This window comes from Cervus elaphus, chromosome 26 (assembly GCF_910594005.1).
Source record: "Cervus elaphus chromosome 26, mCerEla1.1, whole genome shotgun sequence".
Classification (NCBI taxonomy): Eukaryota; Metazoa; Chordata; class Mammalia; order Artiodactyla; family Cervidae; genus Cervus; species Cervus elaphus.
The window spans coordinates 29,468,836-29,590,731 of record NC_057840.1 but is presented as its reverse complement, the minus strand read 5'-3'; the positions used below and the strand labels follow the sequence as shown (position 1 = coordinate 29,590,731).

General features: G+C 38.2%; 1 protein-coding gene across 4 annotated transcripts; it reads left to right on the top strand.

The window, feature by feature from the left end:
• Positions 1 to 3,039: 3,039 nt before the first annotated feature.
• On the top strand, positions 3,040 to 86,796 carry SHPRH (SNF2 histone linker PHD RING helicase). 4 transcript variants are annotated; one of them, XM_043888159.1, is made up of 30 exons: positions 3,040 to 3,272; positions 10,895 to 11,561; positions 13,809 to 13,938; positions 15,780 to 15,998; positions 18,682 to 18,760; positions 19,413 to 19,563; positions 22,571 to 22,679; positions 23,151 to 23,407; positions 25,136 to 25,795; positions 27,014 to 27,265; positions 28,045 to 28,123; positions 32,522 to 32,685; positions 32,800 to 33,056; positions 34,547 to 34,668; positions 38,515 to 38,603; positions 40,272 to 40,364; positions 46,233 to 46,340; positions 48,978 to 49,120; positions 55,706 to 55,879; positions 56,197 to 56,259; positions 57,217 to 57,442; positions 59,619 to 59,762; positions 60,848 to 60,949; positions 63,941 to 64,012; positions 65,409 to 65,597; positions 78,081 to 78,173; positions 78,845 to 78,931; positions 79,703 to 79,881; positions 83,118 to 83,198; positions 84,566 to 86,796. In XM_043888159.1, exons 2-30 carry the CDS (start codon positions 10,923 to 10,925, stop codon positions 84,660 to 84,662), a joined length of 5,058 nt encoding a protein of 1,685 aa, XP_043744094.1. In that variant the 5' UTR covers positions 3,040 to 3,272; positions 10,895 to 10,922; the 3' UTR covers positions 84,663 to 86,796. The 4 variants fall into 4 exon arrangements, with proteins under 4 accessions (XP_043744094.1, XP_043744095.1, XP_043744097.1 ...); XM_043888160.1 differs by lacking the exon at positions 3,040 to 3,272 and adding an exon at positions 3,311 to 3,679; XM_043888162.1 differs by lacking the exons at positions 3,040 to 3,272; positions 10,895 to 11,561 and having other exon boundaries at positions 15,863 to 15,998.
• The last annotated feature ends 35,100 nt before the right edge of the window (positions 86,797 to 121,896 follow it).

Below are 121,896 nucleotides of genomic sequence, written 5' to 3'. Positions count from 1 at the left end.
GATTTAGAAAAGGCAGAGGAACCAGAGATCAAAATGCCAACATCCACTGGATCATTGTAAAAGCAAGAAAGTTCCAAAATATTATCTACTTCTGCTTTATTGTCTACGCCAAAGCCTTTGACTGTGTGGATCACACGAAACTGGAAAATTCTGAAAGAGATGGGCATACCAGACAACCTGACCTGCCTCCTGAGAAATCTGTATGCAGGTCAAGAAGCAACAGTTAGAACTGGACATGGAAAAACAGACTGGTTCCAAATTGGGAAAGGAGTACATCAAGGCTGTATATTGTCACTCTGCTTATTTAACTTATATGCAGAGTACATCATGCAAAATGCTGGGCTGGATGAAGCACAAGCTGGAATCAACACTGCAGGGAGAAATATCAATAACCTCAGATATGCAGATAACACCACCCTTATGGCAGAAAGTGAAGAAGAACTAAAGAGCCTCTTGATGAAAGTGAAACAGGAGAGTGAAAAAGTTGGCTTAAAGCTCAACATTCAGAAAACTAAGATCATGGCATCTGGTCCCATCACGTCATGGCAAACAGATGGGGAAACAGTGGAAGACTTTTTTTGGGGGCTCCAAAATCACTGCAGATGGTGACTGCAGCCATGAAATTAAAAGACACTTGCTCCTTGGAAGAAAAGCTATGATCAACCTAGACAGCATATTACAAAGCAGACACATTACTTTTCCAACAAAGGTCCATCTAGCCAAGACTATGGTCTTTCCAGTAGTCATGTATGGACATGAGAATTGGACTATAAAGAAAGCTGAGCACAGAAGAATTGATGCTTTTTAACTGTGGTGTTGGAGAAGACTTTTGAGAGTCCCTTGGACTGCAAGGAGATCCAACCAGTCCATCCTAAAAGAGATGAGTCCTGAGTGTTCATTGGAAGGACTGTTGTTGAAGGTGAAACTCCAATACTTTGGCCACCTGATGTGAAGAACTGACTCATTGAAAAGACCCTGATGCTGGGAAAGATTGAAGGCAGGAGAAGGGGACAGCAGATGATGAAATGCTTGGATGGCATCACTGACTCAATGGACATGAGTTTGGGTAAATTACTGGAGTTGGTGATGGACAGGAAGGCCTAGCGTGCTGCAGTCCATGGGTGGCAAAGAGTTGGCCATGACTGAGTGACTGAACTGAACTGAACTGATGTCAAGAACTGACTCACTGGAAAAGATCCTGATGCTGGGAAAGATTGAAGGCAGGAGGAGAAGGGGATGAGACAGGATGAGATGGTTGAGTGGCATCACTGACTTGATGGAATTAAGTTCGAGTAAGCTCCAGGAGTTGGTGATGATGGACAGGGAAGCCTGGCATGCTACAGTCCATGTGGTCACAATGAACCAGACATGACTGAGCAATTGAACTCAACTGAACTTAGGTGTGAACAGCTGCTTCACAGCTGGGAGCTTCCAGAATGCTAGGTGCAAAAATGAGTCACGTTTTCTGAAATTAGCTCTGGTGATTCTGTATTGAAAAACACATTACTCTATAGAGAACTATTCAAAGGCTATACTTTGAAAATACAGGACTGAACATATATATTATTGTAAAAACTGTTAAAATCTTAATTGTAAGCATATGCTACTGTATATAGAATATAGAATTCTCTCTCTGTATTACATCAGAGGGTGAAATTATATCTCTAGATATATAAGTGGATTCCTAGTTTACTATTTTTGTACAGGTTAACAATAATGTCTGTAGAGATTAATTACTCAATAACATTGAACAAAAATAAAATGAGGCTGGGTTTATTTTAAAATATCTCTACCTGGCACCAGCAGGACTTGGTAAAATAGAGCTTGATTTTCTGCTCCACTGGTGAAATGTGACATAAAACTATCAAAGATCACCTGTCACAGCACCATATATATTTAAGTATGGAGTTTCAAATCACAGTTCCAAAAGAAAGGCTGCATTTTATCCTGCACTTAATAAAAAGATCAGTTCTCCAATGAAGTGGGATTCTGCTTGCCTACTCTTCCAGCACTAGAGCTACTTTTTTAGCTGGCCTCGGGAAACTCTGGATAAGGTCACTGATTTCCACTGAATTCTAAGTGGTTTTGTTTACGGAAATAGCTTCTCTTAGAGGTTTGTCATGAAGTTCGGTACTAAGAATATCGACCACTCTGGACTGTCTCCACAGCTAACGGATCCTCCTATAGGCAAGAACTTATTTTTGTGCTTCTGTGATCACACAGGCCAAGACGCCCTTCCGCAGCATAATTCTAAGCCCTCATTAGGTACTCAGTGATCGAGGGCCCCAGGTCTGAAAGTGTTAGTCGCTTAACAGAGTCCGACTCTTTGGGACTCCATGGACTGTAGCCCACCAGGCTCCTCCGTCCATGGGATTCTCCAGGCAAGAATACTGGAGTGGGTTGCCATTTCCTTCTCCTGGGGATCTTCCCGACCCAGGGATCGAACTGCGGTCTCCCGCATTGTACTCAGATTCTTTACTCTCTAAGCTGTTATTTTCCAGGCTCTTGGTTCTGAAGCCGCTCAGTGATTTCGGAGTTACCTAGGCCTAAGACTACCTCCAAGAGAAAAGGCTACCGCTCAGTGAAGAAAAGGAAAAAAAAAAAAAAAAAGCTTAAGATATTGGAAGCCCAGCTTCGTCACAATACTGTAGTTTTTTCCTCATCTTAAAATATTTACTCACATCTCCCTGGAGAGTCTTTTAAAATAACTTCTGAGTGAGATAAACTTCAACCGTAACTAATTAGTGGCTGCTTTCTAGAAACAATTTACAAGGTGTACCTGCAGAATTCTCGTCTTTTTACTAAACCCACAGCTCTTAACATCTGTTTCAAGAGTGACCCGTAACCTTCAGCCAGCAGCCCCGCCCACTTCTAAATCCGCTTAGAGCGCCACCTCCTCCTTTCACGTTCAGCCTATCACGTATTCTCTAATGGCTCAGTGTAGCTATCGCGAGACTCCAACGGTATCCTTCGAGAGTCTCTAACCGTGTGGACTTGCGCAGAAGAGACTCATGAAGCTAGGGTCGGAGAAAGGGGGCGGGGCGTCCCGACGTGCGCGTTCACCTTGACCCCACGCTCCAGCGCGCGCCCAGCATTTAGGCGCTGTGGTTTCTGGGCCCCCCGGGAACCCCAACACAAACCAGCATAAAGCGCGCGTGCCCACCTCAGGCCGATGTTCGGTGGATAGCGAATGCGTGCCCGGGACCTGCAGAGGCATCAGAGGGCCCTGGGCCTTGGTGCAGAGGCTCTAGGGGCTTGGAGAAACAGTCTAGGTAGGCGCTTGGGTGATAGAGGGTCAGGGGTCAGAGGTCGGGGGCGGAAGGCGTTTTGGACGCAGACAGAAGTCTCAGGGAGGGACGACTCCGTTGTTTTGGAGCCTGGGAAACTAAAAGACTGACGGGGAGCAGCAGCGCGAGTTTCCGCGACCCTTCCCCATCCCAGACGTGCGGGCCGGGGATCCGCCGCGGCTTGCCCGGAACGAAGAGGAGCTGCGGGAGGGAGGCTTGCTTTCTCCGCCGCGGACTGGGGCCTACGGTGTCTCGTTCGAGCGTCCTAGGGCCCTTGATCTCGCTCCTCTGCCTCCGGGCAGCTTGTTTGCCCGGCCTGCTGGGAGCGATCGGCGCTGACAGCCTTGCTCAGACTCCTCAAACCACTTTTGAGTCTTTCGGAAGAAAACTGAGTGGGTATCACCATTCTCCGCAGATATGCCCCTGGAGACTGGAACTGGGCAGCTGCCTAGCTTATTGGTGTGCGGGATTGTAAATGTAGTAAAGGGGAGGCCGGGGCCTCTGAGTTAAAGTTCTCAGGTACCTCAGGAATCAGGTTAATTACATTCGCACTCAAAACCAGCCTTGCATTTTGTGCCTTTTGACTCCGTGATAGTTTCTACTTTTCTGAACCAGGATATATTTTCTGATGGTTGACGGTCAGTGTCAGATAAACAGGATTAGTAAATAGTGACTTTGAGCCTTTTTTCTAACGGACTTGATCTTAGCCATGAAGTAAAAACCCTGGATGTTTGGTGTTTTCCTTTTTCCGCCTGCAATGTGGAAGACCTGGATTCGATCCCTGGGTTGGGAAGATCCCCTGGAGAAGGGAACGGCTACCCAGTCCAGTATTCTGGCTTGGAGGATTCCATGGATTGTATATAGTCCATGCGGTCTCAAAGAGTGGGACACGACTGAACGAGTTTCACTACTTCTGTTTGAATTAACTTGTGACTTTAATAAACAAAAAATACTTTTAGAGTTATTACAGCTATTTTCAATTATTCTATTGGGTGATAGCAAGAATGATGAAACTCCCATGAATCGAAATGATCCATGATACCTGTACCGTCACCAGAAAGGCTAGTTGGTTTATGATGAGAAATCATGCTGGAAGCAAGATAGTAGTGAGCAGTAGTGGGATAAATGTTCTGTATTGCAAAACATGGCACTTATAGAGTTTACAAAATCCACTTAGCCAATACGCTGGCAGTTGAGAATAAAATGATTTTGAAGGATGCTATTTATATATATATCCTCCTCTTGTCCGGCCTAAAGAACTGTACTTACAGGATTATTGAATCTGTTATTAAGAGTTCAGGCTAGAAAGATTTGGGGTAATAGAATCTGCTGGTGAAAAATCAAGGCCTTTTATAAGTATCTGTGACTGGTTTTAGAGTTCTGCAGAGGAAAATACTCTCAACCTGCTGGGGTTATCACTAAGAAAAAAGCTGTGGTAATGCTAGGTCATTGAGAACTTCTCAGTCATCAGTAATGATTGAATTTCACTTGCATAAGGCTTACCTTGCAGCACGATATCTCAAATATATATACTCTCCGTTTTCCTGGATAGCCTAAATCAGGACCTACCATGGGTTTGTTCTACATCATTCAGTATTGGCAATTATCTTTTAATGAAGAGATAGTAATTTGGAGGGGGAAAAATCTGAATAAGTTTAATTGATATCCATCTGTTGTCTTAGTAACAACATTTTATATTTATTTTTCTAGCAGTCTATCTTTGTTTTCTGTTAAAGACACAATCAGTTTTCTGTTTCACTCTGGGCTGGAAATTGTAAGGAGTAGTTTCACACTACCTGTAGTCTATTTGAACGTGGTTGAGTGAGATTGGTCCAAAAAGAAATTTGAGTAAAAGTACTTCTGGGTCCTTGAGAAGAGAGAGAATATTCACAGAGTTAGAGATCTTTGTTTCACATTACTTTGAATATCATTTCCATCCTGGCCCTGACCCGGCATTGGGAGTACAGTGCTGAATAGGGTTCTGTTCCTGCCTGGCTTTCAAGTAGTTCAAAGTCAAACAGCTGAGAACACTGTAACAGTTGGAATCAAGAAGGAGAGGCCTTTAATTCAGCATACCTGGTCGTGGAACGTTTTGTGGGAGATCAGGATATCGATAGGTGGAAAAGCAAGCAAAAGGCATTTAGAGGAATGAGAGTCAAAATGTGATCCGTGTAGGAAACTGTGATATATAATCATGTTACACCCAAACACTGGTATTTAAGTGGGGGAAGAAGGGAAGAAGATTCATCTGGTATGAGGAAAGTAAGGAGAAGGATTTAGAATTGGAATATGATTAGAGATATATGGAATTTTACTAGGACCTATTAGCTCCCAGTTAACATTATGGTTTTGAGTAGCTTTGATCAAAAAATTTAATCTTCTTTGGTTCAAGAATTATCCCTAGATAAAAATCTCCTTTAAACAAAAAAGAGTTAACCAAAACAGGGTGGTGGGGCAGAGGGAAGGCAGATCATGAATGTTTGCTCAGTAGAGAATGAAAGGAGAGCCTGCTAGAAACCCTGGTATTTATTTTTCTTGAACTTATCATTGCAATTGATAAATACTTTGATAATACTGTGACATTGGAAGAATCAAGTTGAAAGCAAACATCTGAGTGAATGTGCAGATTATAGTTTAGAAGATACTGCATGAGGATGAGTGTTACCAGAGAAAAGATCAAGGAGTGAAAGGGAAGTGTTCTGGTTCAGTAATATGTCTATTACAAGACTGTTGTAATAGAAGGGCACGTATTAACCTCTGTTCACAATTGATGGCCTCAGACTGGTCATGGGACTACTATTGATGCCCCACCAGTTGAGCAGACATTTCCTGTCTATGCTGTACTTTGCCAGGAAAGAAATGGATTTCTGTAGGCAGCTAGCTATCCATAACAAGGTTTCTCAAGCTTGGCTGCCTGCTAGAATCACCAAGTGAGAGTGAAAGTGTTAGTTGCTCAGTTGTGTCCAAATCTTTGTGACCCCATGGACTGTAGCCTGCCAGGCTCCTCTGTCCGTGGAATTCTCCAGGCAAGACTACTGGAGTGGGTTGCCATCCCCTTCTCCAGGGGATCTTCCCAGCTCAGGGATTGAACCCAGGTCTCCTGCATTGCAGGTAGACTCTATTGTCTGAGCCAGCAGGGAAGAATCACCAAGGGAACCTGAAAAAATAATGGAGGTGGTGCCTGGGCCCTGCCCCAGAGATGATAGTTTAATTGGCTGGGCTAGTACCAGGGCATCAGGATTTTGAAAATTTCCCCCAGATGGTTCTAGCATTCAGTCAAGTTTGAAACACACTGATCTGTAGTTCCCCATCCTGCCCCTTTAAAGTTTGGTTATTGTAAAGTGTAGTTTATAGTGTTCTCAGGGTGATGACAATAGCAACTACTACTTACTGAAGATATGCTAAACTTCAGTTGCTGTGCTATTGTACATACACACAGAAGCTAGATAATTTCCAAGTGCCAAAGCTAGAATTAGAATTTAGGACCCCAAAACTCACATTCTGTCATATAAGCCACATTGCTTTGCCAGATGTGAGATTCTGTAGCCAATTGCTTTGGGGGCCATTTGAGTTAATGATTCCATCATCACCATGTTACTAATATTATGGTGGTTAGTGAGATAGATTGTGTAACTGACCCAGTTCCCTCCCCATATGTCCCCACCATTTGACTTTGAGTCCATCTGTGAGACCTTGCTTTGCCCATGGAACCTTAATGTTTTTGCCCTAACCAAAAGCCAAAAAGTACTTGTGTGATTGGATTTGGGCTCATTCCTCAGTCACTGTCATAATAACATTCTTGGGTGTTTTTTTGCTGGTACGAGGAGAAAGATGACTATATTTAGGAGAGCCAAGCGGCTTTTCCCGAAACCTAGACTATATCAGCCAATCCTAAACTAATCTGCAGATCGGTGAGAATAAATGATTGCTGTCTCCAGGCAGAGCTTTGGGTGATATGTTATAGGGCATATTTATGATGGTGGCTAACTGATAAACTGGTGTAGAAGACTGACTTGATTCCAGTATTCCAGCCTGTGCTCTGAGGAGAACTGGACACAGACAAGCACTTAGGGTATTAGGGACTTTCTGTATTATTCTGATCTCTTATTCAAAGTAATAGAGGAGACAAGATGCTTGAAAAGTAGTTAACTATAGTCAGAGGTTGATTGTAGACCGCCACCTCCATATTCATAAACCAAGCACTGATTCAGGGAATGGAATTCTCGTGATTGACTTAGAACAGCAGTTTTTGATAGACATTTTGCTATTATGAAAATGTTCAATTATTGTCAGTCCAATACGGTAGCTTCTGGTCACATAGAGCTTTTGAGCACTTGAACTATGGCTCGGGAGAATGAAGAGCTGAGTTTAAATCTTTTTGTTTTTAACTTAAATACTACCTCTTAAAGTTAGACGCAGCTGTCGGCATCCTTATGGGACTACACAAACAACTTCTTTGCGGCTGCTGAGGAAACCACTCTGCTTTTAAGTCACAAAGCTAACATATTCCTCAGTAAGAGAAAGGTTCTGTCAACAAGGAAATGAGGTAGATCTTAGGTAGATAAATATTACTTGTTGTTTCATGGTTACTGTCCTATTCAGATTTTTCTATTTATTGGGCCAACTTAACTCATTACATTTTTTAGTAAATTATGCATTTTATCGATACATTTCAAGTTTATTAGAATAAAGCTATGAAGAGTTTTTAATTCCCTTCTGTACCTGCTTTTTGTTTTTGCCTTTTAAATCAGTCTTATTAAAATAAATTACGTACAGTAAAATTCAACAATTTTATATATACAATTTGATGAATTTTGACAAATGTATAAAATCATGTGATCACCTGTGGAACATGTCTGTTACCCCAAAGGTTTCCCTTCTGCTTCTTTGCTGTCAGTCACAGCTCTTACCACTTCCTGACCCCTGGAAACCATAGTCTGGTTTCTAACACTAGATTCTTACTTTCTCTAGAATTTCATATGAATGGAATCGTGCACTATATAGTCTTTCGGCTTCTTTCACTTAGTATAATGTGTTAAAAATTCATCCATGTTATATGTATCAATAGTTTATTATGAGTAGCATTCCATTTGTTTATCCATTCATCAGGTGGTGAACATTTGGGTTGTTTCCAGGTTTAGGCATTTATTAACAAAATTGGTATTAACAAATTCAAGTTTAAGTTTTTTATGTTTCTGTGTTTTTTTATTTCTCTTAGGTAAACACCTGTGAGTGGGAATTAATAGGCTGTGCAGAAAGTATATATTTAATCTGTAAGAAGTTGACACACTTTTCCTGTTGGAATGTTTGAGAATTCAGTTCTAGTTGTTCTGTGTCCTAGGTCTTTAACATTTTAACCATTCTACTAGATACGTAGTTTCTCATTGTGGTTTATGAGTTGAATTTGCAATGCCTTAATGACTGAGGATGGTAAGGATATTTTCATGTGCTTATATGGCACTTAGAGATCATCTTTTGTGAAATGACCGTTCAGCATTTTTGTCCATTTTTAAATAAGGTTTTTCTTAAATATTGGTTTGCAAGAGTTATTTATGTATTTCACATATAAATCTTTCATCAGATCTCTGTGCTATTTTCTCTTTTTATGAAGACTTGACAGTTTTGAGAATAAGGAGTTTACAACTTTTTTTTTAAGTTAATTATCTTTTAAAGGAGTGTAAAACAAGAGAAAAATAACATTATATTTATACAGATATTTTTCATTTATAATGTTTTTTTTCTTTGTGTAGGTCCAAATTTCCATCTAATATCATTTTCCTCTGCCTTGAGTACTTTGTTTAACATTTCTTGTGCCGTGGGTCTCCACTTTAGGTTCCACTACCAGCCCCACCTCTAAACATGGCAGCCCCCTTGATGATGCTCTCGTCTCTTGTGCTAATACAGTCACGCTGTCACTTAGCTTTCCATTCTGATTCCTTCTGTGTCATTCTTTAGGAAGACCTCAAAGTTTCTGGTCAGCTGAGATGTCCCATCGTTTGTACTATCTTAGACAGGGCTAGATTCAGGGCAGAATAATTGAGGATGGGGTGTTAGCAGGGATAGAGGAGTGCAGATTGCTCTGCGTGCCGAGTTTGTCTTCACAAAACCAAAACGCAGCCTGATGTTTGTACTGAATTAAAGACCATGGTTTGATCTACACTACTTTTATATCCTCTCCTCAAATACGGGATGGTGCTGAATACTTACTGGGGACTCATCCAATACCTGGCTGGATTTTATTAAAAAAAAAAAAAAAGAGATTACTGAGAATATTTATTAAACTGCACTTGAAGCCAAATTTTATTTATACATTCCTTTCTCTTTTTTTTCAGCTACATGGTTGGAATACATTGGATTAGGCACCAACCATCATTGTGACTTTATGATTTAACTTCTCTGAGTTCTGTGTTACATAGAGGAATTGGCTATTCTTTTGGGAAAAGGGAATGACTACCCACTTCAGTATTCTTGCCTGGAGAATTCCATGGACTGTATAGCCTATGGGGTCGTAAAGAGTCGGACACGACTGAGTGACTTTAGTTTAGGGTCTGCCTTATATAGGCTACTTTCAACGTAATTGAAAAAGCTTTCTTTTCTTTTTTCCTATGTTCTTAAATTCTTTTCTTTTATTGTCTCTGCTTTATTTCCCCTCCTTGCTATCTGTCACCATCTTATTTCTTGTCCAGCTATCCTCTTATTCTTTTTATAGGCTAATTCACAAAAAGAAATACATTTTACATATTTTCATCTTCCTCTTTTGAAAAAGAATGTATTTTTAGAGATTTTTAAGCTATGTCAGGGTCAAGTGAAGTTTTGTTAACGCTTTGGAATTATAAAATAATATGAAATCCTGTAGTGATTATATGGGTTTAAGTGTTACTAAAAGTTTTCAAATAAGCATTTCCAGAATATTTGAGAGATTTACCTTACTCAGTTCAGTTCAGTTCAGTTGCTCAGTCGTGTCCAACTCTTTGCGACCCCATAAACTGCAGCACGCCAGGCCTCCCTGTCCATCATCAACTCCCGGAGTCCACCGAAACCCACGTCCGTTGTGTCGGTAATGCCATCCAGCCATCTCATCCTCTGTCGTCCCCTTCTCCTCCTGCCCTCAATCTTTCCCAGCATCAGGGTCTTTTCAAATGAGTCAGCTCTTCACGTCAGGTGGCCAAAGTATTGGAGTTTCAGCTTCAACATTAGTCCTTCCAATGAACACCAAGGACTGATCTCCTTTAGGATGGACTGGTTGGATCTCCTTGCAGTCCAGGGGACTCTCAAAAGTTTTCTCCAACACCACAGTTACCTTACTATCATAAATTTAAAAATCATTAAATGTATTTTTAGAGTTTATTTTAAACAAAAATTTGTCTATATTAAATTTCTCTAAAAAGACCATTAAGATCATTAGGATTTGTGTGATACAAGAGATTATAGTCAATGTGTTCCATAAATGTATCTGACATTAAAAAAAATTATCCATTGCTTTACGTATCTCTTTAAAGATTTCATGTTTTGTGTGGGATTATTATTCTATGTTGAATTGCTCATCTGGGAATATTTTAATACAAAAATCCTCTCTTGGAATGTCTGCTGTTGTGTTTATCTTCTAGGGTTCACATTTACCAAGAGAACTTGAGAATGAGCAGCCGACGGAAACGTGCTCCCCCGGTAAGGGTAGATGAGGAAAAGCAACAGCAGCTTTGCTGGAATATGCATGAGGACAGAAGGAATGAACCTCTCACCTTAACTGATGACGAGCAGTCCTGCCCAGGTTTGGACCCCTCTCCTGCTCACCGCATCATCCTAGATGACAGTCCAAAGGAAGAAGTGGCTCACAGAGAAAAGAGGAGGTGTTCCGAAGCCGTGAGCATCTCAAAATCAATTGATAAAGAAGAGACTGGTGGCATTTTTTCCCCTTTGTCTGTAAAGCTGAATATTGTAATTTCTCCCTATCACTTTGATAATTCTTGGAAAGCATTTCTAGGAGAATTCACTCTTCAGCTTCTTCCTGAACAGTGTTTAATTGAAAATTTTTCTGAAAAGAGTTTTACACTGACGAGTTCCGAGTTGAGCAGTCAGTTCCTGATCTATGTTCATTCAGGATGTGAAAATGTAGAGAAAAAAGAAGGAGGACTCAATGAGCCAGTCAGTATCTGTGACAAGGGAATTCAAGTGGAGTCGTCCTTCAGCAGTGAAATGTTAGAAGATTTGGGATGGCTGCAAAAGAAGAAAAGAATAAAACTTTACCAAAAACCAGAAGAAAATAACATTATCAAGGTATCAATTTATATGGTGTCCCTTAAGGTTCTTCTGCATTGGATACCCCATTTTGAAATTAACTTAGAAGGAAGCTCTATAAAGCCAGCGATAAGCTTCATTATTGTCAAAGTACACTTCATTGGGAACATTCAATAACTATAAAAATATATGTACATATATATTTTATATATCATAGCCAATCATTTCCAGGCTGTACTTTTGGGGATCTTCCTGATTCACCCTTTCCAGCTGTATTCTCAGTGACTTGTTCTGACCTTCATTATCTCTTTCTCTTCCAGTAGCAATCCTTTCATCATTGCCTCTTCAGTTCTTTCATCTCCTTTGTCTCTGGGCTGGTATGATATGAATGCAAATGGAATTCTAGTCTATTTATGCCTACAGAATTGACTATAATCGGGCATATAAGTCTCTCCTTTGATAGGCCTTTGTCTCCTCCAGCTTTATCTGTCTCCTTCTCAACTCTTTATCACTCTGCTCTTTCTTCTGTCCCAGAAACCACAGATTGCTCTGTTCCCTGCGTACACCCTGATGTCTGTGCATCTGCGCTTTTGCTCTCATACTTCCCTCTGCCTGGGCTGTTGCTTCCTCATCCCTCAAAACTCCTGCTCATTCCTCAGTGTGCAGCTCCTTCATCTGAGGAGATCTTTTCTTAAACTCCATGGATGGTGTTACGTGCTCTTCCCCCATAATACCTGACGCACATGCTTATTTCCCCCCCGCACTCGACTATGAAGTTTTTTTAATCTTCACAGCCCAGTAGAATACCAAATACTAAACAGATTTTCAGCAAATGGATGAATAAATTTATGATTCATTTCAGGCTTTGCTATTCACTAGCCAAGTAAATTTTTGTGAATCGTTTGGACTCTAATTTCAGCTTCTTTCCATATGAAATGTAAATAATACTCATTCCTTTTACCTCATACAATTGTGCTGAAAATCAGGGGAGGTAATGTAAGTAAATGTACTTCAAAAACTACAAAGCAAGTTAATATGTCTTCATTCTAATACTTGAAATATACTTGATCAATACTTGAAATTCTAAAATGTTAAATTCACTTTTGTTCAGTTGAAAACATCATACATGTGTGTTATACATTTGTCACACTAAAAAGCAGTTATATCAATAGCCCTGTTTATAGCTTCAGAATTGACTGAAGGAAAGGAGAAAATTTAGAAGCATTAGATTATAATTAATTCTTCCCTGTACAGTCAAACTCTGCAACCTAGCATCCCCTCTCTGGTGATAGTGAGTGCCACAAATTGTGGCTCAAGTTAAAAACAGATTTAAGAATTTGTGGTTTGTATGCCTGTGTTCTATCCATTTTCCCCCACATCAAGTCTTGATCTCTTCTGTCTTCCCTAATCCCTACTTTTATAAATATTTAAACACTTACTGCTGCAATAGCTAGGCATCTCTAAGCAAACACAGAGCAGAATATAAATAATAATGAAAAGTACTCTTTGCCACTTATTCCAGTGTAATGCTGATTGAATTTTGTTCTTTACTGAAAGAATATGAGGCTCTCAGTGATCATGGAATCAGGGCCAGCATAATACAGGGAAATGAAGGAAAGTATGTTTGTTGATTATCTACCATTAGGAATTTTTAAAATTATACTAAGTGGGCTATTCATATAGTCTTCTCTCCATTTTGTAAATGACAACATTTGGGTTAAAATCAATCATTTTGTTTGTTCTTTTAGCTCTTAAATATCAATGCCAGTATTAAAATTCAAGAATTTTGACTGGAAAGCTTCATACTATATTGTTTCACCAAAGTTAAGCTGTATAACCTTAATCAGGGCTATTTTCCTGAACATTTTAGTGTTTGATCTAGGAATAGGGATTAGTAAAACCTCTGTGCTTAAGAATCTTCTTGGGGAATCTGTGTTTTTAACCAGCTTCACTGATTATTCTGATGATCGTCTAGCTGGGAAATCATTGACTTGGTAGGTAGAATTGGTGTTCTCATCACAGTCTCACAGGCTTAGCTCCAGTTAGGGAAATATTTTTTCTAGCTACTTAAATGGTGCATCACACATAGTAAGCCCTGCATTTGCAGAATAAATTTGTTATTGAAAGTGGGAATATCTGAGATTTGGTAGGTATATATTTAGGATCTGTGGGGTACATACTCTGAATACCTTTAAAACTGAAGGCGTTAAAAATGTATTTCTTATATGGTCATAAAAAATGATGTAGTACAGTCAAAACTTTTTAATGTTGATTAATTATTTGTAGGTTGGAATTTATCTTTTGGAAGCTGGCCTAGCAAAACCAGATTATCTGAGTGATGCAAGTTCAAGAATGAAAAAGTTCAATCAACTCATGAAGAGAGTGATGGAAAAGCTATACAATTTTATTATTCCAGGTAATTTTTAAAGTAAACTTTAAAATTGTTGCTCCTGAAGAGCTGTGGATTTCTCCCAAATCCTGTATATAACAACCAGAAAAACAGCTAATAAAACCATAATAAAATTGAACAACCAACATAAAATTGCTATATGACAAAATTATGCTTATCTTAAATGCCCCCACTACTATACTTTTTGTCTTTTTTTTTTTTTGCTTAATGATATGCTTAGCTTATAGTGTGTACTCAAGAAATGTTGATGGCATCAATAGGCAGAATATAAAGGGATCTGAGCTGATTGGAATTTTTGCATTATTCCTGTGTTTATTTTTTTATTTTGTCATGGCCAGAGATTCTTGGCCGGCCTTTACTCCACCTCTCCTTTGCAGTCTGACAAATAATCTCAAGAGCCTGCTTCCCATAAAGACCAGTTAACTTTGCTACTGTTTCTTGGCAAGAAGTTGCATCCTTGGTCAGGACTGCAGTTTCAGAGTTGTCTGCCATTGGTTCCCAAGGGAGAGTGTGGATGGCTTGCTGCAGCCCATCAGCACGACTGGAAAAACGGCTCAGATTCTCCAAGTCCTGCTCATGGTGGGTCAGCCTTATTTCTGGTGCACATCAGAACAGTTTTATACTGGGATATCTGGGAAATCAGTTTCTAAGCTTGGTTATTGAGTTGTTTTTCTGCAGTACATTCTTTGTGAAGTTTTATAATGCTAGTAATAGTACATCATTTGCATGCTAAAGACATAACAAAAAGAAAATCACTGGTTTCAGAATTGGAAGGAATGCTTTGAAGTACACCTAGAACTTTTTCAAAGTTATGATAAGAATCCATTATTCTGCCTTTTAAAAATAATAAAATTGGAACTTTTCAAAGGAAAACTTCAAATATAATTACTAATAATATGCACCTACACTAAAACAGAAATAGCCAAGCATGTAACTACACATTTATTGTAAACTTTTGAAAATCTTTAAAGAACATAATTTTTATTGAGAAAAGTTAATTGTGTATTTTGTGGTACAGTCTTTGTTTTAAGGCATATGAGGTATGTCCTACAAATGTGTGTGGACCTGTTTGAAACCATTCAGTAATAAATCATTGGCTACAGGGGCCTTGCAAATTTTTCAAGAGTTTGAGGGGTTTGTTTTTTTTTTTCACATTGTAAGCATGAATCTTTTTCCACAGGTCAATTGTGCCCAACAAATGAATCTGAAATTCTTATGAATTTGTATTGGTGGCATAAGCCCTTAATCTCCTAATTGGCAGCTGCTGCTGCTGTTACCAAATACCTGTCCTTTTTTAGCATAAGAAATAGAATGGGAAACTTTGTCTTATTAGATGTAGAAAAATTGTCTGCCTGTGGATTTTTTTAATGTTGTAAAAGTAAAATAAATTATTCTTTTACAAACTGCAATAGATATTCACATTCAGTTCCTCAGAGGTTTATGAAACATCTACAATGGGCATAGCACATGCTGGCTGCTCTGAGGAGCTATAAAAACAAAAGACAGCCTTTGCTCTCAAAGAGCGTTAACAGTTCAGTGGGGAAGGGATGAATGAGCACAAATGATTATACTACGAGAAAGACTGCAGTGTATTGTTATATCCAATGTATGAGAGCATTGCATGAACACAGAGGAGAGTGTTCTGATCAGGGAAAACAAAATGTCATGAAAAAAATATCAGTTATATCATCTTGAAGGTGGAAGCATAGATTTTTGATCAGTCAAAAGGCACACTAAGCAAAGCCCCAGAGTTGGGAGAGTACATGGTGTGTTCTGGGAATAAGAACTGCTTATAGTTATAAATGTAGATCTTGTTGTTCTGAGTACACTTGTTCTTGGATGTACAGATGTGTTGGAAGAGGATGAGGAAGGTTCCGATAGTGAGCCAGAGGGACAGGACATTGATGAACTCTATCACTTTGTGAGGCAGACACATCAGCAAGAAACTCGGTCCATCCAAGTGGATGTCCAGCATCCTGCGCTGACCCCTGTGTTGAGACCGTACCAGAGAGAGGCTGTCAACTGGATGCTACAACAGGAGCGTTTCAAAAGCACCCCTGCTGGTGGCAAGTATAAGATACTTAAAGAAAGGCAAATTCATCAGAGGGATTAAATGAGAGAGTTTGGATGGAGGAAATCGGTCAGTAAACCATATTGAAAGCCTGGGATAGAATGGGTGTGTTACTGTGAACAAAATTATTTTCTAAGACATCCTTCAAAATTGACACCTAGAGAAATTCATTTATGAGTTCCCTCATCTGTAAAAGTTTGAACTGATTTTTCCAACCAGAGTAAAGGCTGCCTTGATGGAATTTTTAAAAACCAAGAGATTTTTTACATGCCTTTCCAACTAAGAATTGCTTTTGTGACCTGATCAGATGGGAATCTTGCTAATATATGAAAGAAACTGTACAATTTAATCGTGAATGTTAGGGACAGAAAGCAAGTTTATAAAAGTGGGAGACTTAACATGTGACAAATCTGAGCTTCCTAGTTATACTTATTTTCTTTACTCCACAAAATAAATAATAAAACGAAATGTCATCTAGTAAGTGTTTTCATAAAAGTAGTCAATTTATGGGAATCATTTGTGTCACTGCTTTATCATTGTCTTTAAAGGGATGGGCACTAGATGAGATTTTTACATGACCCTAGGAAGTGAAGTGCTAACCATTTCTCCTTTTTCCTATATAGATTTAATTAGTGATGAATATCTCTTCCGTATTTCTCCCACTTTTTTATCCAACAAACTTTTTTAAACTTTTTATTTTGGAAATATCAGTTCATTGCCAATATTATTTCTTACTCTTGCTTCTCCCATATTCTGAATTATTTTGAAGTAGTAACCCCACATGGAGAAGGAAATGGCAACCTACTCCAGTATTCTTGCCTGGAAAACCCCATGGACATAGGAGCCTGGTAGGTACAGTCCATGGGGTCGCAAAGAGTCAGACACAGCTGAATGACTAAACAGCAACAATAACGCCACATATTATATCATTTCATCTGGTAATGTTTCAGTTTATCTCATTAAAAGATAAAGGTTTTTTAAACAAATATATATATATAATGAATTTTGAAACCAAAAAATTTCTTAGTATCACTGTCTCTCTTACTTCCTAACCCCCTTTCTATTTCTCTCTCTTTTAGTTTGTTCAAATCTGAAACCAAATAGCATCCATATAGTATTGGAATTACTTGCTGTCTCTTAAGTTTCTTTTAGTCCATAGGTTTTATTTCCTCTCCTATTTTTTTCTTATATTTGTTGAAGAAATTTTATAGCTCTATAGAATTTCCTACAGGAATTTTATTAAGGTGTAACAGAAATAGTAAATGCGTAGATCTTAAGGGCACAGTTTGATAAGTTTTGATAAATCTCTGTGTCTGTGTAACTAGCAATTCAGTTAAGACATAGAACCAGACTTTCCCAAAAGTAGACACTGGCCACCCATGCCTCTTGAGACTTGAAATGTGACTGTCCAAATTATGTGGTGTAAGTTTAAAATACACACTAGATTTCCGATAGTACAAAAAGAAAAGAATGTGAAATATCTCACTACTACTTTTTATATTGATTATTGAAATGATAATATTGTATTTTGATTACATCAGATAAAAATATTAAAATTAATTTTACCTGTTTCTTTTAATATTTGTATCATACAATGCTGACATAAAATATTTCCATCACCCAGCACTTTCCATCGTTGCCTAGTCAGTTCTACTTCAACCCCTTCAGGAGGCAACCACTGTCATCATAAATTAGTTTTGCCTGTTTTTGAAACAGACAATGATAAAATATGTCCACTCAGGTGGAGGGAGTTGCCCTCTTTCAGCATAATGTTTTTGAGGTTCATCCACACAGCATGTATCAGTAATTCATTGTTTTTTGTCCCCAGGCTAGATTTTGTTGATTAAATCACATGCATCATTTAGTGTTTTTTTGGTTCTCTGTGGTTCCCATAGATTAAAACTTTTTATCTTTTAATTTTTTTCATTTTATAAAACTTATATGTCTGTATTTCTGCTTCACCTAATAATCACTGAAGAAGGTAACAAAAAATGACTAACCATTTCACGGGAAGTAGAGCCATACCTACAACTTAGCAGTTGGTTTAAACAACGTAATATATTGAGAAGGGATAGTGGAAGATGCTGGTTGACACAGACTCAGTACTTCATTGCTGTAGTTTGAGATATTTTTTTTTCCTCAGTTAAGCCTTTCCTCTACTCAGACCCATATGAAAGGTTAGATCTGATATAATTTAGTGTATTAGCCCAGTATCATTTATCTGTGAAATTATTTAACAATATAATTTAGTTAACAATTTAAGGTAACTTCTTAAAGCATGTGTAAAAGACAAGCTGCTTTCATTTATTGTCTAAGCCTTGATGAAATGTATTGGTTTTCTTTGCCTGTTAATCCTCTATACTAGTATAATTTGTATATTTTGCTATACTTTGCATAATTAAAATACAACTAATAAATTATAAAGTATCCAATAAAATATAATTGCAGGTATAATTTGCTTTAGCTTTTCTGTCTTATCACTTGCTTCTATGGAAAATATTTGTGTGCTAAACAAAGGAAGCAAAAGAATTATATCTGAACAATAAGAGCGGTGTCCTGGCCTTTTACCCACATGTATGTGCCTTCCCGGGGTATCCTGGCTGTTGACTTACTTTTATTTTGATGTAATTATCTGGCAGAATGGAAAATAAACAGAAAATGGTTTATTTTTCTTGTAGAAAATACCCTACACTTTCTATGGAGAGAAATTATTACATCTGAGGGTTTGAAACTCTACTACAATCCATACACAGGCTGGTAAGGCAAAACTCTCCTTGTGTGCATGATATTGAAAACAAATATTATGAAAACCTATCTGAGATTGATGGCATATGTCTTAAGCCTTGGCAGTACCTCAAAAAGGCATACTAAATTAAAGTCTCATTAGACAGTTTTATAGATAGGATAGACATGGAATTAATAGCACTTGTAATTTTTTGGTAGATAAATGCAGTAGGATAGACATAAGATGTGTAGTTATTGATATTTAAAGAGATTATAATTTTAAGTAAAAATATCACCTTATTATGGGCCAGTTCATTAAATTTGTTAATTTTATTATAAAAGAGTTTTTAGGAATCAATAAATATGATTAGTGAATCAGTAGTTATTGCCATTTTTATTCACAGATTCATAAAGGTCACAGAAGGTAGACATGCTTCCCTTTATTTATGGGGGGAAAAAAATGATGATAGTACCAATTCTGTTTCTGCACACTTAAGTTGTCAACTCAGGCAGCTTTTTTATTCTCACTGTTCTTATATTCATGATCTAGGGATTATAATTGTTGCAACTGAAAGTATAGTTTTAAAAAGCTTAAGACTTTTATGCATTTCTCCCAGTTCTCTTTAGGAACAGTGTGATTTATATTTGCATTCCTATGATGTGTTTTTCTTGTATTTTCCTTTAGCATCATTCGTGAGTACCCAAATGCTGGACCACAGTTGCTTGGTGGGATCTTAGCAGATGAGATGGGTCTTGGAAAGACAGTGGAGGTTTTGGCTCTGATTCTGACACATACTCGACAAGATGTCAAACAAGATGCTCTCACTCTTCCTGAGGTAGGAGGAGTACTACAGGGCTTGGGAAAGCAGAGCATATGTTCTGCAGAAAGCATCGTATGTTGAACATTTGGTTGGCACTTAAGTCAACACTTTCAGTTTATTCTGTGGCTTATGACTTGTATTAGTTGTTAACTTCACATAGGCACAGAAAATGGGATATTTGTGAACTGGCAAAGTTTTTTAAAGTGATATTGGCCAATCACGAAGAGGATAGATATGCTGTTATTTATGAAGCTTCCTTCTAGTTGGCAGAGAAATTCTCTTAGGAAAGCTTGATTACTTCCTCAAATGTTTTGTCACTTCTTCAGATCTCCATACTACTGCTACATATTTTTGAGAGCTATTTTTCAAAAATTGTGCAAACCTCAGATATATAAATCTTGGGGTCAAATAATTAGAACTTTGTTAAAGGGTAAATAGCTAAGTAAGTAGATTTCTCAATGAAATGAACAAATGAAACAAACAAAATTTCTCAATAAACAGTCTTTACTCTAAAATGTATGTGTGTTAGTCACTCAGTTTAGTTCAGTTGCTCAGTCGTGTCCGACTCTTTGCGACCCCATGAACTGCAGCATGCCAGGCCTCCCTGTCCACCACCAACTCCCGGAGTCCACCCAAACATATGTCCATCAAGTTGGTGATTCCATCCAACCATCTCATCCTCTGTTGTCCTCTTCTCCTCCTGCCCTCAATCTTTCCCAGCATCAGGGTCTTTTCAAATGAGTCAGCTCTTCACATCAGGTGGCCAAAGTATCGGAGTTTCAGCTTCAGCATCAGTCCTTCCAATGAACACCCAGGACTAATCTCCTTTAGGATGGACTGGTTGGGTCTCCTTGTAGTCCAAGGGACTCTCAAGAGTCTTCTCCAACACCACAGTTCAAAAGCATCAATTCTTCTATGCTCAGCTTTCTTTATAGTCCAACTCTCACATCCCTACATGACTACTGGAAAAAGCATAGCCTTGACTAGACGGACCTTTGTTGACGAAGTAATGTCTCTGCTTTTTAATATGCTGTCTAGGTTGGTCATAACTTTCCTTCCAAGGAGTAAGCATCTTTTAATTTCATGGCTGCAATCACCATCTGCAGTGATTTTGGAGCCCCCACAGATAAAGTCAGCCACTATTTCCACTGTTTTCCCATCCATTTGCCATGAAGTGATGGAACCGGATGCCATGATCTTAGTTCTGAATGTTGAGCTTTAAGCCAACTTTTTCACTCTCCTGTTTCACTTTCATCAAGAGGCTCTTTAGTTCTTCTTCACTTTCTGCCATAAGGGTGGTGTCATCTGCATATCTGAGGTTATTGATATTTCTCCCAGCAGTCTTGATTCCAGCTTGTGCTTCCTCCAGTCCAGTGTTTCTCATGATGTACTCTGCATATAAGTTAAATAAGCAGGATGATAATATACAGCTTTGATGTACTCCTTTTCCTATTTGGAACCAGTCTGTTGTTCCATGTCCAGTTCTAACTGTTGCTTCCTGACCTGCATACAGGTTTCTCAAGAGGCAGGTCAGGTGGTCTGGTATTCCCATCTCTTTCAGAATTTTCCACAGTTTATTGTGATCCACACACTCAAAGAGTTTGGCATAGTCAATAAAGCAGAAATAGATGTTTTTCTGGGACTCTCTTGCTTTTTCGATGAGCCAGCGGATGTTGGCAATTTGATCTCTGGTTCCTCTGCCTTTTCTAAAACCAGCTTGAACATCTGGAAGTTCATGGTTCACGTATTGCTGAAGCCTGGCTTGGAAAATTTTAAGCATTACTTTACTAGCGTGTAAGATGAGTGCAATTGTGTGGTAGTTTGAGAATTCTTTGGCATTGCCTTTCTTTGGGATCGGGATGAAAACTGACCTTTTCCAGTTCTGTGGCCACTGCTGAGTTTTCCAAATTTGCTGGCATATTGAATGCAGCACTTTCACAGCATCATGTTTCAGGATTTGAAATAGCTCAATTGGAATTCCATCACCTCCACTAACTTTGTTCGTAGTGATGCTTCCTAAGGCCCACTTGACTTCACATTCCAGGATGTCTGGCTCTGGGTGTGATGACACCATCATAATTATCTGGGTCATGAAGATCTTTTTTGTACAGTTCTTCTGTGTATTCTGTGTATTCTTGTTACCCTTTCAGTCATGTCTAACTCTTTGCAACCCCAGGGATTGTAGCTCCCCAGGATTATCTGTCCATGGGATTCTCCAGGCAAGAATAGTGGAGTGGGTAGCCATTCTCTTTTCCAGAGGATCTTCCCGACCCAGGGATTGAACCTCGGTCTCCTGCATTGCAGGTGGATTTCTTTACCATCTGCGCCCCTAGGGAAACCCTCTAAAATGTTTAGTTGTATTTAAAAATATAAATTTAAAAAAAAAATTAAAAAAAAAATAAATTTTAGAGTTTATAAGAAAAAAAGCTTCACTGAGATTCATAGTTTATAGTTTATATTTTCAGATAATGAAATCGTCAATTAGCACATTAAATCCTGCGGAAATGAGGCCAGGGTCCACCATGCTTGCAACCTTAGCAGTTATGTGATCTTTTGATAGGGTAAAGTTTGCAAAATTATTCTTTCAGATTTGAGTAAGGGATATCCGAGTAGGGAATGTCTGTTTCCTTTGTAGAGAAATGAGTTGGCGTGTACAGTTTTAACTATCAGTAACTTCCTTTTGAGGGTTCTCTGCTCATTAGCTGTGTTAATTTTAACTTAATTTGATTGCTATTACAAATTCAGTTGGTTAATACAATTTTAAACAAGGCTTAACATGTTAATTTCAGAAATTTCACACTTTAAGTAATTTAATATGTGTAATTTTTTTAAATGATGGCTAGCTGTTAACTCTGAAATAAAACATAAGATTTGTATGTGTGAATAACATATTTAGCCCTTTCTTTCATAATTTGTTACAACTCTTTTGCATCTCCTTAATAGAAGGAGGGTTAATTTTGTGAAGCCACTCAGAATACTGAAAGCAAAACACTGTGTAACTGCTTAACATTGTTTATATCAGGGAGAAGTGGTAAATTATTTCATTCCATCACGTTATTCTGGCGGAAATGTAAAAAAGACAGAAACCCAGAATATGGAATTTGAACCAAAAGAAAAAGTTCAGTGCCCCCGTAAGTATGAAATCTCTTAAAGATAACACCTTTTGCAGTGATATTTGTTCTAATTCTTATAATCTTTAATAGCAATATCTTATAATTGTTATAAATAATTGTTTTTACAGTTGTTTATACTTTGCATAAAAGTTTGGTTACAAGGCATATTATCTTAACAAAAGGGTTAGGTAACAAAAGTAAAGATTTATTCTTTGGTTTGACTTGATCCAGATAGTTTGTTGCTTAATTCGTAGATTAGCAAATTAATGTAATGTAATTTGCTTCTTAAATTATTTTCATTACTGTAATTTATTTCTTTATTGAGATAAGTTTATTACATATTCTTCAAAATGATGATAGACAGCATGTCTTTAATAAATCTTTATTCTTTACTTAACATGGTTCTTAATGCACATTAAGATTAACTGAGTTTTATTTTCTTTTCACTTTAATTGTTTTGACTGAGTTAGCATATCCTTTTGCATTTAGCTACACGTGTGATGATCCTGACAGCTGTTAAAGAAATGAATGGAAAAAAAGGAGTTTCTATTCTTTCCATCTATAAATATGTCAGTTCTATATATAGATATGATGTTCAGCGGAACAGGAGTCTTCTGAAACGGATGCTCAAATGTTTAATTTTTGAAGGCCTTGTGAAACAGATCAAAGGTCATGGTTTTTCTGGTACTTTTACACTGGGGAAGAATTACAAAGAAGAGGACATACATGATAAAACAAGAAAGCAGGTAATACCATTTATCAAGTGTGTATGTGATGCTTTACAAAGTAAATTGACAGATCCCACCTGTCTAAAGCCAGATGATAAAAAAGAAACATTAGGAAAAACACTAATGGCTATGACTTCTGTTTTCTACTTTCTGAATAAAAGTTCCATCAGAGTAGAAACTAAAAATAAGTATTAATTGAGTGGATTATGCAGTTAGTTAGTAACGCATAACATAGGTTAAAATAACTTATCTTCACCCTCATGCTATTGTCCACACTCAAAAAGCATGTTCCATACTTTAAAAATGTTAATACATTACATCTGCATAACTCTTTACATATGATTTGAATCTTTTATAAGTTCTCATTTTCCCTTGTCATCACTTTTTAAAATATTTATATTTTGTTATAAAACTTCTGGGCCAGTACTACAATTTACTTTTAAGAAAATAGTTAAAAATTTGTGAATATAAATCAAGAAAAGACTGATGACAACAATTCAAAATGTAGAGTTACTAGCTTAGCTACTATGAAAGAAATGGCAGACCAAGAAGTTCTCTTCCAAGAGTAGTGTCTTCAGCATTTTTTCCCCAGCCAGGTTAGAAGACTGCAATGAACTTCTGTGCTTTTAATAATCCTTCTGCTACCAAAAAAGGAAAATCTCCTTCAGTTAATGCCAGTCATTCCATGTTAATGTCATTCATTCCTCTGTTCACCCTTGACTGTGACATCACTTCTAGGAAGGTGCAGCTGGCATCTGCCTCCCCAGCACAGACCCTATCTGTTACATAACCCCCTCATGCAATCCTGTAGCATCATTTTAAAGGGTCTTGCTCAGTAGTGTCCTCCTCTTTTGCAACACCATGAATTGTAGCCCACCAGGCTCCTCTGTCCATAGGATTCCCCAGGCAAGAATACTGGAGAGGGTTGCCTTTTACTGTTCTCTCTTTTCCAACAGACTCCTTTGAGACCAGGAGCTAAATATACCTCATACTTACATCCCCACCATCTAACATGTTGCCTGGCTCAGAATTGGCATTCAATAAGTAATTGCAAGAGGGTACACCAGTAGAAAGGAGAAAGAAAGAAGGAATGTATTTGTTTATTGCAGTAACTGGTAGATTCATTTTTACTTTGGTTAAAAGCTATGTTTTAGTACTTGATATTTTTATAATTGCCCCTGTTGTTGTTTAGTCACTAAGTCATGTCCAACTCTTTTGTGACCCTGGTAGACTGCAGCCCATGGACAGGCCCCTGTGTCCATGGGATTTCCCAGGCAAGAATACTGGAGTGGGTTTCCATTTCTTTCTCCAGGGGATCTTTACAGCCCAGGGATTGAACCCACATCACCTTCATTACTGGTGGATTCTTTACCGCTGAGCCACCAGGGAAGCCCATAATTACCCTAGTTTGTATCTTTATGTATTATAAACTACCAGTCTTTTATTGATTTAGACAGACTGTAAATTATAAGAGATTGATAGCAAAATTAGTAGCTCCCTTTATTTCTGAGTTTTGTTCCTTCCAAATCTTAATTAAACAACGGTAGAGTTTTCTTTTCCTTTTGGGCCTGCAGGGAGAGGAGTTCATAGAGCAATTTGAAAACCACTGATCAGGAGTGATTCTCCTCAGGGAAAGAGCGACAAAGACTGCCTATGAGATTTTTATGTAAAGCACATGAAGTTGGGTGTTTAATTTTAGCTATGTCACTCCATTGAAATAAATTAAATAAATAATGTTTTTCATAGGCTGTCGGGAGTCCAAGGAAAACTCAGAAAGAATCCAGAAAATCAGGAAACAAGGACACAGACTCTGAATATTTGCCATCAAATACCTCTGATGATGATGATGATCCTTACTATTATTACTGTAAGCCCAGGAGAAACCGTAGTAAGTGGAGGAAGAAACCTGCTCTGTCCACAAAAAGGGAAAAAAGCCAGCTGAGCATTGGTCTCAGCCCACAAGATCACTGCCCACCTACCGGTAACTCTGAAATTACTGATGTTACCACATCTGAAGGTACATGTGTCTTTGAAGTCAGTCAAGAACATTCAGCCAAGGACCAAGCTGAATCTCTAAATCCTGTTGGTGATGACATGCCACACTCTAATATCATGGGTCCCTGTAATTCTCCCGATTACCGCTTTGAGTGCATATGTGGTGAACTTGACCAGGCAGACTGTAAGCCTCGTGTTCAGTGCCTGAAATGCCGCTTGTGGCAACATGCGAAATGTGTGAATTATGAGGAGAAGAATCTGAAGGTTAAACCTTTCTACTGCCCCCACTGCCTTGTTGCAATGGAGCCAGTATCTACGAGAGCAACTCTGATCATCTCCCCCAGTTCCATCTGTCATCAGTGGGTGGATGAAATCAACAGGCATGTGAGGTCATCATCTCTTCGAGTCTTGGTAAGACAGTTTGGACTCTAAAGGGATAGGAAAATGTAAATGTTTGCTTATGATAGTTTTTATAATCTTTGTCACCTTGTTTTTATCCCCAAAATTAACTTAATGAGATAATAATATTAAGTCAGAACTCGAAGAGGAAATTAAGAATAAGAAAAAATACACTAGACTGTTTATTCTTTTCTGACATTAAAAGTTAAAGCACTTTGAGTGGAAAGTTACGAAAGTTTTTGAAAAAGTCCTTAATCATGTAAGGGAAAACATCTTTGTATTCAGAAAGAAATGCAGTTCAAAGGCAGCATTGTTTAATACTTATCTGCTTATATGATCCTACATCTTTTAGCTCCAGAATCTTCCTCTGAAGCCTCAGTTACCCCTTCTGTAAAATAAGAATTTACTCATTCAACAAATAGTTAGTGAATACCTATTGTGTGCCAGAAATTGTGCTAAGTTCTAAAAGTTGTACCCCACACACTTTTTGTGAAGATTAAATGATTTGATAAAGTACTGGCACATAGTGAGTGTTCATTTAATGTTATTGTTCACTACTGTTAGTATTTTTTACACTTTGTATTCTTCTTTTCTTCCTTCCACACAAATGTTACTGGAGATTTTCTATAGTTCAGCCACTGTGATAGGCATGTATAATACAGTAGTTTATAAAACATCATCTTTGCCACTGAGGATCTCTGTTCTGTAAAGAAGTCAAACCTTGGTTTGTATCTTGACTCTGCTAGTTTTGAGTAAGTCACTTCATGTTTCCTATGTGTGAAATAGGAATAATAACAACTAACAGAGTTGTTGTTAAAGGTGGGAGATAAAACTTTGCAGTGCTAAAACTTAAAAGGCATTCAGTAAATAATAGCTCTTATTGTTCTACTTTCTCACAGCATTGTGCTTTTGCACAGACTGTTGATTCCATCTACCCACCTACCTTTTCCCCTTTCTTCCACCCATGAAAATTCCTGAGTGTACTTCAAGATCTACTGCAAATTTGAATTCCTCTCTGAATTTACCTTCTTAGTCATAAAATTGGTCTCCACTGTGATGCTATCGCATTTACTTCTGTTACAGTTCCTTTTCCATTGCTTATGTTTTTAGTCTTCCACACTAAAATGCATCTTTCTCTAAATAGGTCTGGGATGTGTCTTATAGGATGTTTGGTTATAAACAGAAAGGGCTTGGTAAGGGTATAAATGAATGTCTGTGATTATATCCTAGGTATATCAAGGAGTGAAGAAAGATGGTTTTTTACAGCCTCATTTTTTGGCAGAACAGGATATAGTCATCATTACTTACGATGTCCTCCGTTCAGAACTGAACTATGTAGACATCCCACACAGCAACAGTGAGGATGGGCGTCGCTTAAGGAACCAGAAGCGCTACATGGCTATTCCCAGTCCTCTTGTAGCTGTGGAGTGGTGGAGAATCTGCCTTGATGAAGCTCAGATGGTCGAATGTCCTGCTGTAAAGGTGAGAATTTCTGCAGAATCGCTTGAGGGCTGGGGAAGAGACTGGAGGCAACTGTTCATAGGAAATTTAATAGTTTACGTGTAGTTTAACCCACAGTATTGACATTTGCCAAAAGTTTGCCTTTGGACACTCTGCATTTGCTTTCTCTTGTGCATGAGCTGTATAATCCTTAGGAATTATTTGGTACTCGGAATCATTGCTCTGTATGAAAAGTTCATTTATATTTGAACAAGATGGTAGTTTTTATGTGATATAGATCTAAGTAAACTCTACTTAGGGACTTTTATCAGCATTTCTGCTACATGGAGTGCTCACCATACAGGCTCTGGTAACTGACAACTTTTTATCAGAGACCAAATGGTAATGGAAAAATGCTAGAGGAAAAACTTTCATTCAGACTTCATTGTATATCTTTATTCTGTCTTCTTTGCCCAGTCTGTGACCTGAACTGAATTTTGAGTCATGCCTATTAGCACAGTGGTTCTTCTCATCTGGAGGATGGGGTGGTCTAGGGAATGTGTCAATCAGTTGGGGCATTTTCATTCTATGCATACATGAACTTCCTTTCCTCTTTGAAAGGACACATGGCAGCCTCCTGCTAATAAGAGTCCCAGACTAGAAGATAGCCCATTGAATATGATGTTTAGTATTGAGTGTGATAACTATTCTGTAAGGGCAAATGCATCTGACCTGAAGCCTGGGCTGGAGAGCTGTTTTCATAAGTAAACACAATCCTTCTGCATTCTTCTTGTGTCTCTCTTTTCATTCTCTCCCATCAGGCTGCAGAAATGGCTCAGCGCTTGAGTGGGATTAACCGCTGGTGCATCAGTGGCACTCCGGTACAGAGAGGATTGGAAGGTAATGGATGGTTTCCTCACATATTGCATTTATTTGAAAAACTTAAATTTCTTTAGCAAAAAGTATTGCTTAACTTTTGCTGAAATCCTCAAGTGATTATGCATATATTAAAATATATTTATATTTGATCCGAATAGTTTCAGACATCTACCTTTTTATTTTTATTTTTTTATTTTTTTGACATCTACCTTTTTAAATGGAATCAAGTGCTTTTTGTTTATATATAGATATGAAAACAGATATGTAGTGAGTTGTCCTACTGTCCTGATTTGAGCAGTTACTGTACCTGCCTGAACACTGTAGACACAGGTCTGAATTGAACTCAAAGTTCCAAAATGGGGAGTAGAAAACAGGGAGAGCCTGACAAGAAAGAAAGAGGGAAAGAGAGAAGAAGAAGGAATTAGTTTCACTTGCCTGTGTCTATAAAGATAAGGACTTCCCACTCACACATTTTAACTGATGCTTCTGCATCAGTCTCATTCATATAACTAATTTTTTCCATAGAACATAGGCAACATTTTTAAAACTTTTGTCCAAGTTGCAAATATTTGAGACTAAAAGTTTAAATAAGTAATGTTGGTTTACATAATAAATTTCTTGAAAAACTGTCACTGAAATGTGGTTTAACTATAAAAATATAAATATCCTTAGTCCTATGGCAGATATTCATCTTCAAAACCTATCATTATTGAAAATTCAGATTTTCATGTATCATTTGTTCTTAGCAGGGTAACTTACCATTCTGCTAAAGTAAAAATATCAACATCTATTATAGTGACCTGAGAAACACTATTTTTTTGATGATTATTTTTAGGGGAAAAAGAGATTTTTATGACGATGTTTAAGTATATATTTAAATACCTGTGTAATTTTAGTAAGTTACATTAAGATACATATTAGTAGAATAATATGAGGCTAATTAAAAGGCCAAATTAAGTGGTCTCCTGTTACATTGGAAACTGTCCAATATGTTGATATTTAGGTGTTAATAAGATCTCATTGAACTCACAAGTTAGCTAAGAAAGTATAGAGAAAATGCCTATCACAGTTACTTTATTCTCATTTTAATCTTAAAAGAATATGAGCAGTAATTCTGCAGTTCCCTGGGTACTTAATTTGGGATGAATAAGATGTTGGCAGATGTTTTGAGCATCTGGCACCCTTTAACAAATTTTTGATTAATTTTTTAAACAGCTTTATTGAGGTATGAATGACATATAATGAAACTATAAATATTTAAAACGTAAAATTTGTAAACTTTTGACATATATATTTACCAGTGAGTTTATTTCCACGATCAACATAATGACGCCCAAAATTTTCTCATGTCCAAGTTACCTTAAAAAATAGCCTTTGCTGGATGTCTGGAAATTTAGTTTATTTTTCATCTTTGCTTCCATGATTCTCTGATATTTTTAATGCTATCACTCTTATAATGTATCTGGTTTTTTGTTTTTTTGTGTGTTTAACTGCAGTGGGAATGTTAGCCTGATGTCAATTCAGTTCAGTTCAGTTCAGTGCCTCAGTCATATCCAACTCTTTGCAACACCAGGAACTACAGCATGCCAGGCCTCCAAGTCTATTACCATCTCCCGAAGTTTACCCAAACTCATGACCATTGAGTCGATGATGCCATCCAACCATCTCATCCTGTGTCATCTCCTTCAATCCTGCCCTTAGTCTTTCCCAGCATCAGGGTATTTTCAAATGAGTTAGCTCTTCACATCAGGTGGCCAAAAGTATTGGAGTTTCAGCTTCAACATCAGTGCTTCCAGTGAACACCCAGGACTGATCTCCTTTAGGATGGACTGGTTGGATCTCCTTGCAGTCCAAGGGACTCTCAAAGAGTCTTCTCCAACACCACAGTTCAAAAGCATCAATTCTTGGGCGCTCAGCTTTCTTTATAGGCCAATTCTCACATCCATACATGACTAGTGGAAAAACCACAGCTTTGAGTAGATGGACCTTTGTTGGCAAAGTAATGTCTCTGCTTTTTAATATGCTGTCTAGTTTGGTCATAACTTTGCTTCCAAGGAGTAAGTGTCTTTTACTTTCATGGCTGCAATCACCATCTGCAGTGATTTTGGAGCCCGGAAAAATAAAGTCAGCCACTGTTTTCGTTGTTCCCCATCTGTTTACCATGAAGTGATGGGACTGGATGCCTTGATCTTAGTTTTCTGAATATTGAGCTTTAAGCCAACTTTTTCACTCTTCTGTTTCACTTTCATCAAGAGGCTCTTTAGTTCTTCTTCCCTTTCTGCCATAAGGGTGGTGTCATCGGCATATCTGAGGTTATTGATATTTCTTCCTGCAGTCTTGATTCCAGCTTGTGCTTCCTCCAGCTCAGCGTTTCTCATGATGTACTCTGCGTATAAGTTAAATAAGCAGGGTGACAATATACAGCCTTGACGTACTCTTTTTCCTATTTGGAACCAGTCTGTTGTTCCATGTGCAGTTCTAACTGTTGCTTCCTGACCTGCATACAGGTTTCTCAAGAGGCAGGTCAGGTGGTCTGGTATTCCCATCTCTTTCAGAATTTTCCACAGTTTATTGTGATCCACACACTCAAAGGCTTTGGCATAGTCGATAAAGCAGAAATAGATGTTTTTCTGGGACTCTCTTGCTTTTTTGATGAGTCAGCGGATGTTGGCAATTTGATCTCTGGTTCCTCAGCCTTTTCTAAATCTAGCTTGAACATCTGGAAGTTCACGGTTCATGTGTTGCTGAAGCCTGGCTTGGAGAATTTTGAGCATTATTTTGCTAGCGTGTGAGATGAGTACAGTTGTGCGGTAGTTTGAGCATTCTTCGGCATTGCCTTTTTGGGACTGGAATGAAAACTGACCTTTTCCAGTCCTGTAGCCACTGCTGAGTTTTCCAAATTTGCTGGCATATTGAGTGCAGCTCTTTCACAGCATCATCTTTTAAGATTTGAAATAACTCAACTGGAATTCCATCACCTCCACTAGCTTTGTTCATAGTGATGCTTCCTAAGGCCCCCTTGACTTCATATCCCAGGATGTCTGGTTCTAGGTGAGTGATCGCACCATCGTGATCATCTGGGTCATGAAGATCTTTTTTGTACAGTTCTTCTGTGTATTCTTGCCAACTCTTCTTAATATCTTCTGCTTCTGTTAGGTCCATTCCATTTCTGTCTTTTATTGAGCCCATCTTTGCATGAAATGTTCCCTTGGTATCTCTAATTTTCTTGAATAGATCTCTAGTCTTTCCCATTCTATTATTTTCTTCTATTTCTTTGCACTGATCACTGAGGAACGCTTTCTTATCTCTCCTTGTTATTCTTTGGAACTCTGCATTCAAATGGGTGTATCTTTCCTTTTCTCCTTTGCTTTTCACTTCTTTTCACAGCTATTTGTAAGGCCTTCTCAGACAGTCATTTTGCTCTTTTGCATTTCTTTTTCTTGGGGATGGTCTTGCTCCCTGTCTCCTGTACAGTGTCACAAATCTTGGTGCATAGTTCATCAGGCTCCCTGTCTATCACATCTAGTCCCTTAAATCTATTTCTCACTGCCACTGTATAATCATAAGGGATTTAATTTAGGTCATACGTGAATGGTCTAGTGGTTTTCCCCACTTTCTTCAATTTAAGTCTGAATTTGGCAATAAGGAGTTCATGATCTGAGCCACAGTCAGCTCCCAGTCTTGTTTTTGCTGAGTGTATAGAGCTTCTCCATCTGTGGCTGCAAAGAATATAATCAGTCTGATTTCGGTGTTGGCCATCTGGTGTGTAGAGTCTTCTCTTGTGTTGTTGGAAGAGGGTGTTTGCTATGACCAGTGGGTTCCCTTGGCAAAACTCTGTTAGCCTTTGCCTTGCCTCATTCAGTACCCTAAGGCCAAATTTGCCTGTTATTCCAGATGCTTTTTGACTTCCTACTTTTGCATTCCAGTCGGACATCTTTTTTGGGTGTTAGTTCTAAAAGGTCTTGTAGGTCTTCATAGAACCGTTCAACTTCAGCTTCTTCAGCTGACTTACTATGTTGTATTTGGAAGTAGAAGTCTCATTTGTTTTCTTTTTGTGTTAGACCATGGTTTCTCCACCTTAGCCCCGTTAACATTTTGAGTCAGGTAATTCATTTTTATCAGGAGCTGTTCTGGGTATTTTGGATATTGAGCTTTTCGCGCCTGATGCTGGTGGTGTCCCCACAGCTACGACACCCGCAGTTGTGTCCAGTCATGGCCGAGGGTCCCCAGTGGGCAGAACCGCACACTCCACCCCAGTTAACAGTCACTCTGCTAGACTATAGAGAGAAATCAGATTTGATGATTTATTTATTAACAACGTTTGTTTTTGCTCCATGGTAAAGTCAAAAATTTTAAGTCGAACCATCATAAGTCAGAGACTATCTGTATTCTCAACGTGCTTTTTTTCTTTCTTTTCAGATCTTTTCGGGTTAGTGGTATTTCTCGGTGTTGAACCTTACTGTCTCAAACACTGGTGGGTTCGACTTCTCTATCGTCCTTATTGCAAGAAGAATCCTCATTTCCTCTACAGCTTTATTGCCAAGATAATGTGGAGGTCTGCAAAGAAAGATGTGATTGACCAAGTCAGTAGGATAAGTATTTATTGATTAAGGGTATTAGGAAAAAATTTAAGATAAAGCAGAGTTGGGGTGAAAAGTTAAATTTCCAGGTGACTTTATTTTTCCTCCTCTGTTTAGATCCAGATACCCCCACAGACAGAAGAAACCCACTGGCTTCACTTTTCTCCAGTGGAAAGACACTTCTATCACCGTCAGCATGAGGTGTGCTGCCAGGATGCAGTGGTAAAACTCAGGAAGATTTCCGACTGGGCTCTGAGGCTCAGCAGCCTGGACAGAAGGACCGTCACCTCCATCCTGTATCCGTTGCTGAGGCTCCGGCAGGCCTGCTGCCACCCACAGGCAGTTCGTGGCGAGTTCTTGCCACTCCAGAAAAGGTTTTATTATCAGTTTTCTTATACTGTAAGAGATAATAGAGTAGTAATAGACACTACTGGGGGAAGGAGATGGCAACCCACTCCAGTATTCTTGCCTAGAGAATCCCATGGACAGAAGAGCCTGGTGGGCTGCTGTCCATAGGGTCGCACAGTCGGACATGACTGAAGTGACTTAGCTTGCATGCATGCATGGACAGTATTAAAGCAATTAGCTTCCTAGCACACAGTTTCATTCAGGGTCTTAGAACTAAGTTGTCATCTGTTTTTAGCAGTATGGTGATTTTTCTTCAATATGGAACCCCATTTGTGAAAGAGAATCACATCAAAATTATTTTCATGGTTTTGAACATTTTTTTAGGACTGTTGAAGGGTTTTGTTGTTTTTTGGGCTTTTGTTTGTTTATTTGTCTTCTGCTGCACTCCAGATATGAAATTGTTCATTTTGCGTTATATTTTTTGCTTCTGACTTCAGGGAATGAGGTGAATTATATTCCTATTAAATATTTTCTTTATAATTATACTAGCTATATTCCTTGATTATTCCTTTCAGTACTCTGTTGTCCCAGAAAATTTGTTTGTTCATCAAACTGTGATAGGAACTAGCCTCTTTTTTTTTTTTTTTTAAGCCCTTGATATTAAAAAGTTATCCTTTCAGGTGCTATAAGAAATATAAAGAGGAATTTGACTCTTATCCTTGCCTTTGAGCAGTTTTTATGTAACTAAAAGCAATGATAAAGATTAGTGAAAGTGTAAAGTGGAAGTGTTAGTCACAAAGTGAAGTCTGACTCTGCAACCCATGGACTGTAAGCCTGATAGGCTCCTCTCTCCATGGGATCCTCCAGGCAAGAATACTGGAGTGGGTTGCCATTCTCTTCTCCAGGGGATCTTCCTTTCACAGGGATCAAACAAGGTCTTCTGCACTGTAGGCAGATTCTTTACCATCTGAGCCATCAGACAAAGTTTATAGTTCTCTATAAGGTAAAGAAAACATGATATATTTCACAAGAGGTATATAAATTGCTGTGGGGCTTCCCCGGTAGCTCAGACAGTAAAGAATTTGCCTGCAGTGCAGGAGATCTGCCTTCAATCCCTGGGTTGGGAAGATACCCTGAAGAAGGGAATGACTGCCCACTCAGTATTCTTGCCTGGAGAAGTCCATGGACAGAGGAGCCTGGCGGGCTACAGTCCTTGGGGTTGCAAGAGTCAGAGCGACTGAGCGACTTCACCACCACAACCACCACTTTGCACTTTAGGAAGATTTTTCTAGTTCTGCTCTTCATTGACTGAAATGAGAAAAAGTTAAAGAAGGAGAGGATCAAAAGAAAGCTTGCTAGAATAGGAAACTAATAATGATAGTGATGAAAATGGAGGTAAACAGATATCAAGGATCACAAAGACTCTGTAAGAGACTGGTACTCTTGATCTTATGTAATATTATTCTCTCACTTGGAGTCTTCTTTCTGGTTCTGAACGACCCGCCTTTTCTTGTAGCACCATGACGATGGAGGAGCTGCTGACATCCCTGCAGAAGAAGTGTGGCACTGAATGTGAAGAGGCCCATCGGCAGCTAGTCTGTGCCCTCAATGGCTTAGCAGGCATCCACATCATTAAAGGTAGAAGGTGATGCTTTGCTGTCTTCGATTCTTCTCAGTGCTTAATGAGGAAGATTAGTTATAATGTGAATCAGAGTCTCCCCAGAAAGACACTTTCACACAGTATTAATCATAATTTAAATAGGTCCAACTTAATGGAGAGCAGTTATACAGAACATTTGCGAAAACAGAAGTTTCAATATGCTTTCGCCAAACATTTCCACTTTTAGAAGTTTTTTTGTGTGAACAATCGAAACAACCAAAACAGTGAAAACTGAAACAACCAAAATGCCTAGAAACAGAATGGTTAAATTGACACATTCAAGTGAATGTTGGTCACTGACTTACAAAGTAGTATCACTTGTAAGTTCAATCTCCCAACAGATATTCGAGTATTTGCTGTGTGCTGGTTATGATTTAGATACTAAAAATAATGCAGTAAAATAAGTGTTAATCTAGCCTCATATCTGAAAAATTATCATTTTTCTATAAGCATTTTATAGTATATATAATACTATTATATATATATATTCTGTTTTATCCTCATGATTGCCCAATAGTTTAGTCATTACCATCCCTATTTTTTTTTGAGAAAATGGGTTCAGAAGGCTTAGTTGCTTTCTCAAGATTACAGTTAGAAAGTGACAAAGAATTTGCCCTGGATCTCTTGATATCACATCAGATATTTAATTTTTTTATTATACTATGTCCTCTTCTTTATCAAATAGGCATTTGTAAACCTCAATATTATTAACTATATAGTAGGTTGCAACTCACCATCAAAAATTTCTGATGTTGAGTGATATGTCACTTGTAAATGGTCACAGTAATAAATTTCAGATTTCCCAACTTGATTATGAACTGCATTTCTCATTTTATTCTGTGTTGTTATGACTCAGAAGCTTAGACAATAAATGAATTTCTTCACTTGGCCTTTTTTCTAGTCTCCTTGTCAGACTTGTCTCTTTACCCCTGCTGTGAAATTATGCACAATATGGGAATTAGGGGGAGGGTTGTTCATCTTATCGTTGTCCAAACACTGCAGCACTCTGACAGGATCAGTGTGTGACTGGCTCCTGTGTGGCAAAATACCACGCTATGATGTAGCAGGAGGCGCATCGCTGCTCTTTTCAGGGAGTTTCCACTGCATTCTCACCATAGATATTTGTCTGTGGCTGGAAACTATTGCTGATTGTTAAGAAGAATTCCTATTAGAAAGTCCGTTCATAAATGGTATCTCTGTTCTCATTTAATTGTAATTATAAACTTAACTGTGGGGGATTAACTACTTTTAGTTTCTAGTTTAATTCATAGTAGTATATTAAACAATATACATTTTTAAAAGTAACATCACATATTTAACTTATATAATTTAAACTCTTCTAATATTAGAGACCAGATAGTAAAGAGATGACTTCTAAATGAAATCTAAAATTAATATCAAACTCTAAAGGGATTCACATATTACATGCAAATATACATATATATGATATACAGTGTATATTTTAAGGTCCTCACTGATTATGGTGTTAAAAACATGATGTTATTTCAATTTGTGTACTATATACATAAAATATATATGTGTGTGTCTATCTACACACACACGCACTCATATATAATATAGAAGTTTTAGGTTCAGTTTTCTGAGAAAGAAAGCTTTTTTCCTGATCATCACATACATTTTTCATTTCTACATGTGTTTTTTTGGAAAAAATTAGTTTGGCAGTATCAAACCAGTACAATTTGTGTAGTTGTTAATATATTTAGTGCCATCAAGTGGCAAAGAATGGGTATTTCCATATTTGGCTTATATTTGCATAGCTTATTGAATATGGATATTTTTATGTCTTTCCCAGATGTAAAAATATATATTTTTTTCACTATAAAAAATCGTTTTTTTTTTTACTAAGCAGTGAAAAGAAAACAGATATTGTAATGAATAGCTCAGTTTCATCTGCTTTTATTATAGTCTAGTCATTGAACCTTCTTTAAAAAGTATAATAATTATGAAGAGAAAATTGTTAAATGAATTATTCTTTATAAATGACAGTATAAATATTAATAGAATCCATATGTCTTTTGAAAAGCTAAAGAGAGCTCATTGTGTGAAGATAATTGTGTTACTCCTACATTATAATGCAACTTTATTATTGTGAAAGTAATCTGCTTTATAAAAATGAATAGAGATTAGACGACTTGTCAGAAACTGTGAAAATGTGTGCTTTAGAAAGCTTTATATTAAATAACTGGTAGAACTAGATATAAAGCAGTGGTATAAAAGCAAGTGTTTTGTGCAACAATATGAATGTACTTAATGCTGTTGGACTACACTCTTTTAAAAATTGTTGTAATGGTAAATTTTATTTTATGTATACTTTACCACAATAAAATATACGTGTATGGAATCAGCTTTAACAGAGAGAGAGTGTGTGTGTTAGTCACTCAGTCATGTCCGACTCTTTGCAACCCCATGGACTATTCTGTCCATGGAATTCTCCAGACAAGAATACTAGAATGGGTTGCCATTCACTTCTCCAGGGGATCTTCCTGACTCAGGGATCAAACCTAGGTCTTCCGATTACAGGCAGATTCTTTACAGTCTGAATCATCAGGCACACATATATACATGGAATATTCATTATGGCTTTGACTAAATTTTAAATCCATGATATTAATGAAACTGGTTTAAAGTTTAAAATAAGCAAGTGTATGCAATGATCAGGATAAAAGCTTTTTCCTCAGCAAACTGAAACTAGAACATCTCTTTATCTTTTTCTCCCTTGTGTTTCATGATTTTGCCACTTAAGATTTTCATTTTAATTGTATGTATAAATTACTGATTTTGAGTTTTTCCCCAGGCAGCAGATAAGATAGGTTCCATTATTCAGAGCCATTAAAAATGTTTCACCTCTCCTTCACTGAAGTCTAATGAAACTTTCTGGAAGAATCAGGTAGTAAATATTTCAGGCTTTGTGAGCCGTAAGATTTGTGACAACTATTGTTGTCACAATTACAGCTATTTTAATACAAAAGCAGCCACAGACAGTATGTAAAGTCCGCATGACTGAGTTCCACTAAAACTTTATTCATGGGCCTTAGATTTAATATCATGTAATTTTCACATGTCACAAAATAGTACTATCTTAGTTTTTATTTCAACTATTAAAAATGTAAAAAAAAAAGTTCTTACTGTGTAGACCCTACAGAAATGCAGTCAGATAAGACCCGTGGGCCATAGTTTGTCAGCTTGTGCTTTTATACTTTTTTAATGACTTTATTTGTATGAGCTACTTTTTAGGTATAACAAAAAAAAGCATAAATCTCTTAGACTAACTGTGAATTATATAACCAGAAATAGAAAGAATTCTAAATTTTTGAAATGTAGTTATAAACTGTAAATCATTCTGGCCTAATACCAACAGAAACAATACCTATCAAGAAGAGTGCATTATTTTTCTGAGAAGTACATGTACATTGGTCGTAGTGTTTTGAATATTTGTTTATAAACACATGTAAGTACCCTAAATTTGTCCTTAATTTCAAACATCCTAATGACTACTGCTTGGAAGTCATTAACTTCAACAAGAAGAAAACATTAGTTTAAAAGTTAGAGTTTGATTTTTAGCATAATTTTAAAACATTGTATTTGATTGGTGTTCTATTTCTGTGGAATTTTAACCCCAAGAAAGAGTGCTATAAACTTTTTTTACTGGGGCAGTCATATTAATACCAACTCAAATTCCTTTTCATAAAAAATAAATTAGGAAGTTCTAATCAATGCTGTGTTTTTACAGTAGGTGTTTTTAGATGACTTTGAGAGCTAAATACATGATTTTCTTATTCCTTAAACATATTTTGATTGTCCAGGCGAGTATGCTTTGGCAGCAGAACTATACAGAGAAGTGTTGCGTTCATCTGAGGAACACAAGGAAAAACTCAAAACGGATTCACTGCAAGTAAGTAAAACTAAACAGTTTCAAACTGTCTGATCTTTGTAAAATAAATTTTCTGAATATTTAAGAGGATGAACGGTAACAAGTGGAGTGAGTCACAGTCACTGGGGATAAAGCTTAGAATTCATGTTCTCTTAACAAGCACCCAGGATGTCTTTTTGTAAAGACCCAAAAGTTTGAGAATCACTAATATGCTGTCTACTTAGGCCAGTATTGACCACAAGGCTGACTAGATAAGCCTAACCTACATTAGAAAAGCAGCTCAAAACATTTGTATTTCAAAAGAATGGCATCAGTTTTATCACTTTTGCATATTTACATCAGCATATTTATTTACATGATATTCAGCAAAAAAAGAAATTGAGTTACACTCAGCAGTGGAACTAAGTAATAATAATACTTATCCAATGGTCTTTTAATTTAGTTTTTGGAGGTCTTTTAGGGAGATTTGGATATTTGAATTGTAACACTTAAGTGTGAAATATCCTCTTCTTGATTCTATCAGTGGATCATATAAACAAGACTCTATCTAAATGATAAATAAGGTCCCTTTTATGAATCCTGGTAAATTTAGTCTTGAGTCCCAGGTAAGGCTTCTTTTTTACTGTTCAGAACCTAGACCTCGGAACCTCATGTTCACCTGTGTCTGAGCAGGTGTTAGGAGGAGTGTATGGGGGAGGGGGAAGAGGAGAGAAAATTAAATACTAGTATCCTTATATTATGTATGCATGGATGAGGATTACAGAAAGTTTTGGACCTTAAGCAAATGTGTTCACCTTATGAGAGAAGGAGAAAGTGCAAAGATACTGTGCTCCTGAGTAAAGGAAACAAAAGTGAAAGGTATGTCCAGTGTGCCTGAGTTCGAGAGTGAAGAGTAAACCATCAGTCAGCCTGGTTCTTGCTTTGAGTCAGAGTAACCTAGCCTGCTGACCAAACATAACCCGCCAAATGTCTAACTCTGTCCAGTCAAATGAGCCACTCTGCTCTGTTGGGATAAAATGTAACAGAGAGAGATACGTATTCCTCCCAGTCCATTCCACCAACTTGTGCAGACAGCAGCAGAGACCTCAATAAATCACAGACCCAACATCGCAGTGAGGTGGCTGGCTTATATTAATATTTAATACAGAGATTGAAGATGGCGTTTTCTCCTTTATTCTACACCATCTTCACCTCCAGCCCTCCTCTTTTCAGCCCTTAAATTCAACAGATCCAGGTCACAGCCCTGTTTTCTTATGTATTTCATTATCTGGTTTTATAATATCATAAATTGCTAGGCTTATCCAGACTCATTTTCCAGAAGAGGAATCAAGTCTATGTAGTCAACCTTTCTGCTTTACTGGACTTACTGAACATATTCATATTTCCCCATATAGACAAGTGCTTGTATAAGAGAAGAAGTTACCTATATTACATACTCTGTTAAATACATATGCATGTTTCATAAGACCATATATTTTAACTGAAAATTTACATCATTATGAATTAAGATAAGTATAGTAAAACTGACTCTGAAGAAAGTTGGTATTCAAGTTATTTTTAAAGGAAAAGAATTTGGTGATTTGGTCTTAAATGCATTGTTAGTGTTCTGTATGCCTTAGTGATAGTAGATTCTCCTCTTAGAGTCCACTGCATTGGCTGTCGTAATTGCTGCCTTTTGTGTGTTTGTAGAGACTTCATGCTACCCATAACTTGATGGAATTGTTGACAGCCAAGCACCCAGGGATACCTCCTACCCTCAGAGATGGCAGACTTGAGGAAGAGGTAATTTTTTTTCTTTTCATTCTGCCTATAAAAGAATTTTTTCTCAGACTTTGTGTTCCGGCTAATTGATACATCCTAGGAAATCAAAAGGTAATCACGTTTCCTTGCTGCTTTGATGTTCCAAACTTTGCTGTGGTGATTTTGGGTGGCACAGAATAGCAACTCTCCCTATTGTGTTGTTTCTCTGAGAATCTTCTTGCAGCTGTGTGGCAATTGCTTGTTGTAGACGTGGCTGCTGGTAGCCAACAGCACAGGATGTCAGCAAACAACAAATTACAGGGAATCTTGTTGATTTCATGACAGACCTGCCAAAGGTGTAGTTTAGTAAAAATGAAGTTTTGTACTTTTTGCACCCTTCGATGTATTATTTAAAGCAATAAATAAACTCAAATTTTCACTATAACTTATGTCCTCTCAAAGAAATTCCTTCTGCAATGAATATTGCCTCTTGTTAGAAACAGTGACATAAGATAATTTTAATACACTTATTATGCCAATTCCCCAGTGAATTTTTGCCTTGTTAAAGATCAGAGGATGGCAAACCTAAAAGCAAAAGGATTGTAGATGTGTTTGAAAACTACTGAACCTGTAAATGGAGCCTTTATGTAAATTAAGAGGATAAAAAATGAGATTTTGTAAGTATGTACTTACTTGTAATTGTAAGTAAGTATGTAAGTATTTTGTAAGTATGTATCTAGCTAGATGCTAGATAGTAATCTAGCATCAAGTGTATGAAATTTTCAAGTGAAAATGTGTATGAAAAATTTCAAGTGAAATTTTATTCCCAGTGCAGGCGTCTAATCTTTATATGTAATCAGTCACTCTGTTAAATGCTTTCAGTGACAGGAAGTTCTCTGGGAGACAGTCCTATCTATTAGTAGACAGCTCTAATGACCAGCTAATTACAACCAAGGAATTGTAATGGATATTAATTGGAAGGTCATGACAGGAAGAGGAAAATTGCATCATGAGGTGGAGGGTTCATACTATGTAGATGTATTTCCACGTACATCACTTTATCACTTTTGCCTAACCCTCACATGATATGTAGCCTTGGTATTTCAAAGCTGGACGAAATTCTAGAAATCATCCACTTCCACCACCTGTTTTTGTAGATGAGTAACTAAAGCCTAGGAAAATGAAATGGCTAGTCAAAAGAGATGTTTCTATTTTGACTTCATGAAATTGCTGTTGTTGTAAGTCAGAGGTGGTCTAGTATTGGCAATTTCTTATGGCTCATCCCACTGCTAAGTGGAGCATTGGGGTTTCCAGTTCAGTAGTCTTTCCAGTTTTTCTCCCACTGTCCACATAGCCTCTGATCATCCCCTTTCTTCATTCATGAAATAGTTTCCAGAGTCAGTTAAGTCTTTCAGTTAAATGGACAAATGTGAGTTTCCCTAAGTTTCCTAGTGGAAACTTACAAGAATAAAATTTTTCAGTGTTTCTGTTGCTTGCAAATAATGTGATCCTTTTTGTTTTGAGAAGTTGAAAGGGGCCCAATTATTGAATCATTTTTGTATTAATCTTCTAAGACTCCCATAACAAAATACAGACTAGGTGACTTAAACATTAGAAGTTTCATTTCTCACACTCATGGACTGGAAGAATTACTGTTGTTAAAATGTTTATGCTGCCCAAGGCACTATACAGTTTCAGTTTAATTCCTATTAAAATTCTAGTGGTATTTTTCACAGAAATAGAATAAACAATCCAAAAATCTGTGTGGAGCTAGAAAAGATCCTGAATAGCCAAAGTCATCTTGAAAAAGAAGAACAAAGCTGCAGGCATTATGCACCCTGATTTTAAGCTATATTATAAAACTATAGTATTTAAAAGAATATGGTGTTGATATAAAAGCAGACACATAGATCAATGGGAAAGAACAGAGAGAACCCAGAAATAAACCTACCCACATATGGTCAGTTAATTTATAAAAAAGAACCAAGATTCAGTTCAGTTCAGTCGCTCAGTCATGTCCAACTCTTTGCAACCCCATGGACTTCAGCACACCAGGCCTCCCTGTCCATCACCAGCTCCCGGAGTTTACTCAAACTCATGTCCATCGAGTCGCTGATGCCATCCAACATCTCATCCTCTGTCGACCCCTTCTCCTCCCGCCTTCAATCTTTCCCAGCATTGGGGTCTTTTCCAATGAGTCAGTTCTTCGCATCAGGTGGCCAAAGTACTGGAGTTTCAGCTTCAGCATCAGTCCTTCCAATGAATAAGCGGGACGGATTTCCTTTAGGATGGACTGGTTGGATCTCCTTGCTGTCCAAGGGACTCTTAAGAGTCTTCTCCAACACCACAGTTCAAAAGCATCAATTCTTCGGCACTCAGCTTTCTTTATAGTCTAACTTTCATACCTATACATGACTACTGGAAAAACCATACCTTTGACTAGACGGACCTTTGTTGGCAAAGTAATGTGTCTGCTTTTTAATATGCTGTCTAGGTTGGTCATAACTTTCCTTCCAAGGAGTAAGTGTCTTTTAATTTCATGGCTGCAGTCACCATCCACAGTGATTTTGGAGCCTGCAAAAATAAAGTCAGCCACTGTTTCCATTATTTACCCATCTATTTGCCATGAAGTGATGGGACTGGATGCCATGATCTTAGTTTTCTGAATGCTGAGTTTTAAGCCAACTTTTTCACTCTCCTCTTTCACTTTCATCAAGAGGCTTTTTAGTTCCTCTTCACTCTCTGCCATAAGGGTGGTGTCATCTGCATATCTGAGGTTATTGATATTTCTCCTGGCAATCTTGATTCCAGCTTGTGCTTCATCCAGTCCAGCATGTCTCATGATGTACTCTGCATTTAAGTTAAATGAGCAGGGTGACAATATACAGCCTTGACGTACTCCTTTTCCTATTTGGAACCAGTCTGTTGTTCCATGTCCAGTTCTAACTGTTGCTTCTTGACCTGCATACAGATTGTGGTCTGGTATTTCCATCTCTTTCAGAATTTTCCGCAGTTTATTGTGATCCACACAGTCAAAGGCTTTGGTATAGTCAATAGAGCAGATATTTTTCTGGAGCTCTCTTGCTTTTTCAGTGATCCAGTGGATGTTGGCAATTTGATCTCTGATTCCTCTGCCTTTTCTAAATCCAGCTTGAACATCTGGCAGTTCATGGTTCACATATTGCTGAAGCTTGGCTTAAAAAATTTTGAGCATTACTTTACTAGTGTGTGAGATGAGTGCAGTTGTGCGGTAGTTTGAGAATTCTTTGGCATTGCCTTTCTTTGGGACTGGAATAAAAACTGACCTTTTCCAGTCCTGTGGCCACTGCTGAGTTTTCCAAATTTGCTGGCATATTGAGTGCAGCACTTTGACAGCATCATCTTTCAGGATTTGAAATAGGTCAACTGGAATTCCATCACCTCCACTAGCTTTGTTCATAGTGATGCTTCCTAAGGCCCACTTGACTTCACATTCCAGGATGTTTGGCTCTAGATGAGTGAGCACACCATAGTGATTATCTAGGTCATGAAGATCTTTTTTATATCGTTCTTATTCAGTAGGGAAAGGACAGTCTCTCCTTTTTTTTAATTGAAGTACGGTTGATTTGATATGGGGCTTCCTTGGTGGCTCAGATGGTAATGAGTATGCCTACAGTGCAGGACATCCGGATTCAGTCCTGGGTCGGGAAGATCCCCTGGAGAAGGGAACGGCTACCCACTCCACTCTTCTTGCCTGAAGAATTCCATGGGCTAAGGAACCTGGAAGGCTACAGTCCATGGGGCTACAAAGAGTTGGACACAACTGAACAACTAACACTACTACTACTATAGTTAATTTATGATACAGTATACAGCATAATGATTCAGTATTTTTATAGATTATGCTTCATTATAAGTTATTGCAAGATAATGGCTATAATTCCCTTTACTATACAATCTATGCTTGTTGCTCATCTGTTTTATATGTAGCAGTAGTTTGTGTCTCATCCCCCTGATTTGCCCTGTCCCCTTTCATCTCCACAGTGGTAACCAGTAGTAGTTTGTTTTCTATATCAATGAGTCTGTGTTTGTTTTGCATATATATTCATTTTATTTTTTAAATTCCATGTGTAAGTAATATGATAAAATATTTGTGTTTCTCTTTTCTGCCTTGTTCACTGAGCATGATATTCTGCATCCATCCATGTTTCTGCAAATGGCAGAATTTCTTTCTTTGATTATAACTGAATAATATTCCATTATAAATATTTACAACAGCTTCTTTATCCATTCATCTCTGTTGATGGGCATTTGGGTTTTATCATGTCTTGGTTAATTGTAATTAGTGCTGCTCTGAACATCAGAGTATACGTATCTTTTTGAACTAGTGTTTTCATTGTTTTTCCATCTGTATACTCAGGAGTGGAATTGCTGAGTCATATGTGCTATATTTAGTTTTTTGAGGAATCTCCATACTGTTTTCCTTAGTAGCTATACCAATTTACATTCCTACCAACAGTATGCAAGGGTTCTTTTTTCTCCATGTTATCCCCAACACTTGTTATTTGTAAACTTTTTGATATAGTCATGACATGTGTGAGGTGATACCTCATTGCTGTTGTAATTTATATTTCTTTAATAATTAGTGGTTTTGAGCATCTTTTCATGTGCCTTATTAGCCATCTCTATGTCTTCTTTGGGAAAATGTTTATTCAGGTCTTCTGCCCATTTTTTAATTAGGTTGTTTTTTTGATATTGAGTTTTATGTGTTGTCTATATACTTCAGATGCTGATGTCTTATCAGGGATTTAGATATTACCCTGTTATCAGGCAATTAAAAAACAGGCAGAGGATAGGAATAGACATTATTTCAAAGAGACATACGGATGGCCAACATGCACATGAAAAGATGCTCAACATCGTTAATCATCAGGGAAGGCTAGAAGTCTGATAGCAAGTTGTCATGACGGTTGGTTGCTCCTAAAGACTCTCCCTTTGGCTGGCAGATGGCTGCCTTCTCACTGGGTCCTCATATGGCGTTTTCTCTGTGCACTTGCATCCCTGGTATCTCTCCTTTTTCTTTTAAGGACACTAGTCATATTGGATTAGGGCTCCACCCTTATCATCACATGTATGTGCATTTACTCAATCACTTTCTTAAAGACCCTGTCTGTAAATATAGTCACATTGGGGGTTAGAGCTTCATCCTACAGCTTTTGAGGGAACACAGTTCAGTTCACAAAACCTGTGTTAGTGTATATTCTCAAGTATTAGTTCTAAACTGAAATAATTCCAAGGAATTATAATAACTGAATGAGACAAGAAATTCTAAAATGTATTCCTGCTTTGCCTTATAGTTTAAAATGTTACCGCTCTTCCTCCTCCCCTTTTTTTTTTAATTAAAAAATTAGATAAAAATTTGGAGAGCAGGGCTTCCCTGGTGGCTCAGAGGTTAAAGCGTCTGCCTGCAATGCAGGAGACCTGGGTTCGATCCCTGGGTTAGGAAGATCCCCTGGAGAAGGAAATGGCAACCCACTCCAGTATTCTTGCCTGGAGAATTCTATAGACAGAGGAGCCTGGTGGGCTACAGTCAACGGGGTCGCAAAGAGTCAGACATGACTGAGCGATTTCACTAATGTCATAAAGTTACCAACTACAATAAAAAAATTTGGAGAGCTAATCCTTGGAATTTCTTATATTATTTGATTTGCATGTAAATGTAAGTCAAGGTGTCCTCCAGGTTATTCTCTTCAATACACATATTAGGAACTTCTAGCATAGCTTTTATGTTCTCTACAGTATACTTGACTTCAGTGCTTAAATTAAATAGATTTAAACAAATAAAACAAGCACACTGTTCTTGAAACATCATACTAGATTATTTTCTTGACCTGGAGTGACAGTTTATACTTGTTTCCTGTTTCAACACAGGCCAAACAACTCCGAGAGCATTATATGAGCAAGTGTAACACAGAGGTTGCAGAAGCCCAGCAGGCTTTGTTGCCTGTGCAGCAGACTATCCGTGATCTCCAGAGAAAGGTATGTATATAATTTTCCGTACTTACATTTGTCTTCACATAACATTTTGGTGGTGCGAAGACTTTTGGGAGTGCGAAGTCAAGTGGGACTTAAGAAGCACTGCTATTAATAAAGTTAGTGGATGCAATGAAATTCCCACAGAACTATTCAGATCCCTAAAGGATGATGCCATCAAGGATTTGCATTCATTATGCCGGAAAATCTGGAAGACCCAGCAGTGGCCACAGGACTGGAAAAGGTCAGTCCTCATCCCAATTCCCAAGAAGGGTACTACCAAAGAATGTGCTAACCATTAAACAGTTGCACTCATCTCTCAAGCTAGTATGGTCATGCTTAAAATCTTGCATACTAGGCTTCAGCGTTAAGCGAACCAAGAACTTCCAGATGTCCAGCTGGGTTTCAAAAAGGAAGAGAAACTAGAGATCAAATTGCCAACATTCGCTGGACTTTATAGAAAGCGAGGGAATTTCAGAAAAACATCTATCTCTGTTTCATCAACTACACTAAAGCCTTTAATTGTGTGGATCATGACAAACTGTGGAACGCTCTTAGAGAAATGGGCATACCAGACCACCTTACCTGTCCTGAGAAACCTGTGTGCAGATCAAGAAGCAACAGTTAGAACCTTGTGTGGAAGAACTGATTGGTTCAAGATTGAGAAAGGAGTATGACAGGGCTGTCTGCTGTCACCTGTTTCTTTAATCTGTATGCTGAGCACATCATGAGAAATGCCAGGCTGGATGAGTTACAAGCTGGAATCAAGATGGGCAGGAGAAACCTCAACAACCTCAGATATGCAGATGATACCACTCTAATGGCAGAAAGCAATGAACTAAAGAGCATCTTGATGAGGGTGAAGGAGGAGAGTGAAAGAGTCAGCTTAAGACTAAATAGTAAAAAACTAAGGTCATGGCATCCAGCCCCATTACTTCATGGCAAATAGAGGGGGAGAAGGTGGAAGCAGTGACAGATTTTCTCTTCTTGGGCTTCAGAATTACTGTGGCTGGTAACTGCAGCCATGAAATCAAAGATGAATGCCTCTTGGCAGGAAAGGGATGACAAACGTAGACAGTGTGTTGAAAAGCAGAGACATTACCCTGCCAACAAAGGCCCATGTAGTCAAGGCTCTGGTCTTCCCAGTGGTCACGTATGGTTGTGAGAGCTGGACCGTAAAGAAAGCAGAACACCAAAGATTCCAGCTGTGGTCCTGGAGAAGACTTCTCAAAGTCCCTTGGACAGCAAGGAGATAAACCAATCTTAAGTGAGATCAACCCTGAATATTCACTGGAAGGACTGATGCTGAAGCTGAAGCTCCAGTATTTTGGTCATCTGATGTGAACAGACAACTCATTGGAAAAGTCCCTGCTTCTGGGAAAGATTGAGGGCAGAAGGAGAAGAGGGTGTCAGAGGATGAGATGGCTGGACGGCATCACCGATGCAATGAACGTGAACTTGGGCAAACTCCAGGAGATGGTGAGGGATAGGGAGGCCTGGCCTGCTGCAGTCCATATGGTCTCAAAGAGTCGGACACAACTGGGACACTGAACAGCAACACCATTTTGGTTTGTGTTCTGATCTGGGGAGAAACTTGAACTTTCGTATCATCTTGGAATTCTTAGCACCTAGTATAGTGAAGTGAAAGTTGCTCAGTCGTGTCCGACTCTTTGCGACCCCATGGACTATATAGTCCATGGAATTCTCCAGGCCAGAATACTGGAGTAGGTAGCCTTTCCCTTCTCCAAGGAATCTTCCCAACCCAGGGATCGAACCCACGTCTCCCGCATTGCAGGCAGATTCTTTACCAGCTGAGCCACAATGGAAGCCCATATAGTACTTGGGCCACAATAAAAGTTTATTTGCTGTTAGCGGTGTTTATTGATTGAATGAACAGATACAGAGATAAATCACCTATTTTGAGGTTATTCTCTTTGGTTTCTTTTAAGGTATAATGCGGTTTCCTCTACCCTTAGTATATAACCCAAATTGTCTTTTGAAGAAAGTAGACTTCTACAACCTTCTTTTGATCTTAGATGTGCATGCTTCCAAAATCTTTCAAGGTTTGGAATATTAGAACTATAACTATTTTTCTTATGAAATATGTGCCATTTGTCATTTCTAAAATTTCTCTTTCATGAAGTCAATAGCATAGTTTAAAGGGGAGGCTACACAAAATACACTTTTTGTCTTTGATTTTAATCAGTTACACCACATGTTATTCTTCCTAATTCATTAATTATTTAGTATTAGGCATATAATTTCATTAATTACCATAGATTATTCATTGAGTAGAATCTCATTCTGTTGAGGATAAGCATGAAGTCTTTATTATGCTGAGCAAGAAACCTTTTCAGATATATAGAGTGAATACTGAATTTAAAATTTTTTTTTTTTAGCACAGCTTTGTTATACGTGTATGTACAATAAATTCTCATTCATTTAGAGTAATCATGAAATAGGTGTTCTATTTAATTATATATTCATTCATTCATTGTATAGCCAACATGTCTATTTGTCTGCCTACTACTGTTGTAATTTTCCTGAGAGTGGCATTTATTGTTCCTTTTAACTTTTCACAGAACCCTTTCCAGTGATAGAATATAGTGATTACTGAAAAGATATTTATTATCTTGGTTACAGATTCATTCTAATTCTCCTTGGTGGCTGAATGTGATACACAGAGCAATAGAATTTGGTATTGAAGAGGAACTTGCTCAAAGAGTGCGAAATGAAATAACCAGCAACTACAAGCAACAAACTGGCAAGCTCTCTATGTCAGAGAAGTAAGAAAGTAGCACAAAACAGGACAATTATATTAGTAGTCATCCCAAATATTCAGATCATTTGGTATTAAGAGTTACAGTTAAAGATCATAACACACTGTGGTTATGAACGTCTGAATTTTATATTTTGTTAAGTGTATATTTCAAATCAAAATATGAGGTATAAATCTAAAAGATAAACCTTTTTTCCTGTATATTAGTCATTTTTAAATGTCTTGGTTTTTAGTGCATTTTTTTCTTTTTTTTTAATCCACTTGAAGTATTCTTTTGTATCTTGGTTGGATAAAGTTGCTTAAAACCAAGTTGAAGCAGAGTTTTGAAATAGGCTCTGTTTTGGAGATTTTTGCCCTTGGGGTAAGCCATTCCCATTTCCCTATGTGATTCATTCCCTAAGAGCTAAGTTCATAGTGCCACAGTGAGCAGTTTTATATTGTAGAGTCTTTGTCTTCCCGTCTTTCTTCTCATCAACGCTTACCATTCTTTAAGATAAAGATATTGGATTATTGCTCTTGATGTATGAATGGTGAATAATTCTTTCCAAAGAACAGATATACTCTGTCAAAAGTACCTCCAGTGGTTTAACCCAAAGGGAGTTTGCCTAGTGTGGGGAACTTAGGTGTTGTGGCAGAACTGGATTCTGGGTGGTAGGACCTCAGCCTCTCAGATCACACCCCAGTAGGAGGTCAGCCTTGGCATTAAAGCTGGTTTTCAGTGAAAAATTCAGTGTAAGAATGTCTTTTAAATATTTAAAGCATTTTCATTTGCTCCTCTAAAAACTTTGCCAAATGTCTGCTAACACCCTAAAAAGATATGCTCCATTTTCCATGTGTCATTATTAACTTGGATGTACCTTAGTATAATCATTTTTTTCATCATACAGAACCTGATAGACTTCTCATTTCTAAAGTATATGCAGTATTCAGTTCAGTTCATTCGCTCAATCGTGTCCGACTCTGCAACCCCATGGACTGCAGCACACCTGGCCTCCTGTCCATCACCAACTCCCGGAGTTTACCCGAACTCAAGACCATTGAGTGGGTGGTGCCATCCAACCATCTCATCCTATGTCATCCCCTTCTCCTCCCACCTTCAATCTTTCCCAGCATCAGGGTCTTTTCAAATGAGTCAGCTCTTTGTATCAGGTGGCCAAAGTATTGGATTTCAGCTTCAACATCAGTCCTTCCAATGAACACCCAGGACTGATCTCCTTTAGGATGGACTGGTTGGATCTCCTTGGAGCCCAAGTGACTCTCAAGAGTCTTCTCCAACACCACAGTTCAAAAGCATCAATTCTTTGACGCTCAACTTTCTTTATAGTCCACCTCTCACATCCATACATGACTACTGGAGAAACCATAGCCTTGACTAGATGGACCTTTGTTGGCAAAGTAATGTCTCTGCTTTTTAATATGCTGTCTAGGTTGGTCATAGCTTTTCTTCCAAGGAGCAAGCATCTTTTAATTTTGTGGATGCAGTCACCATCTGCAATGATTTTGGAGCCCAAAAAATAAAGTCTGACACTGTTTCCACTGTTTACCCATCTGTTTGCCATGAAGTGATGGGACCAGATGCCATGGTCTTAGTTTTCTGAATGTTGAGTTTTAAGCCAACTTTTTCACTCTCCTCTTTCATCAAGAGGCTCTTTAGTTCTTCTTCCCTTTCTGCCAAAAGGGTGGTGTCATCTGCATATCTGACGTTATTATTTCTCCCGGCAACCTTGATTCCAGCCTGTGCATCCAGTCCAGCATGTCTCATGATGTACTCTGTGTATAAGTTAAGTAAGCAGGGTGACAATATACAGCCTTGACGTACTCCTTCTCCTATTTGGAACCAGTCTATTGTTCCATGTCCAGTTCTAACTGTTGTTTCCTGACCTGCATACAGATTTCTCAAGAGGCAGGTCAGGTGGTCTGGTATGCCCATCTTTTTCAGAATTTTCGAGTTTGCTGTGATCCACATAGTCAAAGGCTTTGGCATAGTCAATAAAGCAGAAATAGATGTCCTTCTGGAACTCTCTTGCTTTTTCGATGATGCTACAGATGTTGGCAGTTTGATCTCTGGTTCCTCTGCCTTTTCTAAATCCAGCTTGAACAACTGGAAGTTCACGGTTCACATGCTGTTGAAGTTTGGCTTGGAGAATTTTGAGCATTACTTTCCTAGCATGTGAGATGAGTACAATTGTGAGGTAGTTTGAACATTCTTTGGCATTGCCTTTCTTTGGGATTGGAATGAAAGCTGGCCTTTTCCAGTCCTGTGGCCACTACTGAGTTTTCCAAATTTGCTGGCATATTATGTGCAGCACTTTCACAGCATCATCTTTCAGGATTTGAAATAGGTCAACTGGAATTCCATCACCTCCACTAGCTTTGTTCATAGCAATGCTTCCTAAGGCCCACTTGACTTCACATTCCAGGATGTATGGCTCGAGGTGAGTGATCACACCATCGTGATTATGTGGGTCGTGAAGATCTTTTTTGTACAGTTCTGTGTATTCTTGCCACCTCTTACTATCTTTTGCTTCTGTTGGGTCCATACCATTTCTATCCTTTATTGAGCCCATCTTTGCATGAAATGTTCCCTTGGTATCTCTGATTTTCTTGACGAGATCTCTAGTCTTTCCCATTATATTGTTTTCATCTATTTCTTTCCCTTGGTCACTGAGGAAGGCTTTCTTATCTCTCCTTGCTATTCTTTGGAACTCTGCATTCAAATGGATGTATCTTTCCTTTTCTCCTTTGCTTTTGGCTTCTCTTCTTTTCACAGCTATTTATAAGGCCTCCTCAGACAGCCATTTTGCTTTTTGCATTTCTTTTTCTTGTGGATGGTCTTGATTCCTGTCTCCTGTACAGTGTCGTGAATCTCCGTCCATAGTTCATCAGGCAAGGTCTATCAGATCTAATCCCTTAAATCTATTTCTCACTTCCACTGTATAATCGTAAGGAATTTGATTTAGGTTATACCTGAATGATCTAGTGTTTTCCCTACTTTCTTGAATTTAAGTCTGAATTTGGCAATAAGGAGTTTATGATCTGAGCCACAGTCCACTCCCCGTCTTGTTTTTGCTGACTGTATAGAGCTTCTCCATGTTTGGCTACAAAGAATATAATCAATCTGATTTTGCTGTTGACCATCTGGTCATGTCCATGTGTAGAGTCTTCTCTTGTGTTGTTGGAAGAGGGTGTCTGCTATGATCAGCATGTTCTCTTGGCAAATACTAACTGCTTTTGAGTGCACTCCTTTTTTCCTGTTAAGCCCAGAATCACCGTTCCCAATAAGTTGTTCTTTATGTCACAATGTTTTATCTCGTGTTAAAGCTATGTCCTAATGTGTTCTGCCAGCATTGTGGAATCAGCTGATAAACATATTTTTATATGTCTTGAATTTGTTTTTCTCAAATCATGCAGAAACTACTTTTAGAAGTTGTAAATCTCCATATTAGAATATATCCTCTATTAAATATTTTGAGGTCTCATGGCTATAAAAGGACCAATAGGAAACATTAAATGTATAATTTATCATCAAACATGAATTTTAAAAGCACTAGACATAAATAAAAAGTAAGAAAATGCATTTTTAAAGTTAACATTGTTTTAGATTATATGTATTCAGACATCATCTTAACACAGTTGCTCTGTTTTTTAATGAAATTTTTATCTCAGAAACCAAAGTACTCCTGTTTGCTTGTTAGTAATCCTTAAGGAAGGCTGTTTAGCTTGGTGATTAAGAATACAAGTAGGTTCTTGAGTCAGACTGCCTATGTTCATACCTCAACTCCACCCGTTATCTCTGTGTTCTTGGGAGAGTTATATAAGCTCTCTCTGCCTTGGTTTCTTCATCTATAAACCCACAAAGCATTGTTGTTAAGATTAGAAAAAAGTGCTTACTTACAATGCTACCTACCATTAGTACAGTGTTTAAGAGTTACCATCTATTATTATCTTTGCTCTTCATTGAAGACTAACCTAATTTTAAGTATCTCTATGTAATTTTTTTTAGAAATACTGAGCAGTTATTCTGTCTATTATACATGTTTTTTAAAAGGGGATATAACCTAATTCTTACCTTCTAAAAGTTAGTTTAATGAGAAGACAAGAGTTATAAGTAATTTGAGAAATATGAGCATGTGTAAACAAAGTACTGGGACTTTCCAGGTGGCTCAGATGGTAAAGAATCCGCCTGCAGTGCAGGAGACCTGGGTTTGATCCCTGGGTTGGGAAGATCCCCTGGAGGAGAGCATGGCAACTCACTCCAGTATTCTTGCCTGGAGAATCCCAGGGACAGAGGGGCCTGGTGGGCTATGGTTCATGGGGTCACAGAGTCTGACACGACTGAGCAACTAAGCACAGCATACCAGTGCCGGAGATCTGGGTTTGACCCCTGGTCAGGAAGATCTCCTGAGGAGGAAACAGCAGCCCACTCCAGTATTCTTGACCGGGACATCCCATGGACAGAGGATCCTAGTGGGCTACCGTCCATGGGGTCACAGAAGAGTCATATATGACTTAGCAGCTAACAGCAACAAAGTACAAAAATGAATAATGTTATTAATAAACTCCATGAACAGAAAGAAACAGACTAATGTGAAATATTGGGAAAGCCTTTTAGGAAGGAGAGTAGTCTCTTATGAACAATTTGGAGAATGGTATATGGATTTTAGGAAGAAGGATATCAGTCAGTTCATTGTCTCAGTTGTGTCTGACTCTTTGCGACCCCATGAACCGCAGCACGCCAAGCCTCCCTGACCATCACCAACTCCCGGAGTCCACCCAAACCCATGTCCATTGAGTCGGTGATGCCATCCAACCACCTCATCCTCTGTCGTCCCCTTCTCCTCCTGCCCTTAATCTTTCCCAGCATCAGGGTCTTTTCAAATGAGTCAGCTCTTCATATCAGGTGGCCAAAGTATTGGAGTTTCGCTTCAACATCAGTCCCTCCAATGAACACCCAGGACTGATCTCCTTTAGGATGGACTGGTTGGATGTCCTTGCAGTCCAGGGGACTCTCAAGAATCTTCTCCAACACCACAGTTCAAAAGCATCAATTCTTGGGCGCTCAGCTTTCTTTATAGTCCAACTCTCACATCCATACGTGACTACTGGAAATACCATAGTGTTGACTAGATGGGCCTTTGTTGACAATAATGTTTCTGCTTTTTAATATACTATCTAGGTTGGTCATAACTTTTCTTCCAAGGAGTAAGCATCTTTTAATTTCATGGCTGCAGTCACCATCTGCAGTGATTTTGGAGCCCAAAAATATAAAGTCAGCCACTGTTTCCACTGTTTCCCCATCTATTTGCCATGAAGTGATGGGACTGGCTGCCATGATCTTAGTTTTCTGAATGTTGAGCTTTAAGCCAACATTTTCACTCTCCTCTTTCACTTTCATCAAGAGGCTCTTTAGTTCTTCTTCACTTTCTGCCGTAAGAGTGGTGTCATCTGCATATCTGAGGTGATTGATATTTCTCCCAGCAATCTTGATTCCATCTTGTGCTCTTCCAGCCCAGCGTTTCTCATGATGTTCTCTGCATATAAGTTAAATAAGCAGGGTGACAATATACAGCCTTGACGTACTCCTTTTCCTATTTGGAACCAGTCTGTTGTTCCATGTCCAGTTCTAACTGTTGCTTCCCGAGCTGCATACAGGTTTCTCAAGAGGCAGGTCTCGGGATGGGGAACACATGTAAATCCATGGCTGATTCATGTCAATGTATGGCAAAAATCACTACAATATTGTAAAGTAATTAGCCTCCAACTAATAAAAATAAATGAAAAAAAAAAGAGGCAGATCAGGTATAGTCTTAACCTAAAAAGCAAACAATTCCCATTTATATTTTTTTACTTTTTAATTTCTTATTATTCTAGGCTTTGTTTTTCCTTTCAGAAATGCATACACACACATCCATAAATTTTTTGTCTTAACCTGTTTCATTTGTAGTTTATCAGATTGTTTAAGAGCTTTTAAATTTAACTCTTAGTTCTGCCACATAGCTTTCTAACTTTAAATTGCTTTAATTCATTAAGTTTTATCTACATTGCGGGGACTGTGATGTCTATTGAGGTTAACAGGAGAAGTGCTCGGCAAAGTGGCTTGCATTTAGTTAATGGTTAATAAAAATACATGTGTATATGTACAAGTTCCTGGTAATATGGAAAATAACTGTTGGCCACTTTTATTCTTTCTTCTCACTTTTCTGTCTTGTCGTCTCATCCTGCAGTCACCACCTCTCCACGAAGAGCATCAATGCCAGGGGGCATCAGTCAGAGTTAAAAAGAAAACAATGTGACAATTCTGATCTTTCAGAGACATCAGAGACAGAGACATAGGTTTTGCTTACTGTTTTTTGGTTCAGAGGCCAGCAACTATCAGACGTTTTGTTATGTTTTATAGTGGACTACCCAGTGTTGTTATTCTTTGTTTACTAGCAGATATCAGTTGCGTACAGGCCTAATATAAACTCACCCAGGTGTGACTTGGTAAAACGTTGCAATTTCTTTAACACACTGCCAGCCACTTTTTGAATTTTCAAGAAATTAACCTACTGTTCTTTTCTTTGTTGTGTGTGGTGCTGGTGGTGGGAATCAGGTTCCATGACTGCCGAGGACTTCAGTTCTTACTGACAACACATATGGAAGAGCTCAGTAAGTTCCAGAAGCAAGTGAGAGAGGCTGTAAAAAACCTGGAGGGACCTCCATCTCGGCATGTTATTGAGTCTGCAACAATCTGCCATCTCCGACCAGTCAGACTTCCTCTCAACTGGTGGGTAATAGCAGAAATCACCTGGCAGATGACGTCATTCCTTTGAGCTAGATTTCTTCTGAGAGAAGAAACAGCGGCTCACATAAGACTTGTTTTCATTTGAATTCAGGTAGAAATAGAGACGTGTTGTTAATCTAGCTTAAAAAATAAAAACCTCTCTAAGACCACATAGCAAAGGACTATTTTTTTTTTTTTTTCTAAAATGGCATATTTGTTGTAACGAAAATATGAAGTATAAAATACTCAGCCTCTTTTAGAGATTACCTGATTGCCGGATGTGTCTGTGACTCTTTCTCTCATGATTTCTTCTTTTCCAGCTGTGTCTTTTGTAAGGCTGATGAATTGTTCACAGAGTATGAGTCGAAACTATTTTCTCACACGTAAGTTCTCAGATAGATTAAAATGAAACATTTTACAAGACTTGGTTTTTTTTTTTTAATATTTATTTTTATTTATTTACTTACTTGGCTGCACTGGGTCTTAATTGTAACAGACAGGATCTTTTTACTATGGCATGTGGGACTTAGTTCCCTGACCAGGGATCGAACCTGGGCCCTCTGCATTGGGAGCTTAGTCTTAGCCGCCGCACCACTAGGGATGCCCTAAGACTTGGTACTTTAATGTATAGGGTTATATTTTCCTCAAAGTAATTTTTTTTTCTCTCTTTTTCAATCAATTTATAATTAGCTTTTGACCATGTATCATGCTCAGTTTCCTCTTTGCTGAAGTTTACCCTCTAAATGTTCATGTCTGTGTTAATAGTAGTATGTGTTCTTGAAGGGAGGACACAGACTGTCCAGTCCAACAGATTTGAACTCAGATCCCTGCTCACTAATGTGCATAGGGGCCTTCTCTCAGCCTGAGGATCCTCATTTGTAAACTGAAGACACGTATAAATATGACATTAGCAAAATTATCCTGATTTTACAAACATGGAAATTGAGAAAAGGCTAAGTTCTCATTGCCTCAAAAATAAGAAAAAAAGAAACCAGTGCACTTTCCGGTCAACCTGTGGCCTTTTTCATTGTGGTTGATAGTGGTGGTACTTTGTGTTTTGTATTTGAATTCTCAGAGTAAGATTTTAGCCTGGAATTTATAACCACTTTTTACTATGCCAGATTGCTCTTAAAAGAACTCTGGTCAAATGAATGATGCCTCAAGGCTGCTGTGGTTTTCCAAAGGCTTGCTAGCATGATCTTATAGATATGACATTGAAAGTTGTTGATGAAATATTTGTTTTTGACCTTGCTTTCCTGTTGATTCTGCCAATACCATTTTTATGGTACTTGTTACCCACTGACAGTAGTTATTGTGGTTTTCTTCTCAAACACCTTCAGAGTCAAAGGCCAGACTGCAATATTTGAGGAGATGATAGAAGATGAAGAGGGACTGGTGGATGACCGAATAACTACCACCAATCGTGGTCTATGGGCAATAAGTGAGACAGAGCGATCTATGAAAGCTCTACTGTCATTTGCAAAATCACACAGATTTGATGTGGAATTCATTGATGAGGGAAGTTATTCAATGGATCTCTTTGAAGCTTGGAAGAAGGAATATAAGGTAACAGTAATTTAAATCTTCCTTCCTATATTAAAAATTCTCCACCTTTACATTAATTTTAATTGCTATTTTCCTTTTTCTCTCTTCAATTTTTAAAAATCTGCTTTAGCAAGTTGAAGTGTCATAATTTATCTTTCCATGAAATGTAATGATTGTGCTAATTAATAATAAATATACTGAAGAAATAAGCAATTTCTATTTATTAAATTATGAAAAATAATAACTAAAATGAAATTTATATGAAACCTTCTATTTAGCCTTGAAAGTATGTTATTCTTGTTTTAGCTTGACCTTACACTGCTATTCTTTGAAATCAGAGTATGACTTGTTTCCTTTTTTGTTTTGTTTTGCTTTTGTTCTGTAAATAACAACCAAACAGCAACCTTGAACAGTGAACTTAGTAAATAGTTCTCAACATACAAGACTAGAAACCATTACAATGAATAATGCACAAAGGGACCCTTCATATTCATACTTTAATAATTTCATCAAATTCTGTACTTGAGATTCCAGAATTTATTAATTTTGAATTTTCCTTTATATCAATTCAGTTCAGTCACCCAGTTGTGTCTGACTCTTTGTAACCCTATGGACTGCCCTACGCCGGGCTTCCCTGTCCATCACCAACTCCCGGAGTTTGCTCAAACTCATGTCCATCGAGTTAGTGATGCCATCCAACTGTCTCATCCTCTGTTGTCCCCGTCTCCTCCTGCCTTCAATCTTTCACGGCATCAGGGTGTTTTCTAATGAGTCAGTTCTTCGCATCAGGTGGCCAAAGTATTGGAGTTTCAGCTTCAGCATCAGTCCTTCCAATGAATATTCAGGACTGATTTCCTTTAGGATTGACTGGTTTGATCTCCTTGCAGTCCAAGGGACTCTCAAGAGTCTTCTCCAACACCACAGTTCAAAAGCATCGATTCTTCAGCACTCAGCTTTCTTTATCTTTATGCTCCAAGTCTCAAATCCATACATGACTACTGGAATTCTTTTTATTGTAGATTTGTTAATCCCTTGTCCTACTTTGCAAGTAAAATGGGGGAGGAAATAAAAGAATTAGCTTTTTTTATTTATGCCGTTATAATTCCATTTTATATCTTTTATTTATTTAATCTAAAGTTCTTCCTTTTAAAGTAGGATAAAAATTTCTCTCAAGAAATAGAAGCTAAGTTGTCTATCAGTTCATGCATTTGGTAGTTTAGGGAATGATACTTCTGTAGAGGCCAAAGTGTTGTGGTAATTTTTTTCTCTTCACATTACTCTTCTAAAAGCAAAAGCATATTAACACCGTTAATCATAGCAGGTCATGGAAGAAGACAGTACTATATACAGTGTTCACTTGCCCCTACAGTCTTCCCTTGAGCTCACTTTAGCCACATATTCTGTGTCAGAGGAATGCTTATCACGCGTTTCACCTAGATCTTTGTGCATTTTTTTCTCTGTGACATTGCAGACTACACCCTTATAGACGCGTGTAAATGAATGAGCTACTGCTACACACATCCGGATCTAACTTAAAGCACAGTGTTACTGGAGACATCATATCAAAAATTTTATAATGATTGGTAACCATTTTTACAAATTTCAGAAACTTATATAGCCAGGTTATTAAGTATGTGTAGATTAATATAACTCCAGTGACAAGTACAGAATAATAAGTCCAGTTCAGAATAGTGGTTACCCCATTGTTGGGCGTTAAAGGAAGAAGGTGTGAGGCAAGAGAGCAAGGCAGTTGAGAAAGAACACAGGCTTTCTAAGGAACTGACATTATTCTCTTTCCTAATTTGGATGATGTGGACTCAGTTGTGTATTTTAATATTTTCAGTATCCTATATACATATTAAAGTTGAGAATGTGAAATATTTTATAATAAAAAGTGTTTCTTTTAGAAAATAAAGCAGAGATTCCACCAGTCTAGTATTGAGCTCTAAAAATCTTTGATCCTACCAAGAAATCTTGGGGTGTGCTGTTCCTCAGATTCTGAAGAAGCGAGATATACTCTAGTGTCCTGTGAAGATTATCCAGTCACACTTCATTCCAAAAATGGCCCAAGATGGCTTGCACCTTAGACCCTAATGAAAAAACTATTTATGTCTTAAGACCTCACTGAAGATTCTAAGTGATTTTACCCAATTTTAATTATGTGCTTTACGACTGTCTGTCTTTTCTGTTCCGTCAGTTGCTTCATGAATATTGGATGGCTCTGAGGAATCGTGTGTCTGCTGTTGATGAACTTGCAATGGCTACAGAACGACTAAGGGTCCGTGATCCTCGGGAGCCAAAGCCCAGCCCGCCAGTTCTTCACATCATTGAACCACACGAGGTAGTCGGCACGTGAATCACAGAAAAGGGCACACAGCAGATAGATAGTCACAAAGATCTGAGGTGCACAGAAGGGATCAGGACGGTGATGTTTTCAATAACTGTTTCCTGACTACTCTTAGTTTGAGCCCAGTGGTGTTTTGTTTCTGTCGGTCAAAGATGAGCAATTTCATACCTATCATGTGCTTAGCATCACTGATTTGATACATTTGCACATTTATGTGTTTCTCTTCATATTGCATATTCATCTGTTCTTGAGCATTTTCTGTATGCAAAAACCAAAAGATATTCTTGATCAGTTTTTAGACATGTGTCCTGTTACCCCAGCTTTTCCAGAACTAGAAAAGTCTTCCCCAAAGAGTGGCCAAGAACCTACCTTGCCCTGTTTTCCTTTGCTAAATGATGAACAGATATTGACCTGTTAAATCCCTCTTTGTATCTCAGAATTTAAAAAATAATTCCACCAACCTTTCTTCCTATTAAAAATATAACTTTCTTTATTATTTGTTTTTGTTCCTTAAATCTTTTAAATCTTTTTTTCTGTAAAGCTTAGGAACTGTAATATAGAAAAACTTAGAAATGTTCATTGTATACAATTTCACTTCGTTTTTAAAACAAAATTCTCAATAACCTTTTCCAAAACAGGTTCCTCTTGTTTTTATACTTTTCTTCTGTTTACTGTATTCTACTGAGGGAGCACCACAGAGAGGAGGGAAGCCGATTCTTCTCTGGATTTCTTAAAATCGCTTTATTTGTATGACCAAAGTAGAATATCATTTTATTTTTCCTTGCTCCATGAATGTACTATTACTGAAAAGTCATACAAAAAGTCTTTGGTTGACTTATCCTACTTCAGGTATATAGGGAAGTTTTTATCTAAAAGAATTCTACATTGAATTTTTCTTCTATACAGCAAAATATATGTATTTTTAAAAATATATTATCTAGTATCCATTTTGCACATTTGAGTTTTCACACGTAAATATGTTTCTTAAACATTTTAAAGAAGAATTAAAATAGAAAAATTGAATATGTTTAGTATAATGTTACCATCTTAGCATAAAGATGTTTTATTTTGCTTTTTAGGTAGAACAGAATCGTATAAAACTGCTAAATGATAAAGCTGTTGCTACATCCCAGCTGCAGAAAAAGCTTGGGCAGCTTCTTTACCTAACTAACTTGGAAAAGGTACTGTTTTTAAAAGATGTTACTTTTTCCCATATCGCACTATCAATAAACCACTTTATTGACTCCTTTTATTTAATCTCTTAGTCCCATAATTAATGCTTATAGGTGTTTTTTTAATCATTCTTTTGTTTGTGTTAGTTTTATGTCAGAACAGTAGCTATATCTGCAGTACCTGTGCAGATCAGAAAAGAAGATGATGTCTATAGAAAATATGTTATACAGATAATGTAAAAGGTATGCAGTATATAGCATAGAAAGTGAAGTCACTCAGTCGTGTCCAACTCTTTGCGACCCCGTGGACTGTAGCCCGCCAGGCTCCTCTGTCCATGGGATTCTCCAGGCAAGAATACTGGAGTGGGTTGCCGTTTCCTTCTCCAAGTATATAGCATAGCACAATGTAAATAGACTAGTTTGAAACCTTGAATACTGATCGTATTACAGCATACCTCTGGGCGAAGATTGCACTGTATAATACATACACCTGCCTCTATTAATGCATACACAGATTTTTTTTTAATTTGTTATTGGAATTGCGAAGTGTGCTTGGAAACCTACTAAATCAGAGGACTTGGCAATAAATTATTTAATGTAATTCACAGCATATTTTCTGAGTAGTAAGCAAAGTACTATATCAGACATTGATGAAGGTAATTCAGCTTTCTGGCAAACATAAATGTGAGAGTCAACACAGTAACTTATCAGAGAAACATGTAGTAGTAGATTTTTGGATAGGAAAAATGAAGCAAAGAGTGGACTACAATTGGTCCTGAAAAACTGGTGCAAAATAACATTTGAGTGAATATCATTAAATTCAGTAATGACAAAATGAAAAACATTCATTATCGGTAAAATAGCATGGTCATGCAGAAGGTAGACTTTTGACCTAGACAGAGCAAGCTTGATCATGCAGCCACTATTTTCTAGATATAGGACTGTTTTTCAAGTTACTTTCTTCTCTTTGTCCCATCTGTAAAATGAAAATAGTAATACTCTTGTAGGACCTTCTTGAGGATTAAATGAATTAATAAGTCAATCTCATGCAAAAATGCCAGATATATTAAAGTAACATGGGGGAAAAAATATTAATATTTCTGGACATGAGTTTTTAAAATATAAGATTTCTGTACTTAATATGAGAGTCAAAATTAAGAGACAGTTAATCATTTTTTAGTTATAGAATAAGTAGATATCCTCTATATGTTGAATTATTTTTTAAAAGGTTAAAATCCCAAAGATACAATCTATGTGGGAAAACCCATTTGACTAAAAACAGAGAAAAATATTTAGTTTATAAATGAAGGAAAATAAGGAATCCATAAATTACTACACATAGGACAAATCCAACCCATCACCAGTTTTTGTAAATTTTAAAGATTTACTGAAACACAGCTATTGTCATTCATTAAGTATTGCATGCAGCTGCTTTTGCGCTATGTAATAGCAGAGTTGAGTTGTTGGGGTAGAGATCACATGGCCCACAAAGCCTAAAATATTTACTACCAGGCCCTTTATGGAAAAAATGCTAATTCTTAAGTTAAGCAAATTAGAAGAGAAGACAAACGGTAGATTGTTTATAAGATAAGATAGTAATGCCTTCTTCTGTGTGCATGCTCTTAGTTACTCCACTCCCATGCTGACTCTGGGCTCAGCCAGATGACTTGCTTTTGGTCTTGTGTCAGAGCAGAGATTTGAAAAGTCTACGCACTTTGGGGACTTCCCAGGTAGCTCAGTGGTACAGGATCCACCTACCAGTGCTGGCGAGACAGGTTCATTCCCTGGGTCAGGAAGATCCACTAGAGAAGGAAATGGCAACCCACTCCAAATCCCACGGGCAGAGGAGCCTGGCGGGCTACAGCCCATGGCGTTGCAAAAGAAACACAACCTAGGGACTAAGCAACAGTAATGCACTGTGACATTCCTCCAGTTGTGTTGTGATTTTGGACTCTCAGACTAAGTGAAGAAGCCCAGGTTCCATTCTTGAGGAGCAAATACCTCAACTTAGCCCTCTCCCCAGACCAGCTCTTACCAACTGCTAGACATGAGTGTGGGGCCAGCCCGAGGCAAATCAGCCCATCCCAAAATTACCCAGGTGACTGGTAGAATCAGGAGAAATAGATGTTTTTTTAGCCACCAAGGTTTTAAGTGGTTTGTTACATGTTACCTGAAATAAATCATTAATTAAAAAGGGAAAGGATAACTCAGTTCAACTGTTATAAATGCCTGCACACTTACATTACAGTTAATGGAGTTGTTTTAACCATTAGAACTGCTGAATCCATGCACAATTTACTTTTTTTTTCCTGCTTATAAAAGGGTAATCAAGAACAGTTTAGTAATCTATGAGTCTAATTTACTTTCCTTTATGTTGTTGTCCTCAGTTTTAAAATTTGTTCATTTTGATGACTTTGTTTTGGAAATGTTCCAGTTTTTAAGGAGATTTTTGAAAAGCTACTATATTTTGACATGATTTCTGGGCATAGATAGCTCTCAAATCAATAGTATTTCTGCTTAGTGAAGTTAGAGAAAAGGTCCTGAGAAGAAATCAGCATTAATAAAGAATTACGTGAATAAATGCCACCTCTTCCCTTGTCTGTGATCCCATGCCAACTGGATACGCGGAATACCTATTTCTTTATTAAAAAAAAAATCTAGCATGAAAGTAAAATTTGAGAATTTAACTAAATTGTATCAATATTTTGCTTTTTATTTTGCCTTCTATAATAATCACAAATAATCATAAGTGTAGTAATATGACAACTTTCACAAGTGGTATTAAAAATTGTGTCCAATTTTTTGTTCACTCCTTAAATAAATGTTATTTGTACATCTCAGGATTGATAGTATTAGGTAATATATGAATTATTAGGTCATCTCAATTATTAGATTATTTTAATTTCAATTGCCAATGTTTATTTTATAAATGAGTTGTAAAACATGTGTCAGCTTTTAAAATATAACTAATACATGTTTTATTTCTTCTTTTTTGGACAGTCTCAGGACAAAACATCAGGAGGTATTAATCCAGAACCTTGTCCAATCTGTGCTCGGCAACTGGGAAAACAGGTGAAATTATAATAAATACTACATGCATTTATAAAATACTTTACAGTTTTCAAAGGCTTCTACATACAAATTCCCCCACCTTGCGTGCAAGGCAAATGTTATCTCTGCCTTAAAGGTAGGGCCAAAGGTTAACTAACATGCTTAATGTCAAATATGTTTGAGCAATGTTTTTTCCCTTAAGTGATAGGTCAAACATGTTTCTAGAATAACCCCATCTTTTTCATTAAAGATGAATAATTTTAAGCACTTGACTGTCAGTTTATCATGGATATTTGGGAATTGTACAGAAATACAGTGCAGCATACACAGATTTACTTACGGTATTACAAATGTATAATAACATAGTTCTTACTTAATATTATTAATATCTAATAGTACCAGAATTTAAAGCACAAATAACAGCAATCCTAAAGGAATTTATATGTGTTTGAATATTAATGTACAAATGTCTAAAATAAATGGTACTGTATTAGTTCTCCTCAAAAAGATTCTTATTTTTATTTTATGAAATGTGATTTGTGATACTGTAAGTTCCTACTTTGATAAATAAATACGTAATAGCAGAATATTCATTGTTTTTTTTTTTAATTTGAAAAAGTCTTTTTTTTTTTTTAAATGGGTGAAAGTCTCTCTGGCACTTTTTTCCTATGAAACTGAGAGGAAAAGTTTAAATACATGAATTCTGCGCTCTGACCAGCAGTGATCAGAAAGCACATACCTTTAGTCGCCATGATTTATGGAGAAGATTTTAAAGGATATTTTATTGATAATAAATTGTAAAAGGATAGATTGGAAACTGAGCAAAAGAATATTAATCTCAGTAATACTGGAGGTTACTGATAAATAAGTGATAAAAACATTTTGACAAAAGCTACTATAAAAATGGAAAGGATCATAGTGTAAGTAGTTTCTTTACTTTTAGTTTTGATGAGATTCATGCAACTAATTTGTCTCAGAAATTTTATTGTCTTTACCATTTGCATCTCATTTTCTGTATAATAAATACTTTAATATATAAAAATTAAATCTGTTTAATAAGTTGTATAGAATGTATTAGATATGATAGCTCAGAATTAATATTGTAGTCAATCTGTTACTCTATTAGAGTAATTTGCACTTTTCCTAAATACTGAAATGAGAACACCAACATCTTACAAAATATTGATGACTGTTAGTCCTCCTATTAGTGTGAGCAGAACTAAAAACTATTGTTCACTAAAAAATAGTTTAAAAGTATAATTTAGTCTTTATGACGTAAAGGTTTTTTATTATATATCATGAAATATTTAGGAAATAAAATGATGGCTCTCTTCCTCTCCTTTCAGTAGATTTGTAGATTGGAAGGCATGTTTGATAGCATCTCGCTGAGGCACACTCTGTGTGTTTTCTTCTTCAGTGGGCAGTACTGACCTGCGGGCACTGTTTCTGTAACGAGTGCGTTTCAATTATTATCGAACAGTACAGCGTGGGGTCTCACAGGAGCTCCATTAAGTGTGCTATCTGCCGCCAGACCACGTCTCACAAGGAAATCTCCTATGTCTTCACCTCAGAGAAAGCCAGCCAGGAAGAAGACATCCCTGTGAAGGTAAAGTCGGCTAAGAACATGCATAGTCAGAGCAGTGTAATAGGAGTCAGTATCTGGCAGTGAGAGCATCAAAATCAGAGTGAGGCTGGCTCAGTGAATCAGCTACTGTTGACTGTAGATATACTGCCTGCAAGCCTCAGTACATCTACTCATTCCTCACGGTAGGAACACAGGAATGCTTTTTCAAACATAGTAATAATTATGCCCACTATAGCAAAAAAAAAGGTGGCATCTTAGAATTCCAGTCTTTTTTTCTTTAATAGTGTTTCTGAGCACTACAGATACTAGATAGAGCTCTGGTTTAATTCCAGGTTTCTTTTTCTTCATTTTTCGATTCAGCCCAGTGTATCAGGAAAAAGAAGATATGCCGCACCAAATTGAGGGATAAAATTAATTGATTCCTGAAGTTATTAGTGAAGACTGTCACAAGGAGACAGTGCATTTTTAGATGGCATGGATTGATATTTCAGACTATAGCCAAAACTTTGCTTTATTTTCCTAATTTTTTTTCCCCATGCTTCATTCAGAACTTTCAGATAGAAGACTATAATTTAAAATCCAAATAAAATAAATTGCAGATTTGTTGTTTAGTCGCTAAGTTGTGTCCAACTCTTTCGTGACCCCCATGGACTGTGGCCCACCAGGCTCCTCTGTCCATGGGATTTCCCAGGCAAGAATACTGGAGTGGGTTGCCATTTTCTTCTCCAGGAGCTCTTCCCGACCCAGGCATCAAACCCACGTCTCCTGCATTTACCACTGAGCCACCAGGGAAGCCCAAAATCCAAGTAGGATCTGTAATTGGACTTTCTGCCTGAGAGGGTATTTATTTAATGAAAAGCCTTTACTAGGTTTTTTTGCTCTTTGTTTTATGTAAACAGGCTTTTTTTGTTTGTTTTCCTAACCAAACTTAGAGGACAATTCAGCATATGAGTATGGTAGAGAATACAGGCCAGAAGAAGTTGGAAGACTGATGGAGATGGCTCATAAGCTAGAAGTAGTAGAATATTTTTCATTATTTCCTCCTCCTTCTGGGTCCCTGCTGCTCTATGCTCACTTACTGTCCAGGGTTGTATTTTGTGAGTAGACTTAACCACAGGTCCTTATCAGAGAATAGGAGACCTTTTTATTATTATTACTGTTACTGAAATATAGTTGATTTACAGTATTAGTTTCAGGTGTACAACAAAGTAAATCAGTGAAACATACATGTGTCCACTTTTTTTTTTCTTAAGATTCTTTTCCCATATGTGTCATTAAGAGTATTGAGTGGAGTCCCCTGAGCTATGCAGTAAGTCCTTATTACTTCTCTATTTCATATAGAGTAGTGTATATATGTCAATACCAATCTCCCAATTTATCACTCCCCCCAGCAACCATAAGTTTATTTCCTACTATTGTGACTCAGTTTCTGTTTTGTAAATAAGTTCATTTATACCAATTTTTTAGATCCCACATATGAGCAATATCATGTGATACTTGTGTTCGTCCTTTTCAAAGAAGATAGGTATTCAGTACTCCAGATGTGACTATAAAAATGGGTAACTCAGGTGAGGTGGTAGAAGCTGAAGCAATGAGATTTGAATGTTGAATAAGTGGTCCAAGTGGACGGCATATAATATCCGGAGTTGATTATACTTTAGCCTGTTGACCACACGGAGAACGGCTTTCTTTTTCACTTCCCCCCGCTCCTTTCTTCCTACTCTCACAGTTTTTTCTTTCCTTTCCTTTACATAAAAAGTCTTTTCTCTTTCCCTCTCTCTTCTTTTCTGGTCTCAGGCATCCCAGGGTCCACAGATGGCATGCGTGGCTAAGAAGGGCTGCTGACCCTTCAGTGAACACATTCATGACAGCACAGGGAACAAGCATAAGAAGGAACTGCTGTGTCAGACTTCATGCAGGAAGGTTTAGGAAGTGATTGCCCTAGCTACCAGTAAACAGCACCATCTCTCTGAAACTGAGTCCATCAAACCCAAACACCTGTTCATTTTATGGCAACTTTCCTAGACACCTAGGAGAAAGATCAGGACAGTTACATATGCTGTCTTGTTGGGACAGGAATATCAGTGTACAAATACTGTTTATTATGCTCTTTTTCCTGTCTTTCGTGGGTATTGATGAACACATGAATTAATTGAAGGATCTACCAAAACAAAAATTTTATAGCATTGGAACATGTTTACATTACCATATATAAAATAGATAACCAGTGTAAGTTCAGTGCATGAAGCAGGACACCCAAAGCGGGTGCTCTGGAACCACCCGTGGGGATAGGGTAGAGAGGGAGGTGGAAGAGGGGTTCAGAATGGGGGGGACACATGTATACCTGTGGCTAATTCATGTTGATGTATGGCAAAAACCATCACAACATTGCAAAGTAAATATCCTCCAATTAAAATAAATATTTTTTTTCCAAAAAGAATACAGAATTTATCAAAGTTCAATTCTCTTACCTTTTAGATGTACATATACTTACGTTTCCTTTTTACTAAATACATGACTGAAATTATACTTACTATGCAAGCAAGTTTTGTCACTTTTCCACATTCTCACATTGCTTGTCTCTGCATTTACTTTTTGTTTTCTGTCACTATTTCTGTCTGCCATTTCTGCCGCCTGTGTCCTCTGTCACATTTCTGCCACGTCCTTGAAGCATCTGCTTGTTTTCTCAGCCTCTCACTGTACCCTGACTGTCTGAGACTGTCCCACTTAATTGATCACGTCATCTGTCTTAGAGTTGAGGGATATAAAGATGGCTCTATGTAAATACTGAAGGCATTGTTTTGAAATTTATTTCATTAAAGTTTTTATCTGAAACTTTCACTTCACTCTAAGCATTCATGTCAAGACACTCAGACACAGCAAACAATGTAATTTCATACATGGTGCTTAATCATCTAGCTGATCTCTGGTAAAGGATATTTGGAGAACATAAAAATAGAATTAAATAATATAAGACTTTTTTTTTCTACTGGTATTTCACAATGTAAGGAATCCTACTGATTGACCACGGAAATAAAATGAATAAAGTACTCATTGTGAATTAGGGTATGCATTTACGTTAAAGACTGTCTCTACCCTAACAGCTGTGTCACAGTATTCCTAAATGACCCTTGGAACCTCCTGGGTATTTCGCAAAGTAAACAAAATTCCCCCTGCGAGTTCTGACAACTGCCAGGCATTTTGGAGGGTGAAGTAGGCCTCCTGGCAGAACACAGGCCCCACGTGACCTGTGCCCCGTGTCCTCAGCTTGGCTCCCTTTCATACAAAGCATTTTTGTCATTGGAAACCCTGACCCTGTAATGAACAAGATTCTTATGTCATAAGAAGTTTCTATCCAAGAGAGAATACATGGATATAGCCACAGCAAAACAGCACCCGCTACACACACAGCACTTCAGTTTCTGAAACTTGAGTGCCTCGTGATCAAGTGCTCTGTTTTTTAAATTAAAGTTTATTTTCAGGTGCATTCCTGTAACTTCTAACTTGTTAAGATCTTGGATCTGGTCCAGGAATCTGCAGTTTTAACAAGCAAATCTATAGCTAGAAAAGATGTTTTATACAACCTTTTTGTAGAGAAAAAGAAAAATATTGTATTTCTACATTAAAACTCAGAGAAACCTAGCAATACCATTTGTCAAACTATACTATGTGTAGGATCATGTTGTTTCTTTTTTTTTTTTTTTTCAGTTTTATTCAGTTGACTTGAAGGTGACTCGTAAAGTCTGTCTTGTAGTTTCTAACTATAATTAAAATATCTAGGTGTAATAAAAATGATTGTAAAATTCTGAGTTTAAAGTTGACATAAAATAATTTGGTAAATATAATCCACAAGTGATTATATTTAAATATGCTCCTCTAAGTATTCTTATATAAGATACTTGATATTATCTTGGTGGTGGTGGTCAGTCGCTCAGTCATGTCTGATTCTTTGTGACCCCATGGACTCCAGCACCCCAGGCTTCTCATGAGCTTGCTCAAACTCATGTACATTGAGTCAGTGATGCCATTCAACCATCTCATCCTCTGCTGTCCCCTTCTCCTCCTGCCTTCAGTCTTTCCTGGCATCAGGGTCTTTTCCAATGAGTCAGCTCTTTGTTTTAGGTGGCCAAAATATTGGAGTTTCAGCTTCAGCATCAGTCCTTCCAATGAATATTCAGGACTGATTTCCTTTACAATTGACTGGTTGGATCTCCTTGCAGTCCAATGGACTCTCAAGAGTCTTTTCTAACACCACAGTTAAAAAGCATCAGTTCTTTGGTGCTCAGCTTCCTTTATAGTCCAACTCTAACATCCTACATGACTACTGGAAAAACCATAGCTTTGACTAGATGGACCTTTGTTGGCAAAGTAATGTCTCTTCATTTTAATGTGCTGTCTAGGTTTGTCATAGCTTTTCTTCCAAGAAACAAGCGTCATTTAATTTCATGGCTGCAGTCACCATCTGCAGTGATTTTGGAAGCCAAGAATATAAAGTCTGTCTCTGTTTCCATTGTTTTCCCCATCTATTATATTTACATATAATATCCCCTATAATCTTAACTTTTTTGCAATTGCTAACTTTTTTTCTCTTTGAAATAATTATTCAAAATACTTTAAAGAACAGGATATTTTTGTGGCTAAGTGCACTGGTAAAATTTCCCACCTAGGCTGCCTGGGTGGAGTTTCCACTGAACTATTGAAGAAACATGTGTAAAGCCCAACCATTTTCCCAGGCATGTACTTGAAAAATATTCCTGATTTGTGAGATCAATCATATATAAACTGTGTAACTGTACTAAATTGTATCTGTCACTATCAACTTGGGTTTTTAGCATGGTGAACAGGTGCAGACAGAAATAAAACAATGTTAACTGATCTTACTCAACTAGAACTACTATGGACAGCACAGGCAAATTGGAAGACTCAGCTCTACTTTAAAAGGAGAAGTCCAGAATAAAAGTAGTGTCAGAAAGTCCCAAGACAGGAAATGACTTCCTCCATACTGTTTTCCTAAAAATAGGAAACATTCAGGTTATTTGGAAGTTACAAACCAGTAAGGAAACCTAAAGAAAAATCTGTGACCTATTACCAAATTATAGCCCTAGTTATAACTGATTAGAGATTATAGTTCTTTTGGGGGTGTGAGGGAGCTAAATTGTATAAATTTGTCTTTTTAAAAGTAATGTTCTTCAGTTAAATGAATCTTCAAAAAAGCTCTAATCTCAGGATCTTTGACGCTTATAGTAAGTTTAAAAGATTGCAAAAACTTAATCCAAGTAATAACTGGAAGATTTAAATACTAACTCTGCTCCATTTCAGCTGTGATTGTCCATTTATAACAAGCCTGACACTCCTTTCCTGTGGCCGCTAACAGGCGAGGCACCCATTTGACATCAGAGCAGTGAGAGGTACTGTAGGTACAGTATTACACAACACTAGAGTAATGACATAATTCAGAAGAACAGTTCATTTGTAATAAAATGTGTGTTAGTTGCTCAGTCATGTCTGACTCTTTGCAACCCCATTGACTGTAGGCTCCTCTGTCCATGGAATTCACCAGGCAAAAATATTGGAGTAGGGAGCCATTCCCTTCTCTAGGGGATCTTCCCAACCTAGGATCAAACCTGGATGTCCTGCATTACAGACAGATTCTTTGCCATCTTAGCCACCAGGGAAGTGTTTATCACTGTTGATAAACACAATCCCAATTGTATCACTGATAAAATAAGTTTAAAAGTTCCCAGAATTACAAGTCTCCCACCCATTCCCCTAAAACCCTTATTCATCTGTCAAAAATCAGTATAATGTTATTTTTTAGTGGAAGTAGGTTACACAAAAGATTAAAATAAATTCAGAATAAAATGAACGGCACACAGTGAAAACTAATGTTCTCCTTCATCCATCCTACTTTGACTTGCCATTGTGAACAATTTCTATTTTTAGTTACAAAGATCACCTCTGTGATTCTCAGTAATATACATCAATTTTGTTTCTTAAAGTACTAGCTTTAGACAGTATCCGCTGACTCCTCACTTTAAAATAGGGGGAAATTAATGCATCTATTCCTCCTTCATTCCTTTCCTTTCTATTTTTGTGATAGTATCATTTTTATATTATAATATTTATACATCCACATTTTGTTATATAAATACTTTTCATTACAGAACCAAGCAGAGTGATTGAAGTCATGCAGAAAGGAGCAGAATCCTGATCCTGTTTCATTTAAATTTCACTTTTCAGTGAAGAATCTTTTTTAAGTACCCCAGTCTAATAGAAGTTCTCATCTTTTTTAGCTAGCTTCCTGCACTTCTGTGTCAGCCTTACCTGATATCATTATTCATGTAACCCTCATTCTTTGATTCTTTTTTCCACTGTGCTATAACTGCATCAAGAAATTTTAACATGATGAGCATGTGAATGGCAAATCAGTTTTTGCACGTCTGAAAATGACTTCATTCTGCCTTCACTTTAGAGTCATAAGTGATTTGGCCTCCTTACTATGAGACGTCATTTGACATGTCTTGTATATATTAGTTTGTGTGTATTTCACATGTATAGAATATATATACTAATGTGGTGGCTCAGACAGTAAAGAACCCACCTGCCATGCAGGAAACCTGGGTTCAGTCCCTTGGTCGGAAGGATCCTCTGGAGAAGGAAATGGCAACCCACTCCAGTATCCTTGCCTGGGAAATCCCATGGACAGAGGAGCCTGGTGGGCTACAGTCTGTGGGGTCTCAAAGAGTCAGACAGGACTGAGCGACTAAGCACAGAATATAGTGTGAAGATATGTTAAAGATAATATACAGATTCGTAGTGTCTATAAAATCTCTAAGGGTATGGTCTGCCTGTAGAATCCATAGGCATGAATATTTTCTGTGATGTTTGATGAAAACTGAATACATTCATCATCTCCATTGTGTTGACTTTTTTCTGATGCTCTTCAGAACACAGCAGACCCTTTAGCCTTTAATTCTGCCAGTGGAGCTGAGCCTGACCATGAGAATCCATAGATACTAGGAAGGAAAAGATGTGGGAGAGGCATCGGGACAGATTTAACAGAGGAAATAAAAGGAGCCGAAGGAAGAAGGACTAAGACCAGTGAAGAAGGGATATAACAGGCAACGAACTGTGGGTTCAGTCGTGGATTGCCAAGCCCTGCTTCAGAATCCACAGTTTCCACTTTTATTGTATAAGTCACTGAAGAAAAAAAATACAAAGCAGTACTAACTTTCTAGTCTTAAAGCACTATTTTTCTTTTGTTTATATAAATCAAGTATAAGTAGCATTTTGCTGCTCCATTTGGGAGGTACCATGTCTGTTCTCCCTTCTCCAAGTCAGGAGTCTCAACAGATAGGACATAGATGTGGAGGGGATAGTGTGAAGCCATCTGCACGCTGTCTTCTCTACCACACTCATGGGTTTTCCCTAAGGTGCACCGTCTTTCCCCAGTAGTAAGACCTCAGGGAATAAAAAGCAGTACCTCTCTCTTAGGTTGCATTGGTAAAATATTTAGACCCATTCTGGAGGAGAGGGGTTGATCAGTGTCTAAGTTAAATATTACTTTATTGCTTTGTTGTTAGAATTCTTTTGGTCTCCTACATATATGATAGAAACAAAACTGAGTTTTCTATCCTTCTAACACATTTAACAACTTTTAACATAGAGTCTGTGATTTCAGAATTTTACAAGAGCCTGAGAGTATAGAACTGCACACTCCAATCAAATTTAACTCTGATTTTAAAAATTAATTATCCCTACTTACAATAGATAAGAAGCTACATGACCTTTCTGATTTTAGTTATGCTAGTAGACAATTTCTAGGCCAGATTTCATGAGAAATTTTTTGTTAACCTTTATTGCTAATGGAGCTCTACGTTCTCTCATTGCCTTGACCCAGTGACCTGGAGCTTTTCACTTTGTATTTAATTGTCCGAAAAGTGAAAGACCTGTGTATGTAGCTTTGAGATCTAGTGTATTTGCTCATTAAATTATAAGCAGGTGAGCAAAAATCTTCATAAAGAATATTTTATAAGATCCTTCTGTTGTAAAGAAGGAAAATTCCAAATTCTTTTTCTTCAGTATTAACTATTATAATGCTCTTGGCTGCTTACCTCATGAGAGAAAAACCAGGAGAGGCACTGGCTTGGTCTGCATGGTTGCACTTCATATGTCTCCTTTTATAGTTCCTAGTTGACCTTAGAGAGAACTTGTGTCTCAGAGAGAATGGCCACAAAGATACAGTGAAGAGAGGCAGAGGACAAATGAAGGGTCTTTATTCCAAAGCTCGGCCTTGGTCACTGATGTTTCAGAAACAAAGAAAAACCGAGCATTAATCATAGAGTCAGGGTTGGCAGATGTATATCTGGAAAAACTGGAGACTGTCAAGAAAGGATAGGAATGAGGAAAGGGACGAGAACAATAGAAGAGGACAGAGGTGCTATAATTAAATGCAACTTTATCAATCTCAGATATTAAGGAATAATCTAGCAGTTTGGGGAGGTTTCTATTCCTACGCACTCTCCTAATTCCAGCCTAACTTTGCATCTGTGTGTTGTCATAGCTAAAACATCAGCTGGGTTGAATTAAGGCTACCAGTTTACATGTCTTGAGAATATTCATACTCTCTTAACACCTTGCACAGGGTTAGATTGACATCCCTTTTTCCTCTCCTATATCTTTTTTGCCTTTTCTGTGATCGCCTCCTATGCAGATATAACCTGTATATAGTCTATCACCTTCTTCCTGTTTCAATCTATTCAACAAACTGAATGTTTCTTTTCTGTAGCAGTGACCACATTGTATAGTCTCTTCAGAAACTGGCAGATTTGAGCCAAAGTTCGTTTATGTATATGAGATAAAAAGAAAGATTAAGAAGAACAGTAGAATGAGGATAATGCTTATTAAAGCTGGTACAATAAAGCGTTCACTTAAGTCACTTCCAAGCCAGCCCAGCAGTATAAGACTTTGCTTTTCTCCATACTCTGTAACATACATGAGACTGTATGCACTTGGGAATAAGGGAGTATCTTCATCTTTGTACATCCAGTGCCTACTGTAGTTCTTGTCACTTATGTGCATAGAAAATTTTTATTGAATGATTTAAATAATCAAACGTGAACTTACATGAATTGTTGGAGGGAATGAATGATAGAAGGATGACACAGAAGAAAGTCTGCCCTATCTCTTTGATCACTTTTATTGACTCTGCTCTTAGACCAACCATGGCCTTTTCAGTATTATGTTGAGACTTTTGCTTTTCACTTGGAAGGGGAAAAAAAGCACAAGCAGAAAAGAGAAAAGAAAGTTAAGAATAAGGATATCTGATCCTAAGGATTTGAACTAAAAGTCCACAGGGTTTGCTGACTTTATTAACCTCTCCTATCGCTGCTCATAGGTAGGTGAAAAAAATGAGAGTTGATAAACCTGAATGAAATGGTACCACCCTCCAATCAGTGACTTCTCTTAAGACCAGTTCCCCAGATTTCATTACATATTACTAACCCAAAATCCTCCTCAAAGCTTGCTTTGTGTTAGATTAAATCTGCTTGTCTTTCATGAATGTTCTTATCTGAGTCTGTCTGGGAAAGCGATAGAGATCAATCGCAAGATTTGATTTGCCTTTTGTTGATCATTCTGAATGAATAAAAAAATACGTTGAGAGTTTTAAATTATATTCTAACCTCTTTTATTTTCATTTTATCTGTATTGTTTTACTTGGGTTTGGGATTGAGAACTTTAAAAGTACATATTAAATTTTCTTTTACATTAAGTAAATTGGTTGAGTGTATACTATTTATGGAAGACCATGCAAGGCTCTAAGAGATATAAAAGTAAATGCCATTTAGTCCATATTTTCAAGCAGTATATCAACTGATAAATGACAGAAGTATTCTATACTCAGGTATGATATCATATCAAATGATACTACATAGAACCATCACAGGGCAATTAATTAAGGAAAAAGCTGTCCCTTTCCAAATAAAATCTCTCCTCTTTCCCTTATGGAAGACAGATTTAAATGTCAAACACAGAAAAGCCTAATAAAGTCAAAAAACATCTAGTTTATAAATCCACATACCATTCATCAAGCATTTATTAGTTACTGAAACTAATATAATGTATTAATATAGCACTTTTGCTAACATTATTGCATTTAATACAATTAAATGTGAACTACATATAGAAAGATAGGAAAATATTTACAACATGAATTTAACATGTGCAGTATTTGAGTGGTCCTACAAACTGGTTTATTTTTATTGGCAAGGAATATGAACAGACAGCTCACAGAAGAGAAATTCTGAATGGCCAGCAAGTGATGTTCAAGCTCATTCTCAGGAAAATGCAGATAAATGAAAATTTGGTTCCTCATTTTACCTATGATATTGGCAAAAAAATTGAACTTTAACAAGTGTACTAAGAAGCAGGCACATCTAACTGCTAATAGTTTAAAGTTCTAGCATTTCTAGGGTCAGTGTGATAGGGAATCTACCACAATCCAAATAATCTAAAAAACTTTTTTTTAATCTTTGACCAACAGTTCCAGTTTGATGTGCCTATCCAACAAAAAATTTGTGCACACATACCCAATCCTCTAAGTATAGTCACTGAAGTATTGTTTATAAGAACAAAAAAGAATGAAATTAATGTAAATGTATATTAATAAGCAAATGTGAGAGTTGGACTATAAAGAAAGCTGAGCACCAAAGAATTGGTGCTTTTGAACTGTGGTGTTGGAGAAGACTCTTGAGAGTCCCTTGGACTGCAAGGAGATACAATAAGTCCATCCTACAGGAAATCATTCCTGAATATTCATTGGAAGGACTGATGCTGAGACTGAAATTCCAATATTTTGGCCACCTGATGCAAAGAACTGACTCATGTGAAAAGACCCTGATGCTGGGAAAGATTGAAGGCAGGAGGAGAAGGGGAGGACAAAGGATGAGATGGTTGGATGGCATCACCAACTCTATGGACATGAGTTTGAGTAAACTCTGGGAGTTGGTGATAGACAGGGAGGCCTGGAGTGCTGCAGTCCATGGGGTCGCAGAGTCAGACACGACTGAGCGGCTGAACTGAACTGAACTCTAGTCTTTTCCTTCACAGAGTTAGCACTCCAGGTTGGAATTTTGCTTATAAAAGGTTATTCTGTTTTCTTTTGAAATTTTTGTAAGAAGCAGCTTAATTTTAGAAGGGTTCATAGTTATCCTGGTGTTTCACTTGAAAATATCTTTGAAAATGAGACCTTGCAGGGAACATGGAAGTTTCTTTCTTAACTGCTAAAATGATCACTTTATGTTAATTTCCTGTTTTCTTTTATTTGAGATAGTTTTGCTCTTATTTAAGATAATTTTTAGATTGAAATAGGTCCCTTATACTTTTTAACCTTTCAAGTATAATTGAAAGTCTATACATCCAGAGAAATAAATGTAGATATAGGACTTTAATATGAGAATTTAAAAATATTCCTTAATTCTTTGTTGGTGACTTTAAACTTAGTAAAGCTTTCTCCTTATTTGTTTCTCTTTTTACCTTTAAGTATCTCAGTGTAAAAGTAGTAAGGGGGTGTGATGTGAGGGTAAGAGTAGTATGGAAATATTTTTACTTTTTGGTTACACTTGTAGGGTGATCTGATGTCTCTGAAAGGTTACCAGGTGTCTACTCTTTGGAGTATTGGGCTAAACACTTTGTACACATTTTCTCCTTCAACCATCACAGCAGCCTTTGGAAATAGATAAAATTAACATCCCTGCTTGACAAAGTGAGGCTTAGAAAGGTTAGAATCTTTATAACTAAGGAGCTGCAGAACTGGCAGTTGAATTTCAGTTTATCTCACTCAAAATCTCATGCCCTTAAGCTCCATGTCATACAGTCTCCCACAGCATTCTAGGAGGAAAACTTTTTCAATGAAGGCTTCAAAAACACTTGCTTTATTTCTTCATTTTCTTATTCCTTTATCTTAGAAACGGTTATGCAGGGTACAGAAAGCAGTTTTTAAGTGTTTATCTAGCTTTGTATAAATCTGCCTCTGTCCAAGTGGACATCATTTGTACCTCTGTCATTGTCCTTTGTAATGCCCTTAAAGGATTTTTTGTGGGTTAGGTTCTTTTACTATTTGCTTACGTTAGAGTTTTGATTCATTATATTCTGAACAGTTTCAGTGCCATACTATCTAAAGTGACGAGTGTTTTTTAATATATATTCTTCTTGTCTAAAATAACAAAGTTTTGTAATTGCAAAATGTAGCCACTTAACTAAAAAAGCTTATCTTAGGGTCTTGGGAATTTCTGGAGTGCTTTTTTATATTTGATTTTCTTGGGGTATAAATCTGTAACTTCTGCAGTTTGAGGCTAAAGAAAATTTCCAGCAAATATGAAATGAAAAAGAATAAACACATATGTACCTATCATACAGTTTTGATAGTGTTTTACATTGACTTTCTGTTCCATTGTTAACTGGATTTTTTTTTATAATAATGGGTTTTCTTCTTTGTGTTCAAAGGGCAGCCATTCTACGAAAGTGGAAGCTGTGGTCAGAACTCTGATGAGAATCCAGCTTAGAGACCCAGGGGCTAAGGCGCTTGTTTTCTCAACGGTACAGTCAACATCCTCAGTGTTAACTCGGACTGGCTTTCTGTTTCTAATCAGTTTATATCTGAGAACTAACTGTTAATGTTTGCCGTGATATAATTGAGATTTAGAATTACTGATTGACTTTTTCTTGTTAATTTTTTTTTTCTATATCCATTGAATAGAATTATTTTTAGAGAAATTTGATGATGCTTCACAAAGCAATTCCCAGAGCTGTATTTTATGTTTTTATATTAATTTTACTTAGGGGTTTTCTTATATTACTATTTTAAAATTGAAATCTATAAACTTGAAAGTCATTTCACAAATGTACTTGGTTAAGGAAAAGAAAATTAACCTATTGAATAAAAGGTATTGAGTAGAACTTCTAGTTTTCATTTTTGAAAGATAAATAGCCACATCTATTTATATATTGCATAATTTATTTTCTATTATTTATGTTTATCTTAATTCATTTATTAAAGGTGCTCATTTTTTTACCCTATCTTTAACCAGCATTTGATTTAAAATATCTTTCAGGATAGAAAATAATATTAATGGTATTATACTTGAAGTTTTTGTTTTTGTTTACTTAATTCTGAGGTATAAAGCTTATTTTGATTTAGTCCCTTTTCAAATCCTTTTTACATGAAAGCTATGTGTAAATATTTGGTTTTCTGTTTTCTGTGTTCTTAGTGGCAAGATGTATTAGACATTATTTCAAAAGCTCTCACTGACAACAACATGGAATTTGCACAGATCAGTCGTGTTAAGACATTTCAGGTATGTCAAGAAGATTTTACTCGTGTTTTTTGGAGTAAATTCAGTTACAAACTGAAACTGCTCTTAACTAGCTTACTTGCATTTATTTTCGTGTGTCATATAAACCACAAAAACAGTTTGAGTTCTTGATTGACTATAAGATTAACATTTAAAGGCAAAGTAAACAAACTGCATTTGCTTTCCATCTATTCAGTTATACCCATAGCAAACCATATTTAAAGATCTTATGACTGAGGTCCGTTTCTTTAACATAGGAAATGATGGCCTATAGTATACCTTTTGAATGGACAGAGGCCTCGTGCCCCTAAAATTAAGTTCTAAAAACACTGCATTAGGCAGAACTGCGTATGGTCAAATTGTGCTTACCTCACACTCAGCACAATGACAGATACACACCTAAAAAGAGAAAAACACCAAAAAAAGACCAAGTGAAAATTTAGCAGATTCATGTCTCTTATACTCACTCTAGCCCTTTCTCTCACTCCTTCTTTCCTCTAAGCTCATATAGTTTCATTTGCATACATCACATACATGTATCTTGTGATTCTTCTATGTATTATAAAGAACACAAGAGGTTGTGTGACACTTTTTTTTCTTAAAGTCAAGCCACATGATTTTGTTTGCTAAAATTTGTCATCTTACATTTAATTTTCTTAATTATTGCCTTTCACAATGACCTGGATCTCGTTAAGCATTTTAGCATGAGCTATAGTATCCTGCTTTTATTGTTAACTATCTAGCTAAAATTTAAATGTACCTTTCTTTTTTTAGGAGAACCTGTCAGCATTTAAGTATGATCCCCAAATCAATATTTTGCTGCTGCCCCTGCACACAGGTTCTAATGGATTAACTATCATTGAAGCAACGCATGTTCTCTTGGTGGAGCCCATATTGAACCCTGCCCATGAGCTTCAGGCCATCGGAAGGGTGCACCGGATTGGACAAACAAAGTAAGGACTGAAGTTAACCTCAGTCACATTTGCTCCTGCTTCTAAGATACAGATCAGCATTTAAACTCTTCATTTATGTTCATCTTAACCTATTCATTTTTAGTGACTTACTTATATATTAAATTTTCAATTCTTAGTATATGACCACAAAATATTTTGAGATTTCCAATGACTCTCCTCCAAACAGCAAATCCCCAAATGCTCTCATATTTTTGTCTTTCCTTCTTCAGAAGCTACCCTGGTCACTTCATCAAGATAGTTTCTTAAAATACCTAAGACAACTATTAAGCTGAAGGCATCTGTCATAACTTTGAGAAGAACTGATTTTTGATTGGCTGAAGTAGCCAGTATTTAAAAGAAGCCATATCTCATGCATAACTGTAAACAAAAAGCTCTTTTATAAATGCTTCCCCTTAGGAAAGTACAACCTTCCCGATCCAATATAAGAGATAATTAGTTAAAGTAAACCTAATAGTAAATATTATGTAGTATGTACTACTTTTATTCAAATATCAGAATGGATAATTATCCTTTATACAGCCTCTCAGATATTAGATGCTTTCAATTTGTTCTAATGCATCCATACTCAGTTCAGATCAGTCCTTTAGTCATGTCCAACTCTTTGTGGCCGCATGGACTGCAGCATGCCAGGCTTCCCTGTCCATCACCAACTCCCAGAGCTTGCTCAAACTCATGTCCATCAAGTTGGTGATGCCATCCAACTATCTCATCCTCTGTCATCCCCTTCTCCTCCTGCCTTCAATCTTTCCCAACATCAGGGTCTTTTCCAGTGAGTCAGTTCTTCACATCAGGTGGCCAAAGTATTGGAGCTTCAGCATCAGTCCTTCCAATGAATATTCAGGACTGATTTCCTTTAGGATAGACTGGTTGGATCTCCTTGCTGTCCAAGGGACTCTTAAGTGTCTTCTCCAGCACCACAGTTTAAAAGTACCAATTCAGCACTCAGCTTTCTTAATGGTTCAACTCTCACATCCACACATGACTACTGGAAAAGCCATACCTTTGACTAGATGGACCTTTGTTGGCAAAGTAATGTCTCTGCTTTTTAATATGCTTTCTATGTTGGTCATAGCTTTTCTTCCAAGGAGCAAACATCTTTTAATTTCATGGCTGCAGTCACCATCTGCAGTGATTTTGGAGCCCAAGAAAATAAAATCTGTCACTGTTTCCATTGTTTCCCCATCTATTTGAAGTGAGGGAACCGGATGCCATGATCTTCATTTTTTGAATGTTGAATTTTAAGCCAGCTTTCACTTTCATCAAGAGGCTCTTTAGTTCCTCTTTAACTTTCTGCCATAAGGGTAGTGGCACCCATACTAATCACTAGTTAAAAAAATATTGATTGAACACTTGCTGTATGTCAGGTATTATTCTAGACACTGGAGGCTTCCCTGGTAGGCTCCTGCAATACAGGAGATGTGGGTTCAATCCCTGGGCCCAAAAGATCCTGTGGAGGAGGAAATGGCAACCCACTCCAGTATTCTTCCCTGGGAAATCCAATGGACAGAAGAGCCTGGCAGACTACAGTCTGTGGAGTCACAAGAGTTCACCGTGATTCAGTGACTAAACAATGGTGACAAATATACTATACCCTGAAGATTCAAATTGAATAAGATATAATCTTGTTTCCCCAAGGAGATCACTATGTAATATAGGAAACAGATGATTTAACATATTACAGTAGAATGTGCAAAAATAGAAATACTGTGGTAACAAAGAAGAGCGTGATTTCTTGTGCCCTAGAGAGTCAGGAGAGGCTTCATTAGATTGAGTCCTGAAGGAATAGTTACTCCAGAGTTGAGCTAGAGAAGAGTGCTCACACAGCAGAGAGTTGCTTGTGCAGAAACACAGAGGAGAAAACCAACATGATGTTTCTCAGGACCTTCAGGAGTTTGAAGTTGCTGGAGTATAAAGTAAGTGGAGAAGACTGGCAGGTCTTGTATGCCACACTCAGAAATGTGGCCTGCTCTGTAAGCAGTGGCCGAGAGAGCAAATGATGACTTTAATTTTAAGCAGGAAAGAGACATTTATCAAGCAAAATATGACAAAGTAATATAATTGTAATAAATGCAAGACTGTTCTAAAGTACTACTAAGTATCATTTAAAATGTAGTTATGTCTTACTGGGTCTTTTGTTTCTTTGGTTTGGATTTTTGTGGGGGACAGGGATGGTTTTGTTTGGTTTGGGGCCATACCACACTGCATGTGGTTATCTTAGTACCCTGACCAGGAGCAAACCCACAGCCCCAGAAATGGAATTGCAGACCACCAGAGAGGTCCCTGTTTGTTTTCACCTTGTCTTATATTTTTAAACACTGGCTTCTTATCTTACTGTTTTCTAAAGTATACAGTGGGCTTATCTCAGATGTAAGACCACAAGTCTATAAAGGCCGCTCAACACTGCTTAACAATCCTACTTTCCTTCCCTAGTATATAGATTTTTCTCTCTGTTCCTCCTCCTTGTTGAGGGAGAAAAGGGAAAACAGCTACAGTCAGAGTAGAAGTAACTCATCTTTCCATCACCAGCTTGAGCTGTCTGCCTCCAACAGTACCCACAGAGTCCATTCAGTAAATTTTTGTTGAGCTCCTTCTGTGTGCCAAGCACTGTTCTGAGTACTTGAGATGCTGTCAGCGAGCTTAAATACTAGTTGTAGGGGGTTGGTAGAGACAGATGGTAAACAATAAACATAACGAGTAAATACATATACTATGTTAGGGGCAGGGTAAGGAGGATTAAGCCACCCTGCAGGTGGCTGGGCAGGAAGGGAAGCCAGCCTCCCTCCGCCTCACCAGATGCTTCGTCCCTGCTAGCCTCCTTCTGCCCCTCAGACTTCCGAAGCTTGTGCTCGGACTTGGCATTGATTTACTGCTGCCTCTGGCAGACTGCTCCTCGCTCTCCTCCTCTGCTTATAGCCACCTATTCTCAACAGTCCTGTTTCAGGTCATGTGTCAGCCTCCTCATGACCTTGTCTATACCTGAAAATGTCTTACGTGATGTTTTTACTACGGCTGCCCTCAGTAGATACTGTAGATATTGGTTCATTGAGATTAGTTTCTTGTATTCACTGTTGACCAAACCCCCTCACCCCAGCACCTGCTTAGTGCCTGCCACAGCAGATACTGACTGATAAATATAGCATGTAATATGTGAAGTTTATTTCTTCTAAACTGTTCTACGGGTGTTTTTAAATTTATCATTGTTATGTACCTTCTAGACCAACTATTGTACACAGATTCTTAATAAAAGCGACAATAGAAGAAAGAATGCAAGCAATGCTGAAAACTGCTGAAAGGAGGTAAGTAACAGTTTACTTCAAGTGGATGACAGAAGTTTTCCTGTTCTTATAAGGTTGTGTAAGCATGTAGAACTTCTTCACCTAGATGATCACTTAGTCAACCAAAAGATGTAAGATAAAATACTTTTTATAGAGCAAGGTATGACATTTTACCTATCCAAAACTTCCCAGCTAACACTCCAGGCATTCTATACTTGACTTAATTTATTAATAGGGATTACAAGTTTGAGCAAACTCTGGGCGATAGTGAAGGACAGGGAAGCCTGGAGTGCTGCAGTCCATGGGGGTCCCAAAGAGTTGGACATGACTTAGAGACTGAACAACAACAGCAAATACATAAAAAAATATTTAAATGGTTCTACTGTTAAAGAAACTTTATTTCAGAGCTATTATACTTTCAATCACCCATATATATTTTGCCAGCAGAGGGCTTTGGGAGAACTATCCTACATTTCCTTGCCATGCTGGATTACTTTTTAAATGAAATCTATCTTTACGCCCAACCTAAAAGCCTTAATCTGAAATCTGTAACATGAAACTTAGAGCACACTTGTTGGTCATATGCAAGTGAAAAGGTGTGAACTTAAAACTAGGCTGGTAATTATATTATTATTCTTAACAGGCAGAGCAGAAGCAGGGAGACTAAAAGCAGCCTTAATTTTAAAAACTTAAGTTTGGAATCATAAAACTTGGTAACATTTACTTCCGAATATATTTTCTTTCAAGTCATTTTGAAACATAAACTGATGCCTAACTGAATTGTGGTGAGACAGGTGTGATTGGAAGATACACTCAGAAGAGATGATTGCCTTGGAAGGGACGGTTTCTGCAGAGGTGTTAGTGCTTGGCACAGTAGAGCAGCCATTGGGAACCAGAGCTCCTCTCACGGGTGTCTGTGGGCAAGAGAGAGGCTGCCACAGAAGCTGTTTGCCTCAAACACGAATATAACAGAATTCAGTGGTTATATTTAAGCTGCCTCAATAAAAGCAGCAGCTTGAATGTTTCTTGAAATAAGTTAACTTTGGATACTAAGAAGGTAAGTTGTAAGGTGAAAGCCTTAGTAGTAGTTGGCAAGGAGTTTTGTTTATTAAGTCTACAGAGGAAAACATTTTATGTCAAAGTTTGAAAATGCTATATAGAAATCTTTCCTAATTTTAACAAGTTGTAATAATGATCCCATCATCTTCTAGGAGTTTCTTACAACTCAGTTATAAAAACTTAGGAACATACTCTTATATTAAGAATATAATATTAATATATTTTTATGTCTTACATTATTATGAGACCAGAACAGTATATAAAGACATACATAATAATTTATTTCTTGGGGTTTCTTTCTGATCCTGCTCACTTGGAAAATCGTGCAGTCACACAAACCCTTCCGCAAAGCATTCCGAGGCCTCCGTCTTGACCGTGGCTGACCTGGCAGACCTATTTACCAAAGACACCGAAGACCTTGAATGAAGTACATGTGATTCAGTCCAGACTTTAGTGTATTTTAAATTTTTCATAGTTTATAGAATAAAGTTATAAGTAAAACAATCCAGTAGATGTCAGTAAACACTGTTCTTAGTTGAATGAATTTATCGCTTTTTTGGTTGTACAGTCCAGTAGTTTTCGAGTCCTTTTCAATATACTATTTCCATAATAGCTATAAAGATCTTTAATTTTACACTCCTAATAAAATGTTTGGGCTTCCTGGGTGGCACAGTGGTGAAGAGTCCACCTGCCAATGCAGGAAACATGGGTTTGATCCCTGGGTCAGGAAGATCACCTGGAGGAGGAAATGGCAACCCACTCTAGTATTCTTGCCTGGAGAATCCCAGGGACAAAGAAGCCTGGCTGGCTATAATCCACGGTGGTCACAAAAGAGTTTGACACCACTGAGCGATTGCACACACGCACACACAAAAAATACTTATTTTTATTCCAAAGAATATCTCTATCTGAGGGAATTAAGAGAGGTATTGTGTACTTTTCTTTTGATAAGATCAGTCTTAAAAAGAAGTTAGAATAAGAGAGTAACTCAGCTATTCTAGTTTTATATGACTCGCTATACTCAACCAACATAGATCTCATTTTTGGAAGAGCCTTCAGTATCTTTAGCACAGGATTCACCAGTATATTATTAGTAATATTTTTAAAAGATGGTGAATTATATTAGCTCCCAGTTCTTTGAGTAGTTATAGACTGTAACTCCATAAATAGTAACTTCAGAGTAATGCAGCTCCAACAGTAAGTTAATATTAGACAATTATTTCTTTTCTCTGTATCTTGCTACTATAAATCAAAACACTGAACACTTTAAGTATTTCTATTATATGTTAAATATTATCAGTATAAGCAGTTAACGTAGCTTTATTAAGTGTATTAATGTTTAATTAAAATTGTCTATTTTCTCTACTTTTAATTTGTGTTACTAAATGTTTACGTTTTAAGATTGATCTATAAATATTGCAGTGTCTATAATTTCAGTTCTTATGATTATAGCAATATGGCAGGGTTTTGTTTTGTTTTTTTTTACCATTATTACATACTAATGTCTTGGATTCTTTTTCTTTCCCATGTTCTTGTGTAACTAGACTTTTTAACCACTAATATCTAAATTTATGATAGTGTTTGTTATTTCATTCCACTAGTACTTCCCTCAAGACCTAGCATTTGATCTTTGTAACAAGAGAATGTCACATTCATAGAAGCAAATAATTGCAAGTGATAATAACCCAGTGTTTCTTCTTCTGTGAAGAATTAATGGACTTTGAAATTGTTAAATAAGGAGTAGCTTGTTGTATCCTAGCCATTTGATGTAATACAAATGTTCTTGATTTATTTTCTTTGAGCCTTCAGAGTTTCAAATGACCCTCAGGACTCATTAACTCCTACTTAGTTGTCCAGAAAACTAACAAATATATCCTGGATCACATTTGTCCAAGAGGCTTTGGTGCTTAGTTAAGGTGCATTTTCTTATTCTGGTTTATAGAGTGACATAATCCAACTGAAGAAAACACACACACATTTTTGGTGCTTATTCTTCAGTTGAAGGAAGATATGCATTGATTCTTTTATATGAAATTAGACAAAACTATTATTTTTGTAGCTCTTTATGTGTTATAAAGAGCTTTCCTATACATTTATGTGTTTAATTTGCCCATCAGTCCTGTGAAGTTGATGAAATTTATAACATTCCTGTTTTAAAAGTGGAGAACTGAGATTCAGAAATACTGAGAAATATGCCTATGACACATAGCAAGTAAACAGCGGAGCCCAGGTCCCTTGGCTCCAAATCTCATGTTCTTTCTCTAAATCATACCTTGCTGCAATTCAGAAGGCCCTTGGTTCTAATTTAATGATGAACACGTTTCAGTATTTCTTTCTGTTTCCTAGTATTCCTTTTTGCGCTACAGTTTTAGGGAAAGTAATTTGATAATGCTTCAATTTTGTATAAAGAGAAATATAAAAATATAAATAGTTAAATATACCTATCTGTATTAGAGAAAAACTGCTCTTATTTATTTCTGTACAATGTCATCAATTAAATAAATATTTTAGTGTAAATTGAAATTCGGGCATTTATTAAATTTCTGATCCATAGAACATACTGCATGGTTTTCATTTTTTGTTTGTTTTGGTCTTTCAACAAAAGGTGTCAGAATTGTTTAAACCACAGAACCCTATATTTTATAGACATTTATTCTTTCTAGTTGTGATAGTTCAGGCGCTCAGTCGTGTCTGACTCTTTGCGACCCCATGGCCTGCAGCACGCCAGGCCTCCCTGTCCATCACCAGCTCCCGGAGTTTACTCAGACTCATGTCCATTGAGTCGGTGATGCCATCCAACCATCTCATCCTCTGTCGTCCCCTTCTCCTCCCGCCTTCAATCTTTCCCAGCATCGGAGTCTTTTCACATGAGTCAGTTCTTCGCATCAGGTAGCCAAAGTATTGGAGTTTCAGCTTCAGCATCAGTTCTTCCAATGAATATTCAGGACTGATTTCCTTTAGGATGGACTGGTTGGATCTCCTTGCAGTCCAACGGACTCTCAAGAGTCTTCTCCAACACCACAGTTCAACAGCATCAATTCTTCAGCACTCAGCTTTCTTCATAGTCCAACTCTTACATCCATATGTGACTACTAGAAATACCATAGCTTTGACTAGACAGACCTTTGTTGGCAAAGTAATGTCTCTGCTTTTTAATAAGCTATCTAGATTGGTCATAGCTTTTCTTTCAAGGAGCAAGCATCTTTTAATTTCATGGCAGCAGTCACCATCTGCAGTGATTTTGGAGCCCAAAAAAAGAAGTCTCACTGTTTCCTCATCTATTTGCCATAAGGAAATAGATGCCATGATCTAGATAGATAGGAAATAGATCCCATGATTCATGGGACTGAATGCCATGATCTTAGTTTTCTGAATGTTGAGCTTTAAGCTAACTTTTTCACTCTCCTCTTTCACTTTCATCAAGAGGCTCTTTAGTTCTTCACTTTCTGCTATAAGGGTGGTGTCATCTGCATATCTGAGGTTATTGATAGTTCTCCCAGCAATCTTGATTCCAGCTTGTGCTTCATCCAGTCCAGCATTTCTCATAGTTGTGACTGTTCTCCCAAATAATTGTTCAAAATAAATTCCAATCTAGTCTCCACATCTTGGCTGCAAACAAAGGGCTTTTTTTTTTCCCTCCTGTCTTTTTACATTTTCTGAAATATCACTGTACTTAAAAATAGTTAATCTTAAATGAGTACTTTATTAATGAACCACAGAGGGAAAATAATAATGTAATTCAAGTCCTTAGTGAGCTGAAGTGTGTTTGGAACTGGGACTGTATCTCTCTCTTTTTTTTTTTTTTCCATTTTTTATTTAATTATTTTTGCTTGTGCTGGATCTTTGTTGCTACGTGGGCTTTTTCTCTAGTTGCAGTGAGCTGGGGGCTACTCTTTGGTTGCGGTGCACGGGCTAATTGCAGTGGCTTCTCTTATTGTGGAGCATGGGCTCTAGGGCATACCGGCTTCAGTGGCTGCGGCACATGGGCTCACTCTCTGCTCTAGAGCAGAGGCTCCGTAGTTGTGGCACATGGGCTTAGTTGCGTCACAGCATGTGGGATCTTCCCAGGTCAGGGATCAAACCCCAGTCTCCTGCATTGGCAGGCGGATTCTTTACCCAATGAGCCACCAGGAAAGCCCTGCATCTCTCTCAAATGAATCCAAGTAAGCTTACTAGGACTGAAAAGACTTATTTATATATACTGTGAAATACACACACCTAATTCCTTTGTCTCTTGCTTCAAACTCAGGTAGCTGTACTGTATTTATTGCAGCTTCAGCTTTTCTCTTTGTGATCTCAGAATGGCCCGTGTTTTAGAGATAGCTTGTTAGGGATTGGTCCCTTTTATACTGTATTAATAACAAACTTAAAACTCTTGACATGATAATTCAACAAACAACCACAAATTCTTTACAAATAGTTATCAAACTTGACAGTATTTGTCAAAATATTTAGGATTTGAATTTAACAATGCAAGATTAATCATCAACCCAAGTTACCCTGTTAAGTAGACAAAGAAACAAATGATGTCTTTTAAATCTTGTGCTCTCCTTTGCAAGTTCTCCCAATATTTAGTTGTGCTTGAGTTTTTTTATGTTTATTAAACTATAGGATAATCTTTGAGAAATGCAAAAATCACCTATGCTAAAAGAGCTCAGGCCTTGTTAAGCTGAATAAAAAGTATCTTTCAATTTTTCTAGAAATTAAACAAAATCCCACAATTATATGCTATTTCTTAATTTCTTACTGGCATAGCAATATAAAAATGACATGCTACTAAAATGAAACAGTGCAAGCAATATGTTTTAAACCTGTCTACTCTGGTAAAGAAAATCTAAACTTCCATAATGCTTCTTCAAAGTGGGATCAGTCAGCTCTACATTTTATATAATGTACAAGAATTTCTGTGTACCTTCATTGCGTTGTGAATTTCACATAAATGCTATCACACATAAGACTTGAATGTGAACCACTTGTGAGCCTTCCTTTAAAGGAAGGAGTAATGGATAAACCGCAAAGGGAACTCAGTTCTCATAGTGGGTATGTGGTGTTGCCTCTGAGTTAACAGACTACCACATACAGAAAATAGCAGGAGAACTTGGCCGGGACCAAAGTTGACATCCGCAACTTTCCTTTGCCTTCAGTCAGCCTTTCAGAGCCCTGCATACTTTGTCTTTGAAGGTCCTGTACCATCCCTTGAACCTTATTTCATTATTTAATACCAGTGACTCTCAAGACCGATTTTGTTTATTAAAACTGTGTTATATTGGAACCAAATCCTTCGTACTACAGCTTATGCTTTTTCCTTGCAAAATAGAAATAAAATTTAAGCTCCATTACCTGTGTAACAATTCTTTGTATGGATGACTAAATTATTCAGTAAATTTTTCTTTCTGCCATTCAGATATTCCATCACTTCAGCCTTTTCTTCAAGAGTTTAATCTCCAAACCCCTGTGGTATCTTTGTCTCCTAGTAAACCTGCTCTTAAGTTCCAAGCCCTCAATAGAGCCTATTCAAAAAACAATTTTGAGCAAGGACCTATTTTCAGCATGTGGGATCTTTTCACATGTGTGATTTGTATGCCTCGCGGTTCTGATGACTGATCCTTCTGGTACCTTGGGGAGCAGACATTTGTGCCCAGATTTCCTTAGAAAGAGGAAGAGGTTCCCCAGATGAGCTTCAGAGGGGAAGTCCCCCTGTGTACAGTCTGCAGGTCCCAGGAGAGTTTTGTAGCAGCCCAAACCGGCTTCCCAGGCGGCTCAGGTGGTAAAGAATCCACCTGCCAATGCAGAAGCCATAGGCCTGGGTTAGGAAGATCCCCTGGAGGAGGAACCCACTCCAGTATTCTTCCCAGCATAATCCCATGAACAGAGAAGCCTGGTGGCCTACAGTCTGTGGAGTCGCAGAGTCAGACATGACTGAGCAGGCAAGCAAAGCAAAGCAAAGCAAACTGGCAAGCACAACCCATGTAAACAAAAGCTCTTCAGAGTCCGCAATAATTCTGATGCACCTAAAGATCCTGAGACCAAAAAATTTGAAAACTATAATAGCCTATTTTTAAATTAACTTCAGTGTCTCCTCAGCAGGAGCAAGGCAGGGAATGGGCAAATTTTTCTGGCCACGTTGTAAGTTGCTGTATGCACAGTTTTGTTGATCATGGGCAAAGGCCTATTGTAGGAGGAAGTCTGTTCACACAGCGGTAGCTGTGTTTGCAAGTCTGGTAGACTATAAAACAAAGAGTTCCATTTAATTTTACACCTTATACTTTGTTAAAAAAAAAAAATGAAATGGTTGAGGTTGCATGTAGCAGCTTATAAAAGCTGTGTCCACATGAATGTAAACAAGTGATATTCTGTGACTGCCCCAGGAACACAGAAATTATTGTCACCTGTGATGGTCAGATTTACGAGTCATTTTGTCCAGGCTGTAGTCTCAACTGATCAGATACTGTGTGGCTATGAAATGTTTTTGTAGATACGACTAGTGTCCATAATCGGCTGGCTTTAAAGGAGATTATTCTAGATGAGCTGGGCAGGCTTGATTAATCAGTTGAGAGTCTTTCCAAGCAGACATGAGACTTCCCAGGAGAAATTCCACCCGTGGACAGCAACTTCAACTCATGCCTTAGAGTTCCAGCCTGTCCTTCCTGATGGCCTGCCCTCTGGACTGCAGACTTGCCTAGCCAGCCTCCACAATCACATCAGCCAATGCCTTGCAATAAATCCTTGAATATGTATCTCTAACAGGTTTTGTTTCTCTGGTTGAACTCTTGATCCAGGCTATCCTTGGAGAAACAAATGGGTGATACGGTTTATGCTACCACTTTTAAATAGCATTGTAATGTTTCTTTAAAAATATACTCAAAACTGTTTAACTGTGACTTAAACATCTAAACAATAAAGATTGCACCCCAAAGAAAGGATAGTTCATGAATATCATTGGCTCAGTAAGTGGACTCCCATGTACACATTCCAGGGATCGGCATGGAGGTCCATTAAGATGTGGAAAGAAGATATTGGAACTCATTCAGAGTGGAGGGTTATTTACAAAAAACAAGCTTCCTCTTATTTAATATGCAGACCAACACCTTTATTCCCATCCATTTATATGGCAGTCACATGTCGCCTATTTAAGTGAACATGAGGGCTACTCATACTATCAGGTAAATAGTTGTGGTGAAGAATTTCATCCTTATAAGATACCAGCAGGGAGGAGCTGGTTTACTAAAATCAGAGAACAGGCCTGAAGCATCCATTACGACATTGATTCTCCATGGAGAAAGGAAATTTTGAACACAACATGAGTTCTCAAAAGGAGTTAGTGAAATAATTTCTGAAAGTTTTTAAGTACAAGTGAACTTTAAGGCTCTTTTAAATCTGGTAGTTAAATCACCATGGCATTTTCCATTTTAGATTTTCTTTCTGCCAAAATATTCAGTGCTAAGTTCCAGAATCTCTTTAGCCAAATGAATAATAAATACTAAAAAAGGGAGGCTGCTATTTCCTTTTCTAAAAAGTGAGTAAACATAGAATGCATCTATTTCTTTCTAAAACATCAAGTATCTCAATGAATTCAGTAGAAAAGGCATTAAATGTTTGTTGTTGGGTGTGCAATAAACTTTTGCTATTGTTTTTTTATTTGCTCAGCCATGTCCAACTCTTTGCAGCCCCATGGACTGCAGCACCACAGGCCTCCCTGTCCATCCCTGTCTCCCAGAGTTTGCTCACACTCATGTCCATTGAGTCGATGATGCCATCCAACCATCTCATCCTCTGTTGCCCTCTTCTCCTCCTGCCCTCAACCTTTCCCAGCGTCAGGGTCTTTTCCAATGGTACAGTTAATAGTTGCTGAATTTAATTGGTTGGAATAACTGACAAACACTGTTGACCCTAGAGAAGAGTTGAGTGGGTTACTAAAATTGGCAGACATCCTGTCTGATAAAGAGAACGAGCTAATGAACGTTAAAATCATTTAACACTTTTCCTCTAGCTGTGCTATTCCTGTGTGTTTCACATTAAATAGTAAGATGTACTGTTTGATTCTATTCTGATTGTGATATCAGAAACTGTTACACTGTTACATAAGATTTATTGAAAATTGCCTAAAGCTGTTTGTTTCTTTTGGACTCCTATGAGTCCAGCTGCCAAGAAAAGTGGTGCCTCTGCCCTGAAATTACAAGTCAACTACTTTGACAGTCAGTGGATCCCAGACATGAAGGAGCAGTGAAACCTGCTCAGAAGACCACTGTTCAGTATTATATGCTATAGTGTTTTCTCTCATGCTAAAGGCAAACTGGACCTTTAAAAAACACTGATATTCAGTAATAAGACAATCCAATTTTTAAATGGGCAAAGGAATTTTTAATAGACATGTTTTATTTCAAAATGAAGATACCAAAAGCTTAATAAATCTAAAAGTTCTAAAAAATTACTTTAAAAAATACTATGTATATTTCATATTGGCACAATATTATATCACTAATGGGGCTTCCCAGCTGACACTAGGGGTAAAGAACCCACCTGTGAACACAGGCAAATGTAAGAGACACGAACCACGGCCATCGTACTGTACATACCCATAACTAACAGTTTGTACAACTTGACCTGTGTCTCCCCTCTGAGAAAGACAAGTGGCCATAAGCACATGGAAAGATGATGAACAGCATTAGTCATGAGGAAGATACAAAAGCCATCAAAACCCTAATGAAGAGGTTGCGGGAGGGGAGAGGAATGAATAACAGAGCCCAGAGGACCTCCGAGTGGTGAAACAATTCCACAGGACAACTACAACAGTGGATCCGTGTTATTTTCCATTGTCTACAACACCAAGAGGGAAACCTAATATAAACCATGGACCCTGGGTGATAAAGATGTGACAAAGTAGGTTTCATCAGTTGTAATAAATTACAAGTGCACCACTCTGACATGTGATATTGATAGTGGGAGAGTTGAGGTGGGGTAGACATGGATGCGAGTTTTCTGGGAACACTACTTTCTGCTCAATTTTGCTATGAACCTAAAAGGGCTCAAAAAAATAAATAAATCCTAGGGGGGAAGAAAAGACACACACAAATAAATAAACCTTGTAGGGGAAAAAAAAGAAACACATAATGAAGTACCATTTCACACCCACTGGGATGACTATAATCAACACAGACAATGACAAGTTTGGACAAGGAAACGGAAAGTTGGAACTTGCAGACACTGCTGGTGGGAATGTAAAACGGCACAGTCTCTTTGGAAAACCATTTGTCCATCTCTTAAAAAGTTAAACATAGTACTTTCAGCTCTGCCACTCCTATGTGTTTGCTAAAAAGAAAACATATATTCATACGAAGACCTGCTTGTGGATAATTTGGCAGTTCTGCACATTGTTAAACATAGAGTTACCACATGACCCAGCAATTCCACTCCTAAGCATATTAGTCACCTAGGGCTTCCATAACAAAACACCACAGACTGGGTGCCTTAAAACACATAAATTTATTTCTCACCGTTCTGGAGGCTAGAAGTTGAAGATCAAGGTGCCTTCCCATGGTCTCTCCTCTCTGTGCATACGTGTGTGCATACGTGTGTGCATACGTGTGCATACATGTCATTCAGTCATGGCCGCCTCTTTGCAACGCCAAGGACTGTAGCCCACCAGGCTTCTCTGTCCATGGGATTCTCCAGCCAAGAATACTGGAGTGGGTTGTTATTAGCCTCTCCAGGGGTTCTTCCCCACCCAGGGATTGAACCCGCGTCTCCCACAGCTCCTGAATTGATAGGCAGATTCTTTACCACTGAGCCAACTGGGAAACTCACTCATATACCCTTGGTGTCTCTCTTTTTACAAGGACACAAGTCATATTGAATCAGGGTCCCACCCTAAACCTCATTCATGTCATCGAATGACAAATGGATAAACAAAATATTGTAAATATACGACGGAATAGTATTTAGACAAAAGGAAAAAGTCCCTGATACATACTATTAAAGGATGAATCTTGAAAACATTCTGAGTGAAAGAAACCAGTAGTAAAATACCATGTGCTTCTATTTATATGAAATGTCTAGAATAGTGCAAATATAGAATTAAAAAATTCGTTACTGGTTGCCTAGGTCTGAGGGAGCTGGGGTATGTGGAGTGATTGCTAATAATTATGAGGTTTCTTTATGGGAGAATGAAGATTCTAAGTTTTAAACTTAGATTCTAGCAATAATTGCGCAATTCTGTGAGTGTACTTTAAAAATTGAATAGTACACTTTAGTCGGACACGACTGAGCGACTGAACTGAATTGAACTGAACACTTTAAATGGCTGGGTTTTATGGTGTGTGAATTTTACCTCAATAAAAATATTTTAAAACATTTTTTAACACAGCACAAGATTTTTTAAAAAGTCATTTGGCATGCAAAACCTTTGGCAGAGTGTATTCTAGATTAAAATGAGACAGATGGTCTTCAAAATATCAGGCACACATTGTCAAGAATATTGTACGAGGGGCCTGTGAATCTCATTGATATCTGGCAGCCACAGTTAAAATCGTGTGTGTGTGTGTGTGTGTGTGTGTGTGTGTGTGTGTGTAGCATCTCGAGTTGTTAGCTGTAACTGACACTCAAGTGAAGAGATAGCCTTGGGACTGGAATGGCTAACGAAGTTCTTAGAAGTGAAATAAAGGTGACTATTATCTTTCAAAATCTCTTTAACCCTCGTGATATTCTTCTGTCTTTGTTTTAGTCCCTAAGTCATGTCCTGCTGTTTTTGTAACTCCATGGACTATAGTCCGCCAGGCCGCTCTGTCCATGGGATTTCCCAGGCAAGATTACTGGAGTGGGTTGCCATTTCCTTCTGCAGGGGAATCCTCCCAACCCAAGAATCAAACCCACGTCTCTTCTCCTGCATTGCAGGCAGATTCTTTACCACTGAGCCACCTGGGAAGCCCCATGATTTTCTTGGTAAAGCCCTAATCTGGTACACTTGCCAGTTTCTAATGAAAAATCAAATGGTCTTTCAACTCAGCTGATGACTGTAAACCATGTAACCTCAAAGTAGTGTGTTCTTCCCATCCGAGAAATGCAACATAGTGCCAATCTTCCTTTGGCACTCAAATATTGAGCTGAACAATAGAAATGTAAGGCTCAGCTAAAGGACTGCAATTGTGTTGTGAGCTATGGAATGAGCTGTGAGCAACGGCCTAAGCCAGGGATTCTCCACCTCAGCATTACTGACATTTCAGACTGAATGATTCTCTCCTGGGCAGACTGTCCTGTGCACCATAAGCGGTTTAGCCGTATCCCTAGTCTCTCCTCACTAGATGCTATTAGCCCACCCCACCCCCAAAATGATGACAACCAAAAATGTTTCCAGACATAACCAAGTATCTCCTGGGGGTGCAAAATTTAGAAGCACTGGCAAGTCAAGAAAGACTTAATCATTTCCCATGGTAATAACACAGACCACATATTAAAAGGAAAATTCCATATATTGGACTTTTACTTCACTAGTATAAGCTCAGTTGGTTTGAAATATTCAGAATATTGTGTATGTAAGTGACCATATTCTTTGCCAAGTTTATTTGGAAGATTGTCATAGTTTGCTCTAAAAATCTGAATCTGATGCTGAAATGCCAGCATGGAGCCACAGGGAAAAGAAATTATATTTGTATTATAGTAAAAGACTGCCCTTGGACACCTTTGAACACTTATAAATGGAAACATTTCAAAGCAATTGACATTTAATTGTATAATCTACTTTGCTGTGTAGTAAAAGATTTGCTGTCCACTGACAGAGAATTTGAAAATACACTCGATGTCTTTATCATTATAGGCACCAACTCGGCATGGCAGAAATCACCTGCATTGTCCTTCTAGCCTGTCAATAAATCATCTAAGAAAGAAGGATATAGTCATGTAAGTTCTGATACATTGTACTTCAAGAGATTTAAATGTGAATTTACTGCATTCTGAAACTATAGTGTGGATGACATCTGCCCACACATTTAAATATATCATATCAATGTAATATCACTTTGTGATGTTAGTTTTCCCACTAAAAAGTCTTCACCTACCTCAAGAGGACTGTAAGTATATCTGATGTCTCTAGGGTTAAATGGTTAACCCTAGGGTTAATCATTTAAAAAGCTAGGGTTAAATGATTCCTTTCTTTCCTTCCTCCTTTTCTTCTCCCTTCCTTCCCTCCTTCCATTCTTCCTGCTTTCCTTCCTTCCTCCCTCTCTTCTTCCTTTTATGAGCATCACTGAAACACTAAAGCTAACATCCTCACCCACTCTTGCAATTATTCTACAGAAAACCATGGACAAGCTAGCCTCTCTTATAAGTAGAATGAGAGGCTTTACCAGGAAACTTCCCCAGAGTTCAAGTCCAAACTATTGGCTCCAGATGTTTCCAGGTGGCTCAGTGATTTAAAAAAAAAAAAAAAAATTCCACCTGCCAAGGTAGGAGATGCAGATGAGGGTTTGACCCCTGGGCCAGGAAGATCCACCAGAGTAGGAAATGGCAACCCACTCCAGTATCCTTCCCTGGAAAATCCCGTGGACAGAGGAGCCTGGCAGGCTACAGTCCCAGCATCCCTAGAAAGTCAGACTCAACTGAGTGACTGAGCATGCGAAGGAAGAGAAACTTATAGAAGGCAAGTGTTCTCCCCAAACTTTCAAAAAACTAAATGAAGTTGTCAATGGGAAGTTTTGTTAACTTATGGTGTAAAATAAAGCTACTGGCTATTTTCTGTATCTCAGTAAATGGCACATGGTCTTTCCCTTACTCAAGCCAAAAATCTCAGATTCATCCTAATCCTTTTCTCTGCTCATCCTTCACATCTAATCCATCAGTCCACCCTCAACATACACCTGGACTCCAACCACTTTTCAACACCTCCAAAGCTGCCACCAGCCCCACCATACTTGCTCTTAACTGAGTTATTGACAGGTTCTTAGGACCTTTTCCCAACATTGCCACCAACGTGATCCTTTGAAGATAAATGATAGATAATGTCCCAGCTCTGTGCAAATTCTCTTGGTTATTCAACTCACTCAGAAAGAAGCCTAATCTTCATGAAGGCTGGCAGGCCCTGTCCGATCTGAGTCCCTGTCACCTCCCTGTCCTCATCTCCCACACATTCTCTCTATCAGTCTGTTTCATCTCAGAGTGCCTTCTGTACCTGGAACGTGCCAAGTGTTCTTGCTCAGGGTCTTTGACATGGCTGTTCCCTCTGCCTGCAATGCTTTTCCTCCAGGTACTCACATGGCCCTAGCTTCCCTGGTGGGTCAGACGGTAAAGAATCCACGTACCGTGTGGGAGACCTGGGTTCGATCTCTGGGTTGGGAAGATCCACTTGGAGGAGGGCATGGCAACCCACTCCAGTATTCTTGCCAGGAGAATCCCATGGACAGAGGAGCCTGGTGGGCTACGGTCCCTGGAGGAGCAAAAGAGCTGGACAAGACTGAGCAACTTAGCTCGGCATAGTACTCACATGGGCCATGGTCTCCCTCTCTGAAAACGGCTACTGCGTGTGTTCAATGCCTACAGAAACTCCTCAATGGTGTGTCTCCTTTTTAATTATAAAGACCTTAGTTTGGTCAGAATTATGATGTGGCAACCTTCCAGTGTTCTATGATGTTACATGATAAATTGAAATAGAAGAAAAGCTGCATTTGTCTGCCATCCACTTAAAAGGATCAATACATCGCCACTGAATGAAACAAGTACCACTTCAAAGTGTCTGAGGAACCAACTTTAAATACAGTGTAAGGAGTAAGGAACTGTCATAAGCCTCAGGGCAAATACATTTACCATTTAAATGCGGGTTTCTCTGGAGAACCCCTGAGTGAATGTTATCTAGTTGTGTCAAAAAGCCGTAATACAAATGCCTTCATAGCCCAGTAAAAAGAGAAAGGATGGCATTGAATCTTCGAACATACTTGCAAATTAGCTATGCTGTAGTAATTTGTATAAAGATTTCTCTTAAGATCAGCAGCTAAGTAACACACACTACAGTAGATTATGTTTTGACCTGCAACATTGTTTTATGCAGAAATCAATGAAATCATCACCTCTTCCAAAGATTTGATTCAGGTGGCAATTCCAAGATGTTTCTGTTGTTGTTTTTACAAAGGATTTCCAGCTTTATTATTATGGATTTATTTGAAATTCATAAGAGTGGGGAGGGGGGTTCCTCCTTGTATAGATATCCTGGACTGAAAGGGCAATATGCCCCATTCTCTCCTCAGGTGGTGGAGGCTTCCACTTTAACAGGTGGAACCACGGCCATCTGCAGAAGTCCAATCATTTTATGGTCAACCAAGTACATATACTATGCATTTTTAACTTCCTTCAAGTCAGTTAATGACTTGGAAAACAGGGAACAGATACATTTATTGTCTACATGAAAATATACTAAAGTCACATTAGTTTCATTGGTTGAAAGTTAGAATTAACCTATGAAAAATAAAGTGAGAGGAACAGATAAATCCTCTTTTTTGAATATCTATTGGGACATTTCAAGCACCTTTCAGGTGTTATAATTACCTAGAAGACCTCTTTTCAACAAGCAGCGTAGAAAATTCGGTTCTCTGGATAGGAATCCACATTCTTTTGAAAGACCCTAACCATTTAGTGATCTCAGTAGCATCTCAAAAATATCAGATGACAACTGATATTAACAACTGCTTTCCAAACACAGCCTGGAGGAAAAAATATATTTCGAGCTGCTCCATAATGCTTAGCATAAAATAATCATGCAAACAATTTAAAACACAAAGCTATTACCTGATGGCTCAGCGATAAAAGTATCTGTCTGCAATGCAGAAGACATAGGTGATGAGGGTTCGATCCCTGGGTCGGGAAGACCCCCCTGGAGAAGGGAATGGCAACCCACTGTAGTATTCTTGCCTGGAGAATTCCATGGGCAGAGCAGCCTGGCGGGCTACAGTCCATGAGGCCACAGAGTCGGACATGAATGAGCACAACACACACATTGCAAAGTAGGTACTGAGCAGATGCTTGAACTGAATTAGTGTTGCAAGCAACTGATTAGCTGTCTAATGGTGAATAACAAATCACTTCAAGATTTACTGACTTTAAAAATTATAATTAATTTATAGCTCTCATGATTTCTGTGGATCATGAGTTTGGAAGCCACCCTCATGAGCTTGTGTTCTACAGGCTGTGGACGCAGTCGCTTTAAGGCGTGGCTGATATGTACCCTGGATTTAATCTCTGGCGTGTAATTGTTTGCTCTCTGCTTTATCCCACTAAACTGTAGGTTTCATTCAGGATTTTTCTGTGGGGCATTTTTTGTACTTTATTCCCAATATTTAGAAAAATTCTTGGCAGAACATCTTCGAACAATATTTGTTCGACGAATGATGTTGTGTTTGGAAATTCTTCCCTGTTAACAAACAACATTTTTAGAACTTGATCAAATTTTTTGTTAAGAAAAAGGATGGTGTCTCATGAAACACACAGGAGAGAGATTATTACTGAAGAAGAATGAAAATAAACTATTATGATGTAAGATTTCTAACTTTCTCCTAAAGATAACTTTGATAATTCATTGTAGACGCCTGTTTGTTTCCAAAGTGATAGTTCAAGAAATCAGCTGTAAGGGTAATTGTTTTATAGTAGACTTAAATATATACATATAATTTAATTTGACTTGTTCTCGTCCAGTTTGGTGGCTCAGATGGTGAGGCGTCTGCCCGCAATGCAGGAGACCCGGGTTCGATCTCTGGGTTGGGAGGATTCCCTGGAGAGGGAAATGGCAATCTACTCCAGTAGTCTTGCCTGTGGAATCCCATGGACAAAGGACCCTGGTAGGCTGCAGCCCATGGGTTGCAAAGAGTCGGACACGACTGAACGACTTCCCTTTCCCTTTCCCCTAAATATATATGTGTGTGTGTGTATAATTTTATATATACTATACATACTTATATATATTTATAGTAATATTTGTTATATATATTATATATATATGTCTAGGCTATAGGTTCTTCTTCAGCTTCAAACTGAACTTACTGAACCAGACACTAGAGCAGTGAGATGTAAAAAACAAGACTCTTCTAAGACAACTACATTATCTCCCTTTGAGTCTTTACTGTTGTTGTTGTTTAGAACTGAGTAATGGAGTCAGAGCAAGAAATCCAAGCTCCAGGATTCCTCAGCTGTGTGATATTAAAGAAAGTTCTGGACTTCAGTCTTTCCTCATAAATAGAAATAAAGATAATGATTTTACTTGATTTTATGCTCAGAATTGTGTCTGCATCAAAATTCATATGTTGAGAGTCCTAACCCCCAGTATCTCAGAATGTGACTGTATTTGCAGACAGGGTCCTTAGAGAGGTAATTTAGGTATGATGTCGCAAATAGACACGACTGAGCGACTGAACTGAAATTGAAACTGAACTGAGGTCATATGTGTTGGTCATAATTCAGTATGCTCAGCATCCTTAAAAGAAGAGGGATTGGGACACAGACACAAACTTGCCCAGAAGGAAGGCGAGGAGAAGACATGGGGGAGATGTATCTCTAAGCTAAGGAGAAAGGCCTCAGAAGAAGTCACCCTCGCTGACATGTTTATCTTGAACTTCTAGCCTACAAAACAGTGAGAAAATAAAATCGCACTGTTTAAGTTACCAGTCTGACCACAAATTCGGTGGCTTAAAATGATAGAAACAGGTTCTTTCCAGGCCTGGAAGCCAGAAGTTTGAAATGGGGCTCACTGGAGTAGAATCAAGACAGTGGTAGGGCTGCACTCCCGCGGGAAGCTCGGGGGGATGTGCCTTCCTGTCTCCTCCAGCGTCTGGGGCTCTGATGTTCCTTGGCTGAGGCCTGCGTCTCTCCAAGCTCTGCCTCCATGATGTGTCCCTCTACCTCTCTCTTCTATGTCTTCCCTCTGCCTCTCATTTAGACTGACACTTGTGATTGCATCCAGGGCCCACCAGGTTAATCCAGATCATCTTCCTTGTTGAGACCCTTCCCTTAGTCACTTTTATAAAGACCCTTTTCTGTATAAACTACCAGTTACGGATTCCAGGGATTAGCACCTGACCTTGTCGGGAGCAGTGATTCAGCCTGATTGGGGGACGCATTCAGATCCGCACAGAGAGAACACGCGCTCCCTTCCTGTGATGCTGGTGTTAGCAATGTTGAATGAACAAGACGTTCAGTGTACCTGCTCATGTTGAGATCAGGGAGAGAAGAGGAGTGGAAAAGACAAGACTGAGCCTGAAAATCCCTCACAGAACATTTCTATAGTGACTTCCATTTTGAGCTTTAGCGTCCTATTTTGAAGTTTCAGGGTTTATATTTTGGAGCGGAAATAAGTAATTTGGATGTGAAAGAAGGATATGGATCCAGCCAATAAGTGTTGGCCGTCTTAAATGTTGTGCCCAATTTTGCCATTCACTGTAGAACTTCAAGTACCAGAATCCTGCTTTCTGCCCTCTGTCCATCCTTCCGCCTCACAGAAATGACAGGTGACTGTGTGTTATAGCAGCTGATGTTTGTGTGGGAAGAGCGCTTCTGACCTCTGAATCCTTGGTGGCCAAGGGCTCAGATAGGAAGTGGCAACTTAGAGTCTCCTTTAACCCTTTTAGGCCACTGGCGGCCTCTTCCTTTCATGCAAAATATGAGGTGCATCTGTGTCCCCATTTTCCCAGCACATGAGCGCTGCACCTTTGGCTCCCTGAGTGCTACCTGAGATGAAGCCTCTGCCACTTTCAAAATGAGGTCAGAAGTTGCTAATTCCTGGGGCTGCCGATAACATGATAATAATAATGCCTCCTGGCTTCCCTGGTTGGCTCAGTGGTAAAGAATCTGCCTGCTAATGCAGAAGACGCAGGAGATGAGGGTTCAATCCCTGGGTCAGGAAGATCCCCAGAGAAGGGAATGGTAACCACCTCCAGTATTCTTTCCTGGAGAACCCCATGGACAGAGGAGCCTGACAGGCTACAGTCCATGGGGCCGCAAAGAGTCGGACATGACTCACAGACAGAGCATGTGTAGACAGTACACAGGGTTTCCCAAATGGGGCCTGCATGTGAGTCTTAAACTCCCTGAAACCAAATTTAGAGACCCCCTGCTCTATACAGTCACTCCTACTTTGTCTTGAAAAGCTCGCTGAAGCAGATGAAGCAAGATGCAGCTGAACCCAACTCCTGGAGAGACTGCCCAGACTCTCCTCCTTCAGCACGCAGCTCCCTGAGAGAAGCCGGTTCTGGAATTTACTCTGACACCCATTGCCTCTCACTGCGGTTGGGGTGGCAGCTTGAACTGGAATGAAAAGTAACCACTTATTTCCTTCCAAATACAGATGGGGAGAGCATTAGAGGGGTCAAAGCTGCCAAAATGTGAACTCCAAAAGGGGCTGAAGTCAGGGATAATCACAACTATAGGGAAGAAAACAGTCCAGAATAATGAAACTACAGCAGTTTATGAAAATGTGGCAGTTTGTGGTTCTGAATATCCCATGCTAGAAATAAATAGAAAAGCACCACATCTCAAATTATCTGTTTTTGTTTTGAATTTTATTTATTTCATGCTTTAGATTTACTGGACTATAAAAAAAAAAAAAAAAAAAAAAGGACGTTAACAGAAAAAGATAGTGCCAGTAACAATTTTGCCTACTGCTAGAGACCTAGATATGTGGCAACTGGAAAAGAAACAAATAATCATTTCAGCGTAAACTGTCTCAGAAATCTGGGGCATCAAGGCTTGGTCCCTTTGGGCTTTTCACTTGGAAAGAATGATGTGCCTTTTCTTAAAGTTGTCTTTATGCTCCAAGCCTTTTAAAATCTCATTCATGAGCTAAATGACTTTTAAAATGACTTTATCTTTGAACCAGATAGCAAAGTGTTGCCTTGTTACAAGAGGCTTTATTATTTGTTCTGTTTCTTGTTTTGTTTTACTGTAATTGCTATTTTTACTTTTCAAAAAATATTCCATTTCTTTTTCAAGCATCTTTCTCAGTTAACTATATTTGGGGTAAATAAAAATATCGAGGGTTATTCAGTACTAAGTGTCTTTAAGGAATAAATGTGAAGACCCCTGAATTAAAGGTCCAAAGCAAGAAAAGGTAAAAAGATGAAGAATAATGAAGCAAGAAGATGATGCTACAGGCTACAGCCCTGAGGGTTTTGCCTTAAATTAGAGTCACAGACAAGAGGAGAAGAGGTGAACTCATTTGTCAACAAGATATGAGAATAAACCACTCATAATGAGAAATGCTTTGTGGCTTCATGAAACCACTGCCACCCTTATGATTCAAATTACTTATGTGGATAAATAATAAGTAAAAAAGATTATCATGTAAGATTTTAACACAGTCTACTTAGCAACAATATCCCAATAATCCCCTGGAGGAGGAAATGGCAGCCCACTCCAGTATTCTTGCCTGGAAAATTCCATGGACAGAGGAGCCTGGCAGGCTACAATCCATGGGGTGAGAAAGAGTCAGACACGACTGAGCAACTGAGCTCAACACAGCAACAACCTCAATAATACATCACGAGAAAGTCTTCAACCCCCTGGATCCTACTGAGCATAGGTCCTGCTGCCTGACAACTAGCCACTTAATGAGTCACTAAAAGCAGCAGGAAGCAGCAGCCAGAAGATGCTGCTTGTCAAAGTTACCTTTCTAAAAATACTTAGATCACGTCATTTCCCTACTTAATACCTATTCCAGCTCCTTGTTGACAATGGAAATGTCCCAAACTCCTGAATAGGGCACGACTGTCCTTTATTAGCTGGCCCAGCACTACATGTCTGTTCCCATCTCAGCCACTGCTATGAACTGTATTGTCCCCCACTCCCCAAATTCATACGATGAACCCCCCCCCCCCACCCACCATGTGATGGAGTATTCCCTGGTGGCTCAGTTGGTAAAGAATCTACCTGCAATGCAGGAGACCGCCAGCAATGCAGGACACTCAGTTTCCATCCCTGGGTAGGGAAGATCCCCTGGAGGAGGGCATGGCAATCCCCTCCAGTATTCTTGCCTGGAGAATCCCATGGACAGAGGAGCCTGATGGGCTACAGTCCATAGGGTTGCAAAGAATCAGACACAACTGAAGCAGCTTTCCACACATGCACATTGCAAAATGGCAGCTCGCCAATGTCATTTCATCCAGTTGACTTAAAATATTTGTTGCTTATTGAAGGGGCTATACCACTTAAACTCGGGCAATATATTACAACATATGAGCATTTATCCATTCATTTCTTTGGAAACCTGGTCTTATATGTGTCTGCTTTTTATGACTAGTCTCAGTTAATGTAAACATGTTATTCTGAAGATTTATCCTTTGGTTAACCTTTAATCAAAATGTCTGCATTCATTTTTCTTATTTTCAAGCCCCAACATAAGTAGTGCTTCATCTAAAAATCCTTCACCCCTTCACCTGTGCTCCCTTGAGTTTTCTTTTGCTCATTACTGATAGCACAGTGTATTAGTGATGCACTGTGGTATTTGATCGGCTTACCCAGCCGCCTCCTTCAGGCTGGGTGGCTGCCATGCGCACCTTTATATCCTATTCATTATTACAGAGTCAGACACAGTTTTTGTTCAATGCCTGACATCCTGAGAGCCAAGCTCCAGTCTAATGAGATTTAACACTAGGCAGAGTTTGATCTTATTCACTCATTCATGTATCCAACCAAAATTAACTGAGCACTTACCATATATGCCAGGTACCTATTTGTGCCAGAAGCTGAAAGTGTTGAGACTAATAAGACTTGGTCCCTTCTAGCTCTATAATCCAGGAAACTTTGGTTGCATGTGAGAGGGTTTTCTAAGACACTCATGGAAATAGTTTGATAGAAAACAAAGGCAAAATTTTCTGTATTTCTTCAGTACTCTTATACAGGCATAAAATCTCTGTTTCAGAGAGAAATGCCACATCTCATACATTCTGAAAGTAGAGTTTGACACTCAAAACACAAAAGTAGTTGTTTAACTCTGTCTATGCGACTGGTAAACTGTATTTTAGATACTGTGAGTACGAACATCAGACACAATACCTGTCCTTAAGTATACATTGCATTCATCAATGATAAACACCTTTGTTGAAAATAATTTTAGCAGTGTAGAGATTTCTATTAGCATACAATTTAAATTTAGGTTGCAAAAGGCTAAATGGTGTTTAGAGATTAACAATGATTCAACAAGAGTCTACTTTCAATAACATTAATGAGACTGCAAAATGTATTTTAGCATTCAGAAGGAGCAGAGATAGAATTCAACTTAAGATTCAGAAGCAGTTTATTCTCTTCCTGCCATTCCAACACATGCCTTGTCTTTCTTTTTTTCTGTTCTTCTAATTATGGTGTTCACAGCCTTCAAAGCTGACTGGCCACTGTCAGCAAAACTTCCACAGTTTTTTATATTAGTTTGGAATCAGAAACATCAATTACAAACCAATTCTGTAATGTCCACTAACATGTCCTGTTACTGCTTAGTTGGTGACCCTTGCTATGTTGACTTTTTGTTTCTTTGTTTTCATACTTGTATTACAAGTTTCTTTCATTTGTCATTTGAAAAGGCGCTCCCATATTGCCTTTTGGAACACAGACAATTTTGTACCCAAATTGGTATTATTATCTCCAGGCATTGATTTGACCAGATGGCTAAGTTATTCTGAATAATAATGATGTATACTTTATAGTACAAGTAAATACTATATTCATAAAAAGAACAGCCCTGAAAAGAGTACATTAAGTTGAAATGTTAAAAATTTATTTTGATTTTCCCATAGAAACAATGTTACAATAGAGTTCCCAACCAGAAGCCCCATGCCCAAATTCTATAAATTATGTCAAATGTCATACTAAATAAAAATAAGTAGTACATCATTTGAAGAGTGTCATTTTTCTGAAGTCCATATAGATCAATTAGAAAAATACAAAAACTAACCATCAAGAGAAAATTGCATTTCATATGACAGGCTAGGTTAGATGAACTTGTTGGTCTTTTGGTGAATTCCAAGTCAGGATCCACTTCTTCAAAAGCGACTGGACCTACATTTTGCTTATGTCTGATCTTATCTATAAGGATATGAGTGCATGCATGCTAAGTGACTTCAGTCATGCCCGATTCTTTGTGACCCCCAAGGACTGAAGCCTGCCAGGCTCCTCTATCCATGGGATTCTCCAGGCAAGAATACTGGAGTGGGTAGTCATTCCCTTCTCCAGGGATCTTCCTGACCCAGGGATCAAACCCGCATCTCTTACATCTCCTCCATTGGCAGATGGGTTCTTTACCACTAGCGCCACCTGGGAAGCCCATCTATAAGTACATACACATACAAAAGCTGCCTGAACAGAAGTTTGGGCTTGCTTTTCATGTTTCTGAAGATGCTCATGCTGTTTATTTTATACCACCAAAATATAAGATCCATAACAATCACAAGCACAATGGTTAATATTAGATTTGCTTGCTATTCTGCTATGAATTATAGAATTGGTTAGTGAGTCACTAAGTGATGTCCGACTCCTTATGACTCCATAGACTAAAACCACCCAGGTTTCTCTGTCCATGGGATTTCCCAGGCAAGAATACTGGAGCAGGTTGTCATTTCCTTCTCCCCAAGAATTTCCTGGATCAAGGACTGAACTCGTGTCTCCTGCATTGACAGGCAGATTCTTTACCACTGAGCCACCAGAGAGCCGTGAATTATATAGACATAGAGGCAAATGACTCATTTGAAGAGACCCTGATGCTGGGAATGATTGAAGGAGGGAGAAGGGGATGACAGAGGACGAGATGGTTGGATGGCATCACCGACTCAATGGACATGAGAAGCTCCGGGAGTTCTTGATGGATAGGGAGGCCTGGCGTACTGCAGTCCATGGGGTCGCAAAGAGTCAGACACGACTGAGCGACTGAACTGAACTGAACTGAACTGATAGGCAAATGAGAAGAGCAAAGTCAGCGTAGGCCACACATAAGGTCATGTCTGTCAGCCCCGTCATGAGGAGCCGTGATGTCCAAACAACAGAACGCTGCAGTTCTCAAAGCCAGCAGCAGATGGGCAGGATGCTCTGTCTTCCAGCATTAGTGTTTCAAACCTTTAGATTTTCTGTAGTTTTGTGATGCATTTGTTGAGTATTGTCGAGGGAAGAAAGAATAGAAGATAGCTTCTCTGTTCTTTAACAGTTTTTTATTGAGCTGTACGTTCACATTATAAACAGCACACCTTTAAAATTTTCAGCTTTATAAATCTTAACATCAAAATATCCTTCTGAAACCATCACTACAGTCAAAATCATGAGCATCTCTGTCATCACAAAAAGTTTCTTCATTTATCTTTGTCATCTATCCCCCACCCCACCAAATCCCCTCAATAGATCTACTTTCTGTCACTAGAGATTCATCACATTTTCTAGACTTCTGAATGAAGGAAATCAAACAGAGTGCACATTTTTTTGCCAGGCTTCTTCCCCTAAGCATAATTTTTTGAAGATTTATCCATATTACTACATGTATCACTGACATAGGCAATCATAGTTCTCACCCTATCCATTTTTGTCTCAAAAAGATCTCTCTCCTGCATTGCCTGAGGTCTAGAAAACCATTGTATATATTCAATTTTATCATTTGTTTGTTTCATACACGACCATAAATCCTGCCCTTGTCCTTTCGTCTTGCTAAAGAGCAGGAGTCCCTGTCATAGAGTTTTGCAGGAAAAAAGGATTGTTGTTGAGGCTTATTTATCCCTTTATAGGTTTTAAAACATTTCTACCTAACATAGTATTCTTGTACTTAGCGTGTGTTCTCCTGTGACCAAAAGAGTGAATGACATCAGACAGCCTCAATCCACTCTCAGGGGACACCAGAAAGTAGCAACACATGACCTCTGCTTCACCAAACTTGTCCTTAAGAGGGATGCTAGTATAGAGTTGACTCTCTTTCTAGAATGTAAGCATTTGAAGTCCTGAAAAGGGGGGGGGGGGGGGGGGAATCAAAGGCCACAACACAGTTCAGTGCTGTGTATATTGAAGAATAAGGCAATTCGTGGGATTATATGTTTCCAGTATCATTAGTTTCTGTATTTAAAAAATTGCACTCCATAAACTGACTTTCCCACCTTTTGCAAACACAACTGTCTCTGAAAGCCATTTGAAAGGTAACAACAACAGTAATAAATGGATATTGAATGCTTACTATCTAATAGGACATGTTCACACATATAAAGCCAGCTCTGTCTAGGGTCTCCTTTCAAAGCCAGTACAGTCTCATGTTAATTTGACAAAAAGACAAGCTGATTAATAATATTAATTAGCACTAAAAACTTCTATTATCCACAAAGCAATATTGCAATTCTTTTTTCTTGTTCATTCACTAAGTCATATCCAGTTCTTTGCAACACATGGACTACAGCACGCCAGGCTTCCCTATCCTTCACCATCTCCCTGAGTTTGCTCAAATTCGTGTCCATTGAGTCGGTGATGCTATCTAACAATCTCATCCTCTGCCACCCTCTTATTTTGCCTTCAGCATTTCTCAGCACCAGGAATTATATCACTTTCATAACAGTCCTATGGGAAGGTATTGTTGTTATACTGACAAAGAGTATCTCCTTGACGAAACATTAGTCCAGTTCAGTCATTCAGTTGTGTCCAACTCTCTGTGACCTTGTGGACTGCAGCACGCCAGGCCTCCCTGTCCATTGCCAACTCCCGGAGTTTACTCAAACTCATGTCCATTGACTCGGTGATGCCATCCAACCATTCCATCCTCTTTCATCCCCTTTTGCTCCTGCCTTCAATCTTTCCCAGCATCACGGTCTTTTCTAAGGAGTCAGTTCTAAATCAGGTGGCCAAAGTATTGGAGTTTCAGCTTCAGCATCAGTCCTTCCAATGAACACCCAGCATTAATCTCCTCTAGGATGGACTGGTTGCATCTCCTTGCAGTCCAAGGAACTCTCAAGATTCTTCTCTAACACCACAGTTCAAAAGCATCAATTCTTTGGCGCTCAGCTTTCTTCACAGTCCAACTCTCACATCCATACATGACCACTGGAAAAACCATAGCCTTGACTAGATGGACCTTTGTTGGCAAAGTAATGCCTCTGCTTTTTAATATGCGGTCTAGGTTGGTCATAACTTTTCTTCCAAGGAGCAAGCATCTTTTAATTTCATGGCAGCAGTCACCATCTGCAGTGATTTTGGAGCCCCCCAAAATAAAGTCAGCCACTGTTTCCACTGGTTCCCATTCTATTTCCCATGAAGTGATGGGACTGGATGCCATGATCTTTGTTTTTTGAATGTTGAGTTTTAATCCAACTTTTTCACTTTCCTCTTTCACTTTCATCAAGAGGCTTTTTCGTTTTCCTTCACTTTCTGCCAGGGGGTGGTGTCATCTGCATGTCTGAGGTTATTGATATTTCTCCTGGCAATCTTGATTCCAGCTTGTGCTTCATCCAGCCCAGCGTTTCTCATGATGTACTCTGCATAGAAGTTAAATAAGCAGGGTGGCAGTAACAGCCTTGACATACTCCTTTCCCTATTTGGAACCAGTCTGTTGTTCCATGTCCTGTTCTAACTGTTGCTTCCTGACCTGCATACAGATTTCTCAAGAGGCAGGTCCAGTGGTCTGGTATTCCCATCTCTTGAAGAATGTTCCACAGTTCGTTGTGATCCACACAGGCAAAGGCTTTGGCATAGTCAATAAAGCAGAAGTAGATGTTTTTCTGGGACTCTTTCTTTTTCAATGATCCAACGGATGTTGGCAATTTGATCTCTGGCTCCTCAGCCTTTTCCAAATCCAGCTTGAACATCTGGAAGTTCACAGTTCATGTACTGTTGAAGCCTGACTTGGAGAATTTTGAACATTACTTTGCTAGTGTATGAGATGAGTGCAATTGTGCAGTAGTTTGAGCATTCTTTGGCATTGCCTTTCTTTGTGATTGGAAGGAAAACTGACCTTTTCTAGACCTGTGACCACTGCTGAGTTTTCAAAATTTGCTGGCATATTGAGTGCAGCACTTTCACAGCATCATCTTTTAGGATTTAAAATAGCTTAACTGGAATTCCATCACCTCCACTAGCTTTGTTCACAGTGATGCTTCCTAAGGCCCACTTGACTTTGCATTCCAGGATGTCTGGCTCTAGGTGAGTGATCACACCATCATGGTTATCTGGGTCATGATGGTCTTTTTTGTATAGTTCTTCTGTGTATTCTTGCCACCTCTTCTTAATATCTTCTGCTTCTATTAGGTCCATACCATTTCTGTCCTTTATTGTGCCCATCTTTGCATGAAAATTTCCCTCAGTATCTCTAATTTTCATTAAGAGATCTCTAGTCTTTCTCATTCTAAAGTTTTCCTCTATTTCTTTGCATTGATCACTGAGGAAGGCTTTCTTGTCTCTCCTTGTTATTCTTTGGAACTCTGCATCAAATGGGTATATCTTTTTCTCCTTTGAGTTTTGCTTGTCTTCTTTTCATAGCTATTAGTAAGGCCTCCTCAGACAACCATTTTTCCTTTTTGCATTTCTTTTTCTTGGGGATGGTCTTGATCACTGCCTCCTGTACAATATCATGAACCTCTGTCCACAGTTTTTCAGGCATTCTGTCTATCAGATCTAATCCCTTGAATATATTTGTCACTTCCAATGTATAATCGTAAGGAATTTGATTTAGGTCATGCCTGAATGGTCTAGTGGTTTCCCCTACTTTCTTCAATTTAAGTCTCAATTTGACAATAAGGAGTTCATGATCTGAGCCACAGTCAGCTCCCAGTCTTTTTTTTGCTGACTGTATAGCGCTTCTCCATCTTTGGCTGCAAAGAATATAATAAATCTGATTTTGATATTGACCATCTGGTGATGTCCATATGTAGAGTCTTCTCTTGTGTTGTTAGAAGAGGGTGTTTGCTATGACCAGTGCCTTCTCTTGGCAAAGCTCTATTAACCTTTGCCCTGCATCATTCTATACACCAAGGTAAAATTTGCCTATTTCTTCAGTATTTCTTGACTTCCTACTTGCATTCCAGTCCCTTATAACTTGAAAAGGACATCTTTTTTGCGTGTTAGTTTTAGAAGGTCTTGTAGGTCTTCATAGAACTGCTCAACTTCAGCTTCTTCAGAATAACTGGTCAGGGCATAGACTTGGATTACTGTGATATTGAATGATTTGCCTTGGAAACAAACAGAGATCATTCTGTTGTTTTTGAGATTGCATCCAAGTACTGCATTTCACTCTTGTTGACTATGATGTCTACTCTATTTCTTCTTAAAGATTCTTGGCCACAGTAGTAGATATAATGGTTATCTGAGTTAAATTCACCCATTCCAGTCCATTTTAGTTAGCTGATTTCTAAAATGTCAATACTCACTCTTGTCATCTCCTGTTTGACCACTTCCAATTTGCCTTAATTTGTGGACCTAACATTCCAGGTTCCTATGCAATATTGCTCTTTACAGCATCAGACTTTACTTCCATCACCAGTCACATCCACAACTGGGTATTGTTTTTGCTTTGGTTCCGTCTCTTCATTCTTTCCAAAGTTATTTCTCCACTGATCTCCGTAGCAGTAAGAGGCAAAATCAGCTTTGAGCCCAACAGTGAGACTCTGGAGTCTTTTTTTGTAATACTTTCTCCCAATTATCCTTTGATTTTATTTTCAAAATTAAAGCCATGGATTATCACAGCTTTCTGCATGGCAGAAATTTGCTTTTATTTAGAAGATGAAAAGCAAATCTTTCCGTCTTTTGCAGCAGTGCTCAAGTCCAGTTACTGGGCATAGCCCTGTTACTTCCTCATTAAGTTCCCTTGGCAAAGTTCTTTGTCTTTTTCAGGGCAGAAGTAATACTGCAGAAAGCCGAGTTGTGAGTTGTCCACTCAGGGCTGTGCAACAGAAAGTTCTGCGATGATCTAAATGTTTTATATCTGCACCAGCCAATGGACTATCTACCTGCCACATGTGGCTACTGAATGCTTGAAGTATGGCTAATGTGACTTGGGAACAATATTTTTCATTTATTTTAGGAAGGATTAATTTAAATTTAAAATAAACCTCCACATGGGCTAGAGGTTACTGTATTGAGCAGTGCAGATCTATCACAAAGAAGTTTCCTTTTCTCACCCATGGGGTAGCATAAAAAAGCATTTGTAAGATATTAATTCAAATCTATGACAACCAAATGAAGGCTCCAGCATCTCTCTAGGATTTCATTTTAGTCACTCTTCCTTTTCCCCTTCCCCTCCCGACAGTACATACACACACACACTCTCTGTCTCTTTCTCTCTCACTATCACATTAGATGGATAGCTATTTCCTGAGTATATCTTGGACTTCCATGTTGCCCAGACTTTACAGCTGTGCCTTTACCTGCCTGGCATGCCCCTCCTCCTTTACCTTGCAAATGTCTCTTTCATTCTCGAAAAGTCATCTTCTCTTTCTTGCTCCCTGGGTTCCCGTGGACAGGGTCCCTTGTTCCAGTGTAGATAGGTAAAGATGATATAAAATGGAGTATCTATCAAGTCATACACAGAGAACGGATGGATGGAGTAGCAGGAAAAGAGACAGGAGGCAAGAATATGCAAATCCAAATCAATATCCCAGAACTGCAGAGGGGCATGAAATGTCCCTGGTACCACGTCAAGCATCTCTTTGTGATAAACCTCAGCTCTGCCTCAGTTATCTGTAAGATGGTTTAGTGCATATTGCCATTTTGAACAGGGTCGCTATAGTTCCTTCAGTTGAGAAATACGAGTTTGTGTCATACATGTACCCTGTCATCTCATATGGAGCAGAGAATTGCCAGTTTGGGGCTTTCCAGTAGAAAGCGATGGCCCCCCAGGACACTTGGATATGACGCTCATGAAGGGCAGAGCTCAGGAGTCTTTACTCCGTTACTATTCAATATGCTCACGGTGTCCCTAGACTTGGTAAGAATAGTGCAGACTACAAAAGAAATCTTTCAGGGCACTCTGGAAAGAATCTAAACATAAAATTTAAGATACTTCTGATTACTAAAGGACAGCGGAGATGTGCCACTCATCTGAGTGGTAAAGAACCTGCCCGTCAAGTGGAAGCAGTGAGCTGACACCCCCCAGCTTCGGTGCCTTCAGGAGCCTAACAGCTCCCAGGCTCTGCTTCGGCATGGCTCACAGGAGCCCCGCCATCTCTCTCCAGTGCAGCGCTCCTCTTTAGTCAATCTTTCCACCACAGCTCCCTTTTGGGTTGGCCCAAAATAAAATGAAAACAGACTCATAGATGAGGAAAAAAAAACAGAGGGGAGGGGAAGGGGGGAGAGGGCAAAATAGATGCAAGGGATTAAGAGGCACAAACCTTCAGTTAGAAAATGAATAAGCCACCAGGATGGAATATATAGCATAAGGAATATGGTCAATAATATTTGAATAACTTCGGATGAGGACAGATGGTTACTAGAATTACTGTGGTGATCATTTCATAACGGATGCAAATGTCAAATCACCATGTGGTACACCTGAAAAACAAACCTCATCAGTTTTTTTTTCATAACCACACAGAAGGTTGATTTAGAGAAAATTAACAGTCGAGTTGCAACCAAAAAGGCATAAAATCTGAATGTGCAGTTAACTGTTGGATCCTGTGGAAGCAAAAGCCAAAAAAGAAAAAAAAATTCTTTGGGTTTTTGTCAATTTTTTATCTATTCTCTAACATGCTGGGTACACAGCCTCCCCAACAGGGGTCATTAAAGCCCTTACAGATTACAAAAGAAATCATCTTGGCTTCCCCCACCCAAGCACACTTTCATGCACATGTTAATCAAATAAATTTAGTTTATTTGACTAGAAACAACTGTTATCTTCTCAGACATTGTTTCGAAAAGATAAGGTGGAAATTTTTGAGTTTTCAAGGCCATATGCAATAATATTTCCTTTTAATCAGAAACTAGATCTTAGCCAAAAGGCTGAGAGGTGATTCCCTTTCTAATCAGGAAGGAACATTACTAATGTGGTAGTTGTGACCTCTATTCAGTTATGTTCCTTATTTTCAAGTTCAATTGTTCAGCTGGGTTCAGAGTGTTATATAAGAAAAAGTTGAGGATGTGGATTATTATTTATGAAGAATTCAACATCAAACTTTTCATATCATATTCATTTACTTCTTTTAGTCAGATTTTAGGCCTGTAATTATCCAATTTGAAAACTGCTGAGTTAACCTTCACATAATGCCAGGTTTGATAGGTAAAACCCTACTAGTAATGAGAACAAATAAGAAAACAGACACGTACCACATGCTATAGGAAGCTCTGTAAGAGAAGAAATAGCTACAGATTGGGGAGAGTAAGAAAGTAAGACACAAACTGGAACCTGAAAAATGAGCAAGGATTGGCAAGATTTCAGCAAGAGTAGGGAAAAGGGAAAATGCTGAGTTAGAAAGAATAGTATTTGCAAAATTCCCTGAAGCAAAAGAGACTGGATAGTGTTTAAGGTTAAGCATAGATTTTGGAGGGCTTCCCTGGTTGATTAGATGATAAAGAATCTGCCTGCAATGCAGGAGACCTTTGTTTGATCCCTTGGTCAGGAAGATCCCCTGGAGAAGGGAATTGCACCCACCCCAGTATTCTTGCCTAGAGAATCCCATGGACAGAGGTGGGCTACAGTCCATGGAATCACAGGGTTGGACACGACTAAGTGCCTAACACTTACGCTTTTCATAGCATTTGGAAGGATGAGGGCAGGTGATGCTGAAAGGTAAGACTGGAAATGCAAATGGGACCAGATAGGGAAGGAAGGACGAATTCATGGAGGCTTCACCTTTTAAACTTAATTTCTAAATCACATGTATGCTGACTCCTCATTTATTCCCCATGATAAACATACTTAGAAAGTGTATTGTCATTTTTTTATAAAAGAAAAATTAAATTGACTCAGCAGAAGGTGATTTGCTACATTTATTTCATAAAGGTACTCTGTATTCTGGGCATGAGACAATCCCCTTGATATGAAAGTGACAGGTGGTTGAGGAAGGAATGTTGAGAGCCAGAAGGAATGTTGCCTTTCTTTCTGCAGCCCACAAGTTGTTCCCAAGCCACAGATTTCCACACCCTTCTGCACAATCCATTAGGAAATTCATCCATGACTCTTGTAGGATTTAGACCCTAGACTGATTCCCAAGGGGGGTCGTTGGCAGAAATAAAAAGTGACTCATTCGACAGAATTAGGACCCTGAGATTCTTGCTTCTATTTTTAAAGGTATTAGATCCAGAGAATCCAAGTTGTAATGACAAACTTCATGGGTAATTTAACTGAGTAAGAATGACAAACCAAAACTTCCCTGGAGTGTAAATTGCATAGTCACACATACTTGGCAAGGTTAAGAACAAAGCTTGTACAATAGTTGAGTAATGTGGTGACCTGACTGTCCTCTCCATAAAAGTGACTGGTCACCAGGTTGTAAGCTAAATCCAGATAAAAGAGAGTTTTATGTAATATAAAGTTAGTATTATTTTACATTGCACTTATTGCTCATTTTTCAAGGGTCCTTGCCTCAGCCTTGTAAAACAATGCCTAAAACATTGTATTACTAAGTTAATATGTAATATGTGTTAATACATAATATGTAGTAAATTAATATGTGGAAACAGCTGGATTCCTGTTCTTTGAGCAAGTATAATCTTTGACTTTAGGTCTTCTCAATGCCCTCAAGGTGGGAAGAATAAAACTTAAAAATAATAAATAAAATTATCTAGGAAATAAATCCAGATATTTAGGTCTGTTGAGGTTTCTTATAGTTATCTGTGCTCCATATCACAGTTCATCTATATCACAGTTCTGCTCCTAGCAAACTGGCAAGCTTTCCACTGGGGTTAGGGATGCAAAAAGAAATAAAAAGTATGTTCTCTCTTAAAACAAATATGACTGTGTGACTTTGCATTCCAATTAAAAATTAATGGGTATATTGGAACTCTCTCAAAATTAGGTTGGAAATCTATCGTAAACCACTTTAAGCTTTGGGGGGGAGGGGGCAGAATTTATTGCCCTAAGTAAGCAGACAGGCCATTATGGGTTGGCTGTGAACAGCTTCAGGAAAACATACACTGTCATCAGGCTCTTTTCTCCACCTCAGCCTGTTGTCCTCATTCTCAGCCTCTTTCCAAGAGCTGGCAAAGATGGCACCTAGCCACTCTAGACTCCATTATCTTTATGGCTGTAGGTCCCAGTGACAGAGAGCACCTCTCCTCTTGACAATTAGAATTCCTTGCCCACCCTTGAACTGTTTGCTATGTGCAAGGGAGTGAAGGAGTCTTGACTGATCTGGCCTAGGTAGCTGCTACCTTGACCTTGGATGAATGAGGAGTGGATAATGGGTTGGGCCTCCAGAAATAAAAAGTACAGAGTGAACAACAAAAAGAAAACAAATACAAAAAATAGGTTGCAGATATCTTCTAGTTCAGTTCAGTTCAGTCGCTTAGTCATGTCTGACTCTTTGCGACCCCATGGACACCAGTCCATGGACAGTACGCCAGGCTTCCCTGTCCATCACCTTCTAGACAGGCAATCAAATAAAGAAAAAGTTTCTTTATCAATAGCTAAAATATATGAGCATCTTTAGAAAATAATTTTCCACAGTTCTGTCCATACTTCACAAGATTATGTTATAATACTGTTTAGAAGGAAAAATTATTTTTCTCTTCTACCAAAAAGGATTGTTTAAGATCACAAAAAATTTCCCAGGACACTATATTAAAACATATTTTAAAATAGTGTATTTAAATTCAAATGACTATCAATAGACATATTATTTGCAGTGGAAACAAAAACATATTTGCTCAGAATATGTCTTAATGGAAGTTAATTGGCTCACATATCAGGCAAAGAAAAAGAATCAGAATGACATTTTGGGAACTGACTAAAAGGTTGGTCTACTTCTAAAACTTATTCATTGTGCTATACAACCAAAACCCATTAGCTTATTGATGAAACTTCTTAGGGTCCTTCAAAACTTTCTTTGGATAAGATACTTTAAATAAAATATTGACAAACATATCTTTATACATGACTTAGAGGGGTTGATCTTTATTCCATTACTGTTAAATAAAAGGATGCTTTGTTGCTGTTTAGTCACCAAGTCATGTCTGACATTTTTGCGACCCCATGGACTGTAGCTCACCAGGCTCCTCTGCCCATGGGATTCTCCCAGCAGGTACACTGGAGTGGGTTGCCATTGCCGTCTTCCTGACCCGGGGATTGAACCTGTGCCTCCCACATTGGCAGGAGGATTATTCTTCACCACTGAGCCACTGGAGTGGGTTGCCGTTGCCATCTTCCTGACCCAGGGATTGAATTTGTGCCTTCCACATTGGCAGGCAGATTATTCTTTACCCCTGAGCTACCAGGGAAGCCCTAAATAGATGCTTGCATACATGCTAAGTTGCTTCATTTGTAGCTGACTCTGTGACCCTATGGACTGTAGCCTACCAAGTTCCTCTGTCCTTGGGATTCTTTAGTTAAGAATACTGGAGTGGGTAGTCTTTCCCTTCTCCAGGGGATCTTCCCAACCCAGGAACTGAACCGGGGTCTCCTACATTGCAGGCAGAATCTTTATCAACTGAACTATGAGAGAAGCCCTGGAGTGGATTGCCATTTCCTTCTCCCAGGGATCTTCTCAACCCTGGGATCGAACCTGTGTCTCTTACCTCTCCTGGGTTGGCAGACAGGTTCTTTACCACTAGTGCCACCCAAGAAGCCCAAAATAGATGCCTACTCTTAATCTATTGCTATTGAAGCCAATTTTGAGAGTGGAGACAGGGGAGACGGAGGGGGTGGAGTAGGGAAAGACAAAAGGCTACAGAGAGAAAACAGCCAGTATTTTATGTTAGACAGACCGAAGAAAGACAGAGAGAGAGAAGAAGAGAAGAAAAAACAAAACCAGAAAAAAAATAAAAGAAGAAAGACTGACTTGTGAAAAAGCTGGTACAGTATCAGACCATAAACAAATCGCCTTCCAGAGCAGATTATACAAAAGGCATTTCACAAGTTAAACAATCCCCTAACCATCAAGGTTGTGAAAGAGACCAGAAACTAAAAAAGGAAGCAGTCTCTCCTCTCTCTCTATTGGTTAAGATGGAAATTCCCAGTGTCTTTGAGGCTGAATCTCAATCTCATCTTGAGTTTGATTCCCTGACATGCTCTCCAATCCCTCATTTCTTCTAGAAGTGTGAGATACTATCTATTCCTCATGAAATTAAAGCTAATTTTATTTTAAACACATTTTATTCCACCTTTTAATTTGCTTGGGCTGCACTGTGAGCTCTTCCCAAACAGAAAGTGAGGCCGTACAGTTAGCAGATGAGAGCTGCCTGGGAAGGAGCTGACCTTTACAGGCGTGGTGCATGATGGGCTTTTCCATCCACCCTCCCTTTCTCCACCAGGCACCTAACTATATTTAAGTATAATTTCACCCTGCCTGAGCTTTTTCTAGGTAAAGACTGGTTTTCTGGGCCAGAACCCTGCTCTGTGAATACTCCTAAGGTCCGTGCAGGATGTTTTGCACATACAGGCTTTGATAATCACAATTTATCTTTTATTTGAACAGTTCTGAGCAAAAGATAGGTAGATGCTTAGATATAAAAGAACCACAGTACCTTCTTGTTGGGCTTCCCTGGTAGCTCAAATAGTAAAGAGTCCACCTGCAATGCAGGGGATTTGGGTTCAATCCCTGGGTCAGGAAGATCCCCTGGAGAAGGGAATGGCTACCCACTCCAGTATTCTTGCCTGGAGAATTCCATGGACAGAGGAGCCTGGCAGGCTACAGTCCATGGGGTCTCAAAGAGTCAGACATGACTGAGGGACTAACATACACACATACAACATACACACCTCCTTCTTGTGGAGCAGATTATGGCTTTATTAAGAGAAATTTGCCCAGTGGTGGAGAAAGCAAGAAAATTTAGTGCCTGGTAACCAGATGTAACCAGCTGTTACAAACCACAAGCTGGTTTGTTTCAAATAGTTATTAATAGTGCCTCCTTTAACTCTCGAAAAAGTTCCGGTGTGGATGAAAAATTGTAAGATCACTCTGCAAACAACATACCTTTAAAGATACCCTTGCAGTCTGTGGACATGGATATATACTGTGACACATACAAGAGCTCCTTGACAATAAGTGATTAGGGTAATTGCAATAATTAGAAGCCTGAAAACATATCACAGGCATTCACTTTATTGTTCTTTTATAGATACTGCATTTTTTTATAAACTGAAACTTTGTGGTGATGCATTCCAAAGAAATAATGAGGGTGCTGCTCTGCGGGTAAAGTGTACTCGAGGAGGAAACTACTCCTGGTGAAGATGCGGAGAAGATTGTTGAAATGACAACAAGGATTTAAAATATTACATGAAATCAGTTGATAAAGAAGCATGGGGTTTGAGTGTGTGTGTGCTAAGTTGCTTCAGTTGTGTCTGATTGTTTGTGACCCTATGGACTGTAGCCCTACCAGGCTCCTCTGTCCATGGGATTCTCCAGGCAACAATACTAGAGAGGGTAGCCATTCCCTTCCCCAGTGGAGCTTCCCAACCGAGGGATCCAAGCTGCATCTCTTATTGTCTCCTACATTAGCAGGCAGGTTCTTGGAGGCGACTGAGTAATTATGAAAGAAATTCCACTATGGGAAAATGGTATCAAAGAACATTACCTGCTACAGAGAAATCATTCATGAAAGCAAGAGTCAATGTAACCAATTTCTTTTTTTTTTTTTTCTTATTTTAAGAAATTGACATAGTCACTCCAGGCTTTAGCAACCACCACCCTGATCAGAAGCCATCAACACAGAGGTAAGATTCTCCAACAGTGAAAAGAATTCGACCCATTGAAGGCACAGATGATGGTTAGCAATAAAGTATTTTTAAGTTAAAGCATGTATATTGTATTTTTAGACATAAAGCTATTGCACACTTAACAGCATAGTGTGAACATGACTTTTATATACACTGGGAAACCAGAACATTCTTGTGACTCACTTCATTGCAATATTCAATTAATGGTCTGGAACCAAACCTGCAATATCTCTGGGGTGTGCCTGTAAGTAATTAGTGATCCATTATCTTGTTCAGTTCTAGATTTTCCACTGAACCTGTCAGTCCTTCTGAGCCCTGAACAATAGACAGAGAGCACATAGGCCAGCAAAGAAGACAGGGCTGTCTGGGAAGCAGGGGAAAGGCTTGCACCAACCAAGGGAACTGGGAGAATATGAGCCCTGAAAAGGAACTCACATGTTTTTAAACATGGAAGTCATTACAAAGTGATGAGTCTGGAAGGGAGGGAAGGGGTGATAAGAAATCATATGTTGCCTCTACCTGTTTCTGCTCCTGCCTATTTTATCTCACCTTGTGGCAAGGGGTGAGGAAGTTTAAAAAGCACTTATATTAAGTTAAAATCTCTTTTATTGCCATGGTCAAGCTTAGAATATACTCTGCCCAACATCGCACAAATTGTCCAGGATGAACTGCGCCTCATGGCCCCACCTCTTCCTCCCTCCATTTGTTTATTTCCAACAGTAAAAGGGAAGTTACAGTGCAAGCATGAAGGTGACAACCACTTGGGAAACAAGTTCCTGATAGAATGATGGCATTGTCAGTGGGTCTGTTCTGTTATCTAAACTGCAGTTAGGACACTCATAGTTGCAACTCACACTGCGAGAATGTTTACAACCATAATTATTGCTGGAATTGCAGGGAGGAGAGAAAAACATGTGGTTAATAAACACTAGTCAACTTAAAGAAAATAATATTGGTCAGTATACATGCAAATGCTTGCTCCACAGCAGAAATGCCTAATTTTTAAATAAATTAATTAAAATTTATTCCTGGTTTTAAACAAACTATTTCCTCTGGTGTTTGATATATTGTAATACATTATGAAAGCGGATCAGCAAAGCAAAGATGTCTGCTTGCCATTACTCCTTGAGACTATTCAGTTTTCACTGATGAAACAGGAGAAAAAGTCACTTGTATTAGGACTTTCCAGAGAAATGAAACCAATAAGAGATATATTAAAATTTTTGTATAAAAATATATTAAAAGTTTATCTAATATAAATCATTAAAATATAATTTATCATACAAATTAGATCTATATGTATATAAATATTTACATTTTATATATTACCTCTTCTGAGGGTTTTTTTATATCTTCTGATATATATATAAGAGAACAAGAGAGAGAGATTCATTTTAAGGAATTGCCTCATGAAGCTGTGGAGGCTGGCAAGTCCAAAATCTTCAAAGTAGGCCAGGCAGTGCAGATGTAGGCACCTGCTCTCTGCTGGCTGAATTCCCTTTCTTCCTAAGAGGTCAGTCTTTTTTGATTAAAGCCTTTTTTGATTAAAGCTTCAACTTATTGGATGAGGCCTACTTACATTAAAGAGAGTAATCTGCTTTACCCAAAGTCTACTGATTTAATTATTATTCTCACTTAAAAAATACATTCACAGAAATGTCTAGAATAATGTTTGACCAAGTGTCAGGATAGCGTATCCTCATGAAAAGGACACATGAAATTAACCATCACAATCAGTGTCCCCAGTGTGATGTTACCTAAGTCTTGGTCACACCTTCAAAGCCCACTTAATAGTCAAAGGCCAGGAAGTATTTGTAACTGGAGGACTATATTTGTAACATAAATAAAAATAAGACAGCTATAGAAAATTATTTGCAATTAGTAACATGGGGC

What these genes read in the sequence shown, in the direction of transcription:
- SHPRH (XM_043888159.1), top strand. Translation starts at nt 10,923, where the DNA reads ATGAGCAGCCGACGGAAACGTGCTCCCCCGGTAAGGGTAGATGAGGAA. An exon ending in GTCGTGTTAAGACATTTCAG is followed by an intron (nt 78,932 to 79,702) that starts GTATGTCAAGAA and finishes TTCTTTTTTTAG; the next exon opens with GAGAACCTGTCAGCATTTAA. An exon ending in CTGAAAACTGCTGAAAGGAG is followed by an intron (nt 83,199 to 84,565) that starts GTAAGTAACAGT and finishes AAAATCGTGCAG; the next exon opens with TCACACAAACCCTTCCGCAA.